The sequence below is a fragment of the Stegostoma tigrinum genome, chromosome 23, assembly GCF_030684315.1.
Source record: "Stegostoma tigrinum isolate sSteTig4 chromosome 23, sSteTig4.hap1, whole genome shotgun sequence".
NCBI lineage: Eukaryota > Metazoa > Chordata > Chondrichthyes > Orectolobiformes > Stegostomatidae > Stegostoma > Stegostoma tigrinum.
In genome coordinates, this window is record NC_081376.1 from 5,141,968 (window position 1) to 5,286,146 (window position 144,179).

At 44.3% G+C, this 144,179-nt stretch overlaps 1 protein-coding gene across 1 annotated transcript; it reads left to right on the forward strand.

The window, feature by feature from the left end:
* The first annotated feature begins 5,936 nt into the window (after window positions 1-5,936).
* On the forward strand, window positions 5,937-104,176 carry LOC125462405 (uncharacterized protein C16orf96-like). Its single transcript, XM_048552449.2, has 21 exons — window positions 5,937-6,455; window positions 14,106-14,189; window positions 27,207-27,254; window positions 33,740-33,826; window positions 34,335-34,415; window positions 41,871-42,003; window positions 47,487-47,572; window positions 51,016-51,117; window positions 51,322-51,396; window positions 56,456-56,620; window positions 57,535-57,653; window positions 58,934-58,996; window positions 71,853-71,942; window positions 76,767-76,929; window positions 83,129-83,228; window positions 86,255-86,341; window positions 89,009-89,092; window positions 90,199-90,243; window positions 91,429-91,488; window positions 97,992-98,084; window positions 103,645-104,176. Exons 1-21 carry the CDS (start codon window positions 5,937-5,939, stop codon window positions 103,719-103,721), a joined length of 2,361 nt encoding a protein of 786 aa, XP_048408406.1. The 3' UTR covers window positions 103,722-104,176.
* The last annotated feature ends 40,003 nt before the right edge of the window (window positions 104,177-144,179 follow it).

Consider the following 144,179-nt stretch of genomic DNA (forward strand, 5'->3'; position numbering starts at 1 on the left):
AACATTATTTTTAATTGAACACAACTTAATTTCAACAAAACACCGCATTTTTGAGGCATCATGCAGGCCATAAATTTGTGTACTTAGTTTCCATAGTAACCCTTCATCATTCCTTGCCACTTTGTTTCAGAAACATTTCTCCCTGAAAATATTCACCCTGCTGAAGTGTGGCTTTTGTGCCAGTTGATCTACAAACAGACTAATAAATGTCCAGAAGAAGTGCAAAAATAAAATTTCAGGATTACTTTCCTGCTGGACGAGTCTATTCTAACACCTGTAGTGCTCAATCATTCTTCAATACCTTGAGTAAGTAACCGTCGTCAGGGCACAATTTAGCTTTGTGACAACAAAGACAAAGTTACTGGAAAAACTCAGCAGGTCTGGCAGCAACTGTGAAGGAAAAAAACAGAGTTAACATTAACCCTAACCCTAACCCTAACCCTAACCGTAAACCTTTCACAGGTCCGGTGGCCCTTCCTCAGAACTGATAGTGGCTGGGAAAACATCAGTGTATATGCAGAGAAAAAGGGTAGGAGGATGGGTTAGGGAGTAAACAATAGGATAGAACCTAAAGAGAGAGAAGAGCAGTTGGATAGATAGAGTTGATAACAATCAGGCCGGAGGGTGAATCATTGTTAAAGGGGACTTTGTGACAAGGCTGGGTATCTCCTATCTATTAAAACAAACCCCAAGTTCCTCCCAACTATCCAATTGCTTTAATTTTGCCTCTGGGTAGTTTCAGCCTCGAGTTTATTTGGCAGTCACCAACCTTCACAGATTTGAACAGTTCTGCTCCTAGCCCTGATTCCGGACTGAACTGTAGCCCTCCTTTCATTGTATAATCTATTCAAGCAATGACCTTGCCTTTGGATGTCTTTCAGGACCAGTACTGTAAGATCTTTCTGTCATGGTCAGCACCTCTTTCTCCACACATGGTTGATTCCTTAAGGAATTCAGGAATCACTCTGAAAACCACTACTTGAAATATATTCCCCACTATCAACATCCTGGCCTCACCCTTGATCAGAAATGGAACTGGATTTGCCAGTGGCTATTAAAGCAGGTCAGAAGCTTAGAATACTGAGGCCAGTAACTGACAGTCACATGTCGGGAATGTGATGGACTACTCCCTGCTTACTTGGATAAGTGCAACCTTAAACAATGCTGAAGAAATTTGATACCATCCAGGACAAAGCAGCACACTCGATTAGCATCATTTCCTCAACATTCACTCCCTCCATCATTGATTCACAATAGCAGCAGTGTGTACCAACTACAAGATACACCGCGGAAATTCACCAAAGCTCTTTAGACAACACCTCGCTAACCTATGACCACTTACATCAAAAGGGAAAAGGACACTAGGTACATGGGAGCACCACTATCTGCAATTCAAGCCATGTACCATTCTGGCTTGGTAATACATTGCTGCTCCTTTAGCATTGCTGGGTCAAAATTTTGGACTCCCCTGACAGCTTTGTGGGTGTGCCAATACCGAAACAGCTGTGGAGGTTCAAGACAGCAGCTTCTCAATGACAACTACAAATGAGCAATAAATGCTGGCCCAGCCAGAGAAGCCCATATCCCCCAACTAATAAAAAAAAGTGGAGCATGTTTCAGTCAGAAATGGGGAGCAGTGATCATAAAATCATCAGTTTTAGAGTAGTTATGGAAAAGAACAAGGTACAACCAAGCATAAAAATACTTAACTGGAGGAGTGTAACCTCCATCAGTCAAAAGGCATTGGCTGGGTATAACAAAAACATGGTCCACAAAACAGATTTGAACAAAGGAGATCTTTGGTATGTTGTGTATTAAGTAGATAAACTTTTATGAGGCGTAAAGGAAACTAAAAGTCCCTGGATGACAAAATGTATAAAGATTAACATGAGACAGAAAAAAGAGCTGACAGGTGGAAGGTTTATGGTGCACTACAGAGCCAAGCTGAATATAGAACACAGAGACTAAAAATAGACTGAGAAAAGTTAGAGGAAGTATCAGAATACATTAGTTGCTAACATGAAACAGAACCAAAAATTGTTTAATAAACATGTGCTTAGTAAAAGTGCTGCTGAAGGAAGGGTGAGGTTTATTATGGAAACTAAAGAAGATAGGATTGTGGAGACAGGGAACATAGCTGAGCTACTGGATAAATACATTGAATCCCTTTTCACCAAAACAGGAGTTGCTTCGAATGGTATATAATAAGATATACATACACACTTCTTTTACATTTTAACCAATATATGGATGTTGGATAGGATAAGAACAGATAGCGGAACTGCTTGCAATGTTGACAGCACTCAAAGTAGAAAAGTCATGCATTTTGCTTGGGTTGCATCCTGTGCTGCTAAGAAGGAAGTGTGACTGCAATCTCCCATCACTAATTGGCTTATTTCTGGCTGGTACCAGAGGATTGTAAGTGTTATATGTTTGTTTAAAGCAAAGGGAGAATGATAAACCCAGCAGCTCCAGGTCAGCCAGGCTGACACAGCAGTAGGGAAGCATTCAGAAAGGTAGGGGCTAATAGATTAGAATCTGCATAACAACTACATGTATTTAAATAGCACATGTAACATAATAAAGAATCCTGTAAATTAAGAGCTGATATGTTTCACTAACTTATTGGGGGAGGCAATGACCTAGTGATATTATTGCTGGACTATCAATCCAGAGACCCAGGTAATATTCTGGGGACCCAGATTCAAAATCCACCAGTGCAGATGGTGGAATTTGAATTCAATGTATATCTGGAATTAAGAGTCTAATGATGACTGTGAATCCATTACCCATTGTCAGAAAAATCCATCTGGTTCACTAACATCCTGTAGGGAAGGAAATTGCCATCCATATCTGGACTGGCCTTATATGTGACTCCAGACCTACAGCAATGTGGTTGACTCTTAACTGCCCCCTGGGCAATAAATGCTGTCTAGCCAGCAACACCCTCATCCCATGAATGAATAAAGAGTAAACACCTTGATTGGGTCAAAAGTTTTTTTAAAATTCATTAACAGGATGAGGGCATCATTGGCTAGGTAGATTTGTCGCCCATCCCTAATTGCCCAGAGGGCAGTTGAGAGTCAATCACATTGCTGTGGGTCTGGAGTCACATGTAGGCTAGATCAGGCAAGGATGGCAGTTTCCTTCTTTAAAGGGTATTTGTGAACCAGATGGGTTTTTCCCAACAATCAACAATGGATTCATGGTCATCACTAGATTCTTAATTTCAGATAACTCATTGAATTCAAATTCCACCATCTGCTGCAGTGGGATTTGAACCTAGGTACCCGAAACATTATCTGGGTCTCTAGACTAACAGACGAGCTATAATATCACCAGGCCATCATCTCCCCGGTCGACATATTTATAGAACTCACTGCATCACAACCATAATGCAGGAGCTGGGAAGTGGGGCAAGAGGAGGTTAGAGGTGCTACTTTTCATCTCCAATGCTTCTAGTGGTTGAGGCAGTCAGCATTTAAGCATTTTAGTCCAGTCTTGTATTGCTTAGTACAAGGTAATGTGTAGAAAAAGAAAAAAAAATGTAAATAATGTAGATTAAGGTGGCTCTGCTTTGAACTGCAGTATGAGAGAGTTTGTGGACAGCCAAACCATCCATTGCAAACACAAGTGCAGAAGATGTCTCCCATGTCTCCAATACAAATCTTGCCAACCAGATTGCAAGTTGAAAACACTGCCACATAGGCACAGCGGAGGAAAAGTATTTGGTCAATTTCCTTTGGTTACACTTTGTAGAGACATAGTGGTTCTCACTAGGAGTTTACATGATCAATCATACACAGAGCAAGAAGAATCCAGGACAGATAGGGAACAAAAATCTCCAGAAACTGCTCCTACTCAACCTGTAGAATGTACTTACTACCTGTGAGGAGAAAGATAAACAGCATGCCAATGAGATTAAGTGGAAAGCTCTACTCAAGGAACACAAGGGGCCAAATCACCTCATTCTGTGCTGTTTCATTTATTGATTTAATGGTTTTATGATTGCACACCCGCAGCAATGTGGTTGACTTTTAAATGCTCCCTGGAGGGGCCCAACAAGGCATTCAGTTCAAGGCCAGCTAGGCATGAGCAAGAAATGCTGCCCTTGCCAGGGATGCTAACAGCCCTTGAAAGGATAAATTTAAATGTAATAACATTCTGTCATGCACAGAATTTTTATTCTCAATCCTGCCTGTAATCAGTATGTTTTGTGCAGAAAAGGTATCCTTTCCTACGCTTGGCTTTGGGCAGCCAATTAAATAATTCCAGTGGCAATTTTTTGAGTTTAAAAATAAGGTTATGAATAATGAAATATTAATGTGGAAATGGTGGCACAGTGGCTCAGTGGTTAGCACTGCAGCCTCACAGCACCAGGGACCCAGGTTTGATTCCACCCTCAGGAGATTATCTGTGTGGAGTTTGCACATTCTCCCTGTGTCTGTGAGCGTTTCCTCTAGGTGCTCCGGTTTCCTCCCACAGTCCAAAGATGTGCAGATTAGTTGGATTGGACATGTTAAATTGCTCATATTATCCAGGGATGAGTAGTTCTGGTGGGTTAGCTCCAGGACATGCAGACTTAGAGGGAAAGGATAGGGGCATTGGTCTGGGTGGGATGCTCCTCGGAGGATCAGTGTGGACTGAGTGGGCTGAATGGCTTGTTTCCATAATGCAGGGATTCTATAAAATGACATTCCATATTTATTTACTATTCAAAACTGTCAGGCCCTTTGGCTGGTAACTAAGGTATTAGATAACAGAGCACAGGATGAAGTTCCATAAGCTACTGCCATAACTGTCTGCAGCAGAGAGGTTCAAGTTTATAACAAAGATCAGAGTCTCTAAAATGTCATGAAATGTGCATTTCCCAGCAGAATCCAAATCCCTGCCTGTCTTTCTCTTCCTGTCCAGCAACATTGGCAGATGCACAGGCCATGCACCTTGCCTGGTTGGACACAGGCCAAGGAGATCCACTCAGAAGACAGGGAAGCTTGGAGTCAGGGAATACTGACCCAAGACATCAAACCCAAGTGCCAAGGTGCCCAGTGAAGATGGTAGTGCTGGATTCAGTTGTCTCACAACCACACCCATGTATATTCCAGTCCTGCTGATTTAGGAATGCAAAGTGAAAACCTTCTTTGATTAGTCGAGAGGGGTGACAGTGGTGTCTATCTGAATGGGTCCTAGGGAACAGGGGCTATCTGTCCCAACACTCCATGGGGAAAGGATGGGGTTGGTATCTGTTTGAACATGCCATGGGGGGGTGGGTGTCTGTCCCAACATGTCATGGATTAGGGGGAATATCGATCCCAATGTGGCATGGGATGGGGGGTGTGTGGAATCTGTCTGAACATGCCATTGGGTTGGGGGGAGGCTGTCTGTCCCAAAATGCCACAGGGATGGGGGGTGTCTGTCTGAATATGCCGGGCAGAAGTGGGGGGAGGGGGTTGTCTGTTCCAACATGCCAGTGGGTGAGGAGGGTGTCTGTCTGAACAGATGGGGAAAAGGATGGAAGGAGCAGATACAGGGGAGGCTAAATGAAGCCTGCATTGGCAGAAAGGCCCCCAGGTTGGCGGGGAGGGCGGGGGGGTTGCTGCTAGTTGCAAGCCCGGGGTGACATAGGGTCAGCCCGAACAAAGGCGTTTCCATGGGGGCTGCACTGGTCACTTAGCAACTGCGATGGAGCACAGTATATGAGGGGGGGCGGGGTAAGAAAAAGGAGTCGGGGGAGGGGTGTGGGCTGAGATAGAGGGAACGGGAGAGAGGTCGGGGTGTGGGGGGGGGGTTGGTCTGGTCAAATGGGCGCCCCTCTGGTCTGGTGAAGGGGACGGGGGGGGATCCATTGCTGAGTTTGCCTCACTAGAGGAGGAGTAGGAGGGGGGGGGTCTTTGTGTTGTGGAGGTGAGGTGGGGGGGGCTGAGGCTGACAGCAGGATGACACACACGTTCACCTTATCGGAGCTGGTCAACCTGGCCATCGGCACCCCCGAGGTGGGGGTGTGCAACTTTAACGCGCTGCACGCCTTGCTGCACGGCATCCTGGAGCACCTCCAGATCGGCGAGGCGCAGAAGACGGTGGGCGAGGTGGAAAATGAATTCATCAAGCCCCAGAGCACGGCGGCAGTCGGGGACAAGACTCCCAGCTCCCTCTCCGAGGAAGGAGGAGGAGGAGGAGGAGGAAGCGCGACCCCTTCTGCTGCCCGGCCGGGCGATAACGGCAGGTCAGCGTCCCTGTTCCACCAGCTGGAGGATAAGGTCGCCAAGCTGCAGGCGGCCATGGAGTCCCTGAGCCAGCTCCCCAGCGGCCCGGAGCTCCTCGCCCGCAGCCAGGCGGACGCCATGCCCATCCGCAAGTTCTCGGTGTCCAGCAGCAGCACCGGGCCCGTCAGGGACATGTGGCAGCTGATGCAGGTCAAAAAGAAGGTGGAAGCGAACGAGGAAGGAGTCAACAAGGTGAGGCACAAGGCTTTTGGTGGCCGCTTACAGCCAGGAGCAAATTACTGCAGGAATCTGCACTGGAAACGAGACAAAAAATTGCTGGAGTTTCACAGCGGATCAGGCAGCATCCGTGGAGATAGAGGGAGAGCAAGATGCTTAGAGTCTGCATCACTCTTCAGCAGAGCCGTAAATATGTAAAATACTTCCTCGTATAAGGAAGAAATGGCTTGAGTTTTATGTTACAGCTGCAAGGAATAACAAATCCCACTTAATTATGAATAAAAACTGCGGATGCTGTAAGTCAGGAACAGTCAGGTCCCGAAAAATTTACTGTTTTTTTCCTTCACAGATGCTGCCAGACTGCTGAGCTTTTCCAGCAAATTTGGTTTTGTTCCCTACTTAATAATGCACTGTCAACATCCTTTCTCCCCGAGCACTCCAATCCCCCTCACTGTAGGATAAATGCTGTCCCTTCCACATTTCAGCTCTGATGAAGCGTCATCTAGACTCGAAACATTAGCTTGTTCTCTCTCTCTCTCCATGGGTGCTGTCTGATCTGCTGTAATCTCCAGCACTTTCTGTTTTCAGTTACAATCAATCTGGAAAATAAAAGCAAAACACTTAAAGAATGCCGAAACAAAGCCACAGAGTGCTGGAGAAACTCTGTCGAGAGACAAGCAGCTTTTTTAAAATTTCAAAATACAATGTGTTCATCAACCTTTATGCACATACACGGTTTCCAAAGCAGTTCTGTACAGTTCTTTGTACACGAAGAACGAACAAACATTGGGATTTGTTACTGAAAACAACAAATGCTAGAAATCACAGTGGGTCAGGCAGTATCTGTGGAGAGAGAGCAAAGCTAACATTTCAAATCACGATGACTGTTGACCAAAGCTGATTCAGAGAGGGCAGCGTTTATGTTATAATTTAGGGGTGGAGTGCGGAGGGAGAAACGAGTTATGGTGTGGATTTGTTATTCCTTGCAATTGCAAAGTAAAACCCAAGCCATGACTTATACAGGACAATATTTACATATTTACAGCTCTGATGAAGCATCATCTCAACTCGAAACTTGCTTGCGCTGTCTCCACGGATGCTGCCAGACTGGCTATAATTTCCCGCATCTTTTGTTTTCAGTACAATATTTACATACATTTGAGGCGCTGAGAGGCCCTTATAACTGAATGGACTCTCATTGCATCATGGTGGCTGCTGCCCCGAGCTTTAGTGCGCCTCTCAGCATGTAGTCCTGGATCTCAGAATGTGCCAGCCTGCGACACTTAGTTGGGGTCAACTGTTTACACTGAATGTGTTTAGTCCAGTGTGACTTCTTCAGAACAGTATGACTACCACGTGAGTTCTGAAGAAGTCATATTAGACTGAAAATGTTAACTGTTTTTCTCTCTCCACAGATGCTGCCAGACCCGCTGAGTTTTTCCAGCACTGTTGTTCCACCTAGGTGATATATACAGCTGCTAGACCTTCAGGTCACATTCTTCAAGCAAAAAAAACCTCATGGGCTGAAAACTCATTGCCTGAGTTCCTAGATACTTAACCAACTTTCAATCAAATTCAGCTTATTTAGGTTTGTGCAGGTACCAGTAAGTTGTATTTTCATACATTTTGGAAATGGAATGTTAAAAATTTGCCTCCCAATTCCTGCTGTAGTCTTTCTGCTCAGCTAAAACAGAACATTTGGGTTAGGATTGGGTGAAATATAAACATTTTCAAATGCTACTCCAAGCAATCCACCTGTGGGCAATCTTCCTGCTCTGAGGAAATAAATTGCCCATTAAAAATGATGGGGTTTGAAGAAGCCAGCGGTTCAAGGAAGGCAAGTGCAATCCCAGGGAAAAGTCAGGTGTCCTCATGGGTGGGACCAGAACGAGTGTAAATGTTTCTTTGTTACGACCACCCTCTTTCCTGCCAGTGGCACCTGCCCCCAGTCATTAACAATGTTACATGGTTCAAAAGCTAAATTCTTAAATCACCACCTCCCCCCGCCAAAACCGCCACCTTCCCTCCCACAAACACCACCACCACCCCCTCCTTCCATCACCACCTCCCCCAGCCAACACCACCATCTCCCCTCTCACCAACACCACCACCTTCCCTCCCACTAACACCACCACCTTCCCTCCCACTAACACCACCACCTTCCCTCCCACCAACACCACCACCTTCCCTCCCACCAACACCACCACCTTCCCTCCCACCAACACCACCACCTTCCCTCCCACTAACACCACCACCTTCCCTCCCACTAACACCACCACCTTCCCTCCCACCAACACCACCACCTTCCCTTCCACCAACACCACCACCTTCCCTTCCACCAACACCACCACCTCCCCTCCCACCAACACCACCACCTTCCCTCCCACCAACACCACCATCTCCCCTCCCACCAACACCACCACCCCCACTCCTGCCAACACCACCTCCCCTCCCGTCAACACCACCTCCCCTCCCGTCAACACCACCTCCCCTCCAGCCAACACCACCACCTCCCCCCCCGACCAACAGCACCTCCCCTCCCACTGGCCCCACCACTTCCCCCTGCCAACACCAATCTCCCCCCGCCCGACATCACCCCCTCCCTACCAACGCTATGGCCACTTGCCCATTGCCCAAAATTAAGTTTGCTCTGCTGAAATGGTCTGACCAGCATTAATTACTGTAAATTTTAACAGGCTAACCTCATGCTAGTGACAATAGAAATAGGAAGATAGAGAGTGGCTGAGGAGCAGGTGAAGGGAGGCAGGTATTTGCATTTTTTGAACTTTGGAATCTTCTCTGGGATAGAAGTGACTTCTACAGGAAGGACAGTTTGCACCTGAATTGGAAGGGGACCAAAATCCTGGCAGAGAGATTTGCTAATGTCTCTCTGGAGGCTTTAAACTAGTATGTTGAGGTAGGGTACCCAAGGAGATAATGAGAATAGAGATAAGTCTGAGGCTGATACCGTTGAGAAGAGGAGCAAGTTAAACACTCAAGGCAGGCAAGAGCATGGCAGAGATTGAGGTAAGACAGATAAATTAAACTGCATTTATTTCAATGCAGAAGATCTGACAGATGAGGCAGTGAACTCAGGACATGGTTGGGAACATGGGACTGGGATATCATAGCAATTATTAGAAACGTGGCTCAGGGATGGACAGGATTGGCAGCTTAATGTTCCAGGGTATAGATTCTGTTGGAAGGATAGATGTGGGGACATGACAGGAGGAGGAGTGGCATTTTTGGTTAGGTATAACGTTATGACTGTACTTAGGGAGGATATTCCTGAATGTCCAGTGAAATTATATGGGTGGAACTGAGGAATAAGAACAGGATGATTACTATGTTGAGATTGTTCTAAAGACCCACTGATAGTGGGAAATTGAGAAACAAATTTGTAAGGAGATTTCAGTTATCTGTAAGAATGACAGGGCTGTAAGGGTAGGGGAGTTTAACTTTCCAAACATAAACTGGGACTGCCATAGTGTTAAGGGCTTGGATGGGGAGGAATTTGTTTATTACATACAAGAAAATTTTCTTATTCAGCACGTGGATGTACCTGCAGAGAAGGAGCAAAACTTCTGATGGGAAATAAGGCAGGACAAGTGGCTGAGGTGTTAGTGGGCCCACTGATCAGAATTCTATTAGTTTTGAAATACTTACAACAAAGGGTGACATGGTGGCTCATTAATTAGCTTTGCTGCCTCACCGTGCCAGGGACCCTGGTTCGACCCCAGCCTTGGGTGACTGTGTGGAGTTTGCATGTTCTCCCTGCGTGGGTTTCCACAGAGTGCTCTGGTTTCTTCTCACAGTCTAAGTTAGGTGGATTGACCATGCTATGTTGCCGCATGGTGTTCAAGGATATGTAGGTTAGGGGCATTAGACATGGGAAATATAGCGTGACACGGAATTGATCAGGGGATGTGTCTGGGTGGGCTGCTGTTTGGAGGATTAGTGTGGACTTTTTGGGCCGAATGGCCTGTTTCCACACTGTAGGGATTCTTTGGATAGACCTGATCCAAAAGTTAAAGATCTAAATTGGAGTAAGGCCAATTTTGACCATATTAGGCAAGAATTTTCAAAAGTTGGTTGGGGGAGAATAGTCAGAGTAAAGGAACATTGGAAAATGGTAGGCCTTCAAAAACATGATAATGAGAGGTCAGAGACAGTATGTTCCTGTAAAAGTGAAGGGCAAGGCTGGTAGGTGTAGGGAATGCTGGATGACTGGAGAAATTGAGGCACTGGTCAAGAAAAAGAAGGAAGCATATGTCAGGTAATGACAGCAGAGATCAAGTGAATCCCTGGAGGAGTATAAAGTTAATAGGAGTATACTCAAGGAGAACAACAGCAGGGCAGAAGAGGACACGAGATAGTTTTGGCAAATAGAATCAAGGAGAATCCAAAGAGATTCTACATATTCATTGAGGGTGAAAACATAATGAGGGAGAGAATAGGGGCCCTTAAACATTAATGAGGCCATCTATGTGCGGAACTGCAGGAGATGGGTAAGATACTAACTGAGTATTTCAAGTCAGAATTTAATGTGGAGAAGGATATGAAAGTTAGAGAACTTGAAGAAATAAACAATGGTATCTTGAGAAGTGTCCATATTACAGAAATGGTGGTGCTGGACGTCTTAAAATGCGTAAAGGTGGATAAACCCCCAGAACCTGATCAACTGTATTCCAGAACGTTTTGGGAAGCTAGGGAAGTGAAAACTGGGCCCCTTGCTGAGATATATGTTTCATCAATAGCCACAGACGAGGTGAGAGAAGACTGGAGGGTGGCTAATGTGGTGCCATTATTTAAGAAAAGTAATAAGGAAAAGCCAGGGAACTATAGACCAGGGTGTCTGATGTCAATGGTAGGTAATTTGTTGGTGGGGATTCTGAGGGTCAGGATCTACATGTGTTTGGAAAGGCAAGGACTGATTAGGGATAACCAACATGGCTTTGTGTGTGGGAAATCATGTCTCACTAACTGGACTGAGTTTTTTGAAGACACGGCAAAGAAGATTGACGAAGGCAGAGCGGTGGACATTGTCTGTATGTACTTCAGCAATGCGTTCGACCAGGTTCCACATTGTAGACTGGTTAGCAAGCTTAGATCACAAGGAATCCAGAGGAGCAGACCATTTGGACACAGAACTGGCTCAAAGGTAGGAGACAGATGGTGGTGGTGGAGGGAGGCCTGTGACCAGCAGTGTGCTGCAGGGATCGGTGCTGGGTCCACTGCATTTTGTCATTTATATAAATGATTTGCCTGTCAATATAGGAAGTATGGTTAGTAAATTTACAGATGACACCAGAATTGGTGGTGTAGTGGACAGTACAGAATGTTGTCTCACAGTACAGTGCGACTTTGATCCGATGGATGATGGGCCAAAGAGTGGTGGATGGAGCTGAATTTAGATAAATATGAGGTGTTACATTTTGGTAATGCAAATCAGGGCAGGACTTAAATGCTTAATGGCAGGGTCCCGGGGAGTGTCGCTGAACAAAGATACGTTGGGGTGCAGGCTTGTTGTTTATTGAAGGTAGAGTCACAATTAGAGAGGTTAATAATGAAGGGATTTGGTACAATTGGCTCTATTGGTCAGTGCATTGAGTATAGGAGCTGGGAGGTCATGTTGTGGCTGTACAGGACATTGGTTTGGCCAGTTTTGAAATACTACATTCAGTTCTGGTCTCCCTTCCACAGAACAGATGTTGTTAAACTTAATAAGGTTCCGAAAAGGTTTACAAGAATGTTGCCAGGGTTGGAAGATTTAAGCTATAGGGAGAGGCTGAATAGGCTGGGGCTATTTTCCCTGGAGTGTTGGAGGCTGAAGGGTGACCTTATAGAGGTTTATAAAATCATGAGGGGCATAGGTAGGGTAAATAGACTAGGTCTTTTCCCTGGGGTGGGTGAATCCAAAACTAGAGGGCATGAACTAGAGGTGAGAGGGGAAAGATATATAAAGGACCTGAGGGATAACTTTTTCATGCAGAGGGTGGTGCATGTATCGACTGAGCTGGCAGAGGAAGTGGTGAAGGATGGTAGAATTACAGCATTTAAAAGGCATCTGATGGGTACATGAATAGCAGGAATTTAGGGGATTATGGGTGAAATGCTGGCTAATGGAACTAGACTAGTTTAGGATATTTGGTCAACATGGACGAGTTGGAGTCAGTTTCCATGCTGTATGCCTCTATGACAATCTCCCAATCTCATTTCAGTAGCAGTTCGCCACCTGCTGCCTCCTAGCCATACTCATGTTCTTCCAGTACGTACACAATCGAGGTTGAGGGCTCTTGTGGCATAGTTATAGTGACCCTGCTTCTGGACCAGTGGGTCTCATACAAGTCCTACCTGCTCCCGAGCATTCATAACCAGGTTGACTAAAGAAAACCACAGATTTAATTTGACAAACTTGAAGTGAATTGAGGGTGGAGGCATGATTGTTTCTCTTAGCTAGTGTCGAGATATGAATATCTCTTTCATTTTGCTTTAACAAAGTAGCTTTTTGACAATAGGCATTTAATGTTTTAGCGAAGATTTAGCGAAGGAAAAGTGTGGCACTGTGTCTGTTAATTTCCTGCTGAACTGTGTGATGGAGAGGAGGAAATTGCTGAAAGTGGAGGATGACAAGTGACAGCTGCTTGGTGAGATATTACGGGGCAAAGTAAAAAGTTGAACTCCCCTGAGGTGTTCTTGTGAGGTAATTGAGATTCCTGCTGGGTTTCACTGTGTCTGAACTTGGAGCATGAGGAGATTAAACTTTGGTGATGACCCCTTCCATCACCTCTGCCTGGGTTTACTTCGTGTTAATGCTGAGGGATCACTTTGTAGATTGTGGGGACCGATTGTTCGTCCCTGGCCCTCGAGGTATTGGGGTGGTCAAAAGTCTGCCACTGTCAGGAGATGCATTTCTAAGTAATTCCTGAAACATTTCTGCTCCTGTAACCTCTCCCCACTCAAAATAAGTCGAATAGCAGAATTCTGCTGTACCATTCTTAACCTTTGACCCTTCAAGAACTTGCCAGGCTCAGGAGTACCCTTTGACCTGTTGCCCCTTTCAGTGGCATTCAATGCTGATTACTGGTTTTACAATGTCATGTTTGTATATTTCTGCCTCTTCACTCCCTTCCAGGTGAGCAGTCACTTGTTACCTCTGACGCATCTAATCAGAATAATTTCTCTAACCTTGGAGATTGCAGGATAGCTGGTGTCCATTGTGGGGTATTATTCTTCTGTCAGTTTTACAGAAATACCAATAAAATTACCAGCAAATAAAATGAGAGCAACCTGAATTATTAGAAATATCTGCATGTTTTAGAAATTACAACCTCCATAAGTTTATTAGCACATGCAGTATTCTTTAGTGCAAAGATAATTTGCTGCAATGTAAAAAGAACATGGAATAGATTTGGAATAATGATAGAAAATGCTACCAGCTCTGAAGAAAGTTCATGTTGCAATGCACAAAGATAATTTGCTGTAATATAAAAGCAACATCGTATAGATTTGGAATAATGATAGAAAATGCTACCAGCTCTGAAGAAAGTTCCTGTTGCAATCGAAACATTAACTCAGTTTCTCTTTCCACAGGTGCTGCCAGATCTAGAGTTTTTTTTAGGTTTATCTGCAATCAAAATAATCACATTTGTGTTTCTTTTTCAGGCTATGACAACTTTACAGGAATTAATGAATTCAATTAATCAATTAAATAACACTAATGAAACACTGAGGAAGGAGCTTGACAAAGTAAGTTAGTGACATCTTTAATTATTTACAGAGTAGACTTCTAACTTTCCTTAATCTGACTGTGAATAGATTCTGTGCTGATTAGTGAGAAAACAACCATCTCTTCTTCATGGTGGGGGTTTATTGACCTGCTTAGTTTTAACTGTCTAATAATCCTAGTGTCCCAGATATCGACTATGCGTATGTGCTGCAAGAAAATCACTTCCCACTGCCAGTTTCTCTAAATTTTGACAGCAGTATTAACACAGATGGCATGGTGGCTCGGTAGTTAGCACTGCTGCCTCACAGTGCCAAGGAAGATACCAGGAACTGCAGATGCTGGAGCCAGAGTCAATACTGTTGAGCTGGAGAAACACAGCAAGTCAGGCAGCATCAAGGGGATTAGGAGAATCAATGTTTAGGGTCAGGACCCTGCTTTCAGAACTGGAGAGGAAGAAGGGAGCTGGGAAATAAATAGCGGGAGGAGGGGTGGGGCTGGGGGAAGGTAGGTGGGATGGTGGTTGGTGGATGCAGATAGGGAGTGGTGGGGATTGGTCAGTGGGATAGGTACGCTCATCCTGGGCCTCCTCCAGTGCCACAATGATGCCACACACAAACATCGACTTTCCTGCTCCTCTGATGCTGCCTGACCTGCTGTGTTCCTCCAGCTCCACACTGCGGTCACCGTGCCAAGGATCTGGATTTGACTCCCCCACCCCCAGATGACTGTGTGGAGTTTGCACATTCTCCCCATGTCTGCGTGGGTTTCCTCTCACGGTCCAAAGATGTGCAAGTTAGGTGGATTAGCCATGCTAGATTTCCCATTGTGTCCAGGGGCATGCAGGCTAGGTGGGATATGCAGGGTTACAGGGTAGTGGGGTAGGTGTGGTTGGGATGCTCTTGGGGAGGGTCATTGTGGATTCAAAGGGCTGAATCTTAACAATATGATTGACCAAGCATGAACCAGTCTTCATGAACTGCATTTCTTGTTATTACTTTGTAATGACTGTACAAGGCATTAGAGCTTTTACCCGTTTGATTCGTTAGTAAATTTTCTTGAAGGAGCCTCACTAATTCTGGCCCTCTTTCTCCTTGAACTGCTTTATGCAATATGATTTATGAGATCAAGACCATACTCCACTAGCTTTATGCATTTTGGTGGATCCTCAAAGATGTCAGCTATAATTGACATTTATTCTGTAAATTTAATAAAACAAATATCTCAATTAAATTGTTCCAAATGAATCTTTAGTCCCAGATAGAAACCCCAATCCCTTCCCATAGTAGTTGTTTGAAGGTAAACTATTTGATGTTGGGATAAGTTTCCAATCACACATCCACTCCATTGCCAAGACCTCCTGCTTACGCTGTCACCTGATGGTGTCATGCTTTAGCTTATCTACTGGAGAAAACCCTCACCACTGCCTCTGTGACCTCTAAGCTTGACTATTCCAATGTTTTTTCCTAAGTTGAAACATATGCAGCCATTCCTACTTACTGCTGTTCACCCATCACCCTTGTGCTCCCTGTTCGAGCTTGGCTCCAGGTTTGAGAATGTCAACATTTTGAAATTCTCATCCTTGTTTCCAGATCTATCCATTGGCCTCACCCTTCCAATGATGTCTTCACTCATGATTGGTGACCTTACCTTCATTTATCTCGATCCTAAGTTCTGGAATTGTCTCCTGAAACCTCCCTCTTCTGTCTTTCCCCCTTTAAGATTCTCCCATAAAACCCCCATTTTGATCATCTGCACTAACATTTGACTTGGTGTTAATTTTGTTGTGCTAATACTTCTGCAAAGAAACACAGGATGTTTTATTATGTTATATAGTCATTCTTAAATTGTCTTTGGCCCAATGTCTGGCATTTTCTCCCTCGACCAACTGTTCCTGCTTTAACTCTGTTCAGACACAATTGCCCATCCCAAATTACTGCCCTGTTTTTTATGAAGATGTTCATAATCCATTCTCCTCTCAGCTTCTGCGTTGAGTAACTTCTTATCCTCTGTAATTTCAATCTCTATCTTCACCCATCCTGCTCTCCCCTGAGTTTATTCTGCCCCGTTACCTCTCCTTCCAGATAAACTTTGAGCCTCACGCACACAACTGACCCTTTGATCTTACCAGCTCTTGTTGCCTGTCTATTCTCACTGTCTGAATCACAAGCCAGGTCACTTCCTCCCTCACTCTATTTCCTCCTCTTTCCATTTCATAGAGTTATGGTCATTCCAACCTTGAGTAATGCTCTTTAACAAGTCAATAGTATTGGCCCTATTAAACTCCCAGTTGCCCAGCATGAATCATCAGAGGCCAGATACTATCAAAAGTTCACTTTGTAGCAGTCCCTACGGACATCAGAACCTGCCCGCTTTCTGCCTTGACTGTCAAAAAATGCTTATGGTTCATTAACTAATACCCATCAATCCCATAGTAATGCACCCACTTATTTGTCTCTAGAGTCATAGAGATGTGCAGCATGAAAACAGGCCCTTCAGCCCAACTTTCCCGTGCTGCCCAGTTTTCGCAGTCAAACTAGTCCCATTTGCCTGCATTTGATCTGTATCCCTCCATACCTATCCCATCCAGGTACCTGTTCAAATGTTTCTTAAATAACAAAATTGTACTCACCTCCACTGCTCCTCCTGGCAGCCTATTCCAGACATGCAGCACCCTCTGTGTGAAAAGAACTGCCTCTTTAGACCCTTTTGTATCTTTCCCCTCTCACCTTAAAGCTATGCTGTCGAGCATAGACTCCCCTAGCCTGGAGAAAAGCCAGTGGCTCTCAGCCTTATCAATGTCTCTCATGATTTTGTATACCTGTGTAAGGTCACCCCTCAGTCTCTGATGTTCCAGGGAAAAATGTCCCAGCCTATCCAGCCTCTCCTTATAATGCAACTCTTCCAGCCCATATAGCAACCGATTAAATCTTTTTTGGCTTTGTGCCAGAACAACGTTACCAGAGACAATTGATCAAGTGACAGAGCCAACAACAGGCTGAGTGACTCCTCTCATTGATAACTATTTTTTCCAGTGCCCAGGTTTTTAACTCTACACACTTTACTGAGACAGATATGTAGCTAAGACAGGTCAGGTAACCTTGCAGAAAGCTGTTCAGATCCATTTTAACCCAGGCCCTTTCATTCTGGGTAGACTCCCATACAAAGCCAGACAATCCTTCTTCAAAAGTGCTAAAGCCAGGTGTGATAGCATCCGTCGATTCCTGTGGCATTTTAACTCAGGCTAGCGGGGAAAGTGACTATGGCTTACCCACCAGCTACAGCGTGGTCAGAAGAGGACTGCAATATGAAGAGGCCAGAAGAGGCAGTCTCTTATTTACGTCAGGGACCCTCGACTGTCTTAGTAAAAGCTGAAAGTGATGAATAAACTTAGCAGGTCTGACAGCATCTGCGAAGGTGCAAACAGAATTAACGTTTTGAGTCTGGAACAGTTCTGAAGGAGAATCACATCAGACACTATAACATTTCATTTTGTTTGTCTCTCCAACATGCTGTCATACCTGTTGAGTTTCTACAACATTTTCTGTTGATTTTGTTTCAGATTTACAGCATCCACAGTATTTTGCTTTTAAGGCCACAATTACCCGGTCTGATAAAGCTTGCAGACCCTTCTTCAAGAGCAGTCTCGATTGATTGATTGATTGATTGTCACCTGCACCAAAGTACAGTGAAAAGCTTTGTTTACTAGCAGTACAGGCAGATCAAAGTAAGCAATGGACGTACAGACCAAAAAGACTTAGAGGCATACAGGTTACATTGTGCAGGGCGCAAAGTTTAAAGGAGTAGAACGGTTATAAGAGATGTTAGAATTAGATCTGCTGGAGGGAACTTGCAAGGAGTCACACAGTGTCAGCAACATCTTGGATCTCAGTGATGAGCACTGGTGGTTAAAATCACTGTGATGTATGCTGTGTAATATGGCTGACAAACTGAACAACTCCACTTGTTTCCAGCTGGGATCTGTCTTGAAGTTGATTATCCTCACTCTTGCATAATGCCCTCTCTAGCCCAAATCACAAAGCTTGCATTTGTTACAAGAAGAGGAAGACGGGTAGAAGAGTTTTTCTCTCTCCTTAGTAAACTATATTAGTACTCCATTTATACATACGAGCATGTGAATCAGGTGCAGAAGTAGGCCATTCAGCCCCGTGGTCCTTCTCCCCAGGCAATCATGGCTGATTCATTATAACCTTAAATCCACATTACTGCCCATACCGGAAACCTTTAAACCCCTAGCTTTAAAAAAAAATCCATCTGCCTTAAAAATATTCAAGGATTTTGCTTTCACCGTCTATGCATGAAGAATTTCAAAGTCTGATGATCTCCCAGGAGAACAAAATTGGCTTAATCTCTATTTTAAATGCGTGACCCCTGGTTTTAAAACAGTGACCCTTTGTTCTAGATGCTCTCATACATTTACCCTGTAAAGACCAAACAGGATTTTTACATCTAAATAAATTTGTGTCTTATGTTTCTCAACTTCATTGAATACAGTTTAGCCTGTCCAACCCTCCATCAGCAGACAACCTTCTCATTGCAAGTATTATTCAGATAAAGCACCTCTGAACTGCTTCCATTATATTCATAATCTTCTTTAAATAAGGTGACCAATACTGTGAACAGTTCTCCAGATGTGGTCTCACTAGTACCCTATATAACTGAAGCATTACTTTGCTACTTTAGTCTTTTATTCCATCAGGATAAATGATAATGTTTGTTTGCTAATTACTGCATACTAACTATTTTAAATTCATGCGCAAGGACATCCAGATCGCTGTGAATCTCCAAGCTCTGGAGATTCATCATTTAGGGAAGATGCTTTCTTTTTCCTGTTTGCACATTGGACAACTTCACTGTTTGCCACATTATAACCCATTTGCCACATTTCTGCCTACTCACTTAACCTATCAATGTATTTTCATAGCATTCGTATCTGAATTCTTATTTCACTGTTCTTCTAATTTTTTGCTGGACTTTTAATTTCTTTTTTCTACTTTTCTCCCCCTAAGAATTTGTACTTAAGAATCTAAGATGGCACCGTTAAGTGGCAACTTGTAAATTTTACTCATGAATCCATGTGACAATAAAGCTAATTCTGATTCTAATTCCAATTCCAATTCTGTCTCCTCTTCACAAGTTACTTTCCTAACCACCTTTGTGTCATGAGAAAATTTGGCAAACGTACATTTTGTCCCTTCACCCAAATTAAAATTATAACAGTTGATGTCCCACCACTTATCCCTGTGATACACTACACTTCATCTTGTCAACCTGAAGAAAACCTATTAACACATACTGTCTGTTTACTGTTAGCCAGCCAATCTTCTATTCATGCCATGATGCTATCGCTACACCATGAACAATTATTTTGTACAATAGTCTTTGAAATAGCACCCTAACAACTGCCTTCTGGAAATCTAGCTACAGAATATCCTCTGGTTCCATTTTTCTGCAGTACATGTCACGTCTTCAAAGAACTCAACAGACTGGTCAAACATGATTTCCCTTTCACAAAACAATGTTGACTCTGCTTGTTTGTCTTGAATTTAATCAGGTGCCTTAATGTCACTTCTTTCATGATAGCTTTTAACATTGCTCAATGTCAGATGTTCAATCAACCAGCCTTCGTTTCCTGCTCTTTGTCTCCCTCCCTTTTTTGTTTTTATTTTGGATAAGGGTATTCTTACTAATTTCAGAATGTGCTTAACTGTTTACATTGTAAGATCAGAAAGAACCAGCCAGATGGGGTTTCTGAGGTGTAGCAAAAACATGTTTTATTACATTATAAAATAAACCTGGCTGTAATAATTAGCAACATATGCTCTGCATGAACAATTAAAGTGATTTGGAGGGTATTTCTCATTTTGTGTGTGAAGTTCTGGTGCACAGTGGAGAAAAGAGGAGTGAGGAAGTGTGGTCAAATTATAACCTTAACAGTCTTGTCAGACCATTTGCATTTTTGTTAACAATAATTTAGTTGCACAGTTTAGAACCGTGCCCCTGCCTTTTCAATTCGCTTTTGACAATTTCCATGGCATTGCCTTCCATCTGGAAACTACTGAGCTCAGATGGTGAGAAAACGGTGAAATGCCCAAGCTGAGAGGGTCGTTGTATCTACAACACATCAGGCACTTGAGAGGGCAGCAATGGACCTTCATCTGGACCCAGAGCTAGATCTCGGATGTGGCTAACCTGCCCCTGTCCGAGATTCCCAGGATGCATGGGCAATGTCGGGAGAAGTTAAATGTTGGGCTGCTGTTGTAACAGGGTAAGGCACGTGGGGAAGTGAGATTCAGAGGCAAGGGCAAGGGGGTGGCAATCATAGACTGGCTGTCTGCTGTATGTCCGTGCACTGAATCAGACAGAGATGGTTTTAGACCAAGAGTCTACCATCATCACTGACCACCCCTTGCTCACTCTCTCACTTACTCACTCTCTCACTCTCTCACTCACTCACTCACTCTCTCACTCTCTCACTCACTCACTCACTCACTCACTCACTCACTCACTCACTCACGCTCTCACTCTCTCACTCTCTCACGCTCTCACGCTCTCACTCTCTCACTCTCTCACTCTCTCACTCTCTCTCTCTCTCTCTCTCTCTCACTCTCTCTCTCTCTCTCACTCTCACTCTCTCACTCTCTCTCTCTCTCACTCTCTCACTCTCTCACTCTCTCACTCTCTCACTCTCTCACTCTCTCACTCACTCACTCACTCACTCTCTCACACACACACTCAGTATCACTCACTCTCTCACACACACACTCAGTATCACTCACTCTCTCACACACACTCACTCTCTCTCTCTCACACACACACACACCATGCTTTCTCTCTCTCACACACACACTGTCTCTCTTTTTCTCACTCTCTCACACACCGTCTCTCTTTTTCTGACAAACACACTCTCTCACACTCTGTCTCTCTCTCACACATACCACACTCTCTCTCACACTCTGTCTCTCTCTCACACATACCACACTCTCTCTCACACACACTCACGCATTCTCTCACACACTGTCTCTCACACACACACTCAGGTCTCATACACACATCCACACACTGTCTCATATACGCTCTCTCATACACACACCCACTCACCCTCTGTCTCACACACCACACTCTCTCACACAAACACCGCACTCTCCCATGCTCTCACACACATACATACACACTCTCGCACTCTCACACACTTACAAAACACTCTCTCAAACTCTCACGCACACAAAAACACAACTCTCTCATGCATTCTCTCACACACTGTCTGACATACACACATTCACACGAAGTGACTCACTACTCCTAATGTTGATTATCTGTTATCCCACTTGGAGCAACGATAATTAAATCCCTGTTATTGGTCACTAATTGACTGTTCAGTGGAGGTGAGGCAGAAATGTCACCCACAGCCCTTCTGACCTGGAACATACTTCTGTGGAGTCAAGAAGGTGTCAGGCAGCTGTCCCAAAACTCCCCACCACATTTTAGAACAAAAGACCACAGCATATAGGAGCAGAATTGGTCTGTTCGGCCCATCAAATCAGCTCCACCGTTTGTTCATGGCTGGTATGTTCCTCAACCCTGTCATCCTGCCTTTCCCTAGTAACCCTTGATCCCCTTCAAGAATCTTCCTATATCTCTGTCTTAAATACACTCAGTGACTTGGCCTCCACAGCCCTCTGTGACAATGAGGCAGATTATCCACTCTCTGGCTGAAGAAATTCCTCCTCATCTCCGATTTAAAGGGTTGACCGTTCACTCTGAGACTGTACCCTCAGGCCCGAGTCTCTCCTGCTAGCGTAAATGTATTCTCCATGTCCATTCTATCCAGGCCTCTCAGTATTCTGTAAGTTTCAATGAGATTTCTCCTCATCCTTCTAGACTCCATTAAGTACAGATCCAGAGTCCTCAACTGCTCTTCATATGATAAGCCACAATCGCCAGGATCATTCCTGTAAACCTCCACTGGACCGCCTCCAAGACCAACACATCCTTCCTTAGATACGGGGCCCAAAACTGCTGACAGTATTCCAGATGCGGTCTGAACAGAGCCTTATACAGCTTCAGCAGCACATCCCTGCTCTTGTATTCTAGTCCTCTTGAAATGAATGTTAACATTGCATTTGCCCTCGTAACTGCCAGCTGAACTGCATATTAACCTTCAGAGAATCCTGACCTTGGACTGCCAAGTTTATTTGTGCTTCAGATTTCCAGTGACTTACCCCATTTAGAAAATAGTCTGTGCCTTTAGTCTTCCTATCAAGCCTTACACCTTCCCTCATTATATTCCATCCGCAGCTTCTTTGCTCGTTCTCCTAGCCTGTCCAAGTCCTCCCTACTTCCTCAGTGCTACCTGTTCCCTCCACCTATCTTTGTGTCATGTGTAAACATAGCCACAATGCCCTCACTTCCTGCATCCAGACTGTTAATATTTAACGTGAATAGTTGAGGAACCTAAACTGACCCCTGTGGACCTCCACTAATCACCAGCTGTCATCGTGTCAAAGGCCCCTTGATCCTTACTCTTCAGCTTCTGCAATCAATCGCCTATCCAAGCCAGAACCTTGCCCCTAATGCCATGAGCTCTTATTTTATTCAGCAGCTTCCTGTGCAGCACCTTGTCAAGGCCTTCTAGAAATCCAAATAGATCACCTCCACTGGCTCTCCTTTGTCTAATTCGCTCATTACTTCCTCAAACCTTGATGAAGTTGTGCCAACTGAGCTCTATTTTACCATGCCCTCCCACAATCTTATCGTTAATAATGGATTCTGAAATCTTACCAACTTATACTTTCCTGTCTTCTGCTTCCCACCCTTCTCAAACAGAGTGTTACATTAGCCACTTTCAGTCCTCTAGGACCCTCCCCGACTCCAGTAATTCCTTAAAAGATCACCAGCAATGCCTCTACAATCTCCTCAGCTGTCTCCTTCCGAATTCTGGGGTGAAGTCCATCTGGTCTGGGTGATTTACCCACCTTCAGACCTTTCAGCTTCCCCAGCACCTTCTCCTTAGTGATGGTCGCCACACTCACCTCTGCCCTGTGACTCTCTCAAAGTTTTGTTCTGCTTCTGGTGTCTTCCACCATGAAAACTGATACAAAGTACCCGTTCAGATCTCCCAGGAGGATGGTATTGCTGCAACAGCTTCAGACCTCAATATCAAAAACTGCCAATCCTACAACTCATCTGCTTCAACCTGACAACAACATCATCACCTTCGACAAACAATTCTTCATCCAGACACATGGAACAGCCATGGGAACCACATTTTCTCCCCCATACAACAACATTTTCATGCACAAGTTTGAGCAACACTTGTTTATTGCACAGTACCCCCAACCAGTGCTATTCACCAGATACATTGACAGCATTTTCGTCCTTCGGACTCATGGGCAAGAAATCACTGAAATGACTACATAGCGATATCAACAAATTTCATCCCACTATCAGACTTACCATGGACTACTCTTCAGAATCAGTCTTGTTCTTGGACACGCGCATCTCCATCAGGGACGGACCCTCAGTACCTCACTCAACCGCAAGTCTATGGATAACCTCACAATGCTGCACTTCTCTAGCTTCTACCCTAAACATATTAAAGAAGCCATCCTCTACGGACAAGTCCTGTGCATACACAGGGTCTCCTCAGATGAGGAGGAATGTGACAGACACCTAAAGATTTTGATGGATGCCCTTACAAGAACAGGACAAGATACTCAGTTCATCGATCGCCAGTTCCGACATGCCACAGCAAAAAAACTGCAATGACATCTTCAGAAGGTAGACACAGGATGCGACTGATAGGGTACCCTTTGTCATGCAGTACTTCCCTGGAGCGGAGAAACTATGCCACGTTCTTTGCAGCTTTCAACATGTCATCGATGATGATGAGCACCTGGCCAAGATCCTCCGCACATCTCCACTTCTCACCTTCAAACAACCATTTTTCACAGTGAACTACCCAGCCTTCAGGACAACATCGACCATAACATCACACAACCCTGTTATGGTAACTTCAGCAAGACATGTCAGATCATCGACATGGACACTACCATCACACATGGGTACACCACCCACCACGTGCGCAGCAGATACTCATGTGACTCGGCCAATATTGTCCAACTCACATGCTGCAGGCAGGGAGGGCCCGAGGTTTGGTATATTGGCGAAACCATTCAAACACTACAACAACAGATGAATGGACACAGCGCAACAATCGCCAGACAGAGATGTTCTCTCCCCGTGGGGGAACACTAGTGATCACGGACATTGAGCCTCCAATCTTTGGGTAAGCATCCTCCGAGGTGGCCTTCGTGATGCAGAGTCACCAAGGAGAGGCTGATAGCCAAGCTCCGTACCCATGGAAACCGCCTCAACTGTGATCTTGGGTTCATATCACACTACAGGTGACCCGACCACACTTCTGTAACTGTTAGATCTTCCACACCATCCTGATTTGTCACTATCATCTTGATAAATTGTTATGATCTCTCCGCCTTAATTAGCTTGTACAGTTTTGGATTACTTATTATTTTGGTTAGACCCTCAGCGTGTGACTCTTATACCTATCATGTTAGTCCAGCAATTTGGTTTGTCTCCAGCATGACCTTATTTTTAATATGTGTAATAATCTCTCCGCCTCATTTACATGGATACTAGGTCATCCCTTCACTTGTTATTCAGCTGTTGACACTTCACTCACGCTGTCTGACACTTCTGATCACCTGCAGTACTCCGGTACGAAACCGGAGGCAAGACTTCTCATCATGACAGACGGATCATATAAATTCAGAATAGAACAGAACAACAGCGCTTCAATGGAGGCTACACATCACTAACAATGTCACCTAGAAGGGGGCAAAATATTTGCATGAAAGCCAGTTAGCTCGGCAAACCAACCACCAACTCCAACTTCTGGCCACCTGCAGAGACTTACAATTCGACACACCACTCACGCTATTTGTATGGTCATTGATCTCTCCCCCCTTGACCTCTCGCTCTGCCCATAAATGCTGTGTTCTGTGTTTTTCTCTCTCACTTCACCTGACAACGGGGCTACACTCCAAAAGCTTGTGTTTTCAAATAAACTTGTTAGACTATCACCTGGTGTCATATGACTTCTGACTTTGCCCACCCCAGTCCGACACCTGCCCCTCCACATCACAACTACACAAAACTCAAGGTACAGAATAGTAAAAGAAATAGTTTAAAAAGTTAAGCGTTATAGACCTTCGTAGAATAAATAGAAAAATAAAGAAGTATGGTAATAGTTAACATTAAAGTCCTTCTTAATATAAACTAGAAGAATAAAGGATGAAGTTAAAAGTTCAACAGTCTTTGATGAGTGCTTGCTGGGGCTCCAATCTCCCCCATTTTTCCTGCTCTCAGCTGCCCATTCTCTCTGCCACCACAGGTACCAGGGAACCTTCCTCACTGCCATGTAGTTACCTTTCTCAATTTCTTATATACTCTTAACTCAATACCTCACAGCCTGCCATCTCCTTCCTTGCCTCCCGGAGTGTTCTGCCCAGTATTTCAGGCTGTGTAGCCAAATCTTAACCTTCTCTGAGGAAATGCTTCTCACTCCACTCTTAAGTCTTATGTCATTTATTTTAATGCTCCGACCTCCGGGTCCCAGTCATGCATATTAAACAAGAAGAATAATGGTTTTTCATGTTGACCCCCAGGTGACTGAACTGTAGAAGTCTGTTTTCTGAATTCTTGCTAATATTTATCTCTCATCCAATTTCTGTATTCAAAAAGAACTTGTTCTTTATCAAGTTGGACTGTGCTGCATTGAGTGAGTGGCATTTGTCCTACATTCTGACAATGAGTATCCTTCAGTGGTACACAACTAACTATAATGTGCCTGACACACATTATAGGAGGACCTGAGACAATTTAAGGCACAAAATCAATACAAGTCTTTTATTTCTATCTTTACTCTTGCTGTTTTCCCTTTCTTATGCTATTTAAATTACCTATTTGACCCTGTAATTTACCTGGTTTCATGCCTGTATTCTGCACCTGGCATTTGTTGTGTATCTTTTTCTTTTAAGTTTTAAACTCTGTATCCTTTGCAGTCAGGATGCTGGGGAGAACTAGTACTTGGGCCACCTTCAATCCTGTGTCAGATGGGTGGCACGGTGGCTCAGTGGTTAGCACTGCTGCTTCACAGTGCCAGGGACCTAGGTTCGATTCCAGCCTCAGGCAATTGTCTGTGTGGAGTTTGCACATTCTCCCCGTGTCTGTGTGGGTTTCCTCCAGGTGCCCTGGTTTCTTCCCATAGTGCAGGTTAGGTGGTTTGGCTCTGCCAAATTGTCCCTAGTGTCCAGGGATCTGTAAATTGGGTGGATTAGCCATGGGAAGGATGGGATTAGAGGTCCAAGTGGGATGATGTTTGGAGGGTCAGTGTGGACTTGAATGGATTGAATGGCCTGCTACCATACTGTAGGGATTCTGTAATTCTAAACTGGATGACCCTGCCTTTCCCAGGACTGAAGATGTAGGGAGGCTTCATGGAATGCCTCACTGCACTCTCTGGGCATGGATGTCTGCATCAGTGAATTTGATCCCTGCTGCCCTCTTACCACAGTTGACACTTGTGAGGTCATGACCCTGTCCAAATAAAATTGAGTGTGACGCAAGGCTACTTGTGAAAGAGTGAAGCTCTGTTCCTGCTGGTGCCCCAGAAAGCTGCTGAATGCTACAGGCTGAGCAGAGGTTTCCTGCCAGTTCGGTTGTTTGTGGCTGTTTTACACAGTGTTTGCACCAGCAGCCATGTAACTCCCTCTGCAGAGCATTGGAAGGTGCCGTATTTCCTCCCCCGGTCCTTGAGTAAATTCAAGGCTAGACGCCCTTAGTTGGCAACTTCTTCTGAAGCTGCTTCCTCATGGAACTTCTCCATGCCTGCTTTTCTAGCAATACCACAATATTCAATTTCTGTGTGCAGATTTAGAAATTACGTCTTACTGTTTTATCTTTCATAAATGTTAATTGAAAATGTTTTGTATCCATAGGCAAACCAAAGCAAAGCACAAAATTCAGAGGAAATGTCTCGCAAACTGGTAAGTTATGAATAAGAACTGTTGTATTATTGATATTCAAAGGGGAATAGCTAAGTGAGATTAAATTGCGTAACTACAGAACATTTTGGAATATGAGTAAAAATGAGGCTTAATCTAGAATGTGTTCCATGCTTTGAGGATTTCTGTTTGGCTAAGTTGAAAGATGTGCTAAAACTTAAAAAAAAACACCTTCCCCCATAATTTCCTAGTGCACGAAGCGTTATGAAGTGTTTTGTCCTATTTTTGCGTTCAGTGTAGCGGGAAACAATTTGTGTGATTCCTTGGCTGTTGATTCATAGATAGGAATAGGAACAGGACTAGAGCGTTTTGTTCTCCCAGTCTCCTTTTGCCATTGATGGTTGTTTTGTGACTTAACTCGGTCGGTTTGTATAGTTAAAAACCTAAGGGGATAGGTAAGAAAGCAGAGGCCACTGTCACATCAGCCACGATTTATCAAATAGTGGGGCAGGCTTAATGGATAAGTGGCTTCCACTGCTCCTAATTCATGTGTTCCAAATGTGTTCCATATCCCTGAACACCTTAGGCTAAAATTCATCTACTTGTGAGAGAGTTTGAAAATACTCCCACCCCTTTCCATGTTGAAGTGTTTTCTAATTTGCCTTCTGAGAGGTTTGGTTCTAACTTTTAGGTTGTGCTCCTTTATGTTATTCCTTGGTCTCAACAAGTTTTATCAGTTCTGACCTGAGAATGACAGATATTATGAGATCACACTAAAAAGCCTTCAGTTTACCACTAAAATCCTCGCTACTGTTTTGCAAGGCAATGCGTTTAATTCCCTCATGCAATGGAGCACACTGTGTTTTCAGGACGGTGACACCACAGGCCTACTTGGTCACTTTGGCATTGATTCTATTGTTTATTGATTGATACCGTTGCTATATAGTACCGACGTTCTAAACTTACAGTCTTTCATTAATATTGCTAAAACTGAATCAACATATGCCATGATGTCCCTCACATTCCGCTATTCCTTAGCTCAATTCAGATCAAGTCTATGGAGTTCACAGAATCTTCCAGATTTGGAGTTTGTCAGCTACTAATTTAGATGTGCTTATCGAAGCTCAGATGATGACAGACATAAAGCTTGTTTGCCAGAGCTTTTTCTGTTTCATAATATTTTTATTCTCCCTTGACAACAATGACTGACTTTATTATGAAAAAAAATTACTTCACAAAACCTCCTTAGTTCAGTAAGTTCGGGGAAAATTTGGTGCCGATCTCTGTTCCTAATTTTCCCAAAGGATGATGGTCATTTCAGCCATACTTGGGTAACATTTTATATGTGGTCATAGTTGGACAGCCTGTGCAAGCTTCAGCCATAAGCTGTGGCTTATTTTTCAATTGCTGAATATCCTACTCTCCCTCATCCTGCTTTCCCTAAATTGCTGGTCTAGTTTTCATCACCTATCCCACCTGTTCACCCTAATATCTTGAAAATTTTGATTGGTTCATCCTGTGCACTTCTAACTTCCAGGGAGCCCAATTTGTGTAATCTCTGCTTTTAAGTCCAGGTATAGGTTTTGGTAAAAATACAACGCACTCCTACGAGATCAGTGGTTCCTTCGTGAGGTGTGATGTTCACAGCTGCTCACAACACTTCAGGCTGTCATTCAAACAATGCACTGTGTAGCCGAAGCATGAATCCTACTCCTCTTGATTACACTGGATATAAAGACCAGCAATCCACAGGACTTTTTGAGTGTTTTCTGTCCATTGTTCATAACAGTGATCTATTTTCACAAAGTCCCAATCTCTTTGAATGTCCACTGTTTCTGTCTATTTACAATATCTTTCTTTTTAGATCCAAAGTAGATTGCCTCACATTTGCCTACATTGAAATCCATTTGCTCTAGTTTTTGCCCATTAGAGAGATATGAACAGACAAAATTAATTTTACTCGTCCCTTTGCACCATCTACAAACTTGTCTTATGTGGCTTTTAATTCTGATTAAGTTGTCGATGAATCGAGTGAATAGTTGAGGTGCCAATGCTGTTGTCTATCGTTAATCGCATTCTGTCAGTTAGAGTCCATTCCTTTATTGCAGTACTCTGTGTATTTCCTCTTGGCCCATTTCCTAACACGTCAATAACATGCCTTCAATTCATGAGCTTCAATGCTAGCTAACAGCCTCTCACGAGAGACTTTTGAAATGCCTCCCATCTGAATACATTGTCCTGTCTGAAAATTGAGCCACCTGTTCAAAACATCTAATCAGATTTGTTGAGCTCGACTGACTCATCATAAATTTACTCTGGCTCCCTCTGATCAGCTGAAAGGCATTCAAGTACTTCATCCTTAATTACTTCCCCTGTGATCTACCAACAACTGACCTATAACTCTCCGGTTTCCCTTTGTCATATTTCTGAAGATTTGTATGCACTGAACCTGCAATAATGGGTTTTTCGTCAGTGTGTAACAGTTGAAGTTAGTAGAAGCTATGCTGTGCAATTTCACATGAAGCCTAGTCTAACCTGTTTGTTCCGTCTGCTGTTTTTTTTTAATTTAAAAGAAATTCAATTCAGCAGTGCTAAAGCACAAACTAGAAAGCTTCTATTTCTCATGTAGCAAAGCTGAAGAAGAATGGCAGTATTCTAAATTGCTTTCAGCTTGTTCAAAGACCTTGCGGCCCAGGGAATGCTCTCCAACCCTTCCAGTATTATTTGAAGTGAAGCCTATGTTTTGAATGAATTATGTACCTCAGTTTCAGAGTAAGAATTGAGCCACCGCAGACAACCTGCAAGGACTGAAATATCTCTCAGTACTAGCACTCTGCAATTTTCTCTTCTGTCTCTGTTGAAACAAGCACACATTTTTAATACTTCAGTGTTTTTCAAGATATCAAGTATGGACTCATTGATGATTGTAACTCAGAAGGAGGCCATTTGGCCCATTCTGTCTACCCCAGTCAACAAAGATCTGACTACATTAATCCCATTTTCCAGTTTTTCACCCATAGCCAGATACTATTAGATACTGCTTGGATGTTACAAGAGTTTCTGACTCAAACACCTTTTGAGGCAGTGAGTCTCTGACTCCCATCACCCTCTGACTGAGAAAAACATATTTCAACTCACCTCTTAGCCTTTCACCTCTTTCCTTAAATCTATACCTCTGGTTAATGACCCTTGTACTAATAGAAAAATCTATGCCCCTCATTACCTTATAAACCCCTACCAGGTCCCCTCAACCTCTGATGCTCCAAGGAAAACAACCCCAGGCTGTCCTTTCGTCACAGCCCAGGCAGTATCCTGGCAAATCTCCCCTGCATCTTCACCAGCATAATCATGTACTTCCTATAATGTGTGCATACACTACTCCAGTTGTGACCTAACTGGTGTTCCTAAGGTTTTAGAGTAGATTTGTAGCTCGGGTTGAGGTCGTTGTGGTTGGTTGGCTCACTGAGCTGGTTCGTTGTTTTTCTGTAGATGTTTCAATACCCCACTGGGTAACATCATTAGTGCAGCCTCCGATGAAACACTGTTGTATTTTCCCGCCTGATATTTAAATTCCTGGTGTCAGTTGGAATTGATTACCTCATTTCCGTTTGTTCTTCGCAGTGGTGTATATACAGGGTCTAATTCTGCATGTTTATTGATGGCCTTCTTGGTGGAGAACAAATAGACATGACCAATATTCACTTATCTCCATTCTCATGGATAAGGAGAACCACCAGTTTGATTGGGACAACACCAGGATTCCAGGACAGGCCAAACAGAGACAAACATGGGAATTTCTAGAGGCTTGGTATTCCACTCAAAAAGCCATCAATAAACACGTAGAGCTAGACCCCATGTACACTCCATTGTCAAGGAAAACCGGAATTGAGATAATCCAGCTCAACGGACACCAGAGTTTAAATATCAGGCGGGAAAACACAACTGCATTTGATTGGAGGCTACACATGATGATGTTCCCAGCAGGGTAATGAAACCTCTGCAGACTAACGAATCAGATTGGTGAGGCAACTAACCACAGTAACCAGTGTTTCATACAGTTCAGTATAAATCCTTGCTTTTGCATTGTCTGCCTTTGTGAATGAAGGCAAGTATCCCATATGTCTTTCTAACCATCTGATCTACTTGCCCAGCTACTTTCAGGGATCCACGGATATGCATGCCAACATTCCCCGATCTCCAGCACTTTCCAGAGTCCCACCATTCAGAGTGCAAAACGTTGCGTTCTGTGATGCACCCCCAGTGGTTGCTGGCCTTGTCTGATTGTGAAGGATAAATCTCATTCAGATATCAGGACAAATGGCGTGCAATGTAGATAAACTATACAAAGGAAAATCAGGAATTTCTTGGATGAAAGCACACAGAACTGAATAGTCAAAAAATGATGATTAACTTGGCCAAAGGTTAAAATTCAGATCGGTTGATATTGTGCTACTTCAGCCGGCAGACTGATTATTAGTAATGACCAGTCTGAAATCTGCATGGTCTTACAAATATTTCGAAACAAATTGATGAATCTGTGGGCTGACAAGTGTCCAGGCTCTGGTGGACTTCCTCATAAAGTATCAGCTAATGAGGTGATAGATGCATTGGAGTTAATTTTCCAAAGTTCCTTTGATTCAGGAGAAAAGCCCAAACAGATTGGACAGTGCAATTATTAAACATTGCTCTTTAAGAAGTGGAGAAGGGAGAAAACAGGAAACTGTAGGCCAGTTAGCTTAAAGGGATAACAAGGTGTCGAGCTGGATGAACACAGCAGGCCGAGCAGCAGGAAGACTGAAGTTTCGGGCCTAGACCCTTCTTCAGAAAAAGATTTTCTGAAGAAGGGTCTAGGCCCGAAATGTCAGCTTCCCTGCTCCTCTGTGGGCCTGCTGTGTTCATCCAACTCTACATCTTGTTATCTCAGATTCTCCAGCATCTGCAGTTCCCACTATCTCTGGCCAGTTAGTTTAATGTCTCTTATGGAAAAGCTGCGAGAATCGATCGTTTAAAAAGCTTATAGCTGCACATTTGGGGGAAAAGAACTCAAGGTAATCAGGAAGAGTCAACATGGTTTCTTGAAGAGGAAATCATGTTTAACCAACGTGTTAATAACTCCTTTGAAGGAGTAACATGTGACCTGGCTAAAGAGGAGCAGGTAGATATAATGTGAGAACAAAAACAAAGTTGCTGGAAAAGCCCAGCAGGACTGGCAGCATCTAAAACTACTGGAGAAAAGTTCCTCAGTTCTGAGGAAGGGTCACTGGACCCGAAACATTAACTCTGTTTTCTCCTTCACAGATGTTGCCAGACCTGCTGAGCTTTTCCAGCAATTTTGTTTTTGTTCCCAATTTACAGTATCCACAGTTCTTTTGGTTTTTATTTAGATATAATATTGGATTGGATTTCCAGAAGGCATTTGATAAGCTGCCACGTCAAAGGTTAATGCAGAAAATGAAAGCTCGTGGTGTGGGAGGTAACATATTAACCTGGATGGCAGACTGAGGGACTGTCAGGAAAGGAAGAGTGTGCATAAATGACTGATTGTTTTATTAGCAGGATATGCCAGCAGGGGTCTGTCCTGGGGCTTGAACTTTTCCAATTTGCGCCATTGTCTTAAATGAGGGGAACAAAGGCAAGTTTGCCGACAACACAACGATAAGTGGGAAAGTATGCTGTGAAGAAGTTACAAGGGTTTTGCAACAGGATGCACATAGGTTGAGTGAGTGGGCGAAAGGCTGGCAGATGTAGTATAATGTGGAAAGATGTGGAAAGAATGAAAGCAGTGCATTGCTCCAGAGGAGAATGACTGCAGAATGTGGAGGTACCAGGGAATTTGGGTGTTCTAGTGCGTGAGAGGTGAAATATTATCATGCAGGTATATCACATTGTCACGCAGATTAGTGGGACATTATCCTTTATTACAAAAGGGGATCAAAGATTATGTGGAGTGGCAGCCATGATCTTGTTGAATGGCCAGCAGGCTCAAGGGGCTGAATGGTCTCCTGCTTTGTTTCAAAGTATGTTATCAAATACCCCACCTCCCCAAAATCGTTGTCCATTCTTCTCTCTTCAAATCTACTGGTGCTTAGGAAAAGGTTGCAGGCTACATCCACAGGAGTAGACGCTTCACTCATTTCGTTTTTGAACTCTGCATAGTTTTCAGTGAGATCCACCAACGTACAGGAGCCATGCCTGCTTTATTGCTCCCACTTCCTTCACTGAAGGCATTAAAGCAAGTTTAAGCGGGGTGAAGGCATCAGTCAGCAGCATGTTACTGCATTGCGTAAGGGCTATTCTTCAAGCCACAACCTGGCTATCAATTCAGAGAAATCCAAGTTCAGTTGGAAAAAAAGACCTGGTGTTCATTAATTTTCTCTCCAGACTCATTTCCTTACAATCTGTTGTCTGATTTTGAAGGTAATCAAGGGACTTCAATAGCCGTGTGATTTCAGTGACCATGAATTTGAAGTTGATTGACATTTTCTGTGATTTCTTAGTAACAAAATCTTGTGATTTCCTCTGATTAGAACAGCATCATGGATCAGTTGAGTAATATTCCGGATGGAAAAACTCTTGTTCAGTGGAACGTTCTGCAGACAATGTTGAACAAAGAGGTGAGTAAAGGATTTGGGTCATGGATGAGGCTAACAATCCTTGTGAGTGTTGCATTTTCAGACACACTGGGAGCTTTAGAGAGCCCTGCCATGATAACTGATTGTAATCGTGGTTGTATAATGTCAAACGTAGTTTCAGGTGCTGAACAAGATGGAGGGATTGAAATTCAGAATTGAGAAGAGTTTGATGAGATTAGCAAAAGACTAGTTTGAGTTATTTAACTTTTATTGGGTTATATGTTTCTTGAGATTACATACCTAGTTGGCGAACTGACTGACTGGCTCGCTAACAGGCCAACTGTGAAGTAATGGACATACAGAGAGAGAGAGAGAAGAGAAAGGTGTAGACCACTTATACTAGGGTCTTGCATATCATTAATTTATCTGGCTGAATTAAAAATAGAATGTCTTTCTGAGACCTGTGCAAAAATAACGATCACTAATTTAGAATCAGAGCTGCTTGCTATCAATAATTAAATTTATCCTTTTTTCCATCTTTTATTCTTAGCTTGAGTTTGATGTGAAACTTAGTTCACTCAATCTTCAGAATGAAATGGCTTCTTCTGATGAAGGAGAAAGTGACAAACCGGTATGTGAAGCCACTCTGTCTATAATAATTATTTTAAGCTAATAATTCTGTGTTCAGTCTGTCGCATTGTCTTTAGGGTGCAACAAAATGGTTTTTAAAAAATTTCTTGTTTTTGATATTATTTGTTGAAGTTTGGGCAGTTTAAAGATTGTGTTCTTTTTTGAATTTGAGTTATAAACATCCCTGTGACAGCTAATGGTTATTTAAATACATAGGCCAGGCCATGTAAACTGACTATAAAGCTGGCAGAGTGGCAATCCATGATTCAGATTGATATTTTATGAAGGAAAGCCACAAGGACAGGACTTGCACACACATTCTGCCCTGAAAAACTGACGTGAAGCGAGCGATAAATACAGAGACGTGGGATTGAGGGTGGTTTAGCGGTTTGGATCAGACATTGGCTAGCTGTGAGAAGACAGAGGATGGTGGTTGGTGGGAAATGTTCATCCTGGAGTTCAGTTACTAGTGGTGTACCACAAGGATCTGTTTTGGGGCCACTGCTCTTTGTCATTTTTATAAATGACCTGGATGAGGGCGTAGAAGGATGGGTTAGTAAATTTGCAGATGACACTAAAGTCAGTGGAGTTGTGGATAGTGCGGAAGGATGTTGCAGGTTACAGAGGGATATAGATAAGCAGCAGAGCTGGGCTGAGCGGTGGCAAATGGGGTTTAATGCAGGAAAGTGTGAGGTGATTCACTTTGGAAGGAGTAACAGGAATACAGAGTACTGGGCTAATGGTAAGATTCTTGGTAGTGTGGATGAGCAGAGAGATCTTGTGTCCATGTGCATAGATCCCTGAAAGTTGCCACCTAGGTTGATAGGGTTGTTAAGAAGGCATACGGTGTGTTAGGTTTTATTGGTAGAGGGATTGAGTTTCGGAGCCATGAGGTCATGTTGCAGCTTTACAAAACTCTGGTGCAGCCACACTTGGAGTATTGCGTACACTTCTGGTCACCGCATTATAGGAAGGATGTGGGTGCATTGGAAAGGGTGCAGAGGAGATTTACCAGGATGTTGCCTGGTACAGAGGGAAGGTCTTATGAGGAAAGGCTGAGGGACTTGAGGCTGTTTTCGTTAGAGAGAAGAAGGTTAAGAAGTGACCTAATAGAGACTTACAAGATGATCAGAGGATTAGATAGGGTGGACAGTGAGAGCAGTTTTCCTTGGATGGTGATGGCTAGCACGAGGGGACATAGCTTTAAATTGAGGGGTGATAGATATAGGACAGATGTCAGAGGTAGGTTCTTTACTCTGAGAGTAGGAAGGGCGTGGAATGCCCTGCCTGCAACAGTAGTGGCTCACCAACTTTAAGGACATTTAAATGGTCATTGGTTAAACATATGGATGATAATGGAATAGTGTAGGTTAGATGGGCTTCAGATCGGTATGACAGGTCGGCGCAACATCGAGGGTCGAAGGGCCTGTACTGCGCTGTAATATTCTATGTTCTATAAATCAATGAAGTGGAATGTCCCATTTGTTGATTCATACTGATACAATACTTTAAATGATAGAATCATAGAATCTCTACATTGTGGAAGCAGGCTATTTGGCCCAATGAGTTCACAATGATCCTCTGAAGAGCATCCACCCAGACCCATGCCCCCTATCCTGCACATTATAGGTAATTCAGCATGGCCAATCCACCTAATCTGCACATCTTTAGACTGTGGGAGAAAACTAACACAGACGCGGGGAGAATGTGCAAACTCCACGCAAACAGTCGCCCAACAGTGGAACCGAACCCAGGTCCTTGGTGCTGTGAGGCAGCATTGCTAACCACTGAGCCACCAGATCGGAGTTTCAACAAATTATCCTCCACTCTCTGTGCTATCTTAAAATAGCTATTTACTGTGCCACTTACCAGGTTGAACACATTTATAAGTCATTAGGTCATGCCTTCTGTTACTGACTCTCTCTGATGATGTTAGACTGAGCTCCTATCAGTGCCTCAGGCTGACTAACTAGCTGGTCAGAGATGGTCTTCTGATCTTTTGCTTATCTGTTGGGAGTTATCTATTGCCAAGATGACAATCAACATTCCCTGAGGTGGAAGTAAGTACTTTAAGTGGAAATCGTGACATGCCTTTTGAACCAGCAAGGCCTATCAAAGGAAAACCAGCTCAGCACAGACTGTAAAGAGCGATTAGATATACATCTTGTCATCTCATTGTTACCACTAGCCCGTAATGCTGTACCTTTAAAATGAATAGAATCTTTTACCAATGTCAAACATTGGATCAAACCAAAATTCTTTCCAGCTCACATAAAGGAACACTCCTACAATGTAAATGTGCTATTTTGGGATCACTGATGGAAAAGTAAACTGAATAGAAAGCTGCCTGCAAGTACGGTGGCTCAGTGGTTAGCAGTGCAGCCTCGCAGCACCAGGCACCCAGGTTTGATTCCAGCCTCAGGCAACTGTCTGTCTGGAGTTTGCATTTTCTCCCCCTGCTTGTGTGGGTTTCCTCTCACAGTCCACAGATGTGCGGGTTAGGTGGGGACTGGCCATGCTAAATTGCATACAGTGTCCAGGGATGTGTGAGTTAGCCATGGGAACTGGTGGGTGCTACAGGGGTAGGCTAGTGGGTAACATCTGGTTGGGATGCACTTCAGACTGTCAGTGCAGACACAATGGGCTGAATGGCCTCTTTCCACACTGTAGGGATTGTATGACACTGCCTGTGAAGTATTCACCATGAAGGGGAAGGCTGCTGAACCATTTTAGGCCCTCTATATCTACTTTGGCAAACTATAGTTTTATAACATATTGATGTGCCATTGCTGGGAAATTGTATCATGTTAGGTTTTTTTAAGTAAAATAGTTTCTGTAGGATTTTTTTTGTGTTTTCTGATTGACAACACAATCATGCCTGCTTTTGTAGTCTTAAGAAGTCTGTGACTTTTTGCCAATAGACGATTGTCTTAATCCATTAAAGTGAAATCTGACTCCTTCCTAATCGATCACATTGTGCAGTACGTCATCTTACTTACGAGGAACGCCTAATATGGGTTTACATGGATAAACAGGAAAATCAGCGAAGGGTATACATGGGAACTAAAGGAACACTCTGGCTACTTTAAGGAAAACCTATGTCAAACCTTAGAGAATAACTGAGGGTGGGTTTTACCCCCTGTTGCTCCCTCCTCAAACCTGGCATCATGATGAAAATGGAGTGACCATTCCACCCCCTACTTCTGTCTTCTCTTTCCAAACAATATCTTCATCCGGGAGGTGCCAGTCCTTCAACCCTGGATACCTCCACGTGCTGCAGTGTTTATCTTTCTAGTGGAAGAGGTATTTGTTTTAAGAAGTGCATGCTTTCTCAGCACTCAGCGTGCTCTGAGTTTTCCACTGTTTCTCCGTCTTTGATTTCTCTCCAGACTCTTGGCCAGTTTTGGATTGAATTCTTCCCGTAGGAAGGCGGTGAGAGTTCATCAAAGTCAGGTTAGGATGGACTGGACTGATCTCCTTGGAGAAACGAGGGCTATGAAGGGAACTGGTTGAAGTATTCTAGATTGGGGTGGTCGGTACTCATTAAATATGGTGAAAATGTCACCATTCCTGAAAGGATCAAGACCAATAGGTCACTGATGTAATTTCTGAAAGAAGCAATGAAGGTCTGAGGAACAGATTTTCCGCTCAAGTGGGTACATCCTGTAATATGCTGTCCAAGAGTATGAAAGGAGGCAGGTTTGATTGAGACGTTCAAAATGGATGGTTGTTTGAAAAAGGAACCATGTGCAGTGTTATGGGGAAAAAAAAGCATGGAACGGAGTGGGATTCTGGCAGAGGCAATATGGGCCCAATGGCATACTTCTGGACTATAAAAATTCTATGATATGAATGGGTCGGAGTTGCCATCAAATTAATATGGGTAGGTTTAGTGGAGTAAAATAGGGTCTCTTGTCTCTGAAATCATTCCCCTTTTATGGGATTATATTGCATGATAATGGTGCAGGCTTCAAAGAATGTCCCAAATTCTTGCTAGGTGTGTTTTTTTCCTTTCAAATTCTTTTACAACACTGACGACTCATGGCTGCCCAACTTGCACAGCCCTCAGTCGCAGCTGACATCTCAGCGCTGTCAAATCTTGTTCTATTCTGCTCCTTCAGTGATCTGCTGTGTATAAAGCATCAACTTTCTGAAACGAGAAACGCTTTCTTTTCCAAGTGTGTTCGAAATGTACGATGGAAAGTAGGCCAGGATTGTATATTCCTTTTTAGATTTTAAAACAAAATATTAAAAGATCGACTGTTGTAATGAAGTCACATAAAGCAGGCAGAGGAGGATAGTATTGAAGAATAAAGCTACAATAAGGGATATCCTGTTATAGTCTGCGTTTCACTTATAGAATCCCTACAGTGTGGAAGCAGGCCATTCAGCCCATCAAGTCACACTGACACTTTGAAGAGTGTCCCACCCAGATCCACATTCCCTACCCTGTCCCTGTAACCTTGCATATCCCATGGATAACTCACCTAGCCTGCACACCCCCGGACACTACGGGCAATACAGTATGGCCAAGTTGACGTAACGTGCACATCTTTGGACTGTGGGAGGAAACCGGAGCACCCGGAGGGAATGCTCGCAGACATGGGGAGAATGTGCAAACTCTGCACAGACAGTCTCCCGAGGCTGGAATTGAACCCAGGTCCCTGGCGCTGTGAGGCTGCAGAGCTGCCACCTGGTGAGTTGTGAGCCCTGTCGATCATTTCACACCCTTGCTGCTTCGGCCTCTTGGAATTTTGTGCGTCTGGATAATGTGGAAAAGGCTGCTGTCACACCAGTGGAGGGATTCCAAAACAGAATATCAAAGAGGTCATTTTGACTTGGAGTGATGTCATAAAACATTTGATCCAAAGGCCAATTCCACGTCCTTCCTGACTTCATTTTGTTTGACTTCAGTGGAAGTGTGTCTAACACAGAACTCACTTTTCCCATTCCATGTAATTATTTAAAGCCAGATGCTGTTTGTATTTACAATCTAAGGTTAACAAGAGTAATGATTTAAATTTGGTCTGTGGTTCCACGCTATGCATTAGAGTGGCCCAGAAGAACCAACCCCTCAGACTTCAGGTTGCAGAGTGTGTAGAATAATTGTGTTGACTTTTCTATTTAAATTATGGTAACTGTATACTTTAGTTTGAATAGCATTAATATAACATCTCAGTCTTTGAAATACTGAGTGAGCATTGAGCTAACTTTGGCCTATTGTGATTGACTTGAAGGAGTTGGATTAGTGTACACAGTTGAAGAATTAAAGTTGGTATATTTGGGCTAATAATATCTGTTGGTTGTAACTGAAGGTTTTGTAATACAATTGCTTCCCATGATAATAAAAGTGAACCAATTATGTCGACAATAATTTATGTGAAACAAATAGAATTTTTTTTATTGTAACACAACAATGAGTACCACCTCCTTCTGACTAATCACTAACAACCAATGTGATCAGGCTGGTTTTGGATTATGAAAGGGGTTTAACAAATTAGTTCAGTTCGATAAGGCCTGAATTCAGCCAAGATGAAATGAAGCCAAAAGGCAGCCAGGCAATGAAAATGTTCTATTTATAGCTGATAGTGCCTGCTGCCATTTTAAATGTGTTTCCGTCAGCATTGAGATGGCTCCACGCCACTCCAGGACTACATGTTGGGGCCTGACATCGTTAATCTAATGAAGGCAATGTCACCCAGTGCTAGGCTCACCAATACTGTATCTAGGAGAGGCCCCGTTGAGTTCATGATTCGTTTCTGGGAATATTTTCTCCATAGGCTAGAAGGAAAAAGAATGCCTCCCCAGCCCATATTCCCCATCTACTTAACCACGAACGCGATCGTCTTGGATTGCTGGCTCTGCTAGCATTTACTTCCCCAGGAACTGCCCTCATGGTTCTGGGGAAAGGCCGCCGCTACAGAACTTCCCATTTACACAAACTGGCCACTTCATCATTAAACACTTCAGCTGGGGAGCAAATGATCAAAAATAATCAAGCAAATTGTGGTCCAGAAGTTGAAATAGCGAGTAGCTTGCAACCATAGCCCTTTGATTTTTTTTAGCTCTTGCAAGCTGTGGTCATGCCATTGGTTCCAATCAGGCCATTTTTTGCTTTTATGTTGAGCAAAGCAACAGATTTAATTAGCAGGGAATGTACCGTTTCACATCTATCAGACGATATCAGACACTCAGTAAAATCTAGAGTTGCATTACTCTCTATACTCGGCAATGCCACAACGATGTGCTACAGCCACAGTAGATATTTTCTATTTAAAAACACCACTAGAAACGTTTGTGTCATTTACCGACTGGATTTAAACCAGGTCTCCAAAAGGACTCGAATCCAATCTGCTTTTCCACAAAAATTGGGTTGGATGGAATTGAACATCTGTGTGTGGAATTAGTGCTATTTTGTAAATCAAAAGAAACAATGAACTTTTGTTGCCTTAGATAATGATTACAGAACATGTATCACAGAGAACTGTGGAACTTCACGCAATTTTTTTTGTTTAATGGGATGTGGATATCGCAGGCTAGGCTCTAATTTGCCCTTGAGAATGTGGTAGTAAGCAGTTCTTTTGGGGTGATCCATCTACAATGCTGTGAGGCAGGGAGTTCCAGCATTTTCGCCCAGTGGCACTGAAGAAGTGGCAATACATGTCCAAGTCAGGATGGACCATGACTTGGAGAGAACTTATGGCTGGTGGTGTTCCCATGTAACTGCTGCCATTAACTTATAGTTGGTGGAGGTCATGGGTTTGGAAGGTACTGTTGAAGGACCCTGGACAAATTACTGCACTGCATCTTGTAGATAGTACACAAAGCTACCACTATCTGTTGGTGGTATAGGGAGAGAATATTGAAGATAATGGTGGACTGGCCAGTCGAGTGGGCTGCTTTGTCCTAGATTGTGTTGGGTTTCTTGAGAGCTGTTACAGCTACATTTGTCCCAGTAATTGAAGAGTATTCTGTCGCATCCCTGACCTGTATTTTGTAAATGGTGGACAGGTTTTGGGCAATCAGGAAGTGAGTTACTCACTGCGGAATACCTGATCTTCTCTTGGAGCCATAGTTTTTATATGGGATCAGTTTTGATGCTAACCTCATCAAATTTTCAAACTTCCGTACAACGCAGTTAAAACAGGACCGGTATATTTTACGAGAAAGTAAGTACGTGATTCTTGTAAATGCAGATGGAAAAATACTTAATCCATGTGCAGTTGTCATTATTGGTGCAATTATATGTACTGATGTGAAACAAATGGAAAAATGTGTTGGCTTAAATATTGGTGTGTGTTTTTGTGTGTGTGTGTGTGTGTGTGTGTGTGTGTGTGTGTGTGTGTGTGTGTGTGTGTGTGTGTGTGTGTGTGTGTGTGTGTGTAATGGGCGCAATCACTGATGAGAATTTCTTAACTATCTGAGCAATAATTCACTTTCTCTCCCTTTACTTAAGGCCGGAACTCAACGCCTAGGTGCAGCTTTAGCTGCTCTGCATCAATTATCACAACTGGCTTCCAAACACCACGATCTAAAAATCCGAGTGGATAATCTAGAAGAGGAACTCAAGCATCAAGTTGAAGAAATAGGTCAGCCACAAATTCTAGACAGGCAGCTAAGATTCAAGAACGCAGCATGCCCTATTTGTTTGTAATTAATAGTTCTCATAATTCAGGTGAAATGTTCATCTTATGGGAGGGGGTTATGTTGAATATATCTTCCCCCTACATGAGTTTGGTGATGAGGATGGCCCCCAGTTTGAAGCAGTTCTTCAACCTCGCCTCTTGGTTAGCCACCAGAAGTTTGAGTTTGATGCAGTTTGGGAGATTGTGCTGAGCCAGATTTCTGCACAATGCTGTTGACTTGCTGTCTTTACGGGGGGAGGGTTACCAATCTAATTCCAGGCAGTCCCTTCCCTCCACAACTTTCACTGAACTGTCAAGCTCCCTCAAATAAACACAAGCTGCTTTTGAGAGGAAGAATGAGTCATTATGCAAGCAGTCTAAGATTACATTTGGTCTTGATCAATTGGGTCAATGGGCTGAGAAGTGGCAGATGGTGTTTAATTTGGATAAATGTGAGGTGTTGCATTTTGGTAAAACAAACAAGGGCAGACTTATATGGTTAATGGTAGGGCCCTGGGCAGTGTTGCAGAACAGAGAGACTCAGGGGTTCAGGTTTATAATTCTTTGAAACTTGAGTCACAGATAGACAGGATTGTTACGAAGGCATTTAATGCTCTTGTCTTAATTGCTCAGACCACTGAGTGTAGGTGTTGGGATGCCATTGTTGAAGTTGTACAATACATTGGTGAGGCCGTTTTTAGAGTATTGCGCATTAAATTGGAGAAGATTCAGAAAAGATTTACCATGATGTTGGTGGGAATGCAGGTTTTGAGTTATAAGGAGAGGTTGGATAGGTTGGGACTTTTTTCACTGGAGATCAAGAGATTGAGGAGTGACCTTATAGAGGTTCATAAAATCAAGAGGGGCATAAATAAGATGAACAGCAAGGGTCTTTTCCCTAGGGTGGGGGAGTTCAAAACTAGTGGGCATGTATTTAAGGTGAGAGGGAAAAGATTTAGAAAGGATATGAGGGGCAACGTTTTTACACAGAGTTAGTAATGTGTGGAATACACAGCCAGAGAAAGTGGTAGATGCAACATTGAAAAGATTAGGAGAGGTTTGGAGATATTTGGGCCAAATGCAGGCAGGTGGGACTGGTTTAGTTTGGGAACTTGATTGTTGTGGACCAGTTGGACCAAAGGGTCTGCTTCCATGCTGCATGACTCTCTGACTTGGTTTTTGAAACCTTTGAGAAGGGCTTTGCCTGCTACTGTGTTGTACTGTTCTCTGTTCTCTGTCCCACTTTAAAAAAGGCCTTGACTACAATTGAGCAGGTTTCCCTGGCCTTTAAAGATCTGGCTGCTGAAAGGAGGCTCGAGAGGCTGGGCCCATCAGTTAAAGCCTTGCTAGTGGCCCTAGAAGAGCAGAGGTGCTTCCTCTTGACCCAATGAGCATGTCCCCAATCTCCCAAATCTCTACTGTAGTCAGATTTGATGAGGTTACAGCTGGGAAGGCAGATGTTGAGAATGATACAGTCAGCAGAGGGATACGGATAAATTAAGCAACTGGACAATACCGTGACAAATGTCATCTGGGGAAATGTTAAGTTAGGCACTTTGGAAGGAAGACGAGACAAGCTGTATATTATTTAAATGGAGAATAAAGGCAAGCATACCAAACATCTTCCTCACTAACCTATCTACCTGCACCTCCACTTTCAAGAAACTATGAACCTGCACTCTAAGATCTCTTTGTTCAGCAACACTTGCCAGAACCTTACCATTATGTGTATAAGTCCTGCCCTGATTTGCCTTTCCAAAATGCAGCACGTCACATTCATCTAAATTAATCTCCATCTGTCACTTCTCAGCCCGTTGGCATGTCTGATCAAGATCCAATTGAACTCCAAGGTAACCTTCTTCGCTATTCTCTACAAATCCAATTTGGTGTCATCTGCAAACTTTCTAACCATCCCTTCTACGTTCACATCTAAATCATTTGTATAACTGACAAAAAGCAGTGGACCCAGCACTGATCCTTTTGGCACACCGCTGGTCACAGGCCTCTAGTCTGAAAAACAACCCTCCGCCACCACTACCTCCTGCCTAACCATTCCTCCCACCTCAAGCCCTACGCCCATCTCCTACCCATTAGCCTCATCCTGCCCCCTTGACCTGTCCATCCTCCCTGGCCAGCCCTGTCCCCTCCCTAACTCTCCACCTACACTCACCTTTACTGGCTTCATCCCGCCTCTTTGACCTGTCCGTCTCCTCTGCACCTATCTTCCCCTCTATCCAACTTCTATCCGCCTCCCCCTCTCTCCCTATTTATTTCAGAACCCCCTTCCCCTCCCCCATTTCTGAAGGAGGGTCTCGACCCCAAACATCAGCTTTCCTGCTCCTCTGATGCTGCTTGGCCTGCTGTGTTCATCCAGCTCTACACCTTGTTACCTCTTCCACCACCCTCTGTCTTCTCCCTTTGAGCTATTTCTGAATCCAAATAGCTAGTTCTCCCTTATTCCATGTGATCTAACCTTGCTAATCAGTCAACCCTGAGGAACTTTGTCAAACACCTTACTGAAGTCCATGTAGATCGTGTCCACCACTCTGCCCCCATCAATCCTCTTTGTAATCTCTTCAAGAAGGGAGATTTTACTAAAACTATACAAGTCGCTAGTTAAACCACTGCTGGAATAGTATAAACCATTTTGATTCCCTTACCTAAGCATTGGAGGCAGTCCAGAGAAGCTATGCAGGGATTGCCTTATGTGGAGAAATTGAGCAGGTTGGGCCTGTATTTATTGAGTTTGAAAGAATGAAGGCTACCTTATTGAACAATGTAAGATTTTTAGGGGATTTGACAGGGTAGATGTATAAAGGTATGGGCCTCTTGTGGGAGAATCGAGGCCCAGAGTGAATAATTTCAGAAAAAGGCTGAGGCATCATATTGATGGATACAGTCTTTGTTGGCATTCAGAATCTGCACAGCCGTGCTGAAGATACATACAGACTGATTTAATGAGAGGGTAAGATAGTGTTTGGCATCGCCCACTGTAAACATGGAAATGGGCATCTCAGTGGCACCAGAACAACTTTACCCTCTCCTCATGTTTGACGCAGACTCCTCCAGTCTCCCCACAGTCATGGGGAATTCACTTGGCAGCCTTGTCAAATACATCACATGTCTGCTGCTGCTCAGTTATTCTCCTCTTCATCGATGTTCTCTGGGGTTCAGGGTCTCTGTGGAGCTGGGAGTGGAACTGGATCCTCCGATTCAGCCTCTCCTTTGCTCTCCCTACTACTGCTATCTGCTGTTACTCGCTTGTAATCTCAGTTACAAATGATCCCTCCTAAGTGATCCCACTGCAGTGTGGGTACCTGAGCTGGTGTGTGGGAAACAGGAACCCTACAGCGCTGCACCATCAGGCAGGTTCAGCATCTCTCAGGAATCAGGGCCAGCAATTTCTGCCAACTTGCTGTGATGTGCCTGAAGCAGATGAAGTATATGAGCAATAAAAACCGAAAGAACTGCGGGTGCTGTAAATCAGGAACAAAAACAAAATTGCTGGGGTGGCTGGGCAGGTCTGGAAGCATCTGTGAAGATAAAAACAGAGCCAACGTTTCGGGTCAAGTGACCCTTCCTCAGATCATATATGAGCAATGAAGTATATGAGCAATTGCTGTTCCTTACTAAAGGCTGGGAATATGGCCCAAGCTAACACAAACACTCTATAAACTTCTATCTGGTAGCTATAGGTGAAATTTTAAGCTAGCTGGATGTAATTTTTCACCCAAAGATACTGGTTTTGTTCTGCTTTAAGTTCCTATATTACACTAGTTAGCATCTCGGAAGAGTTTTCGTTCATCTGTGGTCAGGTCATGAAAGACGCTGAGGTCACAATTATTGGGTTTATAAGAATGTTACAATTTGGACCTTTAGCTTAGAGGAAAAATGAGCGGATCATGTAACCTGTTCCGAAATCTGCCTCCCAAAAGCCCCAGGTGGTTCGATTGTTAGAGATTAACAGAGACCCAGATAATTTTACCAGTAAGATGCAAAGTGCTTACACTTAAAGACCTGTGTGCTAACAGAATCTCTGAAGCCATTGGAAAGTGTGTGGAGAATTTGAGGTTGTAAAGGTTGTGCTTTGAACTGTTTGTTTACTTCCAAGACAAAAGAGAGTGTGAGGACCTCAAGGAAAACTAGCCAGTGTTTCTACATGGATATGAGGCCCGTATGATTTCTGTTGCCATAGAATTGGCTTTGGGAAGGGAACGATTCCCAGGAAAATGTTAGTCCGCTTGAATACCGGAGAGGAGGGTCCAGCTCTAGCCAGAAAGTGGTTTACCAGGCAGGAATATGGGTGGCAATTTGTGTTGGGATTAGAAAGACAAAATTCAATAGTTTTTAAAAAAGGCTAGAAGATTCGCCTAGCTTGTAATCAAGGAAGAATTACCAGGGAGAAAAAGAAAATAGTGAAATACACATTAGATTGAAAGTTCCCAGGCTGAGAAAGGATCAATTTAGAGGTAAATCAGTGGGAGCTCAGAAATCCCATGGACTGGTTCCATAAAAATTGATTGTCTGTTTAAAGGAAGATAGCTCTATGAGCTGTGTTTCAAGTTGCGCTAAAAGAAAAAGAGGAATGCTCTGTTTTGTGCTTTAAAGTATGAGTTACTCCAACAATATCATTAGGTTAATGGTACTTCTAGTCTTTTAAGAAAAAAATCTTAAAATATGAAATCCCCCTCACAGTTTATGATGCTTCCGAGTTTAGTATGGTCCACAAATGTTGAAATGGTCCCCTGTACTCCAAAAGTTAGTCGATTAATATAAATCAGGAAAAGCAAGGGTCCCAACGCTGACCCCTAGGCAATGTCAGTACAAACATTCCTCTGGCCTGAAAAATATATCCACTCGTCATTACTCTCTGTTTCCTGCCACTTGGCCAATTTTACACCTTTGTCAGTACTATCCCGTTCTGTTCACACATTCTAACTTTTCTCATAAGTCTAGTGTGCAAAGTCTTGTATTGAAGGTCTTTTGGAAGTCCATGTATATCACATCAACAACATTAATCTCATTAACCCTCTCTGTTAACTCTTCAAAGAACTTAAGCGAGTTAGCTAAGCATGAATTTCCCTTCAGACTGTCCCTAATTAACCCAAATTATTAGTTCTACAGTAAAAGCTAAACTGACTGATTTGTCAATGCTCAGCTTATCCTTACACCCTTTTCGCAACAAGTGCATAATGTTTGCATTTCGTCAGCCCTCATGCACCAAGCCTGAGTTTAAAGGAGGAAACGTGTGGCCGGTGCCTTTACAGTGTCAGAGGGAGATTCCATTCAATGAAAAACAAAGCGAAATTTTGTTACAGTCAATCTTATTGAGTTCATTTAAAAACAAATAAACTGCTAACAGCATAAGTTTCCTTTTTGCATATTGACAGAATTTATCTGTTGTCATGGTATTGAATGTTGACTGACATATATTTCTTTATTTTTAGATAAGAAAGGCCTTCCTGATGATTTGGTCATGAGATTAGATTTGCTCGACAATGGATTACAAATTCTACAAAATGAAACTATTCAGGTTACGGCAGCAATGTTACATTTTGAAATTTTGTGGCATGTGTGGTATAAATTCCACGCTTATTTTCTGGCTAATTTTCAGATTTTGGATTGTCCTGAGGGCCATGGTATAACACTATGTCCTGTAAAGTTACTCTGTTTCCTCTGAACCTGAAAGGTTATACTGCCAAATTGATAAACAATTGAATATGAACCACTAGAAATGCATTTTTTAGAAAGGCAAGTGTTCGCTCAACTGGTAGCTTTCTGACTAGAGCTCAGAGGCTTCCAGTAACAGTTGGAAGAATCAAACATTTTCAGGATCCCAACCTGTAACTAGTGATGTGCCACAGAGATCACTGCTGGGGCCATAGTTATTTACAATATATATTAACAACTTATATGAGAAAAGTGAATATATTGTAGTCAAGTTGAGGATCATGATGAATAGATAGAAGGCAGGTAGTGAGGATGACATAGAGTCTACAGGGGAATATAGATAGATTAAGTGAAGAGCAAAAATTTGGCAGCTGGAGTATAATATGGTGAAGTTATACATATTTGCAGGAAGATTGGAGGAGCTGAATGTTATTTAAATGGTGAAAGACTACAGGAAGCTGACAGAGAATTTTGAAGGTCCTTATGCATGAATCTCAAATACATTGATACGTAGAATATATAGAAGCAAGAGTCGGCCATTCAGCCCTTCAAGCCTGCTGAAACACTCAATACAATCATGGCTGATCATCTAACTCAGTCCCTGTTTCTAGTTTCTCCCCATACCCGCTGATCCCTTTAGCCCTAAGAACTATATTTAACCTTTTCTTGAAGTAATTGAATGTTCTTGGCCTCAACCATTAACTTTGGTAGAGAATTCCACAGGCTCCCCATTCTTTGGGTGAAGAAATTCCTCCTCATCTCAGTCCTAAATGGCATATCCCATATCCTTAGACCATGTGCCCTGGTTTTGCACTCCCTAGTCATCAGAAATATCCTTCCTGAGTTTACTGACTTTAATCTTTTCAGAATTTTGTAGATTTCTATGAGATTCCAAAACCACCATTCTTCTAAACTCCAGCGAATATAATCCTAACCAATCCAATGGGCCAGTGGGCCGAGGAGTGGCACTTGGAGTTTAATTTAGATAAATGTGAGATACCGCATTTTGGGAAAGGCAAATCAGGGCAGGACTTACACACTTAATGGTAAGGTCCTGGAGAGCGTTGCTGAACAAAGAGACCTTGGGGTGCAGTTTCATAGTTCCTTGAAAGTGGTGTCGCAATTAGACAGCATAGTGAAGAAGGCATTTGGTATGCTTGCTTTTATTGGTCAGTGCATTGAGTTATAGGAGTTGGGAGGACATTAGTTAAGTCACTTCTGGAATACTGCATTCAATTCTGGTCTCCCTGCTGTGAAATTTGAAAGGGTTCAGAAAAGATTGACAAAAATATTGTTAGGGTTTGAGCTGTAGGATGAAGTTGAATTGGCTGGGCCTGCTTTCCCTGGAGTGTCAGAGGCTGAGGGGTGATTTTGTGGAGATTTATAAAATCATGAGGGGCATAGATAATGTGAATAGGCAAGGTCTTTTCCCCAGGCTAGGGGAGTCCAAAACTAGAGGCCATAAGTTTAAGGTGAGAAGGGAAAGATTTAAAAGGGACCTAAGGGGCAACTTTTTCATGCAGAGGGTGGTGCACGTGTGGAATGAGCTGCCAGAGGAAATGGTGGAGGCTGGTACAGTTACAACATTTAAAAGGCATCTGGATAGACACATGAATAGGCAGGGTTTAGAGAGATGTGGGCCCAATGCTGGCAAATGGGACTAGATTAATTTAGGATATCCAATTGACATGGACAAGTTGGACCAAAGGGTTTGTTTCCCTACGACCCTTCATATGTCAGCCCTTCCATGCTATGAACAAGTCTGTGTAAACTTCTGTGGCACTTCCTCCATCACTAAAACATCTTTCCTCAGATTAGGGGGCCAAAACTGCACACAGTGCTCCAGGTGTGATCTCAGCAGGGAAGATGCAGCAAGACATCCCTGCTTCTGTACTTGAATCCTCTCACAATGAAGGCCAATATACCAGTTGTCTTCATCACTGCCTGCTGGACCTGCTTGCTTACCTTCAGCGACTGAAATACAAGGTCACCCAGGGCTCATCGTGCATTCCTGTCTCCAAATGTATAGCCATTCAGCTTCTAGTCGGACGTTGTGTTTTTGCTATGAAAGCAAATGACCTTGCATTTATCAACATTTACTTGTAACTGCCACATATTTGTGTACTCAGTCAGCATGTGCACATCACACTGAAGCATCTCTGTATCCTTCTCACAGCTCACAGTTCCTCGCCAACTTTCTCTTGTTTGCAGAAACAAAGAAAGGCAAGTTTCTGAGTTTGGCAAGTGATATGGAAGGTGGATGGATTGTTGGCCTTCATTTAAATGGGAATGGAGCAACAAAATAGAGAAGTTATCCTAAAATTATGCATGAGATTAGTCAGACCACAGCTGGAACACTGCAAACAATTTGGTTCCCCTTATTTAAGGAATGATATGCTGGCTTTGGAGGCAATCCAGAGAAGATTCACTAGGTTAACCCCGGGTGTGGAGGTACTGTTTCTTTTGCGGAGAGGTTGACTGGTTTTACCCAATATTCATTGGAGTTTAGAAGAATGAGAGTTAATCATATTGAAACAAGTAAGATTCTTTGGAGATTAAATTAAAAGAAAACGAAGGAACTGTGGATGCTGGAAACGTAAACAGAAATCACTGGGAAAGTTCATCAGGTCTGGCAGCATCTGTGGAGAAAAAAACGCAGTTAACATTTTGGATCCGGTATCCAGGATCTCAAGGACGTGATCTCAATGTAAGGGATACCATTTAAAACAGATGAGAGGAATCAATTCCTCTGGGAGGGTAGTGAATCTGTGGAAATCTTTACCACAAGGGGCTATAGAAATGGATCACTAAGTTTATTCAAGGCTGAGGGGTATAGTTTAGGGTGGTGGCTCTGGCTGAGATGCACTTTGGGGGGGCAGTGTGGACTCAATGGGCTGAACAGCCTGCTTCCATACTGTAGGAATTCTATAACCTGAGGAGCTGGGCATCTATCTCTGACAATGCCTGGATTCCTGAGTTTAACTGTTCAAGAAATTTTTTTGGTTAAATGGATGTCCATGTCTTGGCAAATGTCCTCAGGCCAAGAGGCAGGGACAATATAACTGCACTATATAACCCTTAACTTGATATTTTTAAAGGAAGAAGCCAGCAGTTGCCCAATATGAGGATTGGACCCACAACCTTATGATTAGCACCATGCTCCAACCATTTGAGCTAACCAACCCTCATTCCCTTAACTTTGTATTGTTTAGTCAATCAGTCATTGCCCTTGGTTATCCTTGACCTTAACAGTGCAATGAACATTGATGGCACTAATTGTTGCCCTTTGCATTTCTCTTTTTCCAGGATAGAGAATTGATAGCCACCCTTAAGCGGAAACTGGAAGAAATGGAAGAAGATTTTGAAAGTCGCCTTGCAATATTGCAGGCCGACCACGATGAGCTCCAGGTGATGCTTTCAGCTTTTATGCCTGACAGAGAGCAGCTCGACACTTGCTGACAGCGTCTGCTCATCGATGTCAGCCACACGTCTTTTCAAATGTGCACTGTCACTCATCAAGTTTATTCACATTGCTGCCGGAATGTTTACTTGGGGACTTCTAATCCTCCCTGCACTTTATATTTCAATACGTGCAAATGTGTTTTCATACAGGGAATTCAAGAAAAGCTTGAACTTCTCGAGGAAAAGAAGGTCGACAAAGAATTTTTGGAGATGGAGATCAACGGGGTAAGGATCTTTCATGATGACACAAGAATTAGCAAGTGATCTAATTATGTAACGTGTATCATACGTAGCACACAAATGGTGGTCCAGACTTTTTTGCTTCATCATTGCAGATTATAAAGAACTGTTCGTTTGGCAATCCACAAGGAGGAGGAAGGAGTGGAGGGAGGGGGGAGTGGAGGAAGCAAGGGAGGGTGGGGGATGGAGTGAAGGGAACCGAGTGAGGGAGCGAGAGGAGGTGAGTGGGGGATGAAGAGAGAGGGGAAGAAGGGAGGAGGGACAGGGGTGGAGGGGAGGAGGGGAGTGTGAGGGCAGGGTGGGAGGAGGGGAGCGAGGGGAGAGGAGGGAAGGGAAGGGAGGGAGGGGACAGTGGAGGAAGCAAGGGAGGGTGGGGGGGAGTGGAGGGAGTGAAGGGAGCAGAGCGAGAAGAGGTGGAGGGGTGCGAGGGGAGGGGAAAGGAGGAGGGGAGTGAGGGGAGGGGAGAGAGGAGAGGAAGGGAGGGAGAGGGGAGCCCGGAGTGGAGGTGTGGATGTTTGGGGGTCAGGTGATGGCATTGATCAAAGAGATCAGTATGGGATGATGTGATTCAAGATCTAAAGACAGATCTTATTGGGGCTCAAGTTGAGGAACAGAATCTGAGATGTTACACAGCAGGGGGTATATAATCCCAATAAACAACCAATGAGAAGGAGCTGGAGGAGAAAATCTATACTCAACATTCAGAAAGAAGTAAAAGCAATTAAATAGCAATCATGAGAAACTTCAAATTATCCTGTTATAGATGGAGATTCCTGTTCCTATTTCAAGCCTGTTGTTGAAGCTGACTATAAAAGCTTAGCTTTAGTATAAATGGCTTACAAACAGTCAGATTAAAATAACATTTTTCACTTTGAAACTTATTTGTTGGATTTTCCTGAGCCCTCAGAAAATTTATTTTGTAAGTAGGTGTGTGTGTGCATGGGAGTTAAATACAGTTTGTAAGTGGAAAGGTGCTCGAAAGGACTGTTCTGAATCGATGAACAGTTTTGTTCGAGAGTTGCTGGACTTTATAGAGCAGGGAGATGTAAGACTTTATACTGCAATCTGCTTTGGGTTAGTTGCCTTGTTAGTGCCATGAATCTTAGAGCCACTAGATTTTGACATCAGGGTTCATTATCTTAAATCAGGTCTATCTCACCACCACCTCTGTGAATCTTCTACTGCTGCAGGATTGTCAGAGTTCCCTACCAAGCCACATACCATTCCGACTTAGAAATACATCATTGTGGCCAGTGTCACTGGGTTAAGATCCCGGAATTCTGCCCCAGCAGCACTGCGGGTGCACCCACTGACTTCTCCAGGGCAGTTAGCCAGCAATGCTCACATACCATTCAAGAGTAAAATATATTGTACTTAAGCTGACATTCAACACTGAATGGGAAGAAATGACACGCGCTGAAAATTTGGGAAGATTGAAGCCTGAGGTTTGGTTCCCAGCTGCAAACCCCAATCCATAACAAGCTGACAGAGGACACTGAAAGTCTGCACAGGGATATAGATGGTCTAAGTGAGCGGGCAAAGGTCTGGCAGATGGAGCACAATGTTGATTAGTGTGAGGTCATCCATTTCGGTAGGAATAATAGCAAGGTGGTAAAAAATTGCAGCACGCTACTGTGCAGAGAGACTTGGGTGTCCTCGTGCATGAATCGCTAAAAGTAGAATTGCAGATGCAGCAGGTAATTAAAAAGGCAAAGGGAATTTTGTCTGCCATTGCTTAAGGGATAGAGCTTAAAAACAGGGAGGCTATGCTGCAGCTGTATAGGGTCCTGGTGAGGCCACACCTGGAGTATTGTGTGCAGTTTTGGTCTCCTTACTTGAGAAGGGATATACTAGCACTGGAGGGGGTGCAGAGGAGATTCACTCGATTGATTCCAGAGTTGAGAGGGTTCGATTACGAGGAGAGACAGAGTAGACTGGGGTTATACTCATTGGCATTCATGAGAATGAGGGGAGATCTTATAGAAACATATAGGATTATGGAGGGAATAGATAAATTGGAGGCAGGGAGGTTATTTCCGCTAGCAGGTGAAACTAGGATGAGAGGGCATCGCCTCAGAATAAAGGGAAGCAGATGTAGGACTGAGGTCAGGAGGAACTTTTTCACCCAAAGGGTTGTGAATCTGTGGAATTCCCTGCCCAGTGAAGCAGTTGAAGCTACCTCGCTGGATGTTTTTAAGGCAAGGCTAGATAAATTTTGAACAGTAAAGGAATTAAGGGTTATGGTGAGTGGGTGGGTAAGTGGAGCTGAGTCTTATAAAGATCAGCCATGATCTCATTAAATGGCGGGGCAGGCTCAAGGGGCCAGATGGCCTACTCCTGCTCCGACTTCTTGTTCTTATGACATTAAATCAGCCTGATCACAACCTTTGATCACATTTGGTCTTGTCATGAACTTTCAGCAACATACGTGTGCTATCATTGAGACGGCCAATTGCCAACTTCATCAAATCATCACCATTGCTGAACCCTTAGTTCCTGCCTTTGTTACCTCTCCTCTCAACTACTCCAATGGACTCCTGGCCAGTCTATTCTCCGGAAACTTGAAATCACCAGTATCTCTGATAACACAGTGTGGAGCTGGAGGAACACAGTAGGCCAGGCAGCAACAGAGGAGCAGCAAAGTCGACATTTCAAGTCGGGGCCTTTTCCTGCTCCTCTGAGGCTGCCTGGCCCGCCGTGTTCCTCTAGCTCCACACTGCGTTATCTCTGACTCCAGCATTGACAGTTCTTACTATCTCACCAGAATCTCTGCTGCCCCGTTTCCCCAACCTCTTCACTCTTGTGGACACTGTCCTACGTCAGCCGTCCCCAGTTTGATTTTCAAATTCTCGCCCATCTTTTCACATCACTCAATGGCTTCACCCATCTTTAACTGTTTGAGCCCAGAAAGCCTCGGAAATACCTCTGCTCCTCAATTTCTGACATTTTTTTATTCTCTTGTGAGATGTGGGTGTCACTGGCAGGGCCAGCATTTATTGACCGTCCTTAGTTGCCCTTGAGAAGGTGGTGGTGAATTGCCGTATTGAACCGCTGCAGTCCCTGTGCCGGTAGGTAAATGCTCAATGCCCTTGGGGAAGGAATTTCAGGATTTTGCCCCTGTGACACTGAGGGAATGGCGATTTATTTCCAAGTCAGGGTATTGAGTAGCTTGGAGGGCAACTTGCAGGTGATGTTCCCCTGTATCTGCTGCCCTTGTCCTTCTAGGTGGATGTGTTTCTGGGTTCAGAAGGTGCTGTCTGAGGAGCTTTGGTAAATTTCTGCAGTGCATCTTGTAGATGGTACACACTGCTGCTACTGAGCGTGGATGGTGGAGGGAGTGGATGCTTCTGGATGGTGTCAAGCTTCCTGAGTGCTGTTGGGGCTGCACTCATCCAGGCAAGTGGGCAGTTGTTCCGTCACACTCCTGACTTGTGCCTTGTAGATTGTGGACATAATTAGGGGAGTCAGGAGGTGAGTTCCATGCCACAGTATTTCTAGCATCAGACCTATTCTTGTAGTCACTGTGTTTATGTGGTGAGTCCAGTAGAGTTTATGGTCAAGCCCCAGGATGTAGATAGTGGGGAATTCAGTGATGATAACACCATTGAATGTCAAGGGCTAGTGGTTACATTGTCCCTTACTGGAGATGGTCATAGCCTGGCATTTGTGAGACGCAAACTTGCCACTTGTCAGCACATGCCTGGATATTGCTCAGATCTTGTTGCAAATGAACATGGACTGGTTCAGTCTCTGAGGAGTCACAAATGGTGCTGAACAGGGTGCACCCTTGATTTTAATTACTCCAACATTGGTGGTTGTGCTTTCAGTTATATCAGCCCTAATCTCTAGAATTTCCTCCATGAGTCTTTCTACCTCTTTACTCGGCTTTCCTTATTTGTCTTTAAGACCCTCACCCCTAAAAACCTGCTGCTTTCACCAATGTTTCAGTCAGTCCAGAGCTGGGCATCTTAGGTGGATTGGCCATGTTAAAAATAATTGCCCTGTAAGTGCCCAGGGATGTGCAGTTTTTTTTAGATTAGTTTCCCTACAGTGTGGAAACAGGCCCTTCGTCCCAACAAGTCCACACCGCCCCTTGATATATCGCACCCAGACCCATCCCCCTATAACCCACACACCCCTGAACACTATGGGCAATTTAGCATGGCCGATCCACCTAGCCTGCACATCTTTGGACTGTGGGAGGAAACCGGAGCACCCGAAGGAAACCCACGCAGACACGGGGAGAATGTGCAAACTCCACACAGACAGTCACCCGAGGCTGGAATTGAACCCGGGTCCCTGGTGCTGTGAGGCTGCGGTGCTAACCACTGAGACACCGTGCCGTTTTGTGGGGTTAGCCATGGTAAAAACTCCATGTGGAGTTTTGGGGATGGGGCAGGGATTGGGTCTGTGAGGAATGCTGTTTGGAGGGCCGATGCAGACTCAGTGGGCCAAATGGCCTCTTTCTGCACTGCAGGGATTCTATTGGCTGCCCTAAGGTCTCACTGTGTGACTTAGTGTTCTACATCCTTCTGCACGGCTTGTGTAAAGCAGCTGGGAATGTTTTATTACGTGCTATTTAATGTAAACTTCTAAAATTTATTCCTTCTTGAGATGCAAGTTTGTTCCCCGTCCCTAGTTGCCCTTGAACTGAGTGATTCGTTAGGCTATTTCAGGGGGTAGTTCACAGTCAACCACATTGCTGTGGGTCTGGAGTCACCTGTCGGCCAGATCAGGTAAAGATGGCAGTTTCCCTCCCTAAAGGACATTAGTGAACCAAATAGATTTTTACGGCATTTGATGGTGGTTTAATACTGGCTATTACTGAGTCTAGCTCTTAATTGCAATGTATTAATTAAATTTGGATTAAAACTGGATGTCCACTGCATTAGCAAACTCCCAATGACTACTCCTTTTAATTGTTAAATCTACACACTGTTGCAACTTTGCCAGCTTCCAGACTGACCCAATCCAAAGGAGAGCTGGTAACTTTAGAACCGTGTCTTGCTTTTCTATGATATTCCTTTCATATTTCTCCCTGCAGAAAGCTGATAAGAAAGCACTGGAATCGAAAGTGAGCAGGACGCTGTTGGATGCAACGGCACAGCAATTAAACGCAATGATGCAGGAATTATTGAATAAAGTATGTGCCCAAGAAAAGGATTGGCAGAAGGTTCTTGAGAAACTTCTGTGCGACATGGACTGCAAGGTAATGAGATCCGGTGTTTGATTGAGTACTTATGTTGGACCATCATCCTAAACATCCATTCATTACTCAAAGGAATTAATGAAGTTACCATGCCAATGCTGCTTAAATATGTGTTGGCACAAATAATCTGTATAAAATCTTGATGAATTCAATTTAAAAATCTAACACTCTTGTTTACAGGAAGTTGTCACTTGAGAACGGGTAAAAATTCACTGCATGCTGGCGAATTTGAAGGTTCCTGAACTGATTTGGATTTTCTGAGTTCATTGTACAGATTTGTAACAGTATGAAGTAACAGTTCTGTCTTTAACCCACTTCTACGTAGCAGTTTTGAAGAGTAAGTTTTTGTTTTTAAATTGTGGTTCGCAAGACTTGCTACTCTGTGTGTGCCATCCATTTTTTTTGAAGAGACAGATACAAGTGTCTGTTACTGTGTGAGCTGAAATGTGCTGGAAGAGCATGAGACAGACTTAAGTACAAACTAGGGAGTGGACGCTGATGGGAGGAGAGCGTATTTCCACATTCACTCTGGTTGTTTCATTTTCAAACATTCATTCCATGCCTGATTCCTTTCTTATTACAAATTGATCACCACTTTCTCAGTTTCTTTGAAATTTGGGTCATTGGCGAACTTCTGTCTAAGAGAAGAGAAGTACAATTACTTACTCGTGTTTTAGCTGAAATGAACAATAACACTCTTAATAATGGGTAGAATGGACAGAAATAAGGGGAAACAAGTCAAAAAGTTACTGAAGATGACAACTGTAAAAGAAAATCTGATTTAAGATTTAATAATTTAAAGAAAGAAAGTACTACAAACCTGTTCAATAGATGAGTTGTTGAACGATGTCTAGGTTTAATGGATGAATAATTGACTAATTTCTAACGTTGTGAAATGTGAATGTAATTTACAGCTGGATCGAATGGAACTGGATCCATTGAAAAAGCAGTTGGAAGAGCGCTGGAAACAGCTGAAGAAACAGTTGAGAAATGGCCCAGGTTTTGAGGCTGATTCTGCTGCTGGATTCAGGAAGTGAGTGAAGTGAATGCAAGCCTGAAAAAAAAACACAGGACAAATCATTTTAGTGGGAACAAAATGTCCTGAAGATGCATGGGGAGGAGTTGAGAGTTTCCACAGATTTCACTCCTGGAACATCTATGTTTGTTACCATTTTTCCTGGTTTTCCACTGGCCATCCACTGAGTTACTGGCATAATGTATAGGTGCCCACAGTGCCTGGCCTGCAAGTTGCTGCCAGTCATTATTAACATGTAGAGTTCCAAATGAGCAAATCCCTGTTAGTCACCTAATTGTGCTGGGACCACAGTTATATAACCAAGCCGGATTCACAAATTGGAAGCATTAATTCACAGTTAATGACTTCTAATTCAGGGCTGCAGGTCCTACAGAGGAGGCTGCAACAAAATATAGAAATATGTTTGCAGAATGGGCACATAGAAGTAGCACGGTAGCTCATTCTATGATGTACACAGCTAACAAACGTCAGTGCAGATTAGTGTGAGGTAGTTAGTTGTATAGGGGGAATGAGGAGACACCATACTCAATGGAAGACAGTATGTAAACATATCAGAGGGATCCAGGGGGACAGATACACACAGCAGAGGTCAGTAAGGGCCAGCCGCATTACCCTGGGGGTCCCTCCCTTGTGGCTGGTCGATTCCTCTGTTAAATATGGGAGGGAGCCCAGCACCACCCCCAACCCCAGGCTATAGGGTTTTGGCACATGAAGAGGTTGTCGCCTACCTGGTTGTACATCAGTCGTCGCTCCAGAGGCCCAATTGCCCTGTGGACAGACAGGCTGTCCTTGACTTTTGCCAGCCCAGACTTTAGTTGGGAGAGGAGAGTGTTTGAAAGGCAACAGAGTGATACCCTATCTCTTCTCTACATTGCCCACCCAGCCTCCTGGAACACCTCCCCCTCAACTAGCACGTTAAACCCCAACTTTGAGAAGTCGACAGCAGTCAGTTCACGAGGGTTTGCTGGGTGGAGGAAAGGTTGCTGGACAGATTGGTTTTAGTACAGTTTCCCTCACTTTGCATTGGCCTTGGAGGGAGTACACTGTCGGTTTGCAAGATTGATACCTGGACTTCAGTGGTGACGTAATGAGGAGATTAGCCCTGTGTCCTCTAAAATTTAGAAGGTATGGGGATGATGCGTTTGAAGTCTTTAAGGCATTAACAGGAAAAGATAGGGTAGATGCAGAAATTATTTTCACTGCTGGATAAATGATCTTTGAAACTATCCTGAGAAGATTTGATATTATTAACCTGTTTAACTGTTTTCCAATTTCAGGCAGTTACTTGAACGATTCAAGTGCATTTCTTGTGCCAAATCTACAAGGGTGTTGGCAGGCCCGTAAGTGAATGTGTTTTAACAAGAATTTTTGATACAGTCTGACACTGGGGGATCAAAAATGGCTGCCCTGCATTTAATTGGTTAGTGATTTAAAGGGCCTGGCTATGTAAAGCTCAGTTTTTCCATGTCAAACTGCGATGTTCTCGGAAGTCTGTGACCTTGGGGAGAAATAAAATACTGCAGATGCTGGAAATCTGTGACAAAATCAGAAAGTGTGGGAGAAGCTCAGCAAGTCTGGCAACATCTGAGGACGGAGGAACAGAGTTAACATTATGATGAGAGGTACTTCATGTTTTTATTTGTCATCTTAAAAGACCTGGAAACCAGGAAACTTTCTGCACTGACAGCGTTGCTTATCGCTGGCAAGATCACTTTGCCTTACGCTTCATGGCATGGGTTTCCTAAAGACAGCAACAGGTCAAATCAGCAGCATCTCCAGGCTCGCTGGACACTGGTGTATCAGGGAGGTCATGGAGAACCTCCAAATCCAGCGAACACTGCACTGCACCTGCTATAAATCTGAGACAGAAACCAAAAATGCAGGGAAATGCTTCACGGGTGTGTGGAGTGGAAGCAGGGTTAGGGTGCAGGTAAATGGCATTGATGCCTTTATCTGTTCAAAGTCTACTAAAAAATCAACCCTCTCATTCCCCACTGAGCACAGTCCTTACCACCGTTCTTCCTGTCCCTTCTATTAGGGAGCACACATTTCCCTTTTTGGAATGGAAATGGAAGTTGGACATTCCGTACGGGCGAAATACTGTTTTGCAATTTGGAGGAAACTGACAAGTAGAAGACATGGTTAACTTTGCAAGACATTATCTATCGCTTTTAGGAGCAGTGAGTGGGGTGACTTTGACACAGATCAGAGCTAAGAGTTAAGCTGGCGACAACAGCTCTTGATTGGTTGAGCCGCAGTTTGTTACAAAGTTGTATGTGCAGTGCATCCAGAAACATCCCGGGCCCACAAATTGTAAGCATCTCCCACTTCCCCCATTCCTCTCTTTCTGTGGGTTAAAACCAAGGAATGTTAAAAGAAAGAACTTTGACAAGACAGTATTTCACCTGTACAGAATGTCCAACTTCCATTTCCATTCCAAAAAGGAAAATATGTGATCCCTAATAGAAGGGACAGGATGCACGGTGGAAAGTAGAGTTTGAACAGATAAAGGCATCAATGCCATTTACCTGCACCCTAACCCTGCTTCCACTCCACACACCCGTGAAGCATTTCCCTGCATTTTTGGAATCTGTTTCAGATTTATAGCAGGTGCAGTGCAGTGTTCGCTGGATTTGGAGGTTCTCCATGACCTCCCTGATACACCAGTGTCCAGCGAGCCTGGAGATGCTGCTGATTTGACCTGCGATAGGGTTAGGGTTACTACTATCTTTTATTAATGACTCTGATAATTCCAATCAGGTTTATCAGCAATTTCTGAATAAGTCAAGGGTTCAAATTAGTCATTCAAGCTAGACCATACAAAATCTATCCAACTCAGCGTTGAATATATTCAACGAATAAACTCCAGCCTCCAATCCCTTTTGGATCTGAGAATTGTACATTCTCTGAGAGAAAAGAATTCTCCTGTATGCAACTTGTCAAATCTTACCGGAATTTTATGTTTGAATGAGATGGTTTCTCATTTTTCTAAACTCCAAATGTCACGAGCCCAAGCAGCTGAATCTCCCTAACAATTTGATACTATCTTTAACTTCTTTAGTTAGACAGGAACGATACATTCTTTCCTTGGAGCCTCTTCTTTTTAAGTGTACCTCTGTCATGATTCACTGGAGGTATACGTCAGAAATCAAACTGTACTGTTCCTGGAGTCCCCCAAAAATCTGAACATGTAATGTAACTACCAAGAGCCCTCTGACTGACTGACTGCTACCCAAGATAAAAGCAATTTATAATTTATTCATGTAAACTTTATCCTGCTTAAAAAAAAGCCGCCCACTCGCCACAGACACACGCACACGCACACACAACAATGGAAACAAGAACAGACAAAACACAAGTGTCATGACTGGAGATGACAGATAATAGGAGAACACAGTTCTGTATCATCAGTCTAAGTTGCAAATGTAAATGGTTTCAGGTTCACAGCCTTTGAACTCTTGGATGATGCCCCCATATCATAGGCCCGAAACGTCAGCTATTGTGCTCCTGAGATGCTGCTTGGCCTGCTGTGTTCATCCAGCTTCACACTTTGTACCTCGGATTCTCCAGCATCTGCAGTTCCCATTATCTTTGACCAGTCTGGAATTGCTTGGTTGGACCTGAGTGTGTCTTGTTGTCTTTGTCTTTAGAATGGTTTTGCGACTTTTACAATGACTGTTTCAACAGAATATTGGAGAGAGCAATTTTACAGAGAGAGAAACATTGATGCAGCTAATACCTGGAGGTTTCCTTGCTTCCCTCTGTTTCACTACCATCACAGGCTCTATGTTAGACCACAAGGCAACAAATCAGAGGGCTGTTACAATGCTGAGCTCCTCTGGTCCCATAACAGATGGTACCAGATCATCAGGACTCAAGTGTCCCCAAATGTGATATTGTCTTAATTGCATCAGCTAGCTTTACATGTTTTGTCATAAGGCTCCCTGTACATTCTCCTCCTTGAAAGCAGTGTCCATTTTCCTCATTTCCAGTCCATTGTCCAAAAATAAAAAGATGCAGTCTCTTATACTCTTCTGAGTATTCTGAAATATCTTCTCAAATGTCTGCTACTCCACCTCCACTGATATCTATCATAACCTCATTTTCAAGTTTGCTCTAGCAAGCTTTATCGCCATGCCGATAAAAGGGTCTTTTTTTAAAAACACCAGTTTTAGATACATTCTTCCCTCTCTCAAACTCGACGGTGATATTTATTCATATTATGATCACTACTACCTGGGGGTGCCTTCACTATGAGGCCCCTAATTAATCCTGTCTCGTTGCACATTACAATACACAGTATAGTCTGCTCTCTGTTTGACTCTAGAATGTGCTTCTGTATGAAACTATCAAAAACATTCCATGATCATATCATTCCAAACTATTACTGCCAATCTGATCCTCCCAAATACTGTAGATCAAAATCTCCTTTCTGTATCTTTCTCACAAGGTCTCATTATTTCTTCCTTTATACCCTATCCTACAGTGTAGTTACCGTTAACGGGCCTGTGTACCACTCCCAGAGGCAACTTCTTACCATCCTGTATCTCCACTCTGCCAAAACTGACTGTGCTTCTAGATCTCCTGAACCAGATTCATCTCTCTCAATTGTACTAATCTCAACCTTCGGTTTACATTAGAGCTGTGCCTCCATCTTTTTCCGGTTTATTATCCTCCCTAAGCATCTTATACCCTTCAATATTTAGGTCCACATTTATGTTATCCTGTAGCCCTATCTCTATAATGGCTATCACATTATACACATTTATGTTATCCTGTAGCCCTATCTCTATAATGGCTATCACATTATACACATTTATGTTATCCTGTAGCCCTATCTCTATAATGGCTATCACATTATACACATTTATGTTATCCTGTAGCTGTGTCTCTGTATTGGCCATCAGATTGTAAATATTTTTTCCTATTTGCTCTGTCAATTCACCTGTTTTGTTCTAAATGTTACATGCGTTCAGATACAGAGCCTTTACTTCTATCCTTTTACATTTTGTAACATTTTCATGATGTTGCTTTCTTCAGTTTTCCATTTATTCTTTCATCATTATTTCCGTTAGTGCTGCCCTATTCATCTTTTCTACTCAAATAAGCACATCTTCCCAAATTTGCACTTTTGCTCCCACTTCTTAGTTTAAGCTTTTTCTTCCACCGTATTTCCATTGCTCAGCAGAACACAGGTCCCAGCATGGTTCAGATGAAAACCATCCCAATGGAAAGCTCCCACTTTCCTCCATACTGGTGCCAGCTTCCCATGAATCAGTACCCATTTCTCCACATCAATTTTTGAGCCATGCATTCAACACTGCCATCATATTAACCTGATACCAATTTACTCCTGGCTTAGATGGAATACAAAGAGTATGAGTAGATTGGAGCTAAATTTAAAACCAGAACCTCATAAGATAATAATCTTGGGACTTCCATCTAAGCCTGTGTGGAGTTTGCACATTCTCCCTGTGACTGTGTGGGTTTCCTCTGGATGCTCCAGTTTCTTCCCACAGTCCAAAGATGTGCAGGCTAGGTGGATTGGCCATGGGAAATGCAGTATTATAGGGATAGGGTGGCAAGATAAGGTGCTCTTCAGAGAGTCGGTGTGGACTTTATGGGCTGAATGGCCTACTTCTACACCGTCAGTATTCTATGATTCTATGAAGTCATTAGTACATACATAAACCATGACCACTGTAACCTCCCCATCCCACTACCAGATACTGTCCCAAACCCTGGCACTGGTAAGGCAACACATATATCTGGATTCTCTCTCCCTCTTGCCAACAAAGGACTGAGTCAATTCTCATGACTAGCACAGTCCCCACTACCTCCACAATCCAGGTTTACTCTTCACCCACTTGAATGATTTCCTTTCCCATGGTGCCATGGTAAGTTTGCTCATCCATTCTTCAACCATCACTTTCATCCAAATGCAAACACCTAGGGCCGGTTGGACAATTGCAGAGGCTTCTCTCCTTCTAGAGGCTGGGTCCCTTTGCCTGCTTAACTCACAGCCACACCCTCCTGACCCGACCAAATCGAAAATCTTAGCATAAGGTGTGTGGCTGCCACCTGGAACATCGTGTCTGGATAACCTTCTCTCAGTCTGATGTGTCGCCATGCATGCAACTGCGTCTCCAGCTCGTAGGCTGACATTCCTTGAGCTGTAAACATTTACCGCAGAAGCCTGGTTAACACTGGCATCCAGGAGCTCCTACATTCCACATCCGCCACACATCATCTTCCCTACCATCTTTATTGTGTTTTAGTTAATTATGCAATTAATTCATTATTCAGTAGACTAATGTTTCTCTTGCTACCCTTTACTGTGCAAACTTATACTTTAGTAGTATAGGAAACCTTACCACACAATACCAAAATAATGAAACCATTAGTTTCTTATTTTTCTTCTGCTAGGCTTTCCTTATTATAAACTATTACTTACTTAACCTATTTTAAATCCATTCATGTAACCTATCCAAATGTTTGTAATTCCTCCATCCCTTTCACTCTTCATTTTAAAGTCACTTGGAGATGTGTTTGAGGTCTTGTATAGTGAAGATGGACACAAAATGCCTATTCAATACTTCTCACAGTTGTTCTTTACTTTCGACAGACACACTGTCTCTTGAGAGGACCAGCATTCGCTAGAGCTTTTAAAAATCCTAGGAGAAACACTTTCTATATTTTTATATTTCTGGCTAGTCTTCTTTTATCTCGCTTTGTCCCTCTTTATACTCTTCTTATAAATTTAATGGTTATTACTTCCTGTAGCGGCCCCTTCTCCCAACCACGATTCAGTCCACCCGTTCCCTCTGGTGACCAACACTGTAGCCATCACAAAGGCACCAATCAATACGCATCAGTTCATGTCTTCGTATTTATCAACAAGCAACTGAAGATGATGAGTTACTACTTGGCATTTAATAATGGACAGCTTGGAAGACTGGTGCAAAATGTGGTTTAATGGGACTGACTTTTAAAAGTGAAATTTTGTAACACAATATTTCCACACCTACAGGCATTTATATTACCTCAGTAACCCACAAAGCTTTCATTTTCCATTTCCTACTGCTTTGACTATTACTGAATATTAATGGTGAATATAAAACATACAATCATAAACAACACAGAAACAGGCCCTTTGATCTAACCAGTCCATGCTTAACATAATCCCAAACTAACCTAGTCCCACTTGTCAGCTCTCGACCCATATCCCTCCCAACCTTTCCTCTTCATGTACTTACAAAAATGCCTTTTAAATGTTGTGACTGTACCCACATGCACAGCTTCCTCAGGAAGTTCATTCGACACGTGAAGCACCCTCTGTGTGAAAAATTTGCCCCTTGTGTCTTTTAAAAATTTCTCTGCTTTCATCATAAAAATGTGTCCCTTAGTCTTGAAATCCTCCATCCTCGGGAAAAGACAACCCCCATCAACTCTACCTATCCTGCTCATTATTTTATAAACTTCTGTAAGCTCACCTCTCAACCTTCTATGCTCCAGTGAAAAAAGTCCCAACCTATTCCCACTTTACTTTATAACTCAAACCTTGCACACCTGACAACATCCTGGTAAATCTCTTCTGAATCCTCTCCAGCTTAATAATGTCCTTACGATAACAAATAGTACCTGATAATGCCAATCCAGAGCACAGAATCCAATGGTTGTTTTCTTCCAATTTCTTCCAGTTCTTTGTTGAGGTTATTGCACATTGATGCTACCTTTCATTCAGTGGCTGAGAATTCATTCTTTCAATATGTTTGAAGGTCTCTTTAGTCCTTCAACAGAGGCTTGCAGAGAGTGTTGGTTAGAGAGAGATTGGCGAGGGGAAACCAGTCACCTAGTCATGAGTCAATAAAATGCTGTGGTCAGGCAGATCCCATCTTGTGCAGAACCCCATCAGCCTTCTAGAGTCCCACCTGTGTCCTCACTGCTCCAGCAAAAGACAACGCTATTTACATTGCACAACATGTTCCATCAAACATGATATTGAAAACTGCAAGCCTCCTCTTTTACACAGCCTCCCTGGTTCAAAATACTATTTCCCCAGTTTTTATCCACAGTCCAAGAAAATGAAAAGTTGTACAAAATCACCTCCTTCTTGCTTCTTTCTGCGTCCAGCAGTGGATTAAGTGAAGCTTCATTAGGCCATCTTCTCACCCATGTCCAAAGTGCTTGCTGACCTATCTTGGATCTTAATTCATTGATAGTTTGCAGTTGAACTCTCTGTCCTTATTTCCATCTCTTTCTATTTCATTGCACCTCCCTATCTCTGCTGCTTGTTAGAGACAAGAAAGCTGCAGATGCTGCAATCCAAGGAGGCTGGGATAACACAGCAGCGTCTGGAGAAAAGGAGAAATCAGCCTTTCGGGTATTACCCTTCTTCAGACCTGTGTTCTTTGAGCCTCCTGTTTGTCAACCTCTGCTCTCTGTGTCCATCCTCAGATAGCTGCGTTCCTTCTGACCTCTTGTGCAATCCCTATTTTAAATTATCACCACTAGCTGCCAGACCTTCAACTGTTTAGGCGCTAAATTCTCAAATTCCTTCCCTAAACCTCGCAGCCTCTTTATCTCACTTTCGATGAAAACAACTTGCTTTTATGTGCCACGAGATAGCGAGGCAAGGAACAGGGAGCGGGCGCAGCTTAACACGTGGCTACGCAGCTGGTGTAGGAGGGAGGGCTTCAGATATGTAGATAATTGGGATGCCTTCTGGGGAAGGTGGGACCTGTACAAGAAGGACGGGTTGCATCTGAACTGGAAGGGGACCAATGTCCTGGGTGGAAGGTTTGCTCGAGTAGTTCGAGAGGGTTTAAACTAGTATGGCAAGGGGGTGGGAACCTGAGCTGTATACCGGAGGTGAGAGTTGATGCAGGTGAGGCAGTAGCAAGAGGTAGACCAGCTAGTGGGAAGGACTTTCCTGGGAAGGAACCAAGGGATCGGTTAAAGTGTGTTTGCTTTAACGCAAGGAGTATCAGGAATAAAAGTGATGAACTTAGAGCATGGATCAGTACCTGGTGCTATGATGTTGTGGCCATAACAGAGACATGGGTTTCTCATGGGCAGGAATGGTTGCTGGATGTTCCAGGGTTTAGAACATTTAAAAAGAATAGGGAGGGAGGAAAAAGAGGAGGGGGTGTAGCACTACTAATCAGAGAGGGTATCACAGCTACAGAAGCTTCCATTGTCGAGGAAGATCTGCCTACTGAGTCAGTATGGGTGGAAATTAGGAACAGCAAGGGAGTAGTCACCTCGTTAGGGGTTTACTACAGGCCCCCCAATAGCAGGAGGGAGATTGAAGAAAGCATAGGTCGACAGATTCTGGAAAAGTGTGGACGCAGTAGGGTTGTTGTAATGGGTGACTTTAACTTTCCTAATATTGATTGGAACCTCCTTCGAGCAGAAGATTTGAATGGAGCTGTTTTTGTAACGTGTGTTGAGGAGGGTTTCCTAATGCAGTACGTTGACAGGCCGACAAGGGGAGAGGCCATTCTAGACTTGGTGCTCGGAAATGAGCCGGGGCAGGTATCAGATCTTGTGGTGGGAGAGCATTTTGGTGATAGTGACCAATGGGAGGATATTTAATTGGGGAAGTGGAAACTATGACGCGATTAGACATGAGTTAGGAAGGATGGACTGGGAGCAATTGTTCCATGGTAAGGGAACTATAGACATGTGGAGACTGTTTAAGGAACAGTTGTTGCGAGTGATGAGTAAATATGTCCCTCTGAGACAGGCAAGAAGGGGTAAGATAAAGGAACCTTGGATGACGAGAGCGGTGGAGCTTCTTGTGAAAAGGAAGAAGGTAGCTTACATAAGGTGGAGGAAGCTAGGGTCAAGTTCAGCTAGAGAGGATTACACACAGGCAAGGAAGGAGCTCAATAATGGTCTGAGGAGAGCCAGGAGGGGGCACGAGAAAGGCTTGGCGGAAGGAATCAGGGAAAACACAAAGGCATTTTACACTTATGTGAGGAATAAGAGAATGGTCAAAGAAAGAGTAGGGCCGATCAGGGATAGCATAGGGAACTTGTGTGTGGAGTCTGAGGAGGTAGGGGAAGCCCTAAATGAGTTTTTTGCTTCTGTCTTTACGAAAGAAACGAAGTTTGTAGTGAATGAAACCTTTGAAGAGCAGGTGTGCATGCTGGAATGGATAGAGATAGAGGAAGCTGATGTGCTGAAAATTTTGTCAAACATTAAGATTGACAAGTCGCCAGGCCTGGACCAGATTTGTCCTCGGCTGCTTTGGGAAGCGAGAAATGCAATTGCTTCGCCACTTGCGAAGATCTTTGCATCCTCACTCTCCACTGGAGTCGTACCTGAGGACTGGAGAGAGGCAAATGTAATTCCTCTCTTCAAGAAAGGAAATAGAGAAATCCCCGGCAATTACAGACCAGTAAGTCTCACGTCTGTCGTCTGCAAGGTGTTAGAAAGGATTCTGAGGGATAGGATTTATGACCATCTGGAGGAGCATGGCTTGATCAAATACAGTCAACACGGCTTTGTGAGGGGTAGGTCATGCCTCACAAACCTTAGAGTTTTTTGAGGATGTGACTAGAAAAGTTGATGAGGGTTGAGCTGTGGATGTGGTGTATATGGACTTCAGTAAGGCATTTGATAAGGTTCCCCATGGTAGGCTCATTCAGAAGGTCAGGAGGAATGGGATACAGGGGAACTTAGCTGCCTGGATACAGAATTGGCTGGCCAACAGAAGACAGCGAGTGGTAGTAGAAGGAAAATATTCTGCCTGGAAGTCAGTGGTGAGTGGGGTTCCACAGGGCTCGGTCCTTGGGCCTCTACTGTTTGTAATTTTTATTAATGACTTGGATGAGGGGATTGAAGGATGGGGCAGCAAGTTTGCAGACGACACAAAGGTCGGAGGGGTCGTTGACAGTATAGAGGGCTGTTGTAGGCTGCAGCGGGACATTGACAGGATGCAGAGATGGGCTGAGAGGTGGCACATGGAGTTCAACCTGGATAAATGCGAGGTGATGCATTTTGGAAGGTCGAATTTGAAAGCTGAGTACAGGATTAAGGATAGGATTCTTGGCAGCGTGGAGGAACAGAGGGATCTTGGTGTGCAGATACATAGATCCCTTAAAATGGCCACCCAAGTGGACAGGGTTGTTAAGAAAGCATATGGTGTTTTGGCTTTCATTAACAGGGGGATTGAGTTTAAGAGTCGTGAGATCTTGTTGCAGCTCTATAAAACTTTGGTTAGACCGCACTTGGAATACTGCGTCCAGTTCTGGGCGCCCTATTATAGGAAAGATGTGGATGCTTTGGAGAGGGTTCAGAGGACGTTTACCAGGATGCTGCCTGGACTGGAGGGCTTATCTTATGAAGTGAGGTTGACTGAGCTCGGACTCTTTTCATTGGAGAAAAGGAGGAGGAGAGGGGACCTAATTGAGGTATACAAGATAATGAGAGGCATAGGTAGAGTTGATAGCCAGAGACTATTTCCCAGGGCAGAAATGGCTAGCACGAGGGATCATAGTTTTAAGCTGGTTGGAGGAAAGTATAGAGGGGATGTCAGAGGCGGGTTCTTTACACAGAGAGTTGTGAGAGCATGGAATGCGTTGCCAGCAGCAGTTAGAACATAGAACATAGAACATAGAACAGTACAGCACAGAACAGGCCCTTCAGCCCACAATGTTGTGCCGACCATTGATCCTCATGTATGCACCCTCAAATTTCTATGACCATATACATGTCCAGCAGTCTCTTAAATGACCCCAATGACCTTGCTTCCACAACTGCTGCTGGCAACGCATTCCATGCTCCCACAACTCTCTGCGTAAAGAACCTGCCTCTGACATCCCCTCTATACTTTCCTCCAAACAGCTTAAAACTATGACCCCTCGTGCTAGCCATTTCTGCCCTGGGAAATAGTCTCTGGCTATCAACTCTATCTATGCCTCTCATTATCTTGTATACCTCAATTAGGTCCCCTCTCCTCCTCCTTTTCTCCAATGAAAAGAGACCGAGCTCAGTCAACCTCTCTTCATAAGATAAGCCCTCCAGTCCAGGCAGCATCCTGGTAAACCTCCTCCGAACCCTCTCCAAAGCATCCACATCTTTCCTATAATAGGGCGCCCAGAACTGGATGCAGTATTCCAAGTGCGGTCTAACCAAAGTTTTATAGAGCTGCAACAAGATCTCACGACTCTTAAACTCAATCCCCCTGTTAATGAAAGCCAAAACACCATATGCTTTCTTAACAACCCTGTCCACTTGGGTGGCCATTTTAAGGGATCTATGTATCTGCACACCAAGATCCCTCTGTTCCTCCACGCTGCCAAGAATCCTATCCTTAATCCTGTACTCAGCTTTCAAATTCAACCTTCCAAAATGCATCACCTCGCATTTATCCAGGTTGAACTCCATGTGCCACCTCTCAGCCCATCTCTGCATCCTGTCAATGTCCCGCTGCAGCCTACAACAGCCCTCTACACTGTCAACGACACCTCCGACCTTTGTGTCGTCTGCAAACTTGCTGCCCCATCCTTCAATCCCCTCGTCCAAGTCATTAATAAAAATTACAAACAGTAGAGGCCCAAGGACAGAGCCCTGTGGAACTCCACTCACCACTGACTTCCAGGCAGAATATTTTCCTTCTACTACCACTCGCTGTCTTCTGTTGGCCAGCCAATTCTTTATCCAAGCAGCTAAGTTCCCCTGTATCCCATTCCTCCTGACCTTCTGAATGAGCCTACCATGGGGAACCTTATCAAATGCCTTACTGAAGTCCATATACACCACATCCACAGCTCGACCCTCATCAACTTTTCTAGTCACATCCTCAAAAAACTCAATAAGGTTTGTAAGGCATGACCTACCCCTCACAAAGCAGTGTTGACTGTATTTGATCAAGCCATGCTCTTCCAGATGGTCATAAATCTTATCCCTCAGAATCCTTTCTAACACCTTGCAGACGACAGACGTGAGACTTACCGGTCTATAATTGCCGGGGATTTCCCTATTTCCTTTCTTGAAGAGAGGAATTACATTTGCCTCTCTCCAGTCCTCAGGTACGACTCCAGTGGAGAGCGAGGATGCAAAGATCTTCGCAAGTGGCGAAGCAATTGCATTTCTCGCTTCCCAAAGCAGCCGAGGACAAATCTGATCCGGGCCCGGCGACTTGTCAATCTTGTGGAAGCAAGGTCATTGGGGTCATTTAAGAGACTGCTGGACATGCATATGGTCACAGAAATTTGAGGGTGCATATATGAGGATCAATGGTCGGCACAACATTGTGGGCTGAAGGGCCTGTTCTGTGCTGTACTGTTCTATGTTCTATGTACGCCTTTAATGTAATAAGCAGAGCTTTAGGGACTTAGGAAGGAAACTGGCACTGAGCCACCGAAGGCAATTTCAGTAAAAATGGTCCAAATCTCAGCTGGAAAGATCATATTAAGGAGAAAACTGCAGCTTAAAGTCAACCTCCTTGACGGAACTTTGGGCAACTTGGTCTGATATGCCGTTGTGTGGCTCAGTGTCACAGTCTGTTTGATTCTCCTGAGAAGTGGCTTGAGAGAGCTTATTACTTGAAGGACACAAAGTTACGTTGTTGTTTTCCTGACTTCGTTGCTAATTTCTCGCTAATAAAATTTCTCAAGCAGAATCTGTTTTAATGTCAAACCCTCAGTCTGGTAATTCTTCAATTTACCTTTCCGCAGTCGTGGTCAAAGTACTGATGTATGTCCTGGCCTAAGCATTCATTGTAACAGCACAGTGTGCCAACATAATTATACCTGTCAGCTTAAAAGGTCACACACTTCTGTGTTAGTCTTCATTCGGTAATGCGCTACTTCTAACAGAAAATTTAATCTGCCCCTTGGGTAGCACTGGTGCATCGAAAACATGCTGAAGATTTGCACCGGTTTGAAGGGCAATATTTTCTCAGCACTCTCCTTAATTGTTTCGAACAAAATGTGTTCATCATTTCATCACAACTTTCTTCTTTATGTTTTACAGTTAGCTGTGAAGTGCCAAAGTAAGTGAGCAGATTAATCTGCACATTTATCTGTATAACCTCAGGACATCTAAAAGCACTTTACAGTGAATTAAGTCTCTGATGTGCAGTGAACTATTGCAGTGTAGCAAATCAAATACATTTGATAAACTTTAAGATTGTGTTCTATTTATAAAGGGCTAAAATTTTTTTCTGGAATTGTTGCTCTCCAGACAGCTTATCACCATTGCCGCCTCTGCCCTTCACCCGAGAATTCGCCCCACTACTGCTCCCGAGTTAGATTCTACAAAGCAACAGAGAGGGTAAGAGCAGATCATGTGATTTCTGAGACAGCTACTGGGTTTGCATTGCGTTCTCATGGCTTTTACTCGAAGAGATCTTGAATGTTGTTGAGTGAGATCTGGGCCAGGAATTTCCATTTAAAGTGTGGGCATCTTGGATGGTGTTACTTCAGCTGTGAGTCATGGAGAGTTTGAGTGATTGACTGCTTTTCAGTTCATTTCATGTGTCAGTGAGTTTGACAGCGACTGAAGCAGCCAATCACATATGTGACTTGAAGCAGCCAATCAAATGCACAAGGGAGTCCAACGGCGACTAAAACAACCAATCACGTGTGCGAGGGAGTCTGACGATGATTGAGACAGCCAATCACATGTGCGAGGGAGTCTGACTGCGAATGAAACAACCAATCACATGTGCGAGGGATTGAAACAGCCAATCGTGTGTGGCTGGTCGGGGGGACGCTGTTGCCTCTGCCACTAGCACCAACCGGGGTGGAAGATCCTGGCACCGTATGTAAGGCCACCCCTTCCCTCTGCTCCTTTGCTTCCCCTGTGGTGTCTGCTGTTTCGCCACTTCACACCCTCCTCAACAAATACACTGCTCCAAGCTCTTTGGTCCAGGAGAGAGCTTCTGTTCTCCCTGGCTGGGTGAGGAAGTCGCTCCCTGATCAGAGCCGGGTTACCTGAGCCAAGGCTGCACTGTAAGTGAGTGCATCCAGCATGGACTGTCGGGGAGGGTGACCAATCTCCTGCTCGCCACCACCTTCTCACTGCAACCTGGACACTCTCTGGGCCAACACCACTCAGTCTAACTCTGCCCCTGTGCATATTCCAGGCGTGATAGCCTCCAAAGGGCTCACAGAGGAAGAACCGCATGCGGTCTCTTAGCTATCCAAGGGCCACCACAGAGTGGCCATCTGCTGAGCGCCATACAGAAGCAGCGGCTCTGAATGTAATGTGGTCACCCTGCATAGACAGCTGTGTGTGGGGCAAGTCTCTCTAATGCAGTACTGGTGTGATAGAGTTGCTGAAAACTGGTCCCCTATTCCCACACACCCCTCACACATTCCTTAAGCCCTTACTCTTGCCCCCCCACCCTTCCCCCTGTGTGGCAGGGACATTCAGCAGGATGCCAGAATGCACACTGGGGAAGTTGCTACTTGCTACATGCCTGGCTATCTAGCTTCAGAGCCCAGTCTGAGCTGGCAGTCAGCTGCAAATGGATGGCTCCTCAGATCCCTGCACACTGACACAGCTTGATCACTATCAGTGAAGATCACTAATTACCCACACCTTCAAGTAGCTGCTGCACAGTACGAAGCATGCTTTTCGCTTTCGCCATCCCATCACTGTTCACCATCTGTCATGCAGACATGTAAATGGACCAAAGGCAAACAGTTCCGAATTTGAAGAGTACCCGCTCTACTGCAATTTGCCCTGGGAAAGCAGACTATCACAAGAATTTGAACAGTAGGTTTGTACAACAACATTTCATGCCGATACAATGCAACTGTGATGTGAGGTACTTTCCATCATCCAAAAATTGTTCTCTGTGATAGCTTGGTCTCAAGCTTTGTTATTAAGTGACATTCTTCAGCAGGATATCAGGAGTTTGCATTTAGTTGACACTGCTGCATCGCAGCAGCAGGGACCTAGGTTCAATTCTAGCCTCAGGCAACTATCTCTGTGGAGTTTGCACATTTTCCCTGTGTCTGTGTGAGTTTCCCCTGGGCAGTCCGGTTTCCTCCCACAGTCCAAAGATGTGCAGGTTAGATGAGTTGGCAATGGGAAATTGCCCAGTAGTTAGGTGGATTGGCCACAGGAAATGGAGGGTTACAGGGATGGGATAGGTGGGGGTGATCTAGGTCGGATGCCAGTGTGGACTTGTTGGGCTGAACGGCCTCTTTCTGAATTGTAGCAATTCTATGATTTACCATGTTCAGGAGAGAGATATTTCACTGGCCCTTTTGTCTTTTGAGACTGACGTTATGATTGTGGGCCATAAATATAACCAACATATCCGTTGACACACATTTGCCTGTGCTATCTTGCTTCAAATGTTCAGACCTGTCATCTCCCCTATGTGCCAAGCAGACCTTTGTGTGAGAAAAAAAATTTCCAGTAGCGCTGAAACCAATTGTCACTGTGCTCGTTACATAAAAAAAAAACAATTTTGGTGTCAGTCACGCATTGTGCGTGCTTAGGTTTTTTTGTTAATTCAACCTTTCCCCGCAGTCAAAGTAATTTTAGTGGAAACGGGGACGATTAATTAATAGCAATAATTAAAAATTGAAGATCGCACATCAGCAAGATCATTTTAAATGGGGTCTTGATTTATTGCGAGGGAGCCGTTCCCTTTAAGCAAAAGGATGGGTTTGTATAAGAATCTGCGTGGTACTTACCACTGATCCTGGAGATCTGTCACAGAGCCCCCAGGTTGAAAGGCAAACTCGAGGAGACACAACACTTTAAGAATCTTCTGAGCTTTGGGGTGTTAGTCGACTTTTGGAGGGACTGAACAAATGTTGCAACCATGTAGATTAGTAGTGGGGGTGGGGGAGAGATGGACAATAGGTTATCAGCTACGGGCCTGGAAGATGAAACAGACACCCAGCATCAGAACAGTGAGGAGAACCGTCTTCTTTATAAAGACAACGATTTGTAGTCACCAAGGAATGTAGAGGCCTTGAAGAACTAATAGAACCTATGGAGCCAGTCGTGATATTGGACACACATACACAAATGTAATTTTGACTTTGGATGATAATGTAAAACAGGCAACATTGACTCAGACGTCTATTCTACATTCTGCATTTTATCTGTTATTCAAAGTCAGGATGTCCAACTACTGATTTCTGAATAATAAATAAATGATTAATCCATGCACTGGAGGCAGTGAGTGATAACAATAAATGATTAATATTTAAGCTTTCACTTATTTTTTTCATTTAGTATTTGGTGATGCAGCCTTCCTAAAACATGACCATCACCACCATGCCAAGCATAATTAATGAGAATGACTCAGTGATGACAGGCATGCATTGTAGTTGCCTACAGAATATGTATTGTCAAGATATGACAAAATTTGAGGTATCTGTCCAATTTGAATGTGGTTGTGAAGTGTCTAAGCATAGCACACCTAAGAGATCCTGTCTGTCAATCTGTACAGCCGGTTACACTGCACTGTCAGTTACTTACTTGTGTCTTGATGACCAAGGAGACCAAACAATGTTGGGGATCGACTTTTTGAGAAGATTTGTAGCTCAGGTTGAGGTTCTGGATGTAAGTTTGCTCACTGAGCCGGAAGGTTCATTTTCAGACGTTTCATCACCATTCTAGGTAACATCATCAGTGAGCCTTCAGTGAAGTGCTGGTGTTATGTCCCGCTTTCTATTTATGTGTTTAGGTTTCCTTGGGATGGTGATGTCATTTCCTGTGTTGATGGCATTTCCTGTGTTGGTGAGGTCCGTTTCCTTTTCTTTTTCTCAGAGGGTGGTAGATGGGCTCCAAATCAATGTGTTTGTTGATGGAGTTCTGGCTGGAATGCTATGCTTCTAGGAATTCTCGTGCGTGTCTCTGTTTGGCTTGTCCTAGGAGGGACATTAAACTCAGATCAGCCATAATTGTATTGAATGGAGTAGCAGGTTTGAAGGGCCAACTGGCCTATTCTCATTCCTTATCCATGTGTTCATACCCATTTCTGGGTGTCAAAAAATTCTTCATGTGACATACTGGTGAGTTAGTGAGCAAATAAAGGTCATCCAGACAGGGGAGGCAATGGCCTAGAGGTGTTATCACTAGACTGTTAATAGGGAGACCTTGGTACTTTTCTGGGCATCTAGGGTCAAATCCCGCTGTGGCAGTTTTTGGAATTTGAATTTAATTAAGTTGTTTTTTAAAACATCCGGACTTTAGGGTCTGCTAGAGACTATGAAACCATTCTCGATTGTCAGGAAAAATCCTGTAGGGCAGCTCAGTGCCTCAGTGGTTAGCACTGCTGCCTCACAGCGCCAGAGACCCGGGTTTGATTCCACCCTCGGGTGACTGTTTGTGTGGAGTTTGCACATTCTCCCCGTGCCTGCGTGGGTTTCCTCCGGGGGCTCGGGTTTCCTTCCACAGTCCAAAGATGTGGAGGCTCGAAGGATTGGCCATGGGAAATGCAGGGATATGGTGGGTCTGTGTGGGATGCTTTGTGGACTCGATGGGCTGAATGGCCTGCCTCCACATTGTAGGGATTCTATGATTCAAATTAAAAAAATTAGATATCTCAAAGACAGCTTTGTAATACAATGAACAGATACATGGCAATATTGATATCCAAGTGCAAGAGAGAACGAACTCCTAGCACAGGGATCTCAGAAGCAAAATGCTGCTGATTCTGGAGTTCTGGAAATGCTCAGCAGGTCTGGCAGCCTTTGCAGAGAGAGGAAATGTGTTGAGTTGATGATGCTCCTTCAGTTCCTGAAACAAAGAACTCAGTGATTAGCATGGGGTTTGCTTTAGCGAGAGATTCTGTATCCTCACGAAAGGGAACATTTACCTCATGGAGGGAGACAGCCTGGTAGCTAAAGAAAGTGACTCGCCTCAACAGCAACAACAGACAGGAGCTATGCTCATAATCTAGAGAAGAAATGACAGTCCCCACACTGAACCTTATCAGGGGGCTGTGCTGCACCATGTGAGAGCCTGTGACCCAAAGGTACTCAAGCTATCTATAAATTAATACAATTATGAAAAAAAAGGACTCTACATAGTGGCTTGTCTGCATCTCACATGTTGATATTTTCAATATGTCTTACTGAATGTCCTCCATAACTAATTGCTGACTGTAGCTGTCTCTTTTAGGAGTTTTTATAATGAATACTATGAGAACCATGTGGCCCGGAATTCGAATCGGCCCTGTGGAGGTGTTCATACAGTCACCGGACCCGTAGGCAGGCGTAATAACCGCAATCTGAATCTGCAAACAGTGTATCAGTATGGTGACCCCAATCCAATGTACCGACGGGTAAATTACTCTTTATCTATAGAGCTTACCTTCTCATTCCTTTCCAGAGGCACATTTCATACGCGGTGCCCTAAGCTGATAACATAATTGTGTATATTGTTTCAGGTTGCTAGCCAAGGTACTCTGTTGACTTCATTTGAAACTTACCCTTGCAAATTTAACTAAAAACCCTTGCTGTGATTGTAGAAGAGATTGCCAAATTCTCCACGTTTTCATAGAATTCATACATTGTGACAGCAGGCCATTCAGCCCACCAACTCCACGCCAACCCTCTGCACAGCATCCTACCCAGACCCAACCCCTGAGTTTCCCCATGGGCTAACCCACCTAGCCTCTACATCCATGGACAATTTACATAACTCACCATCTTTGGACTATGGGAGGAAATCAGAGCAACCATACATAGAAAGGGGGAGAACATGCAAACTCTAGACAGACAGTCACCCGAGGCTGGAATCGAGCCTGGGTCTGTGGCACTCTGAGGCAGCACTGTTAACCACTGAGCCAATGCCTTCCCTTTGCTTACAGAGTTTCCTAATTTTGCTGCTGCAAGGTCTGGCTCGAATTGTTTGACCAAGAGTCACCAGCCACCAGAAATATTTTATCTCCCCTGACAGCTTCCCCTTAATACCTTGGAAATTTTAATCAGATCACCACTTAGCTCGCTAAATAGCAGCGACCACAATTTTGCTTGGCGTAATCTCTCTTTGTAGCTTGGGGCCCAGGTATCATTCTGTAAAATGTATACTGCACACTCCCTAAGGCTATTATGAATTTCCAAAGGTGTAGACCACGAACTGCTCCCTGTATTCTGGTTGTGGTATAACCAGGACTTCCTTCAGATGAAGCTCCTGGCTGGAGGTGTTGTTTTCCTCTAAGTTTGAAGGCCAGCAATCCAAGACAAAACATCAAAATACTACATAATTCCAAAGTAAAAACAATGCAGAAAATGCAGGAGGTCAGGCTGCATCTGCACAGAGAGAGAGAGAGAAACTGAGCTAATGTTTAAAGTTTAACAGGATTACATTAGAAGCAGTAGGCAGGTCTTTATATGAAGTGACAACAATCATCAAGTTGCTGCTCTGCTCAAACTTGCCCTGATTCCGTGCTGCTCCATGCTTCCCGCCAGGACTCCCAGGCCTGGTTTTACCAGAAATGAGGAGTGCAGTTTTCCTCAGGGGTAGAGTCAGAGGTAGATTGAACAAGCTTTCTTCTTATGTTTAAAAAAAACCCAGTTTCAAGGTTTGTGGGTGGGGCTGTAGGGTGAGTTGGTAGGATCATGACCCATCAACAAGTTGAACCCAGTAAGCATCGCACAAGTATTTTCGTGAGGTCAGGCCAGACTGACAGCCAAGAGCAGAGATTGACATTAACACCCCCAGATTTTCAGATGCGACAAATCTGGGTGGGCGGGTAAGCCATGAGGTGGATGCAGGGAGGCTGCAGTGAGATTTGGTCAGGCCGAGTGAGTGGGCACAGTGTATGGGAGATGCATTAAGTGTGGACACATGTGAGGTTGTCCACTTTGGAAGCAAACACAGGAGAGCAGATGAAAACTCGAATAGCTAATAACTGAGTGTGGAATGTGTAACGAGACCTGAGTGTCCTTGTTCATCAGTGGTCCCAAGTGCAGCAGGCAATGAAGAAGGCAAATGGTATGTCAGCCTTCATAGTGAGAGGATTCAAGGAGGAATAGGGATGTCTTGCTGCAGTTATAGGGGGCCACAGTGAAACCACTCCAGGAGCATTGTGTGCAGTTTTGGTCTGCTTTCCTGAGGAAGAGGGAGTGCAGTGGCAGTTTACCAGATTGTTTCCTGGGGTGCCAGGACTGACATATCAAGAGAGACTTTTTAAAAATTCATTCAGGGCACGAGGGCATCACTGGCTAGACAGCATTTATTGCTCATCCCTAATTGCCCAGAGGGCAGTTATGAGTCAACCACATTGCTGTGGGTCTGGAGCCAGATGTAGGCCAGGTAAGGATGGCAGCTTCCTTACCTAAAGGACATAGTGAACCAGATGGGTTTTTCCCAACAATCAACAATGGATTCATCGTCATCATTAGATTCTTAATTCCAGATATTTATGGAATTCAAATTCCACTATCTGCTGTGGTGGGATTCGAACCCAGATCCCCAGAACATTACCTGGGTCTCTGGATTAACAGTCCAGCAATAATGCTACTGGGGCATTGCCCCTGAAACTAGATTGGTTAGGACTATATTTGTTTACAAAGATGAAGGGAGCAGCTCATAAAAACCCATAAAATTCTGACAGGACTAGACAGGATAGATGGAGCAAGGATGTTCCTGATAATTAGTGAATCCAGAACCAGGGGTCACATTTTAAGGACAAGGGGTAGACCTTTTAGGACAGAGATGAGGAAGAATTTCTTCAGTGGTAAGTGAACCTGTGGAATTCTCTGCCGCAGGAAACTGCCGAAATATTACATGATTTCAAGAAGGAGTTAGATACAGCACTTAGGGCTAAAGGGATCAAAGGATCTCTTTGGGAAGAGTGGCCATTGAGTTGGATGATCAGTGATCACCATGCTGATTGGTGAATCAGACTAGAAGGGCTGACCAATGAAACTTTCATAACTACACCATAATACTCAGTAAAGGGAATCAGCAATAAAAGTTATAACATTCTGAAGAAACCATAAGGCAATGATTCTGAAGTTTGACCATGATTAGGGTAGATCCACCAAGGTCACTATCTAGGTAGAATGGGTGGACACGGCTCGGCGAGATGTCTGTTCATTTTTCTCAGGAATAAAAATTTTATTGGAGTTTTAAAAATGTGAGAGATTTGATTCCTGAAATTAGTTGCCATGAAAAAGGGCCATCTGGGAGCTGATCCCTTATCTAACTGTTTTGATATCTTCTTTCAACGCACCTTGTTCTTCAGGGATGTGGCCTGACCCCACGGCCAGCTTCAGGGCACTACCAAGCTGGTTTTCCAGCTGCCCCAGCGGGGGCACACACCACACATTCCAGCTGTGTCTGGGTCTGTCCTCGACTGGTGATGGAGTTCGGGTGCAGTTGCCCCAAGAGCAGAAGCTCCGCTCTGCTACCGCTCCTTCAGGAGTTTGTATTTTCACTGCCGGTGGGGGTGAGGTTTGTAAGGCTCCCCATGCTGTCAGAGCAGCGTCTGATCTACCTGTGTTGAAGGGGAGAACCGGAGAGCCTCAGGTCACAGTGGTGGGAAGTGGAGGTATTGATAGAGACAGTAATCACTGCCACCTTTCCCTTTGATTGCTGCTTCTTCTTTATTGCCGACTATACACGTCCTTTCTTTTCTTCTTTAACTTCACTCTGTTTCTCATGACTGGGGTCAAGATAAGCAAGAGAGAATTATCTGGACTGGCAGTGAACTCCTGCTCGTAGTCAACTTACTCACACCCAACACACCCCCTCCCTCACCATCTCACCGTCCGGCATCACCATCGCACACTTGGCTATCAACACCTCACATTGTGCCTCCCTCCCCCGCAATGCCTCCCCACTGCCTCCACCTTTCCCATGATCCCAGCATCAACATGACCATGGAACCCCCCGCCCCACCCACATACTATCACCATCTCACTGCCCATACCTTCCGTTCCCTGGGTCTACCTTTCCCCAGGCTGCTGTTTTCTGATGATGCAGCGACTGGGAGCTGCATTGGGATGGTTGCTTGGTATCAGCAGCAAGGAAATGAAGCCCAGGTTTGGAAAGGGCTCGAGTCTAACACCGACGAGGACTGGACCTCCATCCCCCAGCAGTCACAGAATCATTGACTGGTTACAGCACAGAAAGAGGCCATTCAGCTTGTCATGCCCCTGCTGGATCAATGCAAGAGTAAATCACCAGGCTTTGTCCTCCTACCCTGTTCCCTCTCTTGGAATTGATTTGTTTCTTTGGATGCTTTTCAATTCTTTCCAAAAGCCTTAATTTGGATCTCCAGCAGAACCTCAGGCAGCACATCCTGGATCATGACCTTGCCCTACGTTTCTAAAACTAAAATTCCTCATGTTGCTGTTGCCTCATTTGCAGTTCACCTTAAATAGTGCCCCCTTGTTCTTGATCTGTTTCCCACTCCGCTGCCCTCTCCGCGTTCAAGCAATTGGGAACAGTTTCTCCCTATCTACTGTGCCCAGACTCCCTCATTGCTTTGGTTATTACAAATAAATCTCTTCTTGTTATGTTCATGATTTGTGTACGTTGGAGGGAAGTGAAGAGCTATAGCCTGCCTGACAGCGAGTTTGGGTTGCAGTGCGTCGTCTGAGGAATGGGAGTGGGAGTTAAAATGGTTCATGACTGGGAGGTGCAGTTGTTTATTGCGAACCGAGCAGAGGTGTTCTGCAAAGCGGTCCCCAAGCCTCCGCTTGGTTTCCCCAATGTGGAGAAAGCCACACCAGGTACAATCGCTTAATATGGAAAGTCATCTTGGGGCCTGGGATGGGGGTGAGGAAGGAGGTGTGGGGGCAAGTGTAGCACTTCCTGCGGTTGCAGGGGAAGGTGCCGGGTGTGGTGGGGTTGGAGGGGAGTGTGGAGCGGACAAGGGAGTCACGGAGGGAGTGGTCTCCCCGGAAGGCAGACAAAGTTAGGGATGGAAAAATGTCTTGGGTGGTGGGGTCGGATTGTCGATGGCGGAAGTGTCGGAGGATGATGTGTTGTATCCGGAAGTTGGTGGGGTGGTATGTGAGGATGAGGGGGATCCTCTTGGGGCGGTTGTGGCGGGGGCGGGGTGTGAGGGATGTGTTGCAGGAAATGCGGGAGATGCAGCCAAGGGTGTTCTCGACCGCTGTGGGGGGAAAAGTTGCGGTCCTTGAAGAACTTGGACAGCGAGTTTGATTGTTGGAGATAAAAGGGTGTTTGTTTGACTGAGAAGAGGCTGGCACATGGTTGTTCTTGGAGGCAACAGCAGTTACCCATGTCCCATGGATAGGCTGTGAGTCTCCAAAGCCCCACAAACATATTGAGAATATTAGAGGTAGAAGGCCCCTCCCCCAATTAAAAATTAATCTTCGTGATGGTGACTATGAAGTCAGTGCTGATTGTCACAAAAACCCATCCGGTTCACTGATGTCCTTTCGGGAAGGAAGCTGCCATCCTTACCTGGTCTGGCCTATGTGTGACTCTGGATCCACAGCAATATGGTTGATTCTTGACTACCTTCTGAAATGACCAAGCAAACCACTTACTCACAATACCCGCCTGACATTTAAGAGTGAGATTTTTAACAATATGAAGCAGTTTGTGATAATGTGCCAATCTTAATGACAGAAGCCCCTAGACATCAAACACATAGAAAATCTTGCCTTCAGCAGTGTGACCAATGTCATAAATTACTTTTACCAGTTTGTTTGGACATGTTATTACACATCTGTCAGGGAGGTATGAGTTAACCCTGATCTTCTGAGCAGAGATAGACACTGCCACTGCCCTAGAAGCGCCCACGTACTGTCTGAGAGAAAATATTGATAAGGTTTTCCAATGATAATTAATTAAGTTGTGATTATTTATGCTTTGCAATCTTTGCCCAATGACAACATAGCTTGAAGTAGAGTCAGTCACATTTGTTTGACAAATATTATGTCAATTCACACCATCTCATGGAAAACATAGCACCTCATAGAATCCCTGCACTGTGGGAGCAGTCTTTCTGTCCATCAAGTCCACACTAACCCTCAAAGGAGCATCCCACCCAAGCCGACCTTTATCCCTGGGTTTCCCATGGCTAATCCACCTAGCCTGTGCACCGTGAGTAATTTAGCATGGCTAATCCAACTAATCTGCTCAGTTTTGGTCTGTTGGAGGAAGCCAGAACACCCAGTGGAAACCCGCACAGACACAGGGAGAATGTGCAAACTCAACACGGAGGATGGAATTGAACCCAGATCCCTGCTACTGTGTGAGCACAGTGCTAACCACCAAGCCACCATGCTACCAACTTTGCACCATGATTTTCATGCTGACAAAAGATATATTACAGTGAAAGCAGTTCATTCTTTCTTGTGATGTTTTGCAATTTATAGTATTGGATATAATCTAATACCAAAAAAAAGCTGTGGGCTAGAGAAATTCCCCATTAAACAAAAGCAGTTTGTTGCGATTCTGAATTTGAAGTATTTTCTTAAGAGTTGGCCTTCATTTTAAAACTGTTGAATGATAAATGTTTAATTATTGATTTGTTTTTTCTGCTCTGTTGTCAGGAAGAGGTAGAACTTCAGGGGATAGATGGTGTCATGTACAAAGGTCGGCTAGACTCCAAACTTCCAACAATACATCAAATACAAGATGAGGAGCCCTTAGGTAGAAGATTCTTTTGTTCTACTTCCTACATTGCGATAGCTGTCTGCTGGCTGATGCTAACAGTAATTCCTTTTAACCCATTATACTCTGTGTACAGTACATGACTAGCCAATTTGAACTCATAAAGTTGCCCACCCCAGCAGGGGAGTTTAGGTTTCCTTATTCCTTTGTGGGATGTGGGTGTTGTTGACTGGGCCAGCATTTATTGCCCCATCCCTAATTGCCCCTGAAAAGGTGGTGGTGAGCTGCCGACTTGAGTTGCAGTTCATATGCTGTAGTTTGACCCACAATCCCATTGAGAAGGGCATTCCAGGATTTTAACCCAGCAACACCAAAGGTATATTTCCAAGTCAGGATGGTGAATGCCTTGGAGGGGAACATGCAGGTGCTAGCATTCCCATATATCTGCTGCCCTTGTCCTTCTGGGTGGAAGTGGTCGTGGGTTTGGAAGGGGCTGGCTAAGGATCTTTGGTGAATTTCTGCAGTGCATCCTTTAGACAGTATACACTGCTGTTACTGAGTGTCAGTGATGGAGGGAGTGGATACTTGTGGATGTAGTGCCAATCAAGTGGGCTGCTTTGTCCTGGATGGTGTCAAGCTTCTTGAGCGTTGTTGGGGCTGCACCCATCCAGGCAAGTGGGGAGTATTCCGTCACATTCCTGACTTGTTCCTTGTGGATGATACACTGGCATTGAGGAGTCAGGAGATGAGTTACTCTCTGTAGTTTTCCTTTGACCTGCTCATGTAGCCACTGTATTTAGATGTCTGGTCCAGTTCATTTTCTGGTTAGTGGTGACCCACAGCGTGTTTATAATGGGGCTTCAGCGATGGTAATGCCAACCCTGGTTATATAATTTGCCAGGTGGAGTCTGTTTAAAATGGAAAAGGTCTCTTTTCCCTGAGAACAAGTGACAGTGTCATATAAATGAACACCCCATCTTCCCAGAGATAATGGGAACTGCAGAATCCAAGATAACAAAGTGTGGGGCTGGATGAACACAGCAGGCCAAGCAGCATCTTAGGGGCACAAAAGCTGATGTTTCGGGCCTGGACCCATCATCAGAGAGGGGGATGGGGAGAGGGAACTGGAATAAATAGGGAGAGAGGGTGAGGCGGACCGAAGATGGATAGAGGAGAAGATAGGTGGAGAGGAGAGTATAGGTGGGGAGGTAGGGAGGGGATAGATCAGTCTGGGGAGGACAGACAGGTCAAGGGGGCGGGATGAGGTTACTAGGTAGGAAATGGAAGTGCGGCTTGAGGTGGGAAGAGGGGGTAGGTGAGAGGAAGAACAGGTTAGGGAGGCGGGGACAAGCTGGGCTGGTTTTTGGGATGCTGTAGGGGAAGGGGAGATTTTGAAGATTTCACAAGCTTCACACATTATTCCGTTGGGCTGTAGGGTTCCCAAGCGGAATATGAGTTGCTGTTCCTGCAACCTCCATCTTCCCACACCACATTTTGGTCCACGCATTTAACATTGCTGTACATTCAAATATAAATTACATCCAGAGAATAGTCAGCATCTTTGGAGAGAGAAACCCAATTAACATTTCAATTTGATGACGCTTGGCCAAGGAGCCTCGTGGAGGTGAAATGTTGACTCATGTTTTAGCAGAGTCAATCAGATTCCAGAGGTCTTTAAAAAGAACAGTCTCAAGATTCTGGGACTCCCATCCACTTCTGTTTCTGGCAATTTCAACCTTGACCCTCACACCATGACCACCTCCAAACTGGAGCTGGTATAACTCCTGCTTGATGGAATAAGGAATTGGTGAGTAGGGGTCTTGCATTGACTCTGTTTCTCTATCTGCTGAGTGTTTGCAGCACCTTGTTTATTTTTGTTGAACTGTTAGTTTTAACTAATTTTAATTTAATGTTAGCAAGGTGTCACACAGGATGCTGCTAAATAGGATAAGAGTGTATGGTGTAGACAGCAAGGTACCAGCATGAATAGAGCTGGCAGAAGGCAGAGAGTTGCGATAAAGGGGTCTATTTCAAGGTAGCAACTAGTGGGGCTCTGCTGCATTCAGTTTTGGGCCCACAGCTGTTTACATTAACAATCTGGACATAGGAACTGAGGGCTTTGTTACTCAGTTTGCAGATGACACACAGCTAAGTGTTGAGGAAGTAGGGAGGCTGCAGAAGGACTTGGAGAGTGGGCTAGAAGTGTGGGCAACAAAGTAGCAGATGGAATACACTGTGAGAAAGCGTGGGGTTATGTACTTTAGTAGGAAAAATAGAGGCATAGATTATTTTCTGAATTTTACTTTCTATATTTTGGGCCCCGTATCTAAGGAAGGATACATTGGCCTTGAAAGGGTTATAAAGAAGGTTCACAAGAATCATTTCAGGAATGAAGGGCTTGTCATATGAGGAGCAGTTGAGGACTCTGGGGTCTGTACTCGATGGAGTTTAGAGGGATATGGGGGGATCTGATTGAAACTTACAGAATACTGAGAGGCCTGGATACTGTGGACATGGAGAAGATGTTTCCACCAGTAAGAGAGACTAGGATCTGAGGGCACATCCTCAGAGTGAAGGGATGACCCTTTGGAACTGAGATGAGAAGGAATTTCTACAGCCAATGGGAGATGAACCTGTGGAACTCATTATCACAGAAGGTTGTGGAGTTCAAGTAATTAAAGTGTATTTAAGACAGAGATAGATAGGCTCTTAATTAGTAAGGGGATTAATGGTTACAGGGAGAAGGCAAAGAATGAGGTTGAGAAACACATCAACCACAATCGAATAGTAGAACAGACTCTGAGTCAAATGGTCTAATCCTGTTCCTATTATCTTACAGCCTTATGGTCTAACTAGTTATGACAGTCTAGCCAACAGACAAGATCAATAACCATAATCTACATGATCCAATCAGTTTCCGTTTGAATGTAAAATACCTGCATTATAAGTGTGGTGCCCACTGTGGGATGCAAGTGGGCAGTTTATGATGATGGGGCAGTGGGTGTGAAGTTTAATGTTTGCAAAATTCCATGACTATCTATCAACACATCTTAATTTACCTGCAGAGAAGAAACTGAGTGGAACAAAGCAACATGCACCTCGACCAGAGTCCTTCCCAGTTACTCCAAGATGTGTTTACTGCAATCAAAGCTGTAAGTTTCTCACTATACAAACTGGCCTTAAATGTGGTTGTAATGTACCATTGCTTTTTCATATAATCATGTGTGGAACCTTTGGATCTTGTACATTGTGTGATTTACATGCCCTCCTTATCTTAGCATGTTAAAGGTCTGGGATTTAAGGTCTTAGTGAAAATTTGTAACTCAGTTGTGGATGCATTTGCTCACCAAGCCAGTTGTTCCTGTGGTATGCAGATTTTCACTACTGTTCTAGGCAACATCATCAGTCCAACCTCTGACTGAAGTGTTGGTGTTCTGCTCTATTCCAAATTTATATGATCCTCTGGCTTGGTGGGTTTTGTCACTTACAGTTCCATTTTTCGGCAGCAGTCTGTATACGGGTCTATTTCTACTTGTCTGTTAATGGATTAAGAGCCGGACCTCCAGAATTTCCCTTGCATGTCTGTTGTACCCTTCTCCCAGTACAGTCACTTTGTCCCGTTCGAACTGATGGCCTTCTCTATCTGAGTGCAAGCAACAGACATGCAAGGGAATTCCTGGAGACCTGGTTCTCAACAGGGAACTTCATTAACAAACATATAGAAATAGACCCCGTATACAGACCGCTGCTGAGAAACAGAACTGGCAGTGACGTGACCCACCACACCAGAGGATCATATAAATTTGGAATGGAGCAAAACACCAATGCTTCAATCAGACGTTGCACAGATGATGTTGCCTAGAACAGTAACGAAACATCTGCACTCCATTGAGAACAAATGGCTCGGTGAGCAAATGCATCCACAACTGAGCTACAAATTTTCGCTAAGACCTTAAATTCCCCATGCCTTTAACATGCTAAGATAAGGAGGACACGTTTTTAAACGTGTGGTTTTTTTCACTTAATTTAAAGCAAAATTATTTCTGTAATAACCCAACCCAATCCAAAGGGAAATGTTGCTGGGCTCCTAATCCTAAACACCAAGCTAACATATAGGGCAGCACAGTGGCCCAGTGGATAGATGCATCGGTGACAGGCAGCTTGTTAAGGATGTGGTGAAGTTTGTTTCTTGTTGGCTTCCTCACCACCTCCTGCAGACAGAGTCTCAAAGCTATGGAGCTCAGTGATCAATGTTGAGCACCCCACCGCCTCCTCCTCCACACAGAGTACATTCTACACACATGCCACTGTGTCAGTGTTTTCTCCGAGTGATGTTCAACATGAGAAGTTCTCCTTCATCAGGCAAAGCAGATGATAATCTGCAGAACATTTCCTTGCCCAGAGCCCTATAGTATACAACAGAATTGAAAGATGTCCATGAGTTGGGTTTCAGAGTAAATATTGAGGACAACGCCTTCCTGGCTGTATACTGTGCCACAACCGCTCCTGCATCTGCCCTAAAATGAGGAACCTAGGGTGATGATGTTGGCTCTGGAACATTGCAAGTTATAATTCTGTGACTGTCATAGACCATCACTCAACTAGCCTTTGAGACAGGCCCATGGATGTTAGAAAAGAGGACTTTGCAGGGTCAACAAGGCTTGAGTCACTGTTGTCATATCTGGTACCTGGTTTCTGATGTCAGCTGGTCCATCCAGTTTCATCCCTTTCATTTTGATGCAACTGAGTGGCTCTCAAAGTCACATCAGAAACCAGTAAGGAATCGACCACACTGCCGTGGCTCTGAAGTCACGTGCAGGCACGACCAGATAGGATTCGCAAGCTTCCTTCCAGAATTTTAGTGAACCAGATTGTGTGTGTTTCTTCAATAATATTATTTATAAAATTTCACCATATGCTATGCTACATTCAAACCCATGTGCCCAGAATATTAGCTTAGGGCTCTGAATTATTAGTCCAGTGATAATGCCATTGTACCATCACCTCTCTGCCTGTCTGATATACAACAATTTAAAAAGTTGGAATGCATTTTTCTCCTTAAATGAGTTAATGCTGTTGAATTTTCTGTGGGAAAATTAGGATGATAGATTCGCTACAAGCATATTGGTACGTGTAAATTGTTTAAGATTTGAGATTATAACAGGGTGTTAAACTTTACAACCAACTGAGGAGTTTGAACTGATTCCTTTCTGTGTTCCATTCCTCCATTCGTCACAACTCAGTCTCATTTTGAAAAGGCAGACGTGCTGCCAGTCTTATATAGATCTGTCTGTATGTAGCTCAGCATCAGAAAAATGAAGCCTAGTTCCTTGATTAACAAAAGTTGGATTTATTGCGAACAAAACTTGCTCAGACAAAAATATAAAGTTGACTGACAAAATACAACTGTTATTCTGTATACACATATGGTGGGGTTGTGCGATCGGGATGCAAAGTCTGTTGCTGCAGGCAAGTTATTTCTCTGAATGCCTGTGTTTAAATCCAGTGGCTGTTTTATTTTCCTGTCTACACGCTGGGTCTCTCTGAAAGTGACTCTATCCAAGCAGCTGGTTGGCAGCGAGTGTTTGGTTTTGCCAAGTGGTTTTTTTTATTGTTAAGATGCCAAATCAATTACACGATAACTTGGATCACAATTGTCATGACAGTCTGTGCAATATTTTAAACTATTTGTTGAAATGGGTTAATGCCTATCATACTGGAATCCAAGGGAACGGTTTCTAATATTACCGAGGGATTTCTGGGCTGGGTATATGTTGTTGAGACCTCGATGAAAAATGGATTTATTTTCTGTTTCTCAGGTATGCCTCCTCGTTCTGGTGATATCTGTTCTACACAGCAGAAGCCTGTGCCTCAAGAAGTTTCGAATGTGTGCCGATGCCTGGGTTTGTCTTTTTCCCCATGAATGTGAATGATGTTTTGAATGGGAGACGGCTGAGCAGAGGGGACTGGAAACGTGGCCTTCAGCGCAGGCTTCCTCCCCACCAAGTTAACGAATACCTCCAGCATAGGTTTTGGAGGGCAATGCATGGAGAGTGTTCGGGTCCAGTGGGCCAAGAGCATAAACTTTAAAAAAAGTGACGCCATTCCAATTCTGGGAATTGAGTGTTGGGGGTTTGAGGCTGAACATCAGCCACACAGCCAATTCCAAGGCTCTTGAGGCTAATCCTGCTCCTAGTTCTTGTGTCTTGTGTGCTGCCACTGAACTGAACTCAGCACTAGCCCAGTCTTTCTAGACTTCATTATCTCCCTCTATATTCCAGGGCTGCCCCCTGACTCCAGCTAATCAATCTGGGTTACTGATGAGAAAGTCAGGCCTACTAAGCCGAAGTGAAAATTCCCTTCTGATGAAAGTAATTACAGACTAATATATTAAGTCTATTTGGGTGCTTTTTTCTCTCATTCATTCCTGGGATGTGACCACCAGGGCTGGCCCAGCTTGCCTTACTCATTCCGAGTTGCCCTTGAGAAGATGGTGGTGAGCTGCCTTCTTGAACCACTGCAGTCTTGCATTGTGGAGATCTTCAGGGAAGGAGTTACAGGATTTTGACCCAGTGACAATGAAGGAACAGCAATATATTCCCAAGTGAGGATGGTGAGTGGCTTGGAGGGGAACATTGAGGTGGTGGTGTTCCCATGTACCTGCTCCCCTTGGCCTTTGAGGTGGTTGTGGGTTCGGAAGGTGCTGTCTATGTGCATCATGTAGGTGGTACACACTGCTGCTACAGGGCGTCATGGGGGCAAAGGGCATGAATGTTGAAGCTGGTGGATGGAATGCCTCTGATTGGCTGTCGGGATGGGCACCACTCCTGGTATCCTGATCCTGGAGAAAGGTTCACCATGGGGTTGTCACTTACCCTGCACTCATTGCAAGATGCCCAACACTGGCATAAGATTCCACCTGTTACTAGTATGTAACTATTCCAACTGCATTTGAGAGGATTATAATGTGATTGTTGGTGAGAATTCTGAATTGGATTTTCTTTTTCAGCTTCATTGTGCCCTCAACAACCAGGACAAGATTCAGGAAACATGGGTAATTATAACTCAGCCCTTAGAATTACACAGTGCTAATCCTTTTAAACAGAAATTAGGAAAGACAGAACACGGGCAAGAGGATAATTATGGTGTAGGTTTTATGTCTGTGCTTTCCAGTCTCTTCCCGATGTGACCCCAGTTTAATCTTGGGCTGTGGCCGCACTGTTGGGAATCCCCTGTTCTATGATTAACACTCTGCAGTTAGGATCTGCCACCAGGGAATATTGAGACCAATGGGTCCAGTTTTTTAAATAAAAGAATTCTCCAAATTAGTGCTGGACCATCCACATTCCACATCTCAGTAAAATCTGACTTTACTTCAGATCCCTGACTCTGGAAATTAAAATGTAGATAATTAACAGTAAAGGGCAAATTTTGAAAGTTCTCATCCTCCAAGTCCCTCCTTGACCGCTCTGTTTCTGAAGTTTCCACCAACCCTTCCCAGATGCTCATACTCATCGTATTTTAGCTCCTTCAGAATCCTCCTTTGATTAGCTTCACTGTTGGTGGCGATGCATTTTGTTATCTGGGCCTTAAGGTCTGCTTTACCCTCCCTAAACCCGTCTACCTTGGTCCCTTCTTTAAAGGTCTTCTGAAAAACTATCTCACTTACCACATTTGGTCACTAGCCCTTACATCACTGTTATGTAGTTCAGTGTGAAATCTTATTTTATAACCCTCCTCTGAGAATACTCATGATCTGTATTATTTGGGTGGTATGGTGGCTCAGTGGTGCCCCACAGCACCAGGGACCCAGGTTCAGTTCAACCCTCGGGCGGCTGTCTGTGTGGAGTTCGCACATTCTCCCTGTGTCTGCGTGGATTTCCTCTGGGTGCTCCGGTTTTCTCCCACAGTCCAAAGATGTGCAGGTTAGGGTGGATTGACCATGGACTATGCAGGGTTACAGTGATAGGGTAGGGGGTGTGGTTTTAGATGAGAAGCTCTTTGGAGGGTTGGCATGGACACAATGAGCCGAATGTTTCCACACTTTAGGGATTCTATGATTCTGTAAGTTGCTTTATAAATACAAGTTGTTTTTACTTAAAATTCATTGCAATTTACATTATATTAATATAGGGTATGTTCACAAGATGTCTTTATGCAGCATATACTATATGTATGTATATAGTACATAATATGAGTCTAAGCATTTATACAATTCCAACTTTGTTGATGTTTACAGCCATGGCAGATTCTTCATGTCCAAAGCCTCCAGACCAAGATGCTTCAAGCCGATGCCCAGGTCTTTCTAATATAATGAAAAAGAATGTTTAATTTAATCAATAATTTGCTGAGAGCTGCTGAGTAGACATGAGAATATTATTTAAATCTAACTCCTAAAAGTCAAGTGAAGTTAAACACTCACTGTACTATTTCCTTTCCCACAATAAGCCTTCATTTAGTTTATATTACCTCTGCTGTTTCAACAATGTGCTAGTTGTAAAGAGTTCTGTAATCCAGTTAGTGTAGGGTGTTTTGATCTGTTTTGTTGTAAACATGGTTTTAATATCAGCGTTTGTAAGATAAAGTATAAAATTAGTATCTAATGAGTGTAATATTTGCACATTAGAAGTTTGTGGTATTTTTTGTAAATTAGTACAGAACTTGAAGTTTGTTGGACAGAGAGACTTGTTGCCTCAATGTTTTGTTGTGAGTCATCAGGACAAATGTAAGAATTCCAAATTTCAAACTGTTGTAATAATGTTTACACGACAGGAGAATCCAGGTCGGTGGGTTGGCGATCTGACTGATTGGCCAGGGTGTTCATAGAATTGCAGATAGAGACCATTGAACCCATTGAGTCTACACTAACCATCTAAACAGCATCCCACCCAGACCCTGTCTCTGTAACCCCAGTGTTGCCATGGTGAAAGCTGTAGCTGCCCCAACACGTATTTAAGGTAACAAAGTGTGGAGCTGGATGAACACGGCAGGCTGTGTTGATGTATGTCTGTGTATGCGTGCCCATATGTGTGAGTGTCTCTGAGGGTGCATGCCTGTCTGTGTGCATGTGCACATATGTGTGTGCGTCTCTGAGTGTGCATGTGTGTCTGAATGTGTGAGTGTGTTCTGAGGGTTCATGTGTGTCTGAGTGTGTGCGATTCTGAGTCTGCACATGTGTCTGTATGTCCGGGTGTGTGTGAGTGTGCACGTGTGTCTGTGTGTGCGAGTGTGTTTCTGAGTGTGCTCACGTGCCTGTATGTGCGAGTGTGTTTCTGAAGGTGCACACGTGTCTGTGTGGGCAAGTGTGTTTCTGAGTGTGCTCACGTGTCTGTGTGCGCGAGTGTGTTTCTGAAGGTGCAGACATTTCTGTGTATGTGAGCGTGTTTTTGAAGGTGCACACGTGTCTGTGTGGGCGAGTGTGTTTCTGAGGGCGCACACGTGTCTGTGTGGGCGAGTGTGTTTCTGAGGTTGCACACGTGACTGTGCGAGTGTGTTTCTGAGGGTGCACGCATGTCTGTGTGTGCGAGTGTGTTTCTGAGGGTACTCACGTGTCTGTGTGTGCGAGTGTGTTTCTGAGGGTGCTCACGAGTCTGTGTGTGCGAGTGTGTTTCCGAGGATGCACACGTGTCTGTGTGTGCGAGTGTGTTTCCGAGGGTGCACACGTGTCTGTGTGTGCGAGTGTGTTTCCGAGGGTGCACACGTGTCTGTGTGTGCGAGTGTGTTTCTGAGGGTGCACACGTGTCTGCGTGTGCGAGTGTATTTCTGATGGTGCACATGTGTCTGTGTGTGCGAGTGTGTTTCTGAGCGTGCTCACGTGTCTGTGTGTGCGAGTGTGTTTCTGAAGGTGCCCACGTGTCTGTGTGTGCGAGTGTGTTTCTGAAAGTGCACACGTTTCTGTGTATGTGAGCATGTGAGCATGTTTCTTAAGGTGCACGCGTGTCTGTGTGTGCGAGTGTGTTTCTGAGTGTGCTCACGTGCCTGTATGTGTGAGTGTGTTTCTGAAGGTGCACACATTTCTGTGTATGTGAGCATGTTTCTGAGGGCGCACACATGTCTGTGTGTGCGAGTGTGTTTCTGAGCGTGCTCACGTGTCTGTGTGTGCGAGTGTGTTTCTGAAGGTGCACACGTGTCTGTGTGTGTGAGTGTGTTTCTGAGCGTGCTCACATGTCTGTGTGTGCGAGTGTGTTTCTGAGCGTGCTCACGTGTCTGTGTGTGTGAGTCTGTTTCTGAGGGTGCATACGTGTCTGTAGGTGCGAGTGTGTTTCTGAAGGTGCACACGTGTCTGTGTGTGCGAGTGTGTTTCTGAGTGTGCCCACGTGTCTGTGTGTGCGAGTGTTTCTGAAAGTGCACACGTTTCTGTGTATGTGAGCATGTGAGCATGTTTCTGAAGGTGCACGTGTGTCTGTGTGTGCGAGTGTGTTTCTGAGTGTGCTCACGTGAATGTGTGCGAGTGTGTTTTTGAAGGTGGACACGTTTCTGTGTATGTGAGCATGTTTCTGAGGACGCACACATGTCTGTGTGTGCGAGTGTGTTTCTGAGCGTGCTCACGTGTCTGTGTGTGCGAGTGTGTTTCTGAGCGTGCTCACGTGTCTGTGTGTGCGAGTGTGTTTCTGAGGGTGCACGTGTCTGTGTGTGCAAGTGTGTTTCTGAGGGTGCACGTGTCTTTGTGTGGAAGTGTGTTTCCGAGGGTGCACACGTGTCTGTGTGCTATGTGTGCGATTGTGTTTCTGAGGGGGTACACGTGTGTGTCTGTGCGCGAGTATGTTTCTGAGGGTGCTCAAATGTCTGTATGTTTGAGTGTGTTTCTGAGGGTGCACACGTGTATGTGCGTGTGTGTTTCTGAGAGTGCACAAGTGTCTGTATGTTTGAGTGTGTTTCTGAGGATGCACACGTGTCTGTATGTGCGAGTGTGTTTCTGAGGGTGCAGAAGGAAGGTAACAGAACACTGTCCAGTGGAGGAAATGGGCGACTGAGCACTGTCCTGTGCAGGAAGATGGAGGTGTAGAGCACTATCCAGTGCAGGAAGACGGCGACAGAGCACTGTCCAGTGCAGGAAGAGGGAGACAGAGCACTGTCCAGTGCAGGAAGAGGGAGACAGAGCACTGTCCAGTGCAGGAAATGGGCGACTGAGCACTGTCCAGTGCAGGAAGAGGGCGACTGAGCACTGTCCAGTGCAGGAAGAGGGTGACTGAGCACTGTCCAGTGCAGGAAATGGGTGACTGAGCACTGTCCAGTGCAGGAACAGGGGGACAGAGCACTGTCCAATGCAGGAAATGGGCGACTGAGCACTGTCCAGTGCAGGAAGAGGGCGACTGAGCACTGTCCAGTGCAGGAAATGGGTGACTGAGCACTGTCCAGTGCAGGAACAGGGAGACAGAGCACTGTCCAGTGCAGGAAATGGGCGACTGAGCACTGTCCAGTGCAGGAACAGGGGGACAGAGCACTGTCCAGTGCAGGAACAGGGGGACAGAGCACTGTCCAATGCAAGAAGAGAGGGGCGGAGCGCTATCCACTGCAGGAAGAGGGTAACTGAGCACTGTCTAGTCCAGGAAGAGAGGGACGGAGCACTCTGCAGTGCAGGAAGAGGGGGAATCCTAATGAGCTGAGGATGTAACTGTAAACAGGAGCTGGTAATGATCTGATTCAGAATGCAGTATTCACAGTTGTATGTGAGTTCCCAACTGAACATACTTCTAAACCATACACCAACTTCAAGTGGGCCTGCCTACCCATCTCCCAACAAAGACCTTTCATCCCACTCGCTAAGTCCAATACACACCACCCTCAAAGTTTGCTGAATTCACAGCTACCACAGAAACACTTCATAGGCAACATCTTAAAATTAATGCATGCTAATCATACTCATAAGTGCTGCATGAAGTAAGAATGATATCTTTTTTCATAGAGTTTGTGTGCTTCCCCAGATGAGGGATCTTGAGATATACTGGATTAGTGGCCATTTGGCATCTCGACTGACTGTCTAGTCTGTGGTAGCCTGACTGGCTTTCAAGCATTGGTGAGGAGATTCCCTTATTTTGTTCATTCATTGGAGAAATTTGTGACATTGCTAGCTGGGCCAGTATTTATTGCCAGTTCCTAGTTTCCCTTAAGAAGGTGATGGTGAGCTGCTGCCTTGAACCACTACAGTCCATATAGACTAACCCACAACATCATGAGGGAGGGAATTCCAGGATTTTGACCCAGCTACAGTGAAGGAACAGTGATATATTTCTCCGTCAGGACAGTGAGTAACTTGAAGCGGAACTTGGAGGTGATGGTGTTCCCATATATCTGCTGCCCTTGTCCTTCTAGATGGAAGTAGCCGTGGATTTGGAAGGTGCTGTCTGAGGATCTTTGGTAAATTTCTGCAGGGCATCTTGTAGACAGTACACACTGCAGCTACTGAGCGTCAGTGGTGGAGGGAGTGAATGTTTGTGGATGTGGCGCCAATCAAGCGGGCTGCTTTGTCCTGGATGGTGTCAAGTTTCATGAGAATTGTTGGAGCTATACCCACCCAGGGCAAGTGGGGAGTGTTCCATCACACACCTGACTTGTGCCTTGTAGATGGTGGGCAGGCCTTGAGGAGTCAATAGGTGAGTTACTCGCCGCAGTATTGCTGACCTCTGACCTGCTGTTGCAGCCACACTGTTCATATGGCTAGTCCAGTTGAGTTTCTGCTCAATGGAAAAGTGTGAGGCAATGCACTTGGGGAAGGCTAATAAGGCAAAAGATTACTGCATGAATAGTAGGCTCACCCCAAGCACCTCCATGACTCAAAACTCTGTGCATAATGATCAGTTCCCTGGGACACCCTGAGACAAACACTGACTGCACCTGGAGGACTATCATTCTGGTGACAGATGCTGTTTGGCCCGCCTGCCCAAACCTGATTGGTCTTCCAGAGCAAGGAGCTGACATTGACTGAGTGTTGCAGAGTGGCACATTCCAAGGTCCAGGACTTCATGCTGAGGGATGCACTAAAGCTTCTGCCAAGGCTCGGTGGGGCAAGATTCCTGTCTGAGGTCTTCCTGCTGAAGTTAAATAGGTGTCTATTCAGTTATTGAACCCTCCAGCTGCCTCAGATACATGTAAATTTAGTGTGGCTGAAGTAAGAGATGCCTTTGGTTTATTTGGATTAGGTCAAACTCCAATGTTTGTTTGTTTTCTTTGATATATTACTGTACAGAACTGAACTGCATTGATGACTATGCGCATGTGTATATATAATATATATTTATATATATCCAATTTTTACATGAATAAAGTATATTTTTGAAATAAAAAAGGTAAAAGAAAAACCTAGAAGTACTGAAGACCAGAGGGACCTTGGTGTGCATATCCATAGATCCCTGAAGGTAGCAGGGTGGCTAGATAAGGTGATTTAGCAAGTATTTGGGATACTTGCCTTTTAACAGATGATGTGTAGGATACAAGAGCAGGATGGTTATGCAGGAACTGTATGAAACTCTGAATTACTGCACACAGTTCTGGCAACTTTATGAGAAGGATGTGATTACACAGGAGAGACTGCAGATGTGATTTACCAGGACGGTGCCTGGGCTGGAGAATCTGAGCTGTGAGGAAAGATTGGATAGGCTGGAGTTGTTTTTTTTCTGGGAGTAACAAAGGTTCAGAGGTGTCTAAGATTATAAGGGGCATAGATAAGGTAGATAGAAAAATCCATCAGTAGAGGGTCAATAATCAAGGGGCATAAAGTGGTATGAGTCTGTAAGTCACTGCCTGAAAGAGTAGTGAGTCAAAAACACTGGTAGCATTGAGGCAGTATTTAGATATTCACTTGTATTGCCGTTGCTTTCAGAGGTACGGGTCACAACCTGGAAAATGGGATGAGTGTAGTCGGATCTTTGACTGGACCGGATGTGATGGGCCATATGGCCTCCTTCTGAGCTATTTATCTATGAGTCTGAGTATCGGAGAAGTATGAACACTGACACTGGTAAATTACAAGAATTTGTTCACCTGAGAATATGCACAGAATCAAACTCCCACATTCTGGGAGCCTGATACTGTTTGAATCCTCTCACTCAGGAACGAGGGGAATGAATCTCAAACCATAGGCTTCACAGATGAATGGGAGATCATTTCAGGGAAGATGTTTCAACCATTCAATGGATGACATTTTGGCCAGTGGTGAGCATTTTAATCTTCAGAATTGTACAGTGTTTACTTTTGTCGGGGTGGTGGTTTCTATAAAATATTTACGGATGTATATTTCAGCAAATCTTTATGGCTGAGTTGTTTATTGAAAGGTGTGGACGTCTGTTTGCTGATACCCTCAGTTCGAGCCTAAAACTAGATTGAATACAATTTTAAAATCTCTATATTTATACCGGCAGTGTTAAAGTGTCAGTCATACGGTGTTGCAGTCATCAGTTATCGCATCCCTGTGGGCTTTAGTATGTGACTGTCTGTGCAATATCTCCAACGCTGACACATGGCAGAGTTATGTCGCAGGTTGTTCAATTATTTCTGTATCGAATAAAAATGCTGTGAGTTAGTATGAAGTCACGATAAATGAGTGAATTTGAATCACTTAATTTAAAGCTTTATAAATAGAACAGTGAATTTGTCATTGTCAGATGTCAGTAAAAACTGTCTCAGCCTAGTCGTGTAAACTTATGGTAAACCCTGCGTTTTAAAAAGTGGATAATGAACAGGGTATTGCCAAATCACGCTTTATTTATAATTAATTATGATTATTGAATATTACTTACTTAATCATTCAAATTATTCTGGACAGAGGGTGATGAAATAACAATTTGTTGTGTTGATCGTTTTAAGGAAGAGGTTCGGTGAAAGTATTTTGCCCTCCCCAGAATACAGCCGAAGATACCAATCGGTTGAGCATGGCCAGTTGCAATGCTAAACCAACCGGTGAGTTGGTCATTTCCTTCCATCAGTTATTAAACTAGTTCAAGTGTGGTCACCTTCCCTTTGAAACAGAATGCTGCGCTCCAAAGGAACAGTATGAATCTTAGATTAGATTAGGTTTTATTGTCACATGTACTCAAGTACTGGGGTGCAGGAATACAGTGAGAAATTTCTAATGCCACCACTCATGGCATCATCTGGGGTACAAGGCACCTAGGTACAAAACCTCAGATTAAAAAATGTAGGAAATAAAGAAATATGTTAGAAGTTCAATATTAAAGTTCTTCTCAGTATAAAGGATTAAATAATATTATGGACCAGACCAGACACCTTCAAAATATTTTAAGAAGATAGCCTAGACCCTAAGTTTTGCTTATTCTAAAGACAAGTGTGAGATGCAGAGTTCCAGATGCAATGCAACTGGTCAAATACTTGAATTTAAGCAAAACACAATTTATTTAAACACTACATTAAATTAGGACCAAAGAAAGAGGAATTTAGAATAAATTATTTCCAATAACTCTACTGGAAAACTTAACAGAATAACAGTTGCAGTAACTTTTACTAATTAACTGCTCCAATATAATAACATCCCATAAGCACACCCCTCGATGAACAGGAAAATCCAGAAAAATAACGGATTTGCCTCACAGGTAGCTCGGCAGCAGAGAGAAATCCCAGCTTCCGAGAGAGGGAAAAGATAGCTTCCACTTCCTGAAGCCCACAACAGCAACTGCTTAAGGCTAAACCTGAAAACTAACTAAAAGCTAGGAAATCCTGGTCTATGAGAGCTGGCCACACCCAGCCAGGCTGCTTTTATTGTTCCAACTTTTATAAAATAACAAACCCAAGGCCCCACAAGCTGTTTACTGTAGTGGTTTTCGTAGCCTGCCTGGTACATCTTACAACCTCTGTTCAAGAAAAAGCAGGGCAAAATAACCTCTTAAAGCAACAGCATCATTATATTATGAATAAAGTTAAAGTTGCAGATCACAGACCTTCTTTAGCTGGGCTTCCCCACAAAGGCCCGATCCCCCACTCCCCACTCCACCCTGTGCTGGACTCGATCTCTTGATCCCTGTATCTCCGCACTGCCATCCAGCCGCTGGTCACCATCCTCTCTCCCATGCTGAGCTTGATCTCTTGACCACCACCCCCACCCCCATCCCTTGCTCCCGTCTCACTGCCAACTGTCTTCCGTGCCCACCAGACACCTGGTGTCACAGGTCACCAGTGTCCCGCTCTGGTGCTGCTCCAGGCCCCCAGCCATTTCCATAGCGCTACTGATCACCAGAGTTCTGCCAGGGCAACCACCCAAATCCCCCGCTCCAGGTGCCCAGCCCCTGCCATCGCCACTTGCTGGCAATTACAAGACATCAAATTATTCTGTTTTTATTTTGTACACCAAAATGGAATATCAGTTCCCAACGCTATGTTGGAGCTTCTACTGGAGTGGGTGACTCCGGGGGACCTTCATTGCCAGAGTGTTCATGTGTAAGTGCTGTCAGCCTGCCGATACTGATGTGGACCTGACACAGTGGTTACAGATCTGTGCTCCCTCACTGTAGTACAGAGACATAAGACCATAAGACATAGGAGTGGAAGTAAGGCCATTCGGCCCATCAGGTCCACTCCGCCATTTAAATCATGGCTGATGGGAATTTCAACTCCACTTCCCTGCACTCTCCCTGTAGCCCTTGATTCCTTGTGAGATCAAGAATTTATCAATCTCTGCCTTGAAGACATTTAACGTCCCAGCCTCCACTGTGCTCCGTGGCAATGAATTCCACAAGCCCACCACTCTCTGGCTGAAGAAATGTCTCCTCATTTCCATTCTAAATTGACCCCTTCTAATTCCAAGACTGTGCCCACGGGTCCTAGCCTCCCCGCCTAACGGAAACAACTTCCCAGCATCCACTCTTTCGAAGCCACGCATTATCTTGTTAGTTTCTATTAGATCTCCCCATAATCTTCTAAACCCTAATGAATACAATCCCAGGATCCTCACCCATTCATCGTGCGTTAGGCCTACCATTCCAGGGATCATCCGTGTGAATCTCCGCTGGACACGCTCCAGCGCCAGTATGTCCTTCCTGAGGTGTGGGGCCCAAAACTGGACACAGTATTCTAAATGAGGCCGAACTAGAGCCTTATAAAGTTGACATAAAATAGCACCACTACCACAAGCAGAGTACTGGGATAGTTACACATTAAATCTAAGACAAACCAAGTGATTGTACTAAGAATGTGCTCCACACAGAGAACAGCATTCTGGCACAGTTATTGAAGCATCAACAGTGCAGATTTCTGAATATGTAATCTCCCCAAACTGTACACCAGTACTTCAAGAGTTCGTTACTCATAGTCCCCCAGTTCTGCACAGCTCGCCTCTGCCCAAAGTCCACAAACAGGACTGCCGCTGTTTCTGCCTGCTCCTGCCCCACACAACTCATCTCTCCCTATCTCAATTTGATTATTTTTCTCTCCTCACCCTTTCCCACTTATATCTGCGATTCCTCTGATGCTTTCCATCAGTTTGAGAACTTTCGGTCTGTGGGCTCCAATCACGGACGTGCAATCCCGTTCCATGCCCGTCCCCCACCAGGCTCTCTGCTTCCTCCGAGATGAAAGTCCCAGCCTATCCAACCTCTCCTTATGACTCAAACCCTGTATTCCTGGCAACATCCTGGTAAATCTCTTCAGAAACCTCTCCAGCTTAATACTTCCTATAACAGGGCGAACTGGACACAATACTCCAGAAGAGGCATCACCAACTATTTCTAAACCATTCTGACACATACAAACTGGAGGAAGCTAAAATCTCCTGACAAACACGTTTTCCTCTAATATTTGATCGATATCAATGTTCAGGGACATTTCATGAAACTGCTGTATGTTTTGACTGGACGGTGCTTGCTGGAGAAGGTTTGCTTGTCGTGGGTATGGCTGGTGGAGCAGTGGAACTACTTAAAGGCCAACACACATTCTTACTCATGCCAGAGATTGTCTTTGGTCTGGGAGTGACTTCGGCATTGCCACTGAGTACATTTACTGTTACCACCTCCAAAGCAAACTGTATTTATCAAAGGTAAAAAAAACCCAGAAATTGCTGGAGAAACTCAGCAGGTCTGGTAGTGTCTATGGAGAGAAAGCAGAGTCAACATTTTGGATCCAGTGACCTTTCCTCAGAACTGATAGTGGCTAGGGAAAAGTTGGTATATATGCCGAAGATGAAGTGGGGCGGTAGGAGTAAACGGAGGTGGAGATGGAGTCCAGAGAGAGAGAGAGACAGAGAGAAACAACAACAGTTGAGCAGACAAAGGAATGGGTGAAGGTCAGCTTGGGAGAATGAAGAACTGCTAATGGAGTCCATTAGTGGCTGACTGACAATGGGTTGCTGGTGGTAGTAGCAGTCCATGCGATGACGCCTGGTGTGTGGGGGTTGGGGTAAGGACTTGGGAGAAGGTGCCCAGGCTCCAAAATTGTTGAACTTGATATTGAGTCCTGAAGGCTGGAGAGGGTTGCCAAGCAAAAAAATGAGATCTTGTTCTTCCAGTTTGCGCTGAGGCCACGTGGAACAATGCAGCGAGCCTGAGAGAGGGAGAGATGTTGGCCAGGAAACATGGACGTGTGTTTAAGTGGTAGGCAACAGAAAGTTCAGGGTCATTTTAGCAGACAGAATGCAGGAGTTCTGCAAAGTGGGTGTTCAGTCAGTGCTTCGTCTCCCCAGTGTAGGGGAGACCACATTATGAGCGGTGAAGACTAGCTTCAGTGAAGAGTGTCAATGTGACACTGATCACCTCAGTTTCTCTGGCCTCTTACCCATTCAACTTAGCTCTCTCTCTGAACTGACTGCACACTGTGCTGTCAGATCCAAGCCTGCCGATAAAGGTGGTGCTGTTGTCTGGCAGACTGATCGCTACACTACTATGTGCCAGCACTCATACACCTCCTTCTATCTCCCCCAGACCCTGACCCCCATCATGGCCGCTGTGTCCATAATGGTCACTAATTACATTTGGTGACCTCCCCCCTTACTCCATCCCCACTGCCTCCAAGCTCATAGTCCCCCAGTTCTGCACAGCTCGCCTCTGCCCAAAGTCCACAAACAGGACTGCCGCTGTTTCTGCCTGCTGCTGCCCCACACAACTCATCTCTTCCTATCTCACTTTGATTATTTTTCTCTCCTCACCCTTTCCCACTTAAATCTGCGATTCCTCTGATGCTTTCCGTCAGTTTGAGAACTTTCGGTCTGTGGGCTCCAATCACGGACGTGCAATCCCGTTCCATGCCCGTCCCCCACCAGGCTCTCTGCTTCCTCCGAGATGAAAGGCCTGACCCACCGCATCTACCGCCAGCCTCCTCCATCTGACTAAACTTGTCCTCACTGTGAACAACTTCTTCTTTAACTCCTTTCACTTCCCTCAGGCCAAAGGTGTGGCTTTGGGCACCTGCATGGGCCCCCGTTATGCCTGTCTCTCTGTGGGCTACGTGGAACATTCCTCGTTCCAGTCCTGTTCTGGCCCTCTCCCACAACTCTTTCTCCGGTACATCAATGACATCATCAGTGCTGCTTCTATATCTCATCTGGAATTGGGGAAAATCTATCAATTTTGCTTCCAATTTCCACCCTGCCCTCACCTTCACCTGGTCCATCTGTGACTCCTCCCTTCCCTTCCCTTCCTTGACATCTCTGGTTCCATTTCGGGGAGAGGCTGGCCACCAATATCCACTACAAACCCACTGACTCCCACACTATACACCTTCTCACCTTACTTCCTGTAAAGCCTCTATTCGACCTCCGTTGCATCTGTTTCAATGATGCCAAATTTGACAAGGGGGCCTCCGAAATGTCCACTTTCTTCCTCAACTGAGGATTCCCCAGCACACTGGTTGACAGGGCCCTCAGTCGGGTCCAGCCCATCTCCCATACTTTGGCCCTCTTCCCACTCTCTTCCCTCCCACAACAGCAGTTGGGACCCCATTGTCCTTGCCTCCATCCCAACAGCATCCAGAGGATCATTACGCCATTTACGCCACCTCCAGCGAGATGCCACCATCAGGCACATATTCCCCTCCTGTCCCTTTGGGACACTCTGGCCCACTCCTCCTCTTCCCGACACACCCACTGGCTCTCCCCCTGCACCTGCGGAAGGTGTAACACCTAACTTCTTCCCTCCTTGCCATTCAGGCCCCAGACACATCTTCCAGGTGAAGCAGCACTTTACCTGCACTTCACTCAATCTAGTCTACCGTATTCTGTTTGGACCTGAAACATTGATTCTGCTTTCTCTCTCCACAGATACTGCTAGACCTGCAGAGCTTCTCCAGCAATCTCTGCTTAGTCGGATTTACAGTATCTGAAGTTCTTTGGGGTTTTTTATTCGATCGGAGAAAAGTTTGAATCCCTTGTGGATTCTGCTTCGTCTTTCAGAGCTGTTTATTGGCACTGAGTCGAAGGACTGTTCAGAACTGGGAATGACTTGAGTTCAGATTCCTTATTAGTGCATAACATGCTTGCAGTGGCTCTCGGTAATTTTTTCTTTCTGGTGATGTTTTCCAGCATGCCCACCTCGTGTCAGTGAACAGCCCTGTCCTCCTCACCCTGCTGAACCGCCTTGTCCAAACCCATCTCAGTAGGAGAGTCGGAGAACAGCTGCTCAGATGTTCAATATCGAAAGGAATATGAATCCTAATCTGACTTGAACAGTGAAACTGAAGGGAAGTAAATACATCTTCACTCCTGTTACCCAACAAACTACAGGATATTCACTCAGAAGGTCATTTTTGCCATTAACACTGCAATTGTTATTAATATTCCATTTAATTGTAACAGCCTGGGATTTGTAGCTGCCTGGCTGACGTCACGTTTGGAAATTAATAAAATTCTACACAGATGGAAATAGGCAGGGTTACTTTCGGTCTCTAGATCATGGGATTTAATATTCCTGAACAGTGTCAATATTTGTTTGCTTTTCCTTGAAAACTGTGTAGTTCAAAGACACCTTTGTTCTTGAGCACAGCAGCCAATGTTTTAAGTTTATCAGAGATAATGGGAACTGCAGATGCTGGAGAATACAAGATAACAAAGTGTGGAGCTGGATGAACACAGCAGGCCAAGCAGCGTCTCAGGAGCACAAAAGCTTTTGTGTTCCTGAGATGCTGCTTGGCCTGCTGTGTTCATCCAGCTCCACACTTTGTTATCTTTTAAGTTTATCACGTTGCTCCAGATGTTTCCTTTCAAGCTCACCAACTAACGGGCAAAACCTTCATTTTGATTTTCACCCCCCACCCCCACCACCTTCCTCAACTCTCCTGACAAACCAGTTCTTCCTTGTCATTCCTGAGTGTGGACATTATTAACCTCATTTCGGGAGATATGAATCTAAGGCTAATTCAGGAGATGTGAGCAGAGCCTTTCGTTCACCCCGAGTTACAGAAACGGACTCACCATCAACTCAATAAGTAATACACGATCACAATTGCCTGCTTATGTCTTAGGCCAGTGCAATGCAACTGCTTTGACCTCAAGAGCTCAGTATCTTGCAGTCTAAATTTATTGCGTATTTTTTCAAAGAAGATGAGAGAAGCCAACCTTCCTGTGGTTTTAATATTCCAACACCCTCCCCTCAGTGTACAGCTTACCCAAGTGCCAACACATCTCTCTAAACTTTTAATCTTCCTGCTGTTTTCTCCATGCTCTGTTACTTTCCCTTCTTATTAAACCACTGCCATCTCTCCTAGTATTGTCTAACTTGCATTGAATTTTGCCATTTATTTCTGGAGTTAATAGGCTTGTGTTTTAAGATTTTCAGTGACATCTCAATGCAATGTTTTCACTTAAAAGATGCTGGTAGATTTTTTTTTACATTTCACTTTGATCATTATGTATAGAATAAAGTTGTTACTGTATGCCACCTGTACAATGATGAAAATAGTTTTTAATACCTCTTAAGGAAGGAGATGCTGTTTTCGAGACTGAATGCTCCTCCTCCCTGAATTCATCTATTCAAATGAACTTTTCAGAACTCTCCTCACTGATGGGGACAAGTTATTATTCCAATTTTATCCTCATGTTAGTTTTCTGATGAGCCTTTCTGATCCATTCCAGCACTGAATTGCTGTCATTGGGATGAGAAAAGCTGCCCTTGTTAATAAATGGGTGTCCTGGACAGCTCGAGAGACCTCACTCCAGCTATGGAGCATATCCTTAATTTGGCAAGATTTGTTCCTTTGGATCCCACCCCATCTCCAGGTCACTCGTTTCCATACGGCAGAAGTCCATTATAAGGTGCTTCAGTATGTCAACCATTTGCTTACAGCACAGGGGTGATTTGCAGCCTCCAAACAGGGAGATTTGTTTAAATTTTCCACATTGCAAGACAAAGATGGGAGTAAATAGACGCTTTTGTGGCCCAGCCACAAAAAGCAATCTCACTTTTTTGTGGACCCCCACCATCCATGTTCTAATGGATTTTCACAGTCGTTCAGTTCCCTTGGGCTCATGTGAAACTTTCTTTAATGTTTTGTTGAGTTTGTTTGATTTATAAAGCACTTCTGCCATCATGTGTTTACACTGTATGGGAAAGGCCATGTGTCGGTTACTATTACTGTGACAACCCCAGGCAACTGCACTCATTGTAACACAATGAAAACAGTTTCATTATTAAGGGAATACTCAGGGTTAAAGCTCTGTGTAAAGCCAAAGCCTGGGTTCTGACAAGTGTGTGCTGAAAGCTGCACTTTTAATGAAACTACCCACTAGGGTGCAGCATGCCTTCAATGGCTGACTGTGCAACTACAAGATTTTTAAGTAAGTTCTCATTGACTGGGATGGACTCTGCCCAGAGCCCATCTTTTTGCTATCTTCTATTGAAGTGCGACACTTCGGTACTATATTTATTTGTGAGGTGGAGATTGTAAGTGTTGGACTAGGGCAGACCAGGTCAACAGGCACACAACACCAGGTTATAGTCCAACAGCTGAGGCTCCGAAAGCTTGAGTTTTCAAATAAACTAGTTGGAGTATTAACCTGGTGTCATGTGATTTTTGACCTCTATTTATGAGCGTTATGGACAAGGTGAATAGCTAAGTTCTTTTCCCCATGTTAGGGGACTCCAAAATTAGAGGGCATAGGTTTAAGGTGAGAGAGGTAAGACATAAAATGAATCTCAGGGGCTACTTTTTTCACACAGAGGGTGGTGCGTGTATGGAATGAGCTGCCAGGATAAGTGATGGAGGCTGGTACAATTACAACATTTAAAGGCATCTGGATGGGTGCATGAATAAGAAGGGTTAAGAGGGATATGGGCCAAATGCTGGAAAATGGGACTGGATTAATTTAGGATATCTGGCTGGCACGAATGAGCTGGACTGAAGGGTCTGTTTCCGTGCCCTGTAACCCTTTGACTCGAAGGTTAGGAGAGACTTTCATAACTGATTCTTGTAAAATGTTGGTTTCAGAACAAGAGTACTGCAAATAGTCAATGTTCTGACATCATCAATGAAGAGAGAAACAACGTTAATGCTTTGAATCCCAAACTGAAACAGAGTTAATAGACAGTTAGATTAACCATGGTCGTATAAAGTGGCGGAACAAGCTCAAGGGGCTGAATAGCCTGCTCATGCTCCTATTTCCTATGGTCTTAACATTTTGATTCCAAAATGGAAACACCAAAATAGTGTTCCAGAGAACATGTTGGAATTCCAGAGATTAACTGTCGCCCTGACCATTGATGCTGCTGGGTTTAATTTCTATTTTATTTCAGATTTGCAGCAGCTGCAATATTTTGCTTTTATTGTAAAATCTTGAGGTCCTGGTGAACGTGTAGAAACTCCCATTCTCATGTCAGATCCAGCATGAAGTGTGGGCAAGAGTCATTTGTGTGAAAAGGACGAGTTGTGCCATACTCCACCAAGGGTAGCACAGAAGTTGAGATTTTCAATATAACCATCCACAGATGTCCATAATAAGCCCATCCTTAGTTCCTTCTCCAGTCTGCCATCATTTGATTGACATTTGTGTGGCACGGTGTCTCAGTGGTTAGCACTGCTGTGTCGTAGCACCAGGGTCCCGGGTTCGGTTCCACCCTCGGGTGACTGTGTGGAGTTTGCATTCTCCCCACATCTGTGCGAGTTTCCTCTGGGCACTCTGGTTTCCACCCACAGTCTGAAGATAGGTGGATTAGCCACTCTAAATTGCTCATAGTGTCCAGGAATGTGCAAGCTTGGTTGTTTGGCTATGGGAAATGTGAGATTATAGGGTAGAGGGCTTGGACTCAGTGGGTTGCTCTTCAGAGGGTTGGTGCAGACTCGAAGGGCTGAATGGCCTGCTTCCACACGGTAGGGATTCTTCCAGTAATGACTGAGTTACTAGACAGTCTGTGTGCTGGCTGATGCTTATCATCTCTGCCTTCTAATATATGAATAAATTCAGAATAGCTTTTGATTCCACTTGGCCGCTGGGTCAAGATCATGAAATTCCCTTCCTAATGGCACTGTGGGTCTATGCAGCTCAGTGGAGTGCAATGGTTCAAGAAGGCAGCTCACCACCACCTTCTCAAAGGAAACTAGGTCTGGTCGATAAATGCCGGCCCAGTCGGTGACAAGAATGCCCTGTGAGTGAAAAAAATAATCCGATGTTGGGAGCCTGCCGTCCACATCAGTGTTCTTCTGAGAGTACAATATCAGTTCAGGAACCTGCTCTGGGAATTTACTTAAAGACTCATGTAGTGCTACATCAAAAGCTATTAAAGATGCACGGTATGCTTGGAGTATTTTCATTAAAACAGGAGCTTTCTGCACACTCTTGTTAATGTCTAACTGACTTTTACATTCCTTTAATTCCTTAATAATGAAACAGTTTTCACTGTGTGACCATGAGTTTAAAAAACACAAGTTATGTAAGAATATAACTAATGTTGTTTGTGATTATATAATGCTGTACCTGAGTCAAGATCAAACAATAAAGAGTGTGACTTTCAGTCTTCAATTTTGTCAGTGCCTGTTTAAAATCCCTGCCATTAGCACAACCATGTGAAGTGTTGTTGCAGTGAAAAGCTTGTTTTAAACTTCATATGGAAATATCAAATAAGGCGTTAGAGGCTTTGAGCAATAGGGACAGGCTAAATAGGCTGGGACTATTTTCCTTGGAGCATCGGAGGCTGATAGGTGACCTTCTAAAGGTTTATAAAATCATGAGGGGCATGGATAGGGTGAATAGCTAAGGTCTTTTCCCAAGGCAACAGGAGTCCAAAACTAGAGGGAATAGGTTTAAGATGAAATATTCACAAGGGACCTGAGGGGTAATGTTTTCACACAGAGAGTGGTGCATGTGTGGAATGAGCTGCTAGAGGAACTGATGGAGGATGATACAATGACAACATTTATGAAGTATCTGGATGGGTATATGAATGGAAGGGTTTAGAGAGTTAGGGGCCAAATACTGGCAAATGGGACTAGATTAGGATATCTGGTCAACATGGACGAGTTGGACCAAAAGGTCTGTTTCCATGCTGTACAAATTTGACTCAATAATTACCGCAGCAAACTGTCGATGCTGAGAGAGATTTTTAATCAGTAAGGGAATGGAGGCTTATTGGCAAAAGATATAATAGTGAATTTGAGGATTATCAGATCAGCCATGATCTCATTGAACACTAGTGCAGACTTGATGGGCCAAATACCCTATTTCTTTGTCTTATCGTCTACAGAACTAATATGTGTATCCCTGATCCAAAGAATATGGAAAAACATTATATACTAAATTGTTCAGTTTTAAAACAAGTATAGGAATAGAGAGATCTGGGGAGTCATCGCCATAAAACTGTGAGGATGGCTAGGCCCTGCCAATTGAAAGGGTTTGTTTTAATCTGGAATGGATCACCTCAAAAGGTGATGGCAGTAGATTCGAGGGTAGCTTTCAAACTGGATATTGAACTGGAAGAAAAACCTCACAAACTGCTACTTACTGAATGAGCCAAAGACTGCAGGTTCGGTGGATTGACCATGCTAAATCTCCCAGAGTGTCCATGGATGTGCAGACCGTTGGAAATGCAGGGTTACAGGGATGGGGTTGGGAAGGTGGGTCTTCGTGGGATGCTCTTCGGATGGTCAATGTGGACTTGTTGGGCCAAATGGCCTCTTTCTGCTCTGGGGATTCTATGAGCCAAATGACAGCCTGTTGTATGATTTTGATTATCATTAAATAAGCTGGTAGCTCAGTTAAAGCTTGGGTCAAGCTTTTGGGCTAGTGCACTTTTTAAGAGTTTCCAGGTCCATTTTTTGCCGTTCAGAACAAAACTTGCCTATTGATAATTTTTTTAAACTGAGCAAATCATTCCCTTTGTTTCGAAGCAAACCATACAGGAATGGACCATGTCCCACTGGGTCTGCAGCACATAGTGAGTGAACCAACAAGTGGGAAAAACATACTTGACCTCATCTTTACCAATCTGCCAGCTGTAGTTGCATCTGTCCATGACAGTAATGGTAAGAGTGACCATTGCACAGTCCTTGCAGTAATCTTCACACCGAGAATAAGCTTAGTTGTGTTGTGTGGCACTATCATTGTGCAAAATGGGACAGAGTTGAACACATCTAGCAACTCAAGATTGGCCATCCTTGAGGCATTGTGGGCCATCAACAGTAGCAGGATCATACTCCCAACACAATCTACAACCTCATGGCCTGGCATATCACCCGCAAACATCAGCTTGGGAAACTGACAGTGAATCAACTGGATGAGTACTGAGGGGAGAGGCTCATTCTCCAGGGAAGCAGCAAACTTGCTTTCAATGCGTTGCAAACCACAATTGGCCATTCTCTAGATTACAACCTTCGAAGAAGGAGGCAAGACCTACTGCAAATTTGACAAACTGCTGCTGGATGGCACAGTGTGGAGCTGGAGGAACACAGCAGGCCAGGTGCATCAGAGGAGCAGGAAAGTTGACCTTTCAGGTCAGGAGCCTTTTTCAGAAGAAGGATCCCAACCTGAAACTTCAGCTTTCCTGCTCCTCTGATGCTGCTTGGCCTGCTGTGTTCCTCCAGTTCTACACCTTGTTATCTCAGAGCCTCCGGCACCTGCAGCTCCTACTATCCATTGGTCCTGAGCCAAGTCATCATCAGCGATGCCCACCCGTCCCCCTTTGCTGCTATCTACATAGGGCTGCAGCCAACACTGACTTGGCCACCTTCAGGCGCCCACCTTTTACCGCTGGGTTCAAGCACCTTCGCCAGTGCCTCGCCACTGCCCGCACCAGACACACCACCGTAGGAGTGGCATTTCTAGCCACTGGGCCCACGTATTTGAAGTTGCCACGATGCTCTACCACCACCACCAGTGCTGGATCCAACCAAATACAAAGTCACTGACTGTTGGGTACCATCTTTCACCACTGGCTCTACTTCACTGAGGTCGCTTCTGCCAACATCGCAGCTGCTTTCTGATGCCAGGCCCTGTGCTTACTGCGGGGAAGGAAATAGGGGCTCACTCGCTGCTGTTGCAAGATCCACGCTGGGCAGCCACACCCGCTGCCAACGGTAGTAAAGGAAAGCGAGGATGCAGTAGGGAAAACGAAACATAGAGAGAAATGCAAAAGAGAAGCAGTTGGAGCAGACAAGCCCAGTGTCCCAGTCCTGAGGAAGGGTCACCGGACCTGAAACGCTAACTCTGATTTTCTTTTCTTCACAGGTGCTACCAGACCTGCTGTGCTTTTCCAGCAACTTCTGTTTCTGTTCCTGATTTACAGCAGCCTCAATTCTCTCGGTGTTTTTTACTTCTCACTGTATCTCGGTACATGTGACAAGTTAGAGCAAATAGAATCAAATACAAATGTAAGCACAGAGCACTCGCTCTCTGCCCTAGAGCTCCCCCATTACCCTCACTCGTCCAGGTCTCCCACCCCCCTCCCCCCCCATTACCCTCACTCACCCAGGTCTCTCCCCATTACCCTCACTCGCCCAGGTTGCCCCCATTACTCTCACTCGCCCAGGTACCCCTCCCCCACCTCCATTACCCTCACTGACCCAAGTCTCCCACCTCCCCTCGCCCAGGTCCTCCTTCCCCCTCCATTACCCTCACTCACCCAGGTCTCCCTCCCCCAATTACCCTCACTCGCCCAGGTCTCCCTTCACCCAATAATAATGTTCCAGCCTTGAAGTGGGGTCATGCTGGAAGAGATTGATCCAGACACAGCAGAACTCACACCGTGACTATAAACACTTCCATTCAGAGTTCTGTGTTCCAATACTGTCTCGAAAATCAACTCTGCAACAATGCCTTCCTCCATGTTCTGCGCGTTACACACAATCTCTGGGACGGAAATCAGTCCTTGAGTCTGGTATTAACTCAAACACCATCCTGTCATACCTGAAGTCCTTCTGTAGGTCAGAGTGAACACTAGAGGGAGCCCAGTCAAGGCTGTCCGTACAACATTGTTTGGTGGTGTACTCCCGATAGTATGAATGTCATATTTCCAAACATATATCCTCATCAGTGACCCTTCCACAAAAGGTCAGAAATGGGGATATTTGTCAATGATTTCATAATGTTCAGCACAATTCATGACACATCAGACACTGAAGCAGTCCATATCAATGTGTATGAAAACCTGGACACCATCCAAGCTTGGGCCAGACTAGTGACAAGTAACACTCTGGCAATATAATTGCCTATCCTCCTGCGACAGTCAATTACATTACCACCACTGGATTCACCACAACATTCTGAGGGCTTACTGTCGACCAGGAACTCAGCCGGACCAGATACTGCAGTTACCACGGCAGAGCAGGAACTGAGAATTCTGTGATGAGTAACTCACCTCCTGACTCTCCGAAGCCTGTCCTCTATATAAGGAACAGGTCAAATGTGCAATTGAATACTCTCCAGTTTCCTGGGTGATGGCAACTTTCCAACAAAATAAGAAACAAAAACTCCATGAAATCCAGGACAAAGCAGCCTACTTGATTGGCACCCCATAAAGCTATTGACCATAAGATACAGGAGCAGAATTAGGCCATTCAGCCCATTGAGTGTGCTCCACCTTTCAATCATGGCAGATGTGTTTCCCAACCCCATTTTCCTGCCTTCTCCCCATAACCCCTGTTGCGCTCAATGACTTGGCCTCCACAGCCCTCTGCGACAACAAGTTCCATAGTTTAACCGCTCCCTGGCTGAAGAAATTCCTCATCTCAGTTCTTAAGGGTTGACTCTTTGGGACCAAGTCTCCCCTACTACTGAAAACATCTTCTCCATGCCCACTCTAACCAGGCCTCTCAGTGTCCTTTAAGCTTCAATCAGATAGCCCACATTCTTCTAAACTCCATTGAGTATAGACACAGAGTTCTTAATTGCTCCTTAAATGATAAGGCCTTCATCCTTGGGATCATTCATGCAAACCTCCTCTGGACCCCCTCCAAGGCCAGCACATCCTTCCTTAGATACAGAGGCAAATTTGTCCTCAATATATCAAATGCGGTCTGACTAGAACCTTATACAGCCTTGGCAGCACATCCCTGCTCTCGTATTCCAGCTGCCTTGAAATAAATGCTAACATTGCATTTGCTTTCCTTACCACCAAATGAACCTGTATGCTAACTTTAAAAAGAATCCTGAACCAGGATTCCCAATCCCTTTATATTTCAGATTTCCAAAGGCTTTCCCCATTTAGAAAATAGTCTGTGCCTCTATTCTTCCTTCTAAACCTCACACCTTCCCACATTGTATCCCAACTGCAACTTCTTTGCCCACTCTCCCTGTCTGCCCGAGTCCTTCTGCAGCCTCCCTGCTTCCTCAGCATTACCTGCTCCCTCCACCTACCTTTGTGTCATCCACCTCATCACCCCACATTCTATTTTCTTGATGAGTAACAGCAATGTGGATCACCTCTGTGCCTCATGTGTACTCTCTCGTGCTCACCATCTCCTCACGTGTACGCTCTCCTACAACGCACCTCCCTTGTGCACTCTCTCTCATGATCCAACTCCCTCATGCACTCTCTCCCACTCAACATCTCCCTCGTGCACTCTCTCCCACTCCCCATCTCCCTCACATGCACTCTCTCCCACGATCCATCTCCCTGGTGCACTCTCTCCCACTCAACGTCTCCCTCGTGCACTCTCTCCCACTCAACGTCTCCCTCATGCACTCGCTCCCACCCCCCGTCTCCCTCATGCATTCTCTCCCACACCCCCTGTCTCCCTCATGTGGACTCTCCCATTCCCCATCTCCCTCATGCATTCTCTCCCACTCCTCATCTCTCCAAGGTGCACTCTCCAGCTCCCCATCTCCCTCACGTGCACTCTCTCCCACTCCCAGTCTCCCTCACGTGCACTCTCCATTCCCCATCTACCTCACGTGCACGCTCCCACTCTGTGTCTCCCTCACGTGCACTCTCCCACTCCCCATCTGCTTCACTTGTACTCGCTCTAGCTCCCGGTCTGCCTCACATGCACTCTCTCCAGCTCCCTAACTCTCTCACGTGCACTCTCCTGCTCCCCATCTCCAGCATGTGCACTCTCTCCCACTCCCTGTCTCCCTCACATGCACTCTCCCACCCCCCATCTGCCTCACTTGCACTCTCCCACTCCCCATCTCCCTCATGCACTCTCTCCCACTCCTCAACTCCCTAAGATGCACTCTCCAGCTCCCCATCTCCCTCACGTGCACTCTCCCACTCCCTGCCTCCCTCACATGCACTCTCTCCCACTCCCTGTCTCCGTCACGTGCACTCTCTCCAGCTCCCCATCTCCCTCACATGCACTCTCTCCAGCTCCCCATCTCCCTCACGTGCACTCTCTCCCGTTCCCGGCCTCCCTCAAGTCCATTCTCTCACATTCCGCCTCGCCCTCTGGTGCACTCGCTCACAGTTTCTCCACCCCACACACACTCACTCCCTCCCTCTCTCTTACACTCTTGAGAGGGAAGACATCAGGTCAGGAAGAGAAGCCTTAGTGTGGAAAAAGGATTGGAAAGGCGGGACACTATTGGGAGTAGAGGGAGGGAGGGGGTCAGCATTGAGAGTGGATGATGAAAGAGGTTTGGTTTGATTTATTTGTTGCCAATAATTAAATCAATGACTGGGCTCAGGGCATGGCCACATTGTGGAAGGAGGTTGGAAAGGGCTTTCTAGAGAGAAGTCAGGGCACAGTTGGAGTTTGGGAACAAAAACAAAGGTGCTGGAAAAGCTCAGCAGATCTGGCAGCATCTGTGGGGGAGAAAACAGAGTTAACGTTTTGGGTCCGGTGACACTTCCTGAGGAGTTTTGTTGATCTGAACATGTACACCAATCAATGACAATGACAACGACAATGGCATTGGCTGATTCATTATCGAATGGGATTGGCTGTTTTAGACACTGACTTTCTTGACTGACAGACCAATCAGCCAATGAACTCAGGCCCCTTGGAAGCACAGGCTCTGACGATGGTCTGCATTGTGCCCTCCCAGGCCTTTGGCGTAGGCCATTCAGCCTTCAGCCTGCTTTACTGTTCGATAGGATGCTAGTGATTTGATTATTGCCTCAACACCACCTTTCTCTCTGTCCTGCCTTCTCAATCAAAAATGTACCAAACTCACCCAAGAACACACTCAATGACCTCTATCTCTACTGCTCCCCGGGGAAGAGAATTCCATTATCCAACCACCATCTGAGACAAATATATTCAGGCTCATCTCTGTCTTAAATGGGAGATTTCTTCTTTATGAACTGTGTTCCTTATTTTGAGATTTATTCACACGAGGAAAAATCACACTATCATTGCAATGGTATAGATTTCAATAAGATCACCTCTTATTCTTCAAATGTCTAAACTTTATAGGCCCAAATTTCTGAATAAGCTAATCCCTTTATCAGGAATTAGTCACATGAACATTCTAGAAATATCCTCTATTTCAATTATTATCCTTTCTCAAGTGAGGAGACCAAAACTGTACACACTGCTCCAGATTCACACTCAATAAAGCCTCCCAGCTCTAGTAACACTCCTCTACTTCTATAATCCCAACATTTCATTTGCATTTGCAACCACTTGCTGTATCTGTGTATTAACTCGATACAATTCACAGACAAGGGCATCTGGATGCACCTTCCGTGCCTACAGTCTCTCTCTTTCTAAATTATGTAATGCTGCCATTTCATTTACTGATCTAAATGCATGTGCAGACACTTTATAATTTATGGCAACTTACTTTCATCCCTACCTTTATGCCTTCCACAAATTTACCTATGATATGTTTATCCCTTCTTCTAAGGCAATAATATAATTTGTAAATAGTTGAGGTCACAGTTGACCTCCTTGGCACACATTAGTTACCAGCACAAAACTTACTGATTTATCCCCATTTCCTTTACGTTAACCAGGTCCTCTGTCCATGCTAATATGCTACCATAGGCTTTCTTTTTACAAGCTGACCTTTGATGTGCCCCTTATCAAATGCCTTTGGGAGTCTGAATACACTACGTCTACACATTCCCCTTTTTCCACCTTTCTTGTTACTTCCCCCAAGAATTCTAATAAACTGGTCAAAAGTTATTTTCCTTTCACAAAACCATGTTGTCTCTGCCCGATTCTATAATAACTCCTGTTATAACTTGCGAAATAATGATTTTTAGAAACATTTTCTCTCGACATCAGACTGAATACTCAGGTTTTCTTGTCTTCTGTCTCCCTACTTTGTCGGACATTTGTGATCTTCCAATCCACTGAAACTTTTTGAAACTGTAGGGAGTTTTGGAAATTCACAGCCATTACATCTACAGTCTCTGCAGTCATTTCCCTTAAGATCTTTGGCAGGCCAGGTTAAGGAGAGTGCAAAGGGATTCTACAAGAACATTAAGAGCTACTGGAGGGAGAGAGTGGTGCCCCATAAAGATCAACGAGGTCATCTCTGTGTCAAACCTCAGGAGATGGGAGACATACTAAATGAATATTTTGTTTACTGTGGAGAGAGAAATGGAGTCTAGAGAACTCAGGGAAATGAAAATTGATGTTTTGAAAATAGTTCACATTACAGAAGTCAAAGAAGGTCTTAGAAAATAGTTGGATAAATCTCCAGGACCTGATCAAATGTATCCCAGGACCATGTGGGAAGTCAGTGAAGAAATTGTGGTGTCTTTGCAGAAATATTTGAATCATCTACAAACATAGGTGAGGTCCCCAAAGATTGGAGGATGGCTAATGTTGTGGCTTTATTTAAGAAAGACTGTAAGGAGAAATCTGAAAACTATAGACCTGTGAGTCTGACATCGGCCATAAGTTGTTAGAGGTGATTCTGGAAGATGGGATTTACATGCATTTGGAGAGGCAAGGAATTAATAGGGATAGTCAGTGTGGTTTGTGCAAGGGAAATCATGTCTCAAAAAACTCGGCTGAATTTTTGAAGGAAGCAGCCAATAACAATTAATGAGCGCAGAGCAGTAGATGTTGTTTATATGGACTTTTGTAGAATCTTTGATAAATTAATGCATGGTAAACTAATTAGTAATGTTAGATCACATAGAATTCAGGGTGAGCTTGCCAACTGGATACAAGATTGGCTTAATAGTAGGAGCGAGATGGTGGTGATGGGGGGTCGTTTTTCAGACTGGAGGCCTGTGACCAGCAGTGCTCCACAGCGATTGGTTCTGGGTTCACTTTTGTTTGTCATTTATATAAACGATTTGGATGAGAACATAGAAGGCATGGTTAGTAAGTTTGCGGATGACACCAAAATTGGTGGGACAGCAGGTAGTGAAGAAGGTTATCTAAGATTACAATGAGAGCTGGATCAGTTAGGTCAATGGGCTAAGGGGTGGCAGATGGTGTTTAATATGGATAAATGCGAGGTGTTGCATTTTGGTAAAACAAACAAGGGCAGACTTATACAATTAATGGTAGGGTCCTGGGTGGTGTTGTAGAGCAGAGAGACCCAGGGGCACAGATACTCAAGTCTTTCAAATTTGTGCCACACATAGACAGGGTGGTTAAGAAGGCATTTAGCACGCTTGTCTTCATTGCTCAGCACTTTGAGCATAGGAGTCAGGACGTCATGTTGGGGTTGTACTGGACATTGGTGAGGCTTCTTCTGAAGTAGTGTGTGTGGTTCTGGCTGCTCTGCTTTCGGAAGGACACTATTAACTGGAGAAGGTTCAGAAAATATTTACCAGGATGTTGCCAGGACTGGAGAATTTGAGTTATAAAAATAGGCTGGATTTTTTTTTGCTGGTGTGTAGGAGGCTGACGGGTGATCTTATAGAGGTTCATAAAATCATGAGGGGTACAAATAAAGTGAATAGCAATGGCCATTTCCCTAGAGTGGTGGACTCAAAACTAGAGGGCATAGGTTTGCGGTGAGAGGAGGAAGTCTTAAAAAGGACATGAGGGCAAGTTTTTTTTAGTATGGAGCACAGTTCGTGTGTGGAATGAACCGTCAGAGAAGGTAATGGATGCAGGTATAATTAAAACATTTGAAAAATATTTGGATAAGTACACAAAAAGGAATGGTGTGGAGGGATATTGGCCAAATGCAGGTACGTGGGACTAGTTTAGTTTGTTCTGGACAAGTTGGACTTGTTTGGGTTTGTTTCCATGCTGTATGACTCTATGACTCTATCCTAGAATGTAGTCCACCAAGCCTCGAGGACTAGTCAGCCTTTAGATCAAATAGTCTTCCCAGTACCATTCCCTGGTGATTGTGAGCATTTTAAATTCTATCCTTTCTTGATTTTGTATTTGAAGTTTTCACATCTCAAAATCCACTCTAAACCATTAGTGAGTCTTCAGAATAATCTACTTCCTTTTGTTAAACCTTGGAAGCCACATTTGTTTTAATGCTGAGTCTTACTGATTGGAGTTTTTAAGCATAAATACCTCTCCTTTGTAGGCTGCATTTACAATTATATTTCTAAAGAAATGGCTTCAAATATTACACAATAGACCTCGAGTCTTTGAAAACACTGAAGTTGTATTAAGTCTGATTAAGTCACACCAGATGATATACTTGATGCGTATGTTTGTTGAATTCCTGCTGGTTTCTCAAAGCAGCACATCTTCATGAAAATTCTTCAATAAACAAAATGAGAATGACACTTTGTAAGAAAGGTAAATAATAATAACAACAGCGAAAGTAGTTCACAGAAGATTTCATTGAAATATTTAAAATGAGGGGATGTGAGAACGTAGCTTGTAAGACAGAGCTTCTGCTGGCACAGTGGTTCAGTGGTTAGCGCTGCTGCCTCCCAGTGTCAGGAACCCAGGTTCAATTCCACCCTCAGGCAACTGTGTGGAGTTTGCACATTCTCTCTGCGTCTGCATAGGCTTCTTCCAGGTGGCTCTGGTTTCCTCCCACAGACCAAAGATGTGCAGGTTAGGGTGAATTGGCCGTGCTAAATTGCCCATAATGTCCAGAGATGTGCAGGCGAGGTGGGTTGGCCATGGGAAATGCAGGGATGGGGTGGGATGCTCTTCAGAGGGTCAGTGTGGAGTCAATGGCGGAATGGCTTGCTTCCACACTGTCGGGATTCCATGACAGAAGGATCAGTAAACCAGAGGACACACACTTAAAGATAATTGGTGAAAAATAAAAGCAAAGGAGGATTTTTCTTTTATCTCAACAACTTAAGGAATGAAGTAAAATGAAGAACTGCAGATGCTGAAAGTTTGAAAGAAAAACAAAAATATTTTCCTGATGTCTCTAAAAAGATTAACTCTGTTTCTCCCTTTACGGATGCTGCCAGACCAGCTGAGTTTCCCTGGAAGTTACTGTTTCAGCTAGGGAATGAGCTGCCTGAAGGGAAGGGGAAAGCAGCAGGAACTGTCCAAAGAAATTAGTTACATAATTAAAAAGGTATAAATTGCAGGACTGTGGGGAGTGGGGGTAATCTACAGCTATTTCAGGGATGATGGGTCAATTGACCTCCCTCTGTGCTTTGCTTTCATTCATTCACAGGATATGTGTGTCAGCATTTATTGCCCATCCCTAACTGCCCAGACTGTAGTCAAGAGTCAACCATGTTGCTGTGGGCCTGGAGACACGTGTGGGCCAATCCAGATAAGGATGGCAGTTTCCTTCCCTAAAGGACTTTAGTGAGCCAGATAGGGTTTCCCATCTGCCCCCTTGGTTTGTAATACCCTATCCAAATAAATTGATTAGAAATAATTCTTCGTCTAGTATTTAGACTCTGTATGTTTGTTGGAAGAGTGGAAAAAATAAAAAACCTTTGAGAATTGCTCGGCATGCAGCCCAGAAATGTGAAGCAAAACTGTGCATGTTTCTGATATCAAACATTAGCACTGACAGGCATCCTCATTATTTTTGCCTTATTTCCTAGCTGTGCACTATTTTTACATTTTTTTTTTAATCAATGCTTCACTGTTTGACAAAACCCTGCATTAATTGTGTCAAAGCTTTAAATGGCTTCTTTCAGCAGAGATTTTAAACTCATCCTTTGCTGACCTTCTCACCTTCCTGTCCATTCCTGCCAAAAGGAAATGACTACTTCCTGCATCGCAAGGACCCACTTGCCATTGGCTGGTGTGATGATGATGTGATGCTAAGCTCATTTTCTTGGCTATTGGTCAATTTGAGCTTTGACTTAAACACTGTCTTTGGATGTTAAGCTAAACTGGGCGATATTCAGAGCAACTACAGACCTCTGACTAAAGAAGGACTGTAATTTGGAACTCAACTGCATTTCTTATTCAGAGATGGTAGGAACTGCAGAAGCTGGAGTCAGAGATAACACAGTGTGGAGCTGGAGGAACACAGCAGGCCAGGCAGCATAAAAGGAGCAGGAAAGTTGACGTTTCGAGTCGGGACCCTTCCAAAACATTAACTTTCCTGCTCTTCTGATACTGCCTGGCTTGTTTCTCTTATTTACTATTTTATATTGACAAGGATTGTAATGTTAATTTCTAACTTCTTACTTTCTGTTTCCACCTTTACCTAAGATTTTGTACCTAGGCATCTTATACCTAAGATGGCAGTGTTAATGGTGACATTGTGTACTTTTCACTATACTCCTGTCTCTCTGTACTTGAACACATGAGGCAACAAAACTTAATTCAACATTCTTGATTAATCATTAGGCTTTGCTGAAATAATGGGCATGACGTATTACTCATGCCTGATCCCTTACCAACTGCTTTAAACAACTGTTCAAAGTCAAACTTACCCCCAGTGATCCAAGAATCGTAAACGATGATATTTCACTATTTCATATAGACTTTGTCGACTGTAAGTAGGACGTTGCACAGTAGTGACAATGACCATCAGTATAAGAACTAACGCAGATCCTCGATGTGATGTTAGCTTGTCAGAGGTATAAGAGAGTCCAGTTCACACTGACCCTCTGAACAGCAAGCCACCCAGATCACCAGGACCCAGCACCACTCCCCCTCCCCCCAGGCCCACATTTCCTGTGGCTAACTCACCTAGCCTGCACATCCCTGTACACCATGGAACAATTTAGCATGGCCAACCCATCTAACCTGCACATCTTTGGACTGTGGGAGGAAACCCACGCAGACGCAGGGAGAATGTGCAAACTCCACACAGACAGTCACTCAAGTCCGGAATTGAACCTGGGTCCCTGGAGCTGTGAGAAAGCAGCAGTAACCACTGAGCCATCAGACCACACCAGTGATACCTGAGGTCATCAATAACCCATGCTCCTGAATCTTTTCTTTGAACCCCCCTCTGCTGTCTACATTTACTTTTCAGGCTGTTATGAACCACATTTCTGATCAAACATTGAAGGCATTATCGAGATGTGACTGTGACCTAAAATATCTGCGCTAACTCAATTGCTGTTATGAACTAAACTGTGTGTAAAAGGTGAGCATACTGAATTTCTTATAACGTCGGCAGTAAGCTCATATTGAGACTTGGTTCTGAAAGGATTGAGCTCATATTGTGCCAAAGTTAGAGACCATCACAACAGAGCATCTTTGATGAAAATGTGTTTCTTTCCTGTGTGACACATATACAACTTCAAGGACAAATAAATGATTCATTCTAATGGCTGAGCAAGTGCTGACACTGCAGATGGTCTCTCACACATGCAAGGCACTGAATAAACTCAGATCTTCCTGTAAATGATAGCTCACATAAGCTTTCCACCAGGCGTACAATGGAATGTATCTCTGCTTCTGTCAAGGTCTTACAGTGTGCAATCAATGCAGCTTTTGCAAAATAAAACAGGCCTGAGGTAATTTAAAATCATCAAACTTTACAATTTTCACAAGATATTTGTAGGAAGAAATTCCAAAGACACAATCCTGATTTCCGGAAGGAATATTTACGTCCAAAATCAAGGTCCTGCCAGCAGAACACAGAGCTAACTTGAGAGATTGATGATCACCTCTGATAGTGAGGGTGAAAACATATTAAAGTGCTGATGTTTTCATAATTATATTGAATGGCAGAACAGGGTTGATGGGCTGAACGGCCTACTCCCACTTCCACATTCATCTCCTTTGACCCCAGACTATTAATAGGTTGCTGCTGCTAGACTAAGTGAAGGTCTGTTTGACTGAATGGATTATTACAGATTATGAATGTTCAGGGTGACTATCACTAATTCCTCTGTGCATCATCTTCTTAAATCTTCCTGAGCTCATGGAGAAGATGTCTCAATCATGGGGCACTGACACTTGGTTTTCCTGGAGCTAAGGATTAAGGTAAGGCATGCTCACTGTGCAGGCTGACGAGATTCTGTCTGCGTGCTCCACAGGCCATAGGGAGGTGGCGAGTGTCTATCAACATCACAAGTGCATTGGTCTGCTGCAAGGCTGCCTGATCCCCAGTGCTCACTCCCCTTACACCTGTCAGTGCAGTGCGTGCCTGCCATCAGTTACACTGTCTCAGGGTCATGGCGCTCAAATCCACTCTCCACTCACTTGTACAGAATTTATTGTGCTCTCACAAACTCATAACCTCCACACTTCTTTTTTTGCAGATTGATCGACAGATAAGTTCTATCCAACATTAAAAGTCCCCGTGTTCCAATTCTGGGCAAAAGTGGTGTATGAGTGATATCACTGGCTTGGTAAATCAGTACCTTTCTCTGATGAAGGGTCTAGGACCGAAATGTCAGCCTTCCTGCTCCTCTGATGCTGCTTGGCCTGCTGTGTTCATCCAGCTCTACACCTTCTTATCCCTGAAGCTGCTGCTGTGGGATGTAGATTCAAAACTGGTGGTTACCTTATAAAGCACCTGGAATTGGAGTCTGTTCTCAATAATGGTGATCATGAGGTTTAATAAACTGTTCATTCTCTCTCTCTGTCTCCCCTAATGCTGCCAGACCTGCTGAGTTTCTCCAGCAATTTCTGTGCTTGTTTCACATTTCCAACATCTGCAGGAAGGACAGGAAATTTGCCATCTTACCTGGTATGACCTGCATGTGACTCCAACCCCACAGCAATGTGGTTGACTCTTAGCTGCCCCCCCCCCCCACCCCTGAAAGGGTATAGTAAGCCACTGGTTCCGGGGCAACTAAGGATGGTCCACAAATCCTGAGCTTGCCAGGGATCCAATGAAAGAACCAGGAAAAAACATGTAAGAACACAATCCATTCCTAAGAGTAGTTGAATTATTTAGTTGTTTTCATTTTATTTGTTCATATGTAGGATGTGGGTCCCCCCGTCATAGAGTCATACAGCACAGAAGCAGACCCTTTAAGCCAACCAGTCCATGTTGAGCATAATCCCAAACTAAACTAATCACACCTGCCTGCTCCTAGCCCCGTATACTCCCAAATCTTTCCTATTCATGGACTTATCTGTGTCTTATCACTTCCTCTGGGCGTTCATTCCACATATGAACCACCCCTGTGTAAAAGATTTGCCCCTCATGTTTTTTTAATAAATATCTCTCCCCTCGCCTTAGAAATGTGCCCCCTTGTCTCAAAATCCCCCACCTAGGGAAAAGATACCTACTATTGACCCTATCTAAACCCCTCATTATTTTATAAAGCTCTGTAAGGTCATCCCTCAACCCCCTATGCTCCAGTGAAAAAGAGCCCCAGCCTACCCAGCCTTTCTTTATAACTCAAACTTTCCATTCCTGGCAACATCCTGGTCAATCTCTCCACCTTAATAATATCCTTCCTACAACTGAGCGACCAAGGTTGGGCACGGAGATTTCACTTTAGGTGGCACAGTGGCTCAGTGGTTAGCATTGCTGCCTCACAGTGCCAGGGACCCGGGTTCGATTCCACCCTCGGGTGACTGTCTGTGTGGAGTTTGCACATTCTCCCCGTGTCAGCGTGGGTTTCCTCCGGGTGCTCCTGTTTCCTCCCACAGCCCAAAGATGTGCAGGCTAGGTGGATTGGCCATGCTAAATTGCCCATAGTGTTCAGTAGATGAGGTGAATTATAAGGGGATGGGTCTGGCTGGGATGTTCTGAGGGTTGGTGTGGGCCAAGGGGCCTGTTTCCATACTGTAGGGATTCTATGAGTATTCCAGCAGAGGCCTCACCAATCTCCTTTACAGCCTCAACATGTTGTCAAAACTTTGGCTTCAGATTGGTTTCACAGGTCGGCCCAACATTGAGGGCCAAAGGGCCTGTACTGTGCTGTAATGTTCTACGTTTTGTGTTCTATGTTCAATTAAGGCAAACATGCTAAATGCCTTTTTAACCACCCTGTCTACATACAAACTTCAAAGAATTATGTACCTGAACTCCTAGGTCCCTCTGTTCTAGAATATTACCGTACGTCCATCCATTTCTTTGTTTCTGCACCTGACTGCGCAGTTAACAATGATGGGAAGGGAAATTAACTAATAACCATCCTTAAAGCAAAAGATACTCACAAAGGCAAGGCCAACAAAATCTATTCCCTGTCCAATTTATCTTTTTAAGACTCCAATCCTATTAATGTCCAATCAACATTAAGCACAGGCCAGTTCAGAGTTGGTGGAAAGTCAGTATTAGAAGTGAAAGACACTGTGAGAAGAGCTCGTGTAGAATTTTCTGTCAACATTATCCATTTAACCTGAAAGCTGTGCAGGCCATTGTTCTTCCTACATGTGCTTGTACCTGGCACGTTTCCATCCTTTTCTTTTACAGTAATGATTAAGCATTAACCTATCTGTTTTCTCCACAGATGTTGCTTAGTGCTTCTGACATTTGTTGTTCCTAATGTGCACAAGCTACCTGAAGCTGGAGAACGAGGGAAAACGTGAAGAATTTGCTACAATTATCTGACATCCATGCAGTGAATTATTTCCCGATGTGAATCCTTAACCCGACTGCCAGCTGGTTGGATGTTCTATGTTTGAAATGGATGATTTGTTCGAAATAATAAATTTGCTGCTACCACTTGAGAAAGACCGGGGTAAAATTAAATAGGATTCCGCCTTAATTAGCTAAATTCCTTGTCAGTAATTCCTCCCTCTGCGTCCCCCGTAGCAAGGAATTTCATTTTGGTCCAGACACTCCACTGGGTATATCAAGCTATTACTGTTAATTCAACCTGTTTATGTTTTTAAAAGAAACAATCCCACAGTAATTTGAATTAAACACTTAGAGTTAAAAAGCACTTGGAGGATTTTAAGTGTCATTTGCAATTGTTCACGCATATAAATTAAGCAGCTTTAACCGAACGAGATTTGTGTATTGATCTGTGTTTTGCAAATTGAGATTTCTGTCAGGGATCTGTACAAGTTTAAAGAGAGAAAGAATCCATATTTGCACAGCATCTTAGATGACGTCAGAATATCTCAAGTATTTTGTGGCCGTGTTAACAAATTAAATCATCTCTAGTATTAATTTGAGAGCTTAAGTTTGAAGAAACCATCTCCAATACTAGAGGGCATGAACTTAAGGTGACTGGGGAAAAGTTCAAAGGAAATGTTAAGGGCACATTTTTTACACAGAGAGTGGTAGGAGTCTGGAACACACTGCCAGGGGTAGTGTGGAGGCAGATACAATAGGGGCTTTTAAGAGAGTTTTAGATCAGCGCAGGAATATCTGAGGAATGGAGGGATCTGGACCTAGGCCAGGCAGAAGGGATTAGTTTAATTTGGCATCATGTTCATCGCAACATTGTGGGCCGAAGTGCCCATTTCTGTGCTGTACTGTTCTATGTTCTAAACATGAGACGCCTAGATTTTTAAAAAAAAACATTATTGGAAAAGTATTGGATTCTCTTTGTATCAAGCCTTCTTAGAAATCCTGGGGCTTGGAATAATTCCTAGTCATGGTAGCCCAAACATAATTCAGGAGAAACCCATAACTCTTTTCCACTGAATTTTATGGCTATTCTATTTGAACAGTGTTAAACTTAGAATTTGTGTTTGGAATTAATTGTGTAGAAAGACTGAGAGAGTGTGGGAGCACATTCTGTTGTGAGCACCTCACAGTGACAGCCCAGGGCCTGACCCTCGGAGACCAGGTACCGGCTCTGTCCAAGGCAGGAGAGGAGTACGAAGGTGTGGGCAATCAGGGATTTCATCCACATGCACAGGAAGGGACAGCAGCAGCAGATAGGAATGTGGGAAGAATGGCCCTCGTTGCCCAGAATGTGTGTCATTTGACTGTCTGGCTGCCTCAGTAGACAGACTGGCACTGCCACACAGCACCAGGCCCAGACCCCTTATGTTCTGCTGGGGAAGGGCACACACCTGCTCTCCATCGCCACAGCCACTGCACCTCAGGACCAAGGCCATGATGACAGGGGCATGGGGGACCTTGGACGACCCAGTCCAGGTGCCCATTCCTCACAAGGACAGTGCCAGGAGGTACCCAACCAAAGGAGGACCACACACCGTCCCTACCTAACCTCCATCACAATTATCCAATCAAATCACTCCTGAGGCCATGGCCTCCACCCTCACGCTGCCTGCCCACCATCACATCCTTGGACGTTCACTCTGAGGAGGGTTTACTTGCCTCAGGCTAGAAGACCCTCGATATCTCTGGACCATCCAGACACAATCACACCCTGGGGTCTCTCAATCCAATCTCCAAGGACAACAGGTTCCTCTGTTGAGCGGGTCCCCTCTAGCCCAGCTGAGGGATGAAGGAGGGACCTAGGAGGAAGGAGAGGAGGGAGAAAACATTTTGAGGACATGTTGGTGTCATGGGTCACAATGCACTCTAACCACTTTCTTATTGAAGTAACTGATTTGACTTGACATCTGGTCATTTTTTTCTCTTCATGCACAGAATGTGGGCTAGGCCAGCATTTATTGCCCATCCCTAGGTGCTGCCCTGCCTTCCTCTGACAGTGCACTTCTCTCTGAAACAATACAAGACTTTGGACAAACAACCGATCTCTCCACCAGGTCAACTCCACGTGAATCAGCAGGGTTCCGAAAGCTTGTGATCTCAAATAAACCTGTTGGACTATAACCTGGTGTCGTGTGGCTTCTGATCTCATCCACCCCAGTCCGACACCCTTCACATCAGGACAAGAAGCGAGACTATCTCAGACTTGTCTATAGGAACCTTTTGCTTTAGTTGACCCTGTACTATTCTGGCTTGGAAACCAACTGAGGACAAGCCCATGTGAAAATCTGACCTTTATCTGACATCAGCCCCTCCCTCTGCCACCCAAAGATGGAACTCTGACTCACGAAGAGACTGAAATCCTCTTTCCTCATTGCCCAGGTGGAAATTCAAGTTGGTCAAACAGCAATGGCTGGAAGAAGCTGCAGATATTTGAACACACCATTTTACATCATATCAGCAGAGGGCCTGTCAATACTTCCTCAAGTGATATGTTTTATTCTAGTCATAGGAGGAATATTCCTCACCATGTGCTCTTTTCTCAATCTGGAATTACACTCCACATCTCCTGAATAAAAAAACACCTTGCCATTGCAGTTGTGTCCCTTCTGTCTCGAAGCTGCAGCTCACAGCTAGAATAAAATCAAGGCTGAGAGGAGGGAGATTTAAAAGGAATCTGAGTGGCAACTTTTTCACACAGAAGGTGGTTTGTATGTGGAACAAACTGCCAGAGGAAGAGGTGGGTGCTGGTACACTTGCAACATTTCAAAGACATTTGGATAGGCACATGAAATGGAAGGTTTAGAGAAGGATATGGGCCAAACATGGGCAGGTGAGACTAATTAAGATTGGGAAAGTTGGCTTGGCATGGACAAGTTGGACTGAAGGGTCTGTTTCCGTGCTGTATTATTTTATTAAAGTCAAAAGGCTGGAGGAATGAAAATCAAATGCAGTCCAGTTCCTAAGAATGAAAGCCCGGCTGACATTAAAGCAGGATATTAAACATTTGTCTGATGGGGAGTGCTTTTGCCTCTCCTATGCTCCATGTCTCGAAATCTGATAAATATCTTATCGGTGCTAATTAAAGTTGTGTCAAATGGACATAATTTGGCAGATGGAGACTAAAATAATAAAAAGTACATCTGTTGATTTCAGGTAGAGCTCAGAGGAGACAATCTCCGATAATGCCTAAGGTAAGGAATTGGCAGCGTTAATGCGTGACACCTTTTATGTTTATTAGTTAGAAATAAAACAAAAATGCATTGTCTTCCTGCTCCTCTGATGACCTGCTGTGTTCATCCAGCTCTACACCTTGTTATCTCGGATTCTCCAGCATCTGCAGTTCCTACTGTCTCCGAAACAATTTTAACTGCATCACGAAGCCTCTTCTAAGGATGCTTACCCTGAAGAAGTTATTCTCCTCCCTCCAGAAAAAAAGCCTTCCTGTCCCTCTGATGTTGCTTGGCCTCCTGTGTTCATCCAGCTCTACACCTTGTTAATCGTTAGCCTGATTTTGAAATATCTTAACAATGGCTGGGAGGGAGTGACTGAAGCTTCCCACTAATATTTCCTTGTTTGACTCCTAATCATTTCACCTTGAGGCATTAACTTCACTTGGTTAGCACACACTATTTGGACACCATGTTAGAGTGGTTGCCATGGGAGAGAGGCAGCACTGTGGGATTGTTGCTGGGCACAGTAGCTTTCAGGTGCTGCTCCTGTCACAAGTAGATGTTCCAACTTGAAAACCTGTGAACTAATCCTATCCAGAAAGCAACTGAAGCTTGTACACTGGGCCCCCAGTCCCGCTGGAAAATTGATTCTATCAGAGTGCATTGGAACTGACGAACTGGGCCACGGTTAGGAATACACCAGCTCATTGCTGAATGCCTGTCATGCACAAAAAGACACCAGACATTGGAGCTTTAGTACCAGTCACTCTGCAAGAGCACTCCATGGATATTTTGGCCATCAATTCAGGGATAACAAGACATACAATACAGCCATCTACACCAGGGAAAGCATAAGGGAGGCCTAACATGAGATGTATCCACCACAAATGTCTACAAGCTGCAAGACAAACTGTAACCCAACATTGCAGTACACTCCCCATCTGCTTTGGCAGCTCCAGTGGCATTCGGCCCATGTTGGATGACTCAGCAACAATACCACAAGAGAACAGCTGTCAGCTGTCAGCTCTGATGAAGGGTCTAGGCCCGAAACGTCAGCTTTTGTGCTCCTGAGATGCTGCTTGGCCTGCTGTGTTCATCCAGCCTCACATTTTATTATCTTGGAATCTCCAGCATCTGCAGTTCCCATTATCTCAGCTGTCAGCCTGGGTTTCTGTGTTTAATCTAAATCCTGTCCCCCAGGGCAAAACACATTCCATTCCACTCAGTGAAGGAAGGAGCTTTACTTCATATTCCCTTCTGTCCTTCCAGGAAACATTTACTTTCTGGTTTCCAAGCGGGGCTGGAAGTATTTCTGAAGTCTTGGGGAACAACTTTGGTGGTTGCCAGTTTGAGAAGTCCAATAAAATGGAAAGGCTGGGATGGTTCATCATGATTTCTATCATTATTGGACTGTAGGCATCCCACGTTCCAAGCTGCAGATTCCAACAACATGCTCTATCAGCAGCTTCCAGAGCTTACTGCAGCTTTATGTTTCTCTGAAACCTCACCCAGGCTTCACCAATCAATGAGCATCAATAGCAAACATGTAATCAAGTACAAAACAATTGTATGCCACAGTCCAAGTCAAGATGAGAGTGGAGCCGGTGGCTACTGAGCAGGGCAACACAGCTGATATAGTAGGCACAGCTTCACTCACCCTGGGTCATCCAACAGCATGAGATACACTGCTCAACCTAGACCAGGGTTGTCCACAGAAATGTAACAAATATCCAATGCCCCGAAAGTCATGAGGATTATTTCTTGGATGTTGACACAAGCACAGTTTGACCAGCTTCCTCTGTTAACGCACACTGAACCACCACAGGCAGAACAAAGAACATGACTGGTGTGGCCGAGCTAACCTTCACAGCAGCATCTGCCATTTGAGTTCCTGGGATGGGGCTGGTCACCATAAGATGGAATTGATGGCAACATTCTCCTCTGAGCTTGGAAACTACACTGTCATCTTGGTCTAGTGTGGTGGGCAAAGTTGGTAATCAACTAAGAAGGGACTCCTGCCTTAAATTATTGCTTGATAGCAAGTAGATACAGGTATACTGGTGGGATAGGCATTGTTAATGAAGCTGCAAGGGAGATCTCAATGTTCCTTTGCCCCTTTTGGTACGCATGGCTATCCTTCCCACCCAAGTCCTTATCACGACATTTGATTGGCTGGAGCTGAATGCAAGTTTTCTGCACTAACCCCCACAGATCCATGTCCATCCGTAATGGGGAGAGAGCTAAGGAAGATTTTCCACTGAGACGGGAATAATGGACATCAGCCTCATCTCTCGATGGGACGCCCCCTGGTTAACTGCAAATGCCAACCTGTCTGCAATTTGGTGCCCAGCCAAGTGGTGAAGTTCCAAGTTATGGTGATCCGTGGAAAGTCCGGCCAACACTCAGCTGCTCTTGGAGGGGACGGAGACGATATGGCTTCACAAGTTGGTACTTGAGGAACGTCTTAGATTGGCCATCCAAGCCATCTCCTACATGCCTAAACCCTGCCCTCCATGATCCCTTCCTGGTGGCATTATTCCATTCACAATACAACAGCGGATGTTGCGGATGTCAACATCTGCATGGAGCCTAGCTACCATAGGATCGAAATAAATGATTATCGTTTCAGTCTGGGCTTCAGACAGCACGTCGGTGACTCAGAAATGTTCATTATGAATATACAAACACGCAAACCAGGAACAATAGCAGGCCACGTGGCCCTTCCAACCTGCTCCACCATTCAATAAGATCATGGCTAATCTGATTTTAACCTCAATTCTGCTTTCCTGTATATCCCAAGAATTTTTCATTCTCCTGGCAATCGAGAATCTATCTACCTCTGTTTTAAAAATATTAAAAGATTCTACATTCACGGCCTCTTGAGGAAGGAAATTCCAAAGACTCTCAATCCTCAGAGAGAAAATATGTTTTCTTCACCTCTGATTTAAATGGGTGTAGCTTTAATTTTGAACTGTGGCCCCTAGCTGTAGGTTGTCCCACAAGAGGAATCACCCTTTCCTCATTCAGCAATCACATCCCCTCAGGATCCTAGATGTTTCTATTAAGTCAACTCCGACTCTTCTAAACTCCAGAAGATAGTCTAGTGTTTCCTCATAAGGTAATTCACTCATTCCAGGTTATGGTATCTGCCCAGCAGCTCAGACTCAAGTAGGCCCAGCAACGCAGATTCAAGTAAGCCCTAGACAGGATGGTGAAGGACTTAGGAGGGGAACTTGTAGGCGGTGGTGTTCCCATGCATTTACTGTCCTTGTCCTTCCAGATGGAAGTGTTTGTGGATTTGGAAGGTGCTGTCTGAGGATTTCTGGAGGGTTTCTGCAGTGCATCTTGTAGATAGTACACACTGCTGCGACTGAGTGCTGGTGGTGGAGGGAGTGGATGCCTGTGGAAGTCGTACCAATCAAGTGGGCTATTTTGTCCTGGATGGTGTCAAACTTCTTGAGTGTTGTGCGGCTGCACCCATCCAGGGTGAATCAATTAGATCAGAAAGATGGATGACAAAACCAGTTCTGTGAAATCTTTCGGTGTGTGTGTGTGTGTGTGTGTGTGTGTGTGTGTGTGTGTGTGTGTGTACGTGTGTGTGTGTATGTGTGTACGTGTGTGTGTGTGTGTATACGTGTACATGTGTGTGTGTGTGTGTATGTGTGTGAGAGAGATTGTGCTTATGTGCGTGTGTGTGTGCACATGCGTGTCAGGGCATGCACGTGCATGCATGTGCGTATGTGCATGTGTGTGTGTGTATGTGTGTGCGTATGTGTGTACGTGTGTGTGTGTGTACATGTGTGTGTGTGTGTGTGTACGTGTGTGTGTGTGTGTGTGTGTGTACGTGTACGTGTGTGTGTGTGTGTGTGTGTGTGTGTGTACGTGTGTGAGAGAGATTGTGCTTATGTGCGTGTGTGTGTGCACATGCGTGTCAGGGCATGCACGTGCATGCATGTGCGTATGTGCATGCGTGTGTGTTTGTGTCTGTGTACGTGCGTGCATGTGTGGGCACGTGTGTGTGTGTGAATGTGCGTGAGAGTGTGTGCATGTGTGAGTGCACGTGCATGCGTGCGTGTGTGTGTGTGTGTGCGCGTGCGTGTGCATGTGCGCATGTATGCGTGTGTGTGTGTGCACGCGTACGTGAGTGTGTATGTGCTTGTTTGTGTCCCTTGGGTTAAGGGAGAAACTATGGAGACCATATGATGGAGAATGCTGAGGGCTGCAGCGAGTTAAGGAAAATGAAGCAAAGAAATGATATTTCAAGATATAATTAGAGTGAGCCAGCAGAAACATAGACTGAATTCCCATTAAGGATAATCCACTTCAATGATGATTCTTTCTCAACTCCATTAATCCCATGTTGTGTCTCAAACAAGTTTTTTCACACTGCAGGTACAATGCGCAGTAAGTATGTTAGAAGGCTGCTCTAAGGCAGCATTCTGTACTCTGCTGAGGCCTGCAAATTGTAATTTCGTAAGACATAGGGGCAGCATTAGGCCATTTGGCTCACCAAGTCTGCTCCGTCATCTGATCATGGCTAATATGCACCTCACCCCCATTTTTCTGCCTCCTCCCCATGACCTTTCAACCCACCATCAATTAAACATCTGCCTAACTCCTCCTTAAATTTACTCACTGTCTGAACATCCACCGCACTTTGGGGTAGTGAATTCCACAGATTCATAACCCTTTGGTAGAAGGAGTTTCTCCTCAATTCTGTTTTGAATTTGCTACCCCTTATCCTAAAACTGTGACCTCTTGTCCTAGAATGACCCACAAGAGGGAGCATTTGCTCCACATCTATTTTTTCTGTACCTTTTATCATCTTCAATACCTAATTTGATCCCCCCTCATTCTTCTAAATTCCAGAGAATATAGGCCTAAACTGTTCAATCTATCTTCATACAACAAACCCTTTATCTCTGGGATCAATCTGGTGAATCTCCTCTGAACTGCCTCCAATGCCACTACATCTTTCCTCCAATAAGGAGACCAAAACTGTGCACAATACACCAATGCCTTGTATTGTTGCAACAATACTTCCTTACCTTTATATTTCATTCCTTTAGCTATAAAAGCCAACATTCCATTTGCTTTCTTTATTATCTGCTGTACCTGCATGCTAGTTTGCTGTGACTCATGAACAAAGACACCCAGATCCCTCTGCATTGGAGCACCCCAAAGCCTCTTCCCATTTAGATAGTAGGTTGCCTTTCCATTTTTGCAACCAAAACGCATGACCTCACACTTATCAATGTTAAACTCCATCTGACACATTTTGGCCCACTCTCCTTTTGTAGGGTTCCTATTTCCCCATTGCAATTTACTATCCCTATTTTTGTGTCATACACAAATTTCTATCCCTGTATCCACCCCACTAGTTACTTCGTGTTATCCAGAAAAGAACACGTTTATCCTGACTCTCTCGATTCTTCCAATCAATGTGCATGTTAAAATTGTCCAAGCTATTAATTTACCCCTAATCCCATATGATCCAATCTTGTGAATTAACCTTTTGCGCAGCTCCTGATCAAATGCCCTCTGGAAGTCCAAATATATTACATATACAGGATCCCCATTATTCATTTTGTTTGTTACATCTTTGAAGAACAGTAGCAAATTAGTCAAACATGATTTATCCTTCATTAAACCATGCTGCCTCTGATGGACAGCGTTTTGACTTTCCAATTATCCAGATATTGCTTCCTTGATAATAGATTCTAACATTTACCCAACAATAGATGTTAAATTAACTGGTCTGTAATTTCCCACAACTTGTGTTTCTCCCTTTTTTGAATAGGGGTGTTACATTAGCATTTTTCCAATCTACTGGAACATTTCCTATGTCCAGGGAATTTTGGAATATTGTATACAATGGAAACATTATCTCTGCTGCCACTTAATTTAATACCCTGGGGCATAGTCCATTAGACCCAGGAGACTTGTCTGCCCTCAATCCAAATCGTTTTCTGAGTACCTTTTCCCTATGGATGTTGATTGTTCTAAGTTTTACCCTTTCTATTTCCTTTGACTTGCCCAGGCCAGTAAGAATGGCACTATTGTCCTCCACTGTGAAAACTGAGGCAAAGTATTTTGCCTCTCTTCCCCACTATTAACTCTCTGGTTTCATCTTCCACTAGACAACATTCACCTTAACGACTCTCTTCCCTTTTACATAACTGCAGAAGCTTTTGCTATGCTTTTTGTTATTTTGTGCTATTTTTCTTTCATAATTTACCTTAGCTCTTTTTATTAATGTTTTAGTATCCCTTTATTTAAGTTTCCTAATCCCCCAGCCTGCTATTGGCCTCAGCAATATCTTAGTTTTTGACTTTATATTGTCCTTGACGTCCTTGTTTAGCCATGAATGTTTTTCACCCCTTGACTTACCATCTCACTTCCTCACTGGGATATATTTTAGTTGTGAGGAATTGAGCAGCTCCTTACACAATTGCCACTGCTCATCTGCTGTTTCACCTTTTAGCCATCCTGCCCAATCTACTCATGCCAAATCTGTCCTTGTGCCTACCTAATTTCCTTCGTTTAATTGCAGAACACTAGTGTGGGGCTGCACTTTCTTACTCCCTAATTGAATTTTGAATTCTGTCAAATCATGGTCACTACTCCCCAGAGATCCCTAACTATGATATCAGCAATTAATCTCTCCTCAGTACACAATACCAAATCCAGAGTAGCCTGCTCCCTGGTTAGTTCCACAACATACTGCTTCAAGAAACAATCTCTAATATATTCAATGAACTCTGCCTCCAGGCTTCCCTTGCCAATTTGATTCTTCCCATCTATGTGCATGTTAAAACCACCCATGATTATTGCTGTAACTTTCTTGCAAGCTTCTAATATCTCCTGGTTTATACTGTGACCCACTGCGGAACTACAGTTTGGGGACCTATAGATTACTCCCAACAAGTACTTCTTCCCTTTGCTATTTCTACCCAGACTGATTCCACATCTTGCTCTCCCATGTTTCTGTCATTTCTCATCACAGCACTGATCCCCTCCTTCACCAGCCAAGCTGCACCAGCTCCTATTCCTTTCAGTCTATCCCTCCGAAATGCCAAGTACCCTTGGATATTCAGTTCCCAGGCCTGGTCTCCTCATAACCATGTCTCAGTAATCACTACCAAATTGTACCGTTTTGATTCTATTTGCGCCAGTAACTCGTTAATTTTGTTTCGAATACTTCCTGCATTGAGATGCATAGTTTTTAAATTTGTTCTACCGGTAAGTTTCCTTACTCTTTTATAAACCCTTGGTGCATAAAGATAATCACCTGTTCTGTCCCCCCTGTTTATTGTCTGGTAGCCATCCATCATAATGCTAACCTGAGATAACAGGGTGTAGAGATGGATGAACATCGCAGGCCAAGCAGCATCTTAGGAGCAGGAAAGCTGACATTTTCTGATGCAGGGTCTAGGCCCGAAAAGTCAGCATTTCTGCTTCTAAGATGCTGCCTGACTTGCTGTGTTCATCCAGCTCGACATTTTGTTATCTCAGATTCTCCAGCATCTGCAGATCCTATTATCTCTGATGCAATGCTGACCTGCCCTCCTTTAATTTGGGCTTTTTTTTCATTCCCCCTACAACTCCCCCCACCCCATTTAGTTTAAAGCCCTGTGTACAGCCCTAGTTGTGCAATTTTCGAGGGCTCTGATCCCAGCGTGATTCAGATGAAGGCCAACCCATCAGAACAGCTCCCATCTTCCCCAGTACCGGTGCCAATGTTCCATGAATTCAAACCCATTTCTCTTACGCCAATCTTTAGCCTACTAAACCTGTTGGACAAGGACAAGGGCTGAGGTTCCTGCAACTGTGTCTGTTGGATGACCTCTACCTGCCTCACCAACAGCCATACTCTTAGTTAGTTTAAGGGGCTTGACTGTCTCCTGAAACTCAGGATCCAGGTAGCTCTCCCCATCTCCCTGATGTGCTGTAACGTCTGAAGGTCAGAATCCAACTCATCAACATCTAGGCCCGAAATGTCGGCCTTCCTGCTCCTATGGCGCTGCTTGGCCTGCTGTGTTCATCAGCTCTACACCTTGTTATCTCAGATTCTCCAGCTTCTGCAGTTCCTACTATCTCTGAAACATCATCAACTCCGAGCTGGAGTTCCTCGAGCAACCAGGAAAATGATAGTTATTGCATGTTGACCGTGGGTAGCAGCATTGCTGTATCATTAATACGCGAGGATGTTAAGTAGGCCATGTACTTCAGGAAATGTAAGTGAATTAAGTGAGACATCATTTGGAAAGGGAGAAGGTGACATACAGTTCACACACGATGCATCTAATTTACTGCAAAAATGATTGTATCTTGGGGAACCACAGATATGCTGTAACAGTAACAGAAAGAAAACAACAGGATTAACTTATTAACAAGGGTCTCCTAAACCACTCTATTGGATAAATTAATTTAACACAGCTTGCAAAGTCAGAGCAGCAACATGCCTCTTTACTTATTAATAGTTATTGCCAGAAGCAGTTTAGAGAGCCTTCGTTCTAATGATTTGACTAGATGTGTCACACAGTGGATGTGAATGGGTGTGGGGCTCTTAGCTTGGGTCACGCTTTCCTTGGTAGGATCAAGAGGGTAAAGTTTAAGGCTACTGTTACGCAATTCACAGAACACAGGTAGCAATTGCTGAGCTATTAAGCTGAAACTGCTCCACTGACACCATCAGAAGTGCTTAACATGTTGTTAATGAAGATCTAGCTTCAGTCCAAAGATAGATTGTTGGTGTGGGCAGTCAGGGGAATGGAATTCTTCCTGCCAATAATTGTGGTTAATAAGATGCAAAATTGTAATTGTGCGAAGTGTAATTAAAGCATGAGGTCACCATTATATTTTCACACAGACTGTTGACTAAAATTACTAGTCATCGCTTCCTCCAAGCAGAGTCATATTCTTCCAAAGGAGAGAAAAATTCAACACTTTCACTCCACTTAGTAATATTTTATGTAGAGACGTTTCTGATGTTTCACACAAGTAAATAATGTGAGGCTTATGTGTCTTCTCCCAGTGAAGGTAATTAGAGTGCAGTTTTTGGATAAGATGTGTTTATCCTGACTTCAGCACTCTCATTATTTCCACCCTGTGATATGTTAAAATGTATTTATGACCCATTCTCTCCCCATTACCCTGCCAGATAGCATTGTGTGTGATATCTTTCTCGCCTTCTCTTGAGCGAGTTTTGAAGATTGGAACAGGTGCTTTTGTTGCTCTGTGTCCTTGCAGATCGTTGGCACATTTAGTATCTTCCGACGGCAAGTGCAAAATTGACCATGTTTCCAGAATGTAAAGAGATGAGGTACGCAGTTACAGAGTCACACAGTATCATTAGTTGGCCAGAGGCTTACTGAGGATAAATTCAGAATCCTTTAGGACCATCTCACTGGTTTTGTAAACTGCAAACATTAGACAGCTATGGAAAGATATCCTTGAATTTGTAGTGAGACAAATCACAAAGTACATATGCCTAGGATATGTGGAGCAGAAACAGTCCTCTTTGGCTTATTCTTTCATGCTGATGTAGAAGTCAATGAGGAGACCAACACTGGCAGCCACTGTTGAGCTGATCAGCTTACTCAGCCATCTCAGAGGGCAGATAGAAGTCAGCCATTTTGCTGTGAATCGGGAGGAAAGATGGCCTTTTCTTAAAGCAGACAGACCAGTTTTTATAGCAATTGATGTTGCTGTCAAGGTCAGCCTCAATGAGATTAGCTTTATGTTGCAGAATTTCATTCACTGAATTCAAATTGTCCAGTTACGGCAGGCACAATGTGCTTTAAACTTTTGTACCCACAGCTTTAGTGCACTGTATTTGTCAGTGGTCTAATGACATTAAGATGACACCCCCTTTGGCCCTTAGTAACTATTCAACTATCCATCCTCGTCCAAATAAATCTTCATAACCTTCTTCATTTCTTTATTTTCCTAATCATTTTTTCTGAAGAACTCTCAATGTAAAGTCTGTACCTTGGGCACCTTTGTAACCAAGATGAGCTGTTAGTGGCTGCTTGTAAATTTTTCACTGTGTTCATGAGGGTACATGTGACAATAAAGCTACTTCAATTCAATTCAGAGATAATGGGAACTGCAGATGCTGGAGAATCCGGAATAACAAAGTGTGAAGCTGGATGAACACAGCAGGCCAAGCAGCATCTTAGGAGCACAAAAGCTGACGTTTCAGGCCTAGACCCTTCATTAGAGAGGGGGAGGGGGAGAGGGTTCTGAAATAAATAGGGAGGGGGGGAGGCGGACCGAAGGTGAATAGAGGAGAAGATAGGTGGAGAGGAGATTCCAGGTCCCCTCCCCCCACTGCATCCCAAAACCAGCGCAGCTCGGTCCCCTCTCCCCACAGTATCCGAAAACCAGCCCAGCTTGTCCCCGCCTCCCTAACGTATTCTTCCCCTCACTTATCCCCTCCTCCCACCTCAAGCCGCACCTCCATTTCCTACCTACTAACCTCATCCTGCCTCCTTGACCTGTCCGTCCTCCCCGGACTGACCTGTCCCCTTCCTACCTCCCCACCTACACTCTCCTCTCCACCAATCTTCTTCTCTATCCATCTTCGGTCCACCTCCCCCTCTCTCCCTATTTATTTCAGAACCCTCTCCCCATCCTCCTCTCTGATGAAGGGTCTAGGCCCGAAACGTCAGTTTTTGTGCTCCTAAGATGCTGTTAGGCCTCCTGTGTTCATCCAGCTTCACACTTTGCTATCATCAATTCAATTCAATTGGATTCAATTCACTTCTTCCCCAAATGTTTACCTGGGCTTGCCCTTAAATCTTAATCTCTCCAGTCACTCCCTGTAGGTACTGAGCTTTTCATGCCCAACATTCTTTGGATAAAATCATTTCTTAGGTGTTCTCTATTGGATTTCATGGCGGTTATCTCAGCTCGATGGACTCTAGTTAGGCATCTCCTCACACTGCCCCACAGAGGAAACATTCTTCATTTTGTCAAAGATGGCTATCACTCAATTTGAGGATAATGTTTACACAGGGTCCTGAGTGTTTGGGAAAAACATTTGTACGTTGGATACACCAACGTTCCCGTGATATCTGATGTAGCTGGATTCAGTTTAAGCAGCAGTTATTAAACTCAGCCCTTGGATCGCATGTGGTGGTATCTGATGTGTGCAGCTGAAATCACACGGATTTTCAGAGCTGTGAGAAAGTTGGCTCCTGTCAGAAACAACAAGCTAGAATCAGAACAAGGGGTTTGCAGCTGGCATCACTGGCTAAATCAGAACAGCTGTGAATTTTCCAATTTCTGGTGCTACAGAAATGCAAGGCACATTGAGTCAAAATCCGAACATTTCCTGGACTCAGCATCAAAATTGTGAAGTAGCTACAGCATTAAACAAAAATCTGAGCAAGTAAGAGTAACAACTCTGTTATCTGTACGAGGGAAAGAGGACTACAAACCATATTACACCCTCACTGAGCAACAAAGAAGCCAAACCCTGTATTCCTTGAAGACATCATTTGAACCCTCTGTAATTGATGTAGAAGGTGATGGTCATGAAAAGATTAATTCATAGACATTCATAGTATCCCTGAAGTGTGGAAATAGGCCATTCGGCCCAACAAGTCCACACCGTCCCTCTGAAGGGCATCCCACCCAGATCCATTCCCCTACTCCTGCAGTTCCCCATGTCTGACCTACCTAACCTAAAAATCCCTGGACACTACGGGCAATTTAGCAGCCAATCCACCAAGCCTGTACATCTTTGGACTGTGGGAAGAAACTGGAGCACCGGGAGGAAACCCACACAGACACAGGGAGAATGTGCAAACTCCGCACAGAGAGTCGCCTGAGGGTAGAATCGAACCTGGGTCCATGGTGCTGTGAGGCAGCAGCGCTCCAGACTGCATTACTCTCCACCCAATCTGATGATATCATAATGATTGGATGGGAAAGGCGGAACATTTTAGGATCTTAACATCTGTTATCCTTATCCTCCAATGCTCTGAGCACAGTGGGTTGAATCTGAAATGAGGAATTGAGAGGACTAAGCGGGGACATGAGATATTGTTGGCAAACATGGTTAAGGAAAATCCCAAAGCCTTTTATTCATATATAAAGAGCAAGAGGGTAACTCGCGAAAGGATTGGCCCACTTAAGGACAAAGAAGGAAAGTTATGCGTTGAGTCAGAAAATGGGTGACATTCTTAACGAGTACTTTGCATCGGTATTCACCAAGGAGAGGGACATGACAGATATTAAGGTTAGGGATAGATGTTTGATTACTCTAGGTCAAGTTGACATAAGGAGGGAGGAAGTGTTGGGTATCCTAAAAAGGATTAAGGTGGACAAGGCCCAGGTCTAGATGGGATCTATCCCAGGTAACTGAGGGAAGCGAGAGAGAAAATAGTCGGGGCTTTAACAGATATCTTTGCAGCATCCTTGAGCACGGGTGAGGTCCCGGAGGACTGGAGAATTGCTAATGTTGTCCCCTTGTTTAAGAAGGGCAGCAAGGATAACCCAGGTAATTATCGACCGGTGAGCCTGGTGTCAGTGGTAGGGGAGTTGCTGGAGAAGATACTGAGGGATAGGATTTATTCTCATTTGGAAGAAAATAGGCTTATCAGTGATAGGCAACATGGTTTTGTGCAGGGAAGGTCATAACTTACCAACTTAATAGAATTCTTGAGGACGTGTCGAAGTTGATTGATGAGGGAAAGGCTGTAGATGTAATATACGTGGACTTCAGTAATGTGTTTGATAAGGTTCCCCATGGTAGGCTGATGGAGAAAGTGAAGTCACATGGGGTCCAGGGTGTGTTAGCTAGATGGATAGAAAACTGACTAGGCAACAGGAGACAGACAGTAGTAGTGGAAAGGGGCTTCTCAAATTGGAGTCCTGTGATTAGTGGTGTTCCACAGGGATCTGTGCTGGGACCACTGTTGTTTGTGATATACCGAAATGATTTGGAGCAAGGTGTGGTGGTCTGATTAGCAAGTTTGCTGATGACACGAAGATTGGTGGAGTAGCAGACAGTGAAGGGGACTATCAAAGATTACAGCAGAATATAGATAGATTGGAGAGTTGGGCAGATAATTGGCAGATGGAGTTCAATCCAGGCAAATGCGAGGTGAGGCATTTTGGAAGATCAAATTCAAGGGCAAACTATACAGTAAATGGAAAAGTCCTGGGGAAAATTGATGAACAGAGATCTGGGTGTTCAGGTCTATTGTTCCCTGAAGGTGACAACGCAGGTCAATAGGGTGGTCAAGAAGGCATACGGCATGCTTTCATTCATTGGGCAGGGTATTGAGTACAAGAGTTGGCAGGTCATGTTCCAGTTGTATAAGACTTTGATTCGGCCACGTTTGGAGTACTGTGTACAATTCTGGTTGCCACATTACCAAAAGGATGTGGATGCTTTGGAGATGGTGCAGAGGAGGTTCACCAGGATGTTGCCTGGTATGGAGGGCGCTAGCTATGAAGAGAGGTTGAGTAGATTAGGATTATTTATGTTTCAAAGACGGAGATTGAAGGGGGACCTGATTGAGGTCTACAAAATTGTGAGGGGTATAGACAAGATAATAAAATGTGAGGCTTGATGAACACAGCAGGCCAAGCAGCATCTCAGGAGCATAGACAAGGTGGATAGCAAGAAGTTTTTTCCTGAGTGGGGGACTCTGTTACTAGGGGTCATGAGTTCAAAGTGAGAGGAGGAAAGTTTAGGGGAGATATGCGTGGGAAGTTCTTTACACAGAGGGTGGTGGGTGCCTGGAATGCGTCGCCAGCGGAGGTGGTAGATGCAGACACGATAGTGTCTTTTAAGATGTATCTGGACAGGTACATGGATGGGCAGGGAGCAAAGGGATACAGACCCTTAGAAAATAGATGATAGGCTTAGACAGAGGATCTGGATCAGCTCAGGCTTGGAGGGCTGAAGGGCCTGTTCCTGTGCTTTAATTTTCTTTGTTCTTTGTTCTTTCTTTGTTATGTGTTTTTGGCTAAGCACCAATTGGCTCAAGTTTTCTGGAAAGTTTTGCACTGCAAGGCCCACAGAGATTTGTCACCATAGCTTACCCTCATTAACTAACTATCTCACCCCTTTGGTGTTCCTCTCATCCAGTTCAATCCCCACCTTGTCATCCCCACCTAGTATGTACTGACAGGGAAGGAGTTTCAGAGATAGTAGGGACTGCCGATGCCGGAGAGTCCTGAGCTAACAAGGTGTAGAGCCGGATGAACACTGCAGGCCAAGCAGCACCATAGGAGCAGGAAGGCTGGCGTTTCAGGAAGAAAGATCCAGGCCTGAACATCAGCCTTCCTGTTCCTCTGATGCTGCTTGGTCAGCTGTGTTCATCCAGCTCCACACCTTGTTATCTCAGGGAAAGGAGTTTGCCTGGATTCTGACAAGGTGAGTGTTGTTACAGAAATGGAAGATGACCAAAGGATGTCAAATAAGTGCAATAAATTGTTAAGTTCAACAATTACTGAGCAAATTTCTTGTCTAATTTGTCATCAGACTGTGACCTCTGCCAAAGCTCACTGCTTAGGATATTCAGAGGAGTTATAACGCAGAGCAAGAAGCGACTTTACCAAGGATCAGTCATCTGGCAACGAAAAGGTCAACACTGAGCTTCCACTTAACTCCAGCAAGACAGAACATGGGGCAACACTCATGCAGTATAGAGAGCCAGTTGCATTTCCATCCTGGGCATGAACACAAACTGAATATGCTAAACATAGATTGAGGCAGAGTGCCTTTGCTGTGAGTGTTTTGATCAACACTTATTTGGGAGAGACAAAGTGACAGTAGAGTCTGGCCACAAGCCTCTTCAAAGTATCTTACTCAAACCACTTGAATCTGCTGCACAGTTTCATCAAAGAATATTACATCCGTTGCCAACCAACAAGGGAAGCAGATGTGCATTACAGATGTGCTGTCAGGAGCAGCCTTCCCTTTAGAGAAAGCTCAGGATGTTAAGGAAGTCTCATAGAATGACCGAATGCCTTGACATGCATTACAACAATACCACCATGTCATCGTAGTCGCCAAACTAATGCTGCATTAAAGTGAAAAGCAAAAATTTATCAAAATCCCCGAATATTCAGCTCAAAGCTTTGCTCACCTTTCAACTACATCTCTGTCATGGCTATCATTCCATTCCAATTTATTTCAATTTGCTTGATCAATTCGTCAATTCTGTTACAAGAGTGTTTAATTCTGTAATTAATGTGATTAGGCTTTTGTCACAAAGGTAACAAGGCAAGGCAGAATCACTTTATGGACAAAGATGTATTTGAATTATTTACGTGAATAGTTCATGTAAAACAGCAATAAGAGACTATTAGGAGTACCATTGGATTTATGGTATTGTTCATTTATTGTTTGGCAAGATAATGGAGTAGTGGCATTATTGCTGGGCTTTTAATTCAGAAATCTGTGGGCCCAGGTTTGAATCCCATCACAGCAGATGGTGGAATTTGAATTCAATAAAAATCTGCAATTAAAAATCTATTGATGACCATGAAACCACAGTCAATTGTCAGGAAGAAGCTATCTAATGTCCTTTAGGGAAGGAAATCGGTCATCCTTACCTGGTCTGGCCTACATGTGACTCCAGGCTCACCGCAATGTGGTTGACTCTCATCTGCCCTCTGGGCAATTAGAGATGGGCAATAAATGCTGGCCTAGCCAGTGATGCCCTCATCCCATGAATGAATAAAAACAAAATTACGTCAAAAACCTATGTTTTGTGACTCAAAGTGGGAGTTACAGATATTTCCTGTTTGGAAATCAGAAGAAGCATGGATTTCTGAAACTGAGCCATTGTGAACAGTGTTAAATATTCAAGTGCACCGAGTAGCCTCAATGCTCTGTTGCAATCAGAGAGAGGCTCTTCAGCCCATCAAGTCTGTGCTGATCAGCCTTGGGTACCTTGGACTAGCATGTGCACATCTAAACGTAATGACGGTTTCTGCCTGTACCACCGTGACAGGCAGGGAGTTCCAGATTCCTGTTGTCCTGAAAAGGCTTATCCTCTCACATCCTGTCAAGACCCCTGTTATTTACACTCCGGTCTCATTCCTGCAGTGATTTAGAGCACATTGCTTTTTGACAGTGTGCCATCAAGCTGTGCTGATGAGGAGATCCCATGCCGATGTTGTTACTTTCTGACTCGGTGTCTTTGACCTGACAAGAGGGCAATGGAACCAAAGATTCCCGTGGCCTCCGACTGGCCTGCTCAGGGCTTCCAGAGTTTTCCACTGCCACTCTGGAGTTTGCATTCCGGCCTGCGCCTCTTGCCTACGGGATGTGGGAGCCAAACCCCAGTCAGATCCTTCAGGACTTGAGAAGCAAACAGGAACAGAAAATGTGTCCACGCTTGACATACAAAAGAAACACGTTCCGCCCTGGATACGGGGAGTCAGTTCAGAACTAATCATCACAGTCTGCTTGCACATTGACAAGCTGTACTGTGCCCCCAGCACTATCTTTTGAAGTATTTCTGAACAGTTCTTTCTCAAACAATCGTAGTCAGCAATGCAAAGGTGTTATTGTGATCTCAGTCATAACATTGCCTCTTCCTATGCACATGATTACTGTGACTTATGTTACACTTTATTCCATTAAGCCCATTAATAACAAGACCAGAAACAAACTTTCTCTCATAGAACTACCCTTCCTGTGATTTACTTTCATGGGAAGCATTCCCTGCCAAAACAAATGAA

What these genes read in the sequence shown, in the direction of transcription:
- LOC125462405 (XM_048552449.2), top strand. Translation starts at nt 5,937, where the DNA reads ATGACACACACGTTCACCTTATCGGAGCTGGTCAACCTGGCCATCGGC. An exon ending in CCGACCACGATGAGCTCCAG is followed by an intron (nt 51,118 to 51,321) that starts GTGATGCTTTCA and finishes GTTTTCATACAG; the next exon opens with GGAATTCAAGAAAAGCTTGA. An exon ending in ACAAGATGAGGAGCCCTTAG is followed by an intron (nt 83,229 to 86,254) that starts GTAGAAGATTCT and finishes ATTTACCTGCAG; the next exon opens with AGAAGAAACTGAGTGGAACA.